Source organism: Hyla sarda, chromosome 6 (assembly GCF_029499605.1).
Source record: "Hyla sarda isolate aHylSar1 chromosome 6, aHylSar1.hap1, whole genome shotgun sequence".
Classification (NCBI taxonomy): Eukaryota; Metazoa; Chordata; class Amphibia; order Anura; family Hylidae; genus Hyla; species Hyla sarda.
In genome coordinates, this window is record NC_079194.1 from 124,176,530 (window position 1) to 124,293,336 (window position 116,807).

The following is a 116,807-nucleotide window of genomic DNA, read 5'->3' on the forward strand; positions in this document are numbered from 1 at the left end:
TTTTTTTACCTAACTCAGTGTTTCACGACCGGTGTGCCTCCAGCTGTTGCAAACTACAACTCTCAGCAGTCACCGTACACCATGCACCGTACATGCTGGGAGTTGTAGTTTTGCAACAGCTGGAGGCACACTGGTTGTCTCCAGTGACCCAGTGACCCGGAATTACTGGCTGTTCGGGGCCGTCTCTGACGGCCCCGAACAGCCAGAGCCTGCAGGGGTGAGGTGGCACTGGTGCCACCTCACGATCGCCCTGATTCGTCGGCCGCCCTGATTCCCGGCCGACCAATCAGGGCGCCTGCTGCGGGTGTCACTCCCGCACCCGCTCCACCCCTCTTCCGGAGGACGTGAGCGGGTGCGGGACGTGCACCCCTGGTGCTGGGGACCCCGATCCCCGGCGTCAATGTTGGGATCGGGGCCCCAGGAGCGACGACGGCGGCGGCGGCGGGACTGACCTGTGCGGCAATCAAGCAGCAGCAGGAGGTGAGTGACAGCCTCCTGCTGTTGCTTAGCAACAGCTCCCAGCATGCAAAAAGGGTATGCTGGGAGCTGTAGTTATGCAACAGCAGGAGGCAGACCCCCACAACTCCCAGCATTCCCTTATGGGCATGCTGGGACTTATGGTTTTGCAACAGCTGGAGGCACATTTTTTCTATGGAAAAGTGTACCTTCAGCTGTTGTATAACTACAACTCCCAGCTTGCACAAACAGCTAAAGTTCATGCTGGGAGTTGTAGTGGTGCATCTGCTGGTTGCATAACTACAACTCCCAGCATGCCCATTGGCTGTCGGTGACTGCTGAGAGTTGTAGTTTTGCAACAGCTGAAGGCACACTGGTTGTGAAACTCAGAGTTTTTTTTTTACCTAACTCAGTGTTTCACGACCGGTGTGCCTCCAGCTGTTGCAAACTACAACTCTCAGCAGTCACCGTACACCATGCACCGTACATGCTGGGAGTTGTAGTTTTGCAACAGCTGGAGGCACACTGGTTGTGTAACACTGAGTTAGGTCACAAACTCAGTGATACATAACCAGTGTGCCTACAGTTGTTGCAAAACTACAACTCTCAGCAGTCACCGACAGCCAACGGGCATGCTGGGAGTTGTAGTTATGCAACAGCTGGATGTCCCCCCCAATGTGAACGTACAGGGTACACTCACATGGGCGGAGGATTACAGTAAGTATCTGGCTGCAAGTTTGAGCTGCCGCAAACTTTCTGCTGCAGCTCAAACTGCCAGCGAGAAACTACTGTGAACCCCCGCCCGTGCGACTGTACCCTAAAAACACTACACTACACTACACTACCACAAAAAATAAAATAAAAAGTAAAAAACACTACATATACACATACCCCTACACAGCCCCCCTCCCCTCCCCAATAAAAATGAAAAACGTCTGGTACGCCACTGTTTCCAAAGCGGAGCCTCCAGCTGTTGCAAAACAACTCCCAGTATTGTCGGACAGCCGTTGACTGTGAGTTTTGCAACAGCTGGAGGCACCCTGTTTGGGAATCACTGGCGTAGAATACCCCTATGTCCACCCCTATGCAAGTCCCTAATTTAGGCCTCAAATGCGCATGGCGCTCTCACTTTGGAGCCCTGTCGTATTTCAAGGCAACAGTTTAGGGTCACATATGGGGTATCGCCGTACTCGGGAGAAATTGTGTTACAAATTTTGGGGGGTATTTTCTGCTTTTACCCTTTTTAAAAATGTAAAATTTTTGGGAAAACAAGCATTTTAGGTTAAAAAAAAATTTTTTTTTTACATATGCAAAAGTCGTGAAACACCTGTGGGGTATAAAGGTTCACTTAACCCCTTGTTACGTTCCCCGAGGGGTCTAGTTTCCAAAATGATATGCCATGTGTTTTTTTTTTGCTGTTCTGGCACCATAGGGGCTTCCTAAATGCGGCATGCCCCCAGAGCAAAATTTGCTTTCAAAAAGCCAAATGTGACTCCTTCTCTTCCGAGACCTGTAGTGCGCCAGCAGAGCACTTTTCACCCCCAAATGGGGTGTTTTCTGAATCGGGAGAAATTGGGCTTCAAATTTTTAGGGGTATTTTCTGCTATTACCCTTTTTAAAAATTAAAAATGTTTGGGAAAACAAGCATTTTTTTTTTTTTTTACATTTGCAAAAGTCGTGAAACACCTGTGGGGTATTAAGGTTCACTTTATCCCATGTTACATTCCTCGAGGGGTCTAGTTTCCAAAATGGTATGCCATGTGTTTTTTTTTTGCTGTTCTGGCACCATAAGGGCTTCCTAAAGGTGACATGCCCCCCAAAAACCATTTCAGAAAAACGTACTCTCCAAAATCCCCTTGTCGCTCCTTCCCTTCTGAGCCCTCTACTGCGCCCGCCTAACAATTTACATAGACATATGAGGTATGTCCTTACTCGAGAGAAATTGGGCTACAAATACAAGTAAAAATTTTGTCCTTTTACCCCTTGTAAAAATTCAAAAATTGGGTCTACAAGAACATGTAAGTGTAAAAAATGAAGATTGTGAATTTTCTCCTTCACTTTGCTGCTATTCGTGTGAAACACCTAAAGGGTTAAAATGCTGACTGAATGTCATTTTAAATACTTTGGGGGGTGTAGTTTTTATAATGGGGTCATTTATGGGGTATTTCTAATATGAAGACCCTTCAAATCCACTTCAAACCTGAACTGGTCCCTGAAAAATACAGAGTTTGAAAATTTTGTGAAAAATTGGAAAATTGCTGCTGACCGTTGAAGCCCTCTGGTGTCTTCCAAAAGTAAAAACTCATCAATTTTATGATGCAAACATAAAGCAGACATATTGTATATGTGAACCAAAAAAAATGTATTCGTAATATCCATTTTCCTTACAAGCAGAGAGCTTCAAAGTTAGAAAAATGCTAAATTTTTCATCAAATTTACGGATTTTTCACCAAGAAAGGATGCAAGTATCGACAAAAATTTACCACTATGTTAAAGTAGAATATGTCACGAAAAAACAGTCTCGGAATCAGAATGATAACTAAAAGCATTCCAGAGTAATTAATGTTTAAAGTGACCGTGGTCAGATGTGCAAAAAACGCTCCGGTCCTTAAGGCCAAAATGGGCTCCGTCCTGAAGGGGTTAATTAAAAAATTTTTTCTGAAAAATAAAAGAAGCAATCAGATTGGTTGCTATGGGCAACTGCACCACTTTTCCGCTGCATCGGTTTTGGTTAATCTTTCCCTTAGTGTGTTAGCCGCCTGGAAAATCAGCCTCCAAAACAGTGTGCAAATCAGTGTGGTTTTTACAGGCGGTTTTTTTAAAGTACATGTATTTTTTGAAGCTTCTTCTTTAGGTGTTTTTTTTCCACGCTTCAATGTGAGCTTCCAAGCAGAACAGCTCCAAAAAGTAACGTTACTTCTTTTCTTCTTTTCTCTTTTTTTCATCACTGATTTTCAGTGCTGTTTTCATACTATTTTAAGAATTCCCCATTGAGGTCCATAGGAGATGAAAGCCATGTGTTTTTGAGGCATTTTTGGACACAGACCCTAGGCAGTGTTTTCCAGCTATTGGCTGTCTGGGCGTGCTGGGAGTTGTAGTTTTGCAACAGATAAAGGCACTCTGGTTGTGAAAAGGCACCCTCCGGTGCAGTAAAACTTATCCCCTATCCAAACTACTGGGACCCCTCCCCCACCTCCGCGATCTCCTGTATGGCACCCCGGCATTCCCCAGGAAGTGATCGTGCTGACTAGCCCCCCCATGTATATATGTATGTATCTCTATAGGCGAGCCGGAAATTCATTGTGGACATTTCCAACTATGGATAGTCCAGCACAGGTATGAAGTTAAAGAAGTATTCTTCCAGCATGGGGAAAGGGGTTTAGCAACATTCCAATTCTGTCTTTTATAAAAAATAAACATCTACTTACCCCCTGCTGCTCCCCCAGTGACTCTGTCATCCCACTGCGGTCCCTGCTGCGATCTGCACCTCAGCCCCTGGACTATAACTCCCACCATGGATGGATTCTGTCCATGATGGGAGTAGTAGTCCTAAAAGTTTCGCAGCCAGGGGATGTGCATGGGCCATCCCTCAGCGCTGTGGTACTACAACTACTCCCATCATGGGACAAACTCTGTCCATGATGGGAGTAGTAGTACAGGGGCTGAGGGACAGATCGCAACCGGTCATTCTCCAGAAACCCGCTGCAATCTGCATTTATTAACTGTACAAGCTGGAAGCTCCATTGTGCTCCCCGCCTACTCCTGTATACATTGCTCATAATTCATAATCCCTGACGCCGGGAGACAGGAGCTCTGATTGGTGAATAGCTTTTCACCAATCAGAGCTCCCATCGGCAGGGATTATGAATGATGAAAGCGTATACAGTATTCCCCGCCGGGAGTGCAGTGTAGCCTCATGTGGCGCCAGCTTTTACAGTTAATAACTGCGGATCGCAGCGGGTCTCTGTAGAATGACTCGGTGCAATCTGCCCCTCAGCCCCTGGACTATAACTCCCATCATGGGCAGATTCTGTCCATGAAGGGAGTAGTAGTCCCAACTGTCCCAAAATAGTTAATATATTATGATTCCAAAATGCAAATGGGAACACAAGTTTCACATTCTCAGATGCTTTCTGACACTTTGGTACGTGTCCTCCGAGGTGGTGTATATTTACGCAAGAAAAGTGCTTTTGTGCATTTTTTTGCATTTAAAAAACCCACAGTTAATAAATGTGATTCTACAGTAGAAAGTGCTCTATGGTAAACTTAACCATAGACATGTCTATGAAGAATTCAGATTCAGATTTTGTGCAAAAAAAAAAAAAACGCAAAAAAACTCTTGCGCAAATTTGGGCGTTAACAAAAAAAAAAAAAAGCTCTAAATACAATGATAAATTCCCCTCTTAGTGTGTTATAGAGTATATGTATGTATCTCTATAGGAGAGCCAGGAATTTTATCCCACAAAATAAAATATATATATATGTTACTCAGTACCTAATGCTGATCATGTACATATATTTTTAGCACCTATATGTCTCTCACAAATACGTTCTATCTGTTGCTCACTTGGTTTGTCATTCTGTGCTTTGGCGTGGGCGCATCCTAAATCAGCATGACTCATCTTCCTTACTGAGTCTGTTGTGCTGTGCTAGGTCTCTTCATCCAATCACTGCAGGTGGCTCCGTTTTCAAGCAGTCTGATAGGACAGGAGTGAGCACAGAGGAGTGCTAGTCCTACCTTCACTTACTGGACTTTGTTTATGTTTGACAGGACAGAAATATGTTCTGGATGGTATGGGGATTCCATGTGGTTTTATTTATAAGCCACAATTTTTATAAGACTAAGTTTCCAATTGTTTTTTTCTGGCAGTTTTTGGAAAACTGCCACTACATTTTTTAGGCCAAAGTCAGAAGGGAGGAAAAGTCCTTCCTTTATATTTCCTATTCCTTTTGAATACACTTCTGGCTTTGGCTCAAAAACTGCAGTGGCAGTATCCCAAAAACTGCCAGAAAAAAAAATGGAAACTTAAAAAAGGAAATAATATTTTCTTATGAAGGATATTAGAAAGGTTAAAGGAGAACTCCGGAACATAAAAATTGTCCCCCATAGTGCCGGCAGTAAAAAAAAATAAAGATGTACATACCTTCCTCCGCTCCCCCAGGGCCTCCGGTAACCTGCTCCGGCCTCCGCCGTGATCCACTTCCTGGTTGCTGGTTGTCGGAGAGTCTTACTGCGCTCAGCCAATCACCAGCCGCAGCGAAGTCCCGACTCGGCCGGCCATAGGCTGAGCGGCAGTGTGACATTTTCGGCCCCGGTAGCAGGTGCCGGAGTAGTGAAGGATTTTATGTCCTGAAGCGTTTTCACACTGCCGCTCAGCCTATCGCCGGCCGAGTCTGACTTCACTGCGGCCGGTGATTGGCTGAGCGCAGTATGATTCATCCGATCACCGGCAACCAGGAAGTGGATTACGGCGGAGACCGGAGTCGGTTACCGGAGGCCCTGGGGGAGCGGAGGAAGGTATGTGCATCTTTATTTTTTTACTGCCGGCAGTATGGGCGACAATTTTTATATTCCGGAGTTCTCCTTTAATGTTCTGCCAAGATGTACAATGTCTAAAAAGTTTTTGAATCTGGCATTGCCCATTTAATAAAAGTGGATTCCCTTTTCCTTTGTATTGTTGAATTAACTTATTTCCAACTATGAGAAGAATAAACATGTTCAATCTTTCACCAGAATCCAGTAGTAAAAGCCCAAAAATCAATGGGGCTTTGATTTTTTTTGCTTATTTGGTGGCTCATAATTTTTTATGCGCAAAATAAGTTCAAATTTATTTTAATTTCTGTTCCATTTACCTTGGAGCAAAACGGTTACGGACCCAAAGAGGAATTTAGGGAACATTTTCCTTGCTGAAGTCCACATGAGTAAGGGTGCATTCACACCACGTTTTTGCAATACAGTTCCCGCATCAGGTTTTTGATGAAAAATGGATTCCTCCAAACCTGACTAAACTGTATCAAAACGTGTGTACAAATTTCAACCTGTATACGGTTAAAAACCATATACGGTTTGAAAAATGATGTCCAGTTGCATCCGTTTTTTAACCCCTTAAGGACTCTAAAAATCATAACCCTTTCAATTTTGCACATAAAATTTCATATTACGGCTTATTTTTTGCGCCACCAATTCTACTTTGCAGGGACATTAGTCATAGGGGGAAAAAAAATTCATTGTGCGACAAAATTGAAAAAATTTTTTAATTTTGTAACATTTGGGGGCTTCCGTTTCTACGCAGTGCATTTTTTGGTAAAAATGACACCTTATCTTTATTCTGTAGGTCCATACGGTTAAAATGATACCCTACTTATATAGGTTTGATTTTGTCGGACTTCTGAAAAAAATCATAACTACATGCAGGAAAATGTATACGTTTAAAATTGTCATCTTCTGACCCCATAACTTTTTTATTTTTCCACGTATAGGCCGGTATGAGGGCTCATTTTTTGGCGCCGTGTTCTGAAGTTTTTATCGGTACCATTTTTGCATTGATCTGACTTTTCGATCGCTTTTTAAAATTTTTTTTCTGATATAAAAAGTGACCAAAAATACGCTATTTTTGACTTTGGAATTTTTTTGCACGTACGCCATTCACCGTGCGGTTTAATTAATGATATATTTTTTATAGTTTGAACATTTACTCACGCGGTGATGCCACATATGTTTATTTTTATTTACACAGTTTTTTTTTATGCGTTTTAAACACCGGGACTGGGCGCAGAGCGTACAGGTACGCCCTGCAGCCTTAAGAGGTTAAGAAAAAAAAGTATATGTTTTTAACTTTTCACTCCATTTTTGAATAAAGTTTCACTTGTTTGATTGAAATTCCAAGAAAAAAAACTGTGCAAAATCAAAAAACGTCTGGTGAAAAACGGATGGAACCATATAAGGCTGCATTCACACTTCGTTTTTACATTACGGGTGCCGGATTCCTGCTGGGGTATGGGAGAGCCCGGTTTGCCCCTCCCCCAGCCGATCCGGCACCCGTAATGTAAAAACGAAGTGTGAATGCAGCCTTATACGGTTTTGTCCGTTTTTTTACTCGGACCAGCGCTGAACTCCATTTACTTTAATGAGCTGACCGGAGTCAAACGGTGACTGCGGTCAGTTCTTTTTTTGACCCGTATGCGGTTTCCTGACCGGACCTAAAACCGTAGTATACTCAGTCACAAAAATGGATACAGGTCAAAAATGAGCCGACCAAAGTCACTGTTTGGCTGGGTTCACACCACGTTTTGTTAAATACGGTTCCCGTATACGGCTGGGAGGAGGGGGGCGGGGCTTAATCGCGGCGCCTGCACTCAGCCGTATTCGGGAACCGTATTTAATGCATGTCTATGAGCCGACCGGAGTGAACCGCAGCCTCTGGTAGGCTTCGTTTTCGGCCGTATGCGGTTTCCCGACCGTAGGCAAAAAAGCGGTCGACCACGTTTTTGCCTGCGGTCGGGAAACCGCATACGGCCGTCGGCTCATAGACATGCATTAAATACGGTTCCCGAATACGGCTGAGTGCGGGCGCCGCGATTAAGCCCCGCCCCCCCTCCTCCCAGCCGTATATGGGAACCGTATTTAAGAAAATGTGGTGTGAACCCAGCTTTTGCCTCGGGTCAGCACATTAAAGAGTTTAGTGCTGGTCCGGCTGGGGTACAGCCGGATCCTGCACCCGTAATGTAAAAACGAAGTGTGAATGCAGCCATACGCAAAGCATACAGTTTTCTATACGGTTCCATACAGTTTTTAACTTGAAACCGTATACGGGAACTGTATCGCAAAAACGTAGTGTGCATGCACCCTAAATATAAGTCACAACTTCTGCTCCATGAAGGTCTATGGCAGGTGCCTGCAGAGCAGATTTCTGTCCAGCAGAGAGCGCCCTTCCTTCGCATTCCAAACAGTGGGTGGGCGGAGTCTTTACCCACGTGTTGGGCATTTAATTTAAAGAGACAACAGCCTCGGAGACACTGATGAAACTGACAGCCCGGCTGCTTCCAAGAGGATTCAGCATCTCAAGGAGGAATGCGCCGAGGACCAGAGCATCAGCAGGGAGGCTCAAGTGTTCTTCAAGTTTAGTAGAGGAATTCATGCAGGATCACAGTCCTCTCCACTTCTTATAACAAAGCTTATCATCTACAGCCCCTTATCACCAGCTAATGTATAGAAGAAATATACAGAATATTTATCTACTCACATAGATCTGCCCTTCTTGCTGGGCTGATACAGTTATTGGACTGATCTGAGGAAGAGTGTGAGGGTGGAGTGCAGGCTGACATCAAAGCTGTACATAGGCATGTGAAGATAGGAAATCTAATTATACTGTGTATAAGGAGGGCAGGGAAGAACACACAAGCCATCAGTCCTTCACACTAACCCCAAAGATGGTAATACCTATCCCTAGAGATGAAGATGTTCTATTAACAGCTTGAGGAGCAGAGGGCAAATTCTGGGGTGACCCTGGGGCAGACTATGCAGGGTTAAGGGGAGCTGAGCAGCCTTTAACTTCATCACTTATCACCTCTATGGTCTGGGATCCATTTCCTGACATGCAGAGCAAGGGAATAACCTTCATTGTGTTCCTGGAATGGATTGTCTCAGGGCACTCAGACTCAGGTAAGTCCTACTCAAAGAGTGGATAGAGGTCACATGACTACTAGGAAGACACAGGTATGGGGAGAATGGTGGTCAAACACTCATTTGGAACTAACTCTACTTTCTGGTGCGATAAGATGTTAGCAATTATATTTTATACATTATTATTATTGTTTTATGTGTGTGTGTGTGTGTGAGATTATTTGTAAATATGTAGAAGAATGTTGAAGAATGAAGGTTATTGACATTCTATATATATATTTAGAATTATTTGAGATTATTTGTAAATATGTAGAAGAATGAAGGTTATTGACATTCTAAATTTGTGTATATATATATATATATATATATATATATATAAAATTATTTGAGATTATTTTTTAATAATGTTGAAGAATGAAGGTTATTGACATTCTATATATATATATTTAGAATTGTTTGAGGTTATTTGTAAATATGTAGAAGAATGAAGATTATTGACATTCTATATATATATATATATATATATATATATATATATAGCTATAATGTATCTATAAGTAGTTCCAGTGTTTCTGCTTAGTTATGTACAGATATGCCCAGCTGCTGTAGAGCAGTGGTTCTCAACCAGTGTGCCTCCAGCTGTTGCAAAACTACGACTCCCAGCATGCTGGGAGTTGTAGTCTTGCAACAGCTGGAGGCACACTGGTTGGGAGACACTGCTGTAGAACCTTTCTGGTTCAATATCCGTCAGTAATGTGTATGTTCCAGCTGTTTGTTTCCAGTTCAGACTGCTTTCTACTTGACGGACAGCCATCTAGTCAGGGTGGAAATAGTCGGTACGCTATTATTCTAACATGATGGGTAAAATTCTGTTGTTCCGTAAATGCATTAGGATCTTCAATCTTTCTTCAGTGTCACTTGACTACGAGTTGGTTGTAAGAGCCAGGAAAATGTGACAGATGATCAATACTGCAGATTATTATAGAACATTACGTAGCTCGGACGCTCACAACCCAGAGATATCATGTGAAGCCATGTGTATTGACAATGTCCTTGATTGTGATGGGCTGTGTGGTCTTAAAAGCTAGTAGCGACCACCAGGGGTCATCCAGATATGACCTTCTAGTCTTGTATAAATTCTAATTACACTTACCATTCAGGAGTCCTAAAAAGCTGAGTTTCAACCATATTATGAGCTCTAATAATGGTGGTTTTGTTGTATAGAATTCATTACTCCAGATTCACATATTCTTTGCATGTCTATTATAAAATATCCCATAAATGTAAATCAAGAAAGAAAAAACGCAAAAACAGCTCACCACCAGTCTGAATAGGCATGAATGTCCGAGGTACAGAGCTGATATGGAAGCACGAGATTTCAATGGGCCGTATCCCACATAGACATAGCAGCAAATATAAGGTGTAGATCCAGCTCCGACAGAAAGTGAGTAAAATCTTCAAACTGTAATAATCCAGGTTAAAAACAGAGCAAGAGCAACATGTCACTGTAGAGTGATATATCCCGACGCGTTTCGGGCTGAGAAAAAGCCCACACCATGATTAAGGGCTATTTCACAGCCCGAAACGCATCAGCGTTTATCACACTACAGTGACATGTTGCTCTTGCTCTATTTTTAACCTGGATTATTAAAGTTTGAAGATTTTACTCACTTTCTGTTGGGAGCTGGATCTACACCTTATATTTGGTGCTATCCCATAAATGACCTGTTTTATGTGTGGGTTGTTATGCCCTCCATCTTTTCCTCAGTTTCTGTGTAAGGCCATTTTCACACAGTGGTATGTCTGCAAAAAATTCCACAGGGACATTCCACTGCAGCAGAGTCCCATTGATTTCAATGGGATTCTGCTGCACTGTTGTTACGCTGAGCGCTCCGGGTCCCCGCTCCTCCCCGGAGCGCTCGCAGCGTTCTCCTGTTCGCAGCGCCCCGGTCAGACCTGCTGACCGGATGCGCTGGATGCGCTGCGATAATGTCCCCCGCCGGGATGCGATTCACGATGCGGGACGCGCCCGCTCGCGATGCGCATCCCGACCCGCTTACCAGACTCGTTCCCCGTCTGTGCTGTCCCGGCGCGCGCGGCCCCGCTCTCTAGGGCGCGCGCGCGCCGGGTCTTTGCGATTTAAAGGGCCGGTGCGCCACTGATTGGCGCATGGGTTTAATCAGTATCTTCACCTGTGCACTTCCCTATTTATACCTCACTTCCCCTGCACTTCCTTGCCGGATCTTGTTGCCATTGTGCCAGTGAAAGCGTTTCCTTGTGTGTTCCTAGCCTGTGTTCCAGACCTCCTGCCGTTGCCCCTGACTACGATCCTTGCTGCCTGCCCTGACCTTCTGCTACGTCCGACCTTGCTCTTGTCTACTCCCTTGTACCGCGCTTATCTCAGCAGTCAGAGAGGTTGAGCCGTTGCCGGTGGATACGACCTGGTTGCTACCGCCGCTGCAAGACCATCCCGCTTTGCGGCGGGCTCTGGTGAAAACAAGTAGCAACTTAGAACCGGTCCACCGACACGGTCCACGCCAATCCCTCTCTGGCACAGAGGATCCACCTCCAGCTAGCCGAATCGTGACAACTGTGCACACCGCTGAATTTCCACAGCAGATGTTTCTGCAACAGAAATCCCGATTACGGCGTCCATCAGAAGAAAAGACATGTGACTGTCTATTCTTTTGACGGATTCCACTCAGAAATGCACTGCCGTCTATGGAGTTGGCTCATTTCCGAACAGTCCTAATGCCGGCATATTCTGCCAGCGCCCGCTTGCTGCCGAATGTCAACCCAGAAATTTACCAGGCAGACATTCTGCCGTGTAAACAAGGGTTATTATTTTATATCAGGTTCTGCATAGTAGTATGCTACATACAGAAAACTAAAGGACATTACATTCTAGGTATTATCCTCCTTGGGGAACATCAGACTTATTAGCTATTATCTATTGAACCAACAATATTGGTTATATTCTGTAAGTTGTTATTGGAAACAGAAAGCAAGGTTGTGGGAAACATTAAAGGGAACCTGTCACAATGAACATGGAGCCTAATCTGCAGGCAGCCTATTATAGAGCAGGAGATGCTGAGGAGATCGATATGTTTTGTGTTTTGGGATAGTTCCAGTGTTACTGTTAATTCAGGTAATTCTCTGTGAATTTTGGGCTAAGCGGTCCAGTGGGTGGTCCTATCCAGTGATTGACAGCTCTCTCTAAATGCAATCCTTATACACAGATAGTTGTCAATCACTAAATGGGACCCAGTTGACCACTTAGCCAAGAATGAGATTTAGATGACTGTACAAAGTGTGGTGCAAAGACAGTACTTCAAAGAACACAGAGAGATCACCCGAGCAAGCTGTGTGCAGACACTGAACAAGCAGGACATACTGATTTCATTTCTGCAACCTGCAGAATGATGAGTCCTGCTCTGAGTACAAAGATGACCAGATATATTGGCCCTCACTTACTATTGCAAACCTGACATGTTTTGTCGTGTTGTGCACCAGAAATTCTGTCTGTGCCAGAATTTGTGCCAGAATTGAAAAACCCAGGCTAACTCTCCATTTTGCTTTAAAATCCGAAAAGGGACGCGTCCGTCTGGAAAGGGGGGCGTGGTCACTGAAAAGGGGCGTGTTCCCGACATTTTCACAAAAACCCAACATATTTACTAAGGTTTCCACATAAAATGTGGTGGATTTCAGCTGAGGAATACCAGACAGATCAGAGCATGTGTAAAAAAAAGCAAAGTGTAGAGAAAAGTGGAAAATGTAGGGAAACCTTAGTAAATACCGTGGAAAATAAATTGTAGGGAATTAAAACCCACAAAGAAACCTCCACTCCACTCTCAGTAAATAAGGGCCATTAGATCAGTGTCAGCCCAAACCCACAGTTTTTATGTTAAGGGGGGGAATTGGGCATGTAAATGTTCGGTGCCCAAACCTTTTGTTTTCAAATGAGATAAGCAGCCGCCAGAGGTGTCTGGTAACAGGTTTTTACCCTTTTCTCATTGAGAAGAGAGATAGGAATAAACAGAACTAAGCGTGCATATGTATAAAATTTAGCTGAATGCTATGTAAGGTTAATGGCCCCTTTAGGCACCTTTTGCACGGTGAAATGTCTTTGGGGAAAATTTCCTGGCAGACCTTTCGCAGCAGCTAGGACCACTCTAAAATGCTCCATCTCCATTGACGCCAATGCATTTCCAAACCGATTCAACAGAAAGAATTGACACGTTCATTGTTTCTGCTGAGAATTCTGTCCTATGCATAGTGCAGCAGAATCCCATTGAAAACAGTTTTCTGCAAAGGAATTTCCGAACATAGATTCCACTGTAGGAAATGTTCTGACATGAGTAAATATCTATAAGTATATTAAGACTAAAAGTACCTGTTGTTTACATGTTTAGTTCCACTGTGAAGTGTCAAGGAGGCATGTCCTGAGGTGAACTGTGCTGTAAAGTCTCTGCCCACTTTCCAATCCTGCCCTCCCCTTCTTTAATTGACAGACATTGTTCTCCAAGCCCCCCTGAATTCATGCGTGCGCCAGTCATGTCAGTTTGCTAAAGCTTGGTCATACCCGGCTGTTTGAGTGCCTCGCGAACTGACAGTGAAGGTGCTCATGCAGTGAGGCCGTGACGCCACCGCTGAAACCCAAAAGGTCACCGTGTGTGTATAGGATTTCAGCAGGGCCCATTGAAAGAAGAGGAGGGTTAGAAAAGTAGAGATAGGTGTTAGAGTGTGTGGTACCTCAGGACATTGGCTACACCTCCTTGACATGTCACAGTGGGATTAAAGAGCAGTTTTAGGGAAATGCAGCCACGGAAATGTAAACAACAATTACTGATAGTCTCTTTGTACTCATTGCTTTTTATTCAATGTTTTCCAGGTGACAGATTCACTTTAATACAGGGTGTAACTTAGGGTCAGTACAGGATAAGTACAGGGCCCCACCAGCAGAATAGTGAGTGCAGCTCTGGAATATAATACGGACTGTAACTGGGAATCAATACAGGATAAGTAATGTATGTAAACAGTGACCCCACCAGCAACATAGTGAGCGCAGCTCTGAAGTATAATACAGGCTGTAATCTGGATTAGTAAAGGATACGTAATGTAAGGTATTTACTCTGTGACATTACCAGCAGAATAGTTAGTGCAGCTCTGAAGTAAAATACAGGATGTAAGTCAGACTAAGACAGTCTGACTTACAGTCCCTGCCTGAATAAGTACAGGGAGTCCAACGTCAACAAAATAAACTATAATACAGAAGGAAGACGGGACATTGTATGGAATCAAATTCCCTAACAGAAATAATAACTAAACATACACACACAATTAGGGAGTCCAACGTCAACAAAATAAACTATAAAGTTAGCATCTAAAATTTGCTGAAATTTTATTGAATCCATTTTTCCTTCTACTCATGAGATGTTCCCTGTGCCACTGGCTGAAATACAACCCCAAAGCATGATTGTTCCACCCCCATGCTTAACAGGTTGACAGAGGTGCTTTTCATTAAATTCTGTTCCCCTTCTTCTCCAAACGTACCTTTGCTCATTCCGGCCAAGTTCAATTTTAACCCCTTAACCCTTTAAGGACCAGGCCATTTTACACCTTAGGACCAGAGTGTTTTTTGCACATCTGACCACTGTCACTTTAAACATTAATAACTCTGGAATGCTTTTAGTTATCATTCTGATTCCGAGAATGTTTTTTCGTGACATATTCTACTTTAACATAGTGGTAAAATTTTGTGGTAACTTGCAACCTTTTCTTGGTGAAAAATCCCAAAATTTGATGGAAAAATTGGAAATTTTGCATTTTTCTAACTTTGAAGCTCTCTGCTTGTAAGGAAAATGGATATTCCAAATCATTTCTTTTTATTCACATATACAATATGTCCACTTAATGTTTGCATCATAAAATTGACGTGTTTTTACTTTTGGAAGACACCAGAGGGCTTCAAAGTTCAGCAGCAATTTTCCAATTTTTCACAAAATTTTCAAACTCACTATTTTTCAGGGACCAGTTCAGGTTTGAAGTGGATTTGAAGGGTCTTCATCTTAGAAATTCCCCACAAATGACCCCATTATAAAAACTGCACCCCTCAAAGTATTCAAAATAACATTCAGTCAGCGTTTTAACCCTTTAGGTGTTTCACAGGAATAGCAGCAAAGTGAAGGAGAAAATTCACAATCTTAATTTTTTACACTTGCATGTTCTTGTAGACCCAATTTTTGAATTTTTACAAGGGGTAAAAGGAGAAAATGTATACTTATGTTTGTAGCCCAATTTCTCTCGAGTAAGGACACACCTCATATGTCTATGTAAATTGTTCAGCGGGTGCACTAGAGGGCTCAGAAGCGAAGGAGCGACAAGGGATTTTGGAGAGTACGTTTTTCTGAAATGGTTTTTGGGGGGCATGTTGCATTTAGGAAGCCCCTATGGTGCCAGAACAGAAAAAAAAAAACACATGCCATACCATTTTGGAAACTAGACCCCTTGAGGAACGTAACAAGGAATTAAGTGAGCCTTAATACCCCACAGGTGTTTCATGACTTTTGCATATGTAAAAAAAAAAAAATTTCCCCCCCAAATTTCACATTTTTGCAAGGGTTAATAGCAGAAAATACCCCCCAAAATTTGTAACCCCATCTCTTCTGAGTATGGAGGTACCCCATAAGTTGACCTAAAGTGCACTACGTGCGAACTACAATGCTCAGAAGAGAAGGAGTCATATTTGGCTTTTTGAGAGCAAATTTAGCTCGAGGGGCATGTCGCATAACCCCATCTCTTCTGAGTATGGAAATACCCCATGTGTGGACGTCAAATGCTCTGCTGGCGCACTACAATGCTCGGAAGAGAAGGAGCGCAATTGAGCTTTTGGGAAAAAAATTGTTTGGAATGGAAGTCAGGGGCAATGTGCGTTTGCAAAGCCCCCCGTGGTGCCAGAACAGTGGACCCCACACCCCACATGTGACCCTATTTTGGACACTACACCCCTCACAGAATTTAATAAGGGGTGCAGTGAGTATTTACACCCCACTGGCGTTTGACAGATCTTTGGAACAGTGGGCTGTGCAAATGAAAAATTACATTTTTCATTTTCACGGACCACTGTTCCAAAAATCTGTCAGACACCTGTGGGGTGTTAAGGCTCACTATACCCCTTATTACATTACGTGAGGGGTGTAGTTTCCAAAATGGGATCACATGTGGGTATTTATTTTTTTGCGTTTATGTCAGAACCCCTATAAAATCGGCCACCCCTGTGCAAATCACCAATTTAGGCCTCAAATGTACATGGTGCACTCTCACTCCTGAGCCTTGTTGTGCGCCCACAGAGCATTTTACATCCACATATGGGGTATTTCTGTACTCAGGAGAAATTGCGTTACAAATTTTGGGGGTCTTTTTTTCCTTTTAACGCTTGTGAAAATAAAAAGTAAAGGACAACACCAGCATGTTAGTGTAAAATGTTTTATTTTTTTACACTAACAAGCTGGTGTAGCCCCAACTTTTCCTTTTCATAAGGGGTAAAAGGATAAAAAGCCCCCCAAAATTTGTAGTGCAATTTCTCCCGAGTACGGAGATACCCCATATGTGGCCCTAAACTGTTTCCTTGAAATACGACAGGGCTCCGAAGTGAGAGAGCTCCATGCGCATTTGAGGACTAAATTAGGGATCGCATAGGGTGGACATAGGGGTATTCTACACCAGTGATTCCCAAACAGGGTACCTCCAGCTGTTGCTAAATTCCCAGCATGCCTGGACAGTCAGTGGCTGTCCGTAAATTCTGGGAGTTGTTGTTTTGCAACAGCTGAAGGCTCCATTTTGGAAACACTGGCATACAATACATTTTTCATTTTTATTGGGGGGGGGGGGGGCAGTGTAAGGGGTGTATATGTAGTGTTTTACTCTTTATTATGTGTTAGTGTAGTGTAGTGTTTTTAGGGTACATTCGCACTGGCGTGTTACGGTGAGTTTCCCGCTAGGAGTTTGAGCTGCTGCGAATAATTTGCCGCAGCCCAAACTTGAAGCAGGAAACTCACTGTAAGCCTGCCTGTGTGAATGTACCTGTACGTTCACATGGGGGGGCAAACCTCCAGCTGTTTCAAAACTACAACTCCCAGCATGTACTGACAGACCGTGCATGCTGGGAGTTGTACTTTTGCAACAGCTGGAGACACACTGGTTGGAAAACCTTCAGTTAGGTTCTGTTACCTAACTCAGTATTTTCCAACCAGTCTGCCTCCAGCTGTTGCAAAACTACAACTCCCAGTATGTACTGATCACCGAAGGGCATGCTGGGAGATGTAGTTATGCAATAGCTGGAGGTACGCAACTTCAACTCCCAGCATGCCGAGACAGCTGATTGCTGTTTGGACATGCTGGGATTTGCAGTTTTGCAACATCTGGAGGGCTACAGTTTTAGAGAACACTGTAAAGTGATCTCCAAACTGTGGTCCTCCAGCTGTTGCAAAACTACAATTCCCAGCATGCCCAGACAGCAATCAGTTGTTTGGGCATGCTAGGAGTTGTAGTTTTGCAAGATCTGGAGGAATACAGTTTAGAGATCACTATATAGTGGTCTCAAACTGTAGCCCTCCTGCTTTTGCAAAACTACATAATCCAGCATGCCCAAACAGCTGTCTGGGCATGCTGGGAGTTGTAGTTTTGCAACATCTGGAGGGCTACAGTTAGAGACCACAGTATAATGGTCTCAAACTGTACCCTGCTGAGGTTGCTAGGCAACTCACCAGATTCCGTCGGATCCAGCCGCACGTCATCGCCGCCCGTTGATCTCCGTCGCCCACCCGGATCGGTAAGTGGATCTTCGGCGCCGGTCCCCGTTGTTTCCCTGTCCTGCCCCGCCTATTGTGGGTGGGCAGGACGGGGAAAACGAAAGTTAACCCCCCCGCCCCCCATCTGCTTTTGGTGGTCGCGTCTAGACCACCAAAAGCAGGGATAGGAGGGGTGGCACCCCTGCCACCTCACTCCTATCGCTTAAGGGGGCTCCTGGGTGTCTTAGAAACCCGCGATCCCCCTTACATTCCGGGTCACCGGGTCACTATAGACCCGTAATGACCCGGAATCGCGCAAATCACAACTGTGAATTCACTTGCGATTTGCCGCGATCGCCGACATGGGGGGGTCTGATGACCCCCCTGGGCATTTGCACGGGATGCCTGCTGAATGATTTCAGCAGGCATCCCGGTCCAATCCCCACCCGGCGCACGGCAGGGACCAGAACTGCCCATGACGTAATTGTACGTCCTTGGTCCTTAAGACCCAGGGTGTCGGGACGCACGTTACGTCATGGGTCCTGTAGGGGTTAAGGACTCAGGGTTTTTCTGTTTTTGCACTTTCGTTTTTTCCTCCTTACCTTTTAAAAATCATAACTCTTTCAATTTCCCACCTAAAAATCCATATTATGGCTTATTTTTTGCGTCACCAATTCCACTTTGCAGGGATATTAGTCATTTTACCAAAAATTCACGGCGAAATGGAAAAAAAATCATTGTGCGACAAAATCGAAGAAAAAACGCCATTTTGTAACTTTTGGGGGCTTCCGTTTCTATGCAGTGCATATTTCGGTAAAAATTACACCTTATCATTATTCTGTAGGTCCATACGGTTAAAATGATACCCTACTTATATAGGTTGGATATTGTCGTACTTCTGGAAAAAATCATAACTACATGCAGGAAAATTTATACGTTTAAAAATGTCATCTTCTGACCCCTATAACTTTTTTATTTTTCCACGTTCAGGGTGGTATGAGGACTCATTTCTTGCGCCGTGATCTGAAGTTTTTATCGGTATAATTTTTGTTTTGATCGGACTTTTTGATCACTTTTTATTCATTTTTTAATGGTATAAAAAGTGACCAAAATACGCTTTTTTGGAATTTGGATTCTTTTTTACGTGTACGCCATTGACCGTGCGGTTTAATTAACAATATATTTTTATAGTTCGGACATTTACGCACGCGGCGATACCACATATGTTTATTTTTATTTACACTGTTTTATTTTTTTATGGGAAAAGGGGGGTGACTCAAACTTTTATTAGGGAAGGGGTTAAATTACCTTTATTAACACTTTTTTTTAACTTTTTTTTTTGCAGTGTTATAGGTCCCATAGGGACCTATAACACTGCACACACTGATCTCCTATTCTGATCACAGGCGTGTATTAACACGCCTGTGATCAGTGTTATCGACGCTTGACTGCTCCTGCCTGGATCTCAGGCACGGAGCAGTCATTCGTCGATCGTACACCGAGTAGGCAAGTAAGGGCCCTCCCGGTGTCCTGTAAGCTGTTCGGGACGCCGCGATTTCACCGCGGTGGTCCCGAACAGCCCGACTAGCCGGGATACTTTTACTTTCACTTTAGAAGCGGCGGTCAGCTTTGACCGCCGCTTCTAAAGGGTTAATACCGCACATTGCCGCGATCGTCGATGTGTGGTATTAGCCGCGGGTCCCAGCCATTGATGAGCGCCGGGACCAACGCGATGTGATGCGGGGACGCAGTGCGACCCCGCTTCATATCGCGGGAGCTGGCGCAGGACGTAAATATACGTCCTGCGCCGTTAAGGGGTTAACCTCATCGGTCCACAGAACTTGTTTCCAAAATGCATCGGGCTTGTCAATATGTTCATTTGCAAAGTTCAAACGCAGATTTTTGTGGTGAGGACGTAGAAGAGGCTTTCTTCTGATGACTCTTCCATAAAGACCATATTTGTACAAGTATCTCTTTATAGTGGAATAGTGTACCACAACTCCAGTATCTGCCAGATCTTTCTGGAGGGATTGTGCAGTCAAACGTGGGTTTTGAATTGTTTTTTTCACAATCCTGCGAGCTGTTCTGTCTGATATTTTTCTTGGTCTTCCAGATCTTGCTTTAACTTCCACTGTTCCTGATGACTGCAATTTCTTAATTACATTCCGAACAGAGGATATTGACATCTGAAAATGTTTTGCTATCTTCTTATAGCCTTCTCCAGCTTTGTGAGCGTCAACTATTTTCAGATTTGCTTAGAAGAACCCATGGTGCTGATTGTTGGGGCAAGGTCAGATGAGTCTGGGCATTTAAAACCTTTGAGATTGACATCACCTGGTCTTCCCAGAAAATGATTGAGAATAATCCATGACACTGGCAGGTCTCAGCTTTGCAAAGGGGACAGTGAATGCTATAAATTCTGCAGGTTGCCCAAAATTTTGCAGACGCCATTTTTTTGTTTTCTGTTATTTTGAAAGTGTAAATGATGGAAATAAAATCTAAATTTTGATGACATATTATAAGAATGTCTAATCTGTAATTTGATGCCTTTTGGAGATTTTTCCATCTTTCCTTGGCTTCTTTATGCGCATTAATACTTATTTTTACCTGGGGTGCCCAAACTTTTGATCCCCACTGTAATTATATATAAAACTCAATGGCCCTTATTTACTAAGAGTGGAGTGTAGGTTTCTTTGTGGGTTTTAATTCCCTACAACGTATTTTCCATGGTATTTACTAAGGTTTCCCTACATTTTCCACTTTCCCTACACTTTGCTTTTTTTACACATGCTCTGATCTGTCTGGTTTTCCTCAGCTCAAATCCACCACATTTTATGTGGAAACCTTAGAAAATATGCTGGGTTTTTGTGAAAATGTTGGGAACACGCCCCTTTTTGGACACCACGCCCCTTTTCGGAGACCACGACCCCTTTTACCGAAGTTCACGCCCCTTTTTCGGGTTTTCTTAGCAAAATGGAAAGTTGGACAGGGTTTTTTCTATTCTGGCGCAGAATTCGGTGCAGACAGAATCTGGCGCAATGCGAAAGAATCTTGCGCACAACCCGACAAAACATGTCAGGTTTGCAATCTACATATATATAAAACTCAATGTGTGTATATGTGTGCATGTTCCAGCATCACGTCCAAACGGCTAAAGTTATTAACATGAAACTTGGCACACATGTTACTTATATGTCAATTATATGTTAATTTAACCCTTAACTACCCCCATTTGCCAGGGTCTGGGTTTTTGTTTAAAGTCCCATGCAAATCAATGGGAAATGTATGGCAAATATTTTTTTTAGATATATAAATACAAAAAAAACAAGGACAGAGCATGTAGGACCCCTTAATAATGATAATGGGGAGGTTGTCACGGGCGATCAAGAGAAGGCGGAGCTACTGAATGGGTTCTTTAGTTCTGTATACACTATGGAAAAAGGAGCTGACATTGGCCAGATCAGTGCTGGTAACACATCATGTAATGTACTGAACTGGCTTAATGTAGAGATGGTACAAGGTAAGTTAAGTAAAGTAAATGTAAGCAAATCTCCAGGGCCAGATGGATTGCACCCAAGAGTTCTTAGAGAGGTAAGTTCAGTAATATCTGTACCCTTGTTCATGATATTTAGAGATTCTCTGGTGTCTGGTATTGTGCCAAGGGACTGGCGCAAGGCTAATGTGGTACCAATCTTCAAAAAGGGCTCTAGGTCTTCGCCAGGCAATTATAGACCGGTAAGTCTAACGTGCATTGTGGGTAAAATGTTTGAAGGACTTATAAGGGATTACATACAGGAATACATAGGGGATAATTGTATTAAAAGTGATAGCCAGCATGGGTTTACTAAGGATAGAAGTTGTCAAACCAATCTAATTTGCTTTTATGAAGAGGTGAAGAGAAGCCTTGACAGAGGAATGGCTGTGGATATAGTGTTTCTGGATTTTGCCAAAGCGTTTGATACTGTCCCTCACAGACGTCTGACAGGTAAGTTAAGGTCCTTGGGCTTGGAAACTTTAATTTGTAACTGGATTGAACACTGGCTCATGGATCGTACCCAGAGAGTGGTGGTCAATGATTCGTACTCTGATTGGTCCCCGGTAATTAGTGGTGTACCCCAAGGTTCAGTACTGGGCCCGCTGTTGTTTAATTTATTTATCAATGATATAGAGGATGGTATTAACAGTTCTGTTTCTATCTTTGCAGATGACACCAAGCTTTGTAGCACGGTACAGTCTATAGAGGAGGTGTATAGGTTACAAGATGACTTGTATAGACTAAGTGTCTGGGCATCCACTGGGAAAATGAGGTTCAATGTGGATAAATGTAAAGTTATGCATCTGGGTATTAATAACATGCATGCATCGTATGTCTTAGGGGGGATTAAACTGGCAGAGTCACTGGTAGAGAAGGATCTGGGTGTACTCGTAGATCACAGACTACAGAATAGCATGCAATGTCAGGCTGCTGCTTCCAAAGCCGGCAGGATATTGTCATGTATAAAAAGAGGCATGGACTCGAGGGACAGGGACATAATACTCCCCCTTAGACGCGCGACTAAACTAATATGGGGCATGGAACATCTTAGCTATGAGGAGCGATTAAAGGAGTTACAATTGTTTAGTCTTGAGAAGAGACGTTTAAGGGGGGATATGATAAACGTATATAAGTATATAAATGGCCCATACAAAAAATATGGAGGAAAACTGTTCCAGGTTAAACCCCCCCAAAGGACGAGGGGGCACTCCCTCCGTCTGGAGAAGAAAAGGTTTAGTCTAAAGGGGCGACACGCCTTCTTTACCATAAGAACTGTGAACTTATGGAACAGTCTACCTCAGGAACTGGTCACAGCAGGAACAATTAACAGCTTTAAAACAGGGTTAGATACATTCCTGGAACAAAATAACATTAATGCTTATGCAGAATTATAAAACTACATCCCTTTCCCTTATCCCCTTACACCCTTCCCTTCAATCCCCTGGTTGGACTTGATTGACGTATGTCTTTTTTCAACCATACTAACTATGTAACTATGTAACTATGTATGTTCTCACATACCGTATATACTCGAGTATAAACCGACCTGAATATAAGCCGAGGCCCCTAATTTCACCCCAAAAACCCAGGAAAAGTTATTGACTCGACTATAAGCCTAAGGGGGGAGGGGGGCTGGATGATGACAAAGGCCCTGGCAGTGGTCTTCAACCTGCGGACCTCCAGATGTTACAAAACTACAACTACCAGCATGCCCGGACAGCCAATGGCTGGCCGGGCTTGCTGGGAGTTGTAGTTTTGAAACATCTGGAGGTCCGCAGGTTGAAGACCACTGAGGGCGGAGAGTTCACTCGAGCATAAGCCGATGGGGGTGTTTTCAGCACGAAAAATCGTGCTGAAAAACTCGGCTTATACTCGAGTATATACGGTAACTTCCGTACGGCTGGAAATATTTCAATACCTGGTACACATATTACAGGTCAGGATATGAGGACGGAATGGGAGGTCAAGATAGGAGGTCGGGATAGGAGGTCGGGATAGGAGGTCGGGATAGGAGGTCGGGATAGGAGGACTGGATAGGAGGACTGGATAGGAGGACGGGATAGGAGGACGGGATAGGAGGACGGGATAGGAGGACGGGATAGGAGGACGGGATAGGAGGACGGGATAGGAGGACGGGATAGGAGGACGGGATAGGAGGACGGGATAGGAGGACGGGATAGGAGGACAGGATAGGAGATCGGGATAGGAGGACAGGATATGGGGTTGGGATATGACAACAATATATGAGGATGGGATATGAAGTCAAAAGCTTCCTCCTTTGTTTATTTTCCTCCCCAACAAGGATTAGGAAGGAAAAACCGGGCAACGGTATTAAGCTAGTAGTAAATGAGTGCCAATGTGTGTGTATGTTCCAGCATCACATCCAAACGGCTGAAGATGTTAACATGAAACTTGGCACACATGTTACTTATATGTCAACAACAAACATAGGATAGGTGATTTAACCCTTACTCACCCCTATTTGTCAGGGTCGGGGTTTTTGTTTAAAGTCCCATACAAGTCTATGGGAAATATATTTTACTGCATAACTTCCAAACGGCTGGAGATATTTCAATAGTACTTGGTCACATGTTACTTATATGTCCACTTAAAATATAGGATAGTTATTTTAACCCTTAACTACCCCCATCTGTGAGGGTCAGGGTTTTTGTTTAAAGTCCCATGCAAATTTATTGGAAATGTATGTTCCCACATAACTTTCGTACAGCTGGAGATATTTCAATAATACCTGTTCACATGTTACTTACAAGTCAAGTAAAAATATATGCAAGCCACACCCCATTTCACAAAGACTTGCCCACTGTTTAAGCCCCACCCTTTTATTTTCTACCCTTTTTGTGCATCAGTCTGGCTTGCAAATCAGGCCCAGTCCCACAAAGCAACGTTCCCTTCTATTTTCAGCTTACATAGTAACATAGTAACATAGTTCATAAGGTTGAAAAAAGACCAGAGTCCATCAAGTTCAACCTATAACCCTAATAAGTCCCTACTGATTTGAGTTGATCCAGAGGAAGGCAAAAAAAAAACTCATACTAGAGGTAAAAATTTCTTCCTGACTCCAAATATGGCAATCCGAATAAATCCCTGGATCAATGTTCTGGCCCTATAAATCTAGTATACATAACCAGCGATGTTATTACTCTCCAAAAATGCATCCAGCCCCTTTTGAACTCTTTTACAGAGTTCACCATGACCACCTCCTCAGGCAGAGAATTCCACTGTCTCACTGCTGTTACAGTAAAGAACCCCCGTCTGTGCTGGTGTAGAAACCTTCTTTCCTCTAGAGGATGCCCCCTTGTTATAGATACAGTCCTGGGTATCAATAGATCATGGGAGAGATCTCTGTACTGTCCTCTGATATATTTATACAAAGTTATTAGGTCGCCCCTAAGCCTTCTTTTTTCTAAACTAAATAACTCTAATTCTGATAATCTTTCTGGGTACTGTAGTCCTCCCATTCCCCGTATTACCCTGGTTGCCCGTCTTTGAAACCTCTCCAGCTCCACTATAGCTTTCTTGTACACTGGTGCCCAGTACTGTACACAGTGTTCCATGTGTGGTCTGACTAGTGATTTGTACAGCGGTAGAATTTGTTCCTTATCATGGGCATCTATGCCCCTATTGATGTACCCCATGATTTTATTTGCCTTCGCAGCAGCTGCCCGACACTGGTCACTACAGCTAGATTTACTGTTAACTAGACTCCGAAGTCCTTTTCCATGTTAGTCGTCCCAAGTCTGCTCCCATTTAATACATAATCCCAGCCCGGATTTTTCTTCCCCATGTGCATTACCTTACATTTTTCAGTGTTGAACCTCATATGCCACTTCCCAGCTCAAACTTCAAACCTATCCAGATCCATTTGTAACAGTGCTCTGTCCTCTATAGTGTTTACCGCTTTACAGAGTTTAGTATCATCTGCAAATATTGCTACTTTACTATTCAACCCTTCTTCCAGGTCATTAAGGAATATATTAAATAGGACAGGACCCAAGACGGACCCCTGTGGTACCCCACTAGTAACAGTCACCCTATCAGAATAAGTACTATTAATAACCACCCTCTGTTTCCTATCACTGAGCCAATTACTTACCACACACATTCTCCCCCAGCCTACTCCCTCTCATTTTATGCACCAACCTTTTATGTGGAACCGGATCAAATGCTTTGGAAAAACCCAGATATACGACATCCAGCAATTGCCCCTGGTCCAGTCTGGAGCTCACGTCCTCATAAAAGCTGATCAGGTTAGTTTGACAGGACCGATCCCTCATAAAGCCATGCTGATATGGAGTCATACATTTATTTTTATCAAGATATTCCAAAATAGTATCTCAAACCCTCAAACAATTTACATACAACGGAGGTTAAACTAACAGGTCTATAATTCCCGGGGTCACCTTTTGATCCCTTTTTAAATATTGGCACCACATTTGCCATTCGCCAGTCCTGGGGAACAGTCCTGTCAGGATCCGGACTGGTATGCAGCGAGGACACTGGTGGTGGATCCTCTGTGTCAGTGGGGTGATGACGTGGGCCGTACCAGGGGAACGGAGTCTAAGGGGTTACTGGTTTTCACCAGAGCCCGCCGCAAAGCGGGATGGACTTGCAGCGGCAGGTAACCCCCAGGTCGTTCCACCCAATAGCGACTCAACCCCAGCTGACAGCTGAGACAGGCGCGGTACACAGGGACAAGGCAAGAGCAAGGTCGGACATAGCAGAAGGTCAGGGCAGGCAGCAAGAGTCGTAGTCAGGGGCAACAGCAGAAGGTCTGGGTAAACAGGCTTGGGAACACACTAAACACTTTCACAGGGCACAAGGCAACAAGATCCGGCGAGGACAGGAAGGGGAAGTGGGTTTATATACACAAGACACAGGTGCAGGTACTGATTGGGCCAGGCACCAATCAATGGCGCACTGGCTGGAGAGCGGGACCGCGCACGCCGGGACTGAGCTGACAGAGAATGGGGCAGGTGAGGAGATTGGGATGCGCCCCGCGGGTGCGTCCCGCTACACGGATCGCATCCCCGCCGGCGATACTAGTGCAGCGCTCCCGGTCAGTGGGTCTGACCGGGGCGCTGCACAGAGACGAACGCCGCGAGCGCTCCGGGTAGGAGCAGGGACCCGGAGCGCTCGGCGTAACAAGTCCCTGTCACTATAGAGTCCTTAATATAAAAAATAGGGGTCTATCTATTACATTACTTAATTCCTTTAGAACACGGGGGTGAATGCAATCTGGACCTGGTGATTTGTCTATTTTGATTTTTTTGTAGGTGGCACTGTACTTCTTCCTGGGTTAGACAGGTGACCTGTACTGGGGAGTTTACCTTATCTCACTGTATTTCACCTGGCATTTCATTTTCCTCGGTGAATACAGTGGAGAAGAATTTGTTTAATATATTTGCTATTTCCTTATTCCTGTTTATAATTTCTTCCTCGTCATTTTTTAAAGGGCCAACACTTTCATTTTTTTAACTTTTTTTCTATTTATATAGTTAAAGAACATTTTGGAGTTAGTTTTGCTCTCTTTGGCAATGAGTCTTTCTGTCTCTATTTTTGCGGCTTTTCTCTGTTTTTTTTACATATTTTAAATTTTTCTCTATAGCTTTTTAATGCTTCTTCACTGTTGTCCTGTTTTAGTAGTTTAAATACTTTATTTTTGTCATTTATTGCCCCCTTAACGGTTTTATCCATCCATATTGGTTTTCTTTTATTTTTTACCCTTTTATTCCCATAAGGTATATACATCTTACAGTGAGAATTTAAGATATAAAAGTCTCCCATTTAGTGTCAGTATTGTTCGTTTTGAGGACATTATCCCATTTTATATTGTTAAGGGCTTCTTTGAGTTGATCGAACTTTGCCTTCCTAAAGTTCATTGTTTTTGTGGCCCCTCGAGAGATTCCCTTATTGAAGAACAATTTATAATGTATTATATTATGATCACTATTTCCTAGGTGTCCTTCTCCCTGCACATTAGTTACTCTGTCAGGTCTGTTGGTTAATATTAAGTCTAGTAGGGCGCCCCCTCTAGTCGGGCCCTGCACCATTTGGGATAGATAATTGTCTTTAGCTATAGTCAAAAACCTGTTTCCTTTATGAAATTCACAGGTCTCAGTCTCCCAGTTTATATCAGGATAGTTAAAGTCCCCCATTATTATCACATCATTTTGATTTGCTGCCTTGTTTATTTGCCTCAATAATTGATATTCTGGCTCTACCATTATATTTGGTGGCTTATAGCAAACCCCTATCAGAATTTTTTTTTTTTTATCTCCATATATTTCTACCCATAGTGACTCCACATTATCGTTTCCCTCCCAAATATCCTCAAGCAGTGCGGCCTTCAGACTGGAATTTACATAAAGACCAACTCCTCCCCCTTTCTGTTTTGTCCGATCCTTCCTGAATAGACTATAGCCCTGTATGTTGACCGCCCAGTCACAGCTATCGTCAAACCAAGTCTCTGTTATACCCACTATGTCATAATCCTCCTCAGACATTTTCAACTCCAGTTCATACAGTTTTATTGGTCAGACTTCTGGCATTAGTCAACATGCAATTCAATGGTGTATGTTTTTTTTTCCTATGATGCCTATCCCTATTAACTATTCTAACCCCTCCCTCCGCTCCACCCCAGGTACATTATTAAGTCCCCCCCCTCTATCTATACCATCTTCCCACTCTATGTTGTAGGTTCCCTCCCCCCCCCAGTCCCTAGTTTAAACACTCCTCCACCCTTCTAGCCATCTTCTCCCCAAGCACAGCTGAAGTCTCCCCATTGAGGTGCAGCCCATCCCTACGGTAGAGCCGGTATCCAACAGCAAAGTTGGCCCAGTTCTACATGAACCCCTCCTTCCTACACCAGCTTCTGAGCCACTTGTTTGCCTCCCTAATCTCCTGCTGCCTCTCTGGTGTGGCTCGCGGTACAGGTAATATTTCAGAAAATACTACCTTGGAGGTCCTTGCCTTAAGCTTGCGGCCTTAGTCCCTGAAATCATTTTTAAGGACACTCCACCTACCTCTTACTTTGTCATTGGTGCCATTATGTACCATGACTGCTGGGTCCTCTCCAGCCTCACCCAGCAACCTGTCAACCCGATCCGTGTTGACAGGTTGGGGTGTGCCAGTTCAGTACTAGCCTCCCTGACACTTTTCCCTCTACCCCGTTTTCTAAATGTAACCCAGCTAACTACCTGACTGTCCTGCACCTCTGTCCCACTATCCTCCGCCACCTCTACCCCAGAGAGTACTTGCTCAGTGAGCAGGAGACTCCTCTCCAGGTTGTCAATGCATCTCAGTGTTGCTAGTAGCTTACAATATCTTCATCACAAACAAGTCCCACCTGAGGACAGGATATGAGGATGGGAGATAAGGACGGGATATGAGGATGGGATATGAGGTCGGGATATAAGGACGGGATATGAGGACGGGATATGAGGACGGGATATGAGAACGGGATATGAGGACGGGATAGGAGGTCGAGATAGGAGGACGGGATAGGAGGACGGGATAGGAGGTGGGGATAGGAAGTCGGGATGGGATGTCGGGATGAGGTCGAGCAACAATGCCATGAATTCATCCTCAGACTTGTCTCCCATGTGGATAACTATGGTTTTGAACCCTCCTTGTTGCCTGAATTGTTTGCTTTAGTAAACATTCTGGCATTAGAAAACCATCTGAGAACTCCATTCCGCATGGGTATGGGTACAAGGATCACTATGTAGGTCCATGCAAATGCTCCAGACCAATTATAAGAGATTTAGTGCCACCCTCCTATCAGATTGGGAGGGGATATTGTTGCCCACATGAAACTTGAATCTCCATGTTCCTACCCAGAAACTGTCTTCCTGGTAAATTGGGCCCTTTCTTGTACTGCAATGTGTTAACCTAGTTGCCCTCTCGCCCTTCGTGAGGATTTCCAAGGTCTTCCATGTTTCAAATGAGCAGCATGAGGTCCACAGTATTCTCGACACCCGTATGTCAAGTGGTTGCCTCCAGTAAGTAATCCACTTGCTATGGGCTCAAGGAATGGTCCTGGGGCCCAACTAAGTTTGTACATGCTCCTGACCTTCTCCTTGCTTTTCATTTGGGGAGGTGTCATTAGAGGAAAGTATTGTCAGAGTTATGACAACCTCTCCACTCAACTACTTGCTTCTCAGTAGACAGCAACACCTCAGCTGATACTAATGAGCATCACCTAATTTCCCTGGCTACCTGATAATCAGCCATCCCCTTCCCTGCTGGGCCCTGGCTACTTAACTGCAACAGTTCAGACTGCCTCTGCCCGTGCATGATCTCTCATCTCCAAGTGTGTTCCTTATTGTAATTCAGTGTATAATCCTGGCCTAGCTGACATCCATGGTTCCTGACCCTAGTTGTAACTTCTTAGTATGCTGCTTCCAGTGTCCTGACTTCAGCTATTTCTCAAGTGCCTGGATTCCACAGTTTGTTTGTTTTAAATTATTTTTAAAAAGGTGTGCTGTGTACTGCACTATAGTCTCCATCTGGTTTTGTGGTTCCTGACACTATGTAGATTTGGGGTTCAGTTGCAATGCATGATACAGAGCTCCATGTAATGCAGCAGCTTTTAGACTTTAATAGTTGTTTCCAACAATATATTTCTGATTATAAGAAATTGACGTCCAATAAATTCTTTCCAGCTTACATATATTTGGATGGCATATTGAGAGCTTAGAAGATGATGATAGATCTCACTGGCCCTGTTCAGATATTGATTTGATTAGTAAAATGTAATTTACTAAGTTGTATTATACTTAGCATTTTATAGGAGCAGTTGAAAGGTTACAACGCTTAAATGAGTGCCTTAGAGCACAGTGTAATAAGAAGAGTAGTAGATATCAGTCACTGATATGATGTAAATGTCTCAGCACTGGCGTTTCTGAAATTATTGATGACAGATAACAGGGAACAGTAGACGGCATTCAAGCTCATCACACATGAAGATCGGGGGAAGAGTTATAATAACCTGTGTAGAAGAAAAGTTGTGCAGTTGCCCATGGCAACCAATCAGATTGCTTCATTCATTTTTTTAATAGGCCTCTGGAAACTGAAAAGAAATCTGGTTGCTGTGGGCAACTGCACCACTTTTCTTCTGCGCCGGTGTTGATAAATCTTCCCCCAGAAGTGCAATGTACATCTGATGTGTAGTCAAATTAGAGGAGTTATCCAACCCCATGAAATTCCATACAAAAAGTTTATATAAAATAACTAAAGAAATAAAGGGCCCTTTACAGGAGCCAATCATTAACTGAATTAATGCTTGTAGAAACACTCATTCCCAAAAATTAGTGCATGTGAATGGGAATGCAAATGGTCAATTCCCCCCAAAAAATGCTTGTTCCTTGGCTGATTGTATCATTTATGCAGGCCGAAAAAGGCAGATTCACACTTAGCAAAATTGACTGTTTTATTTATTTTTATGTAAAACATGTCTTAAAAATATTGTCTTTTATTGTTAATAATGGTAAATTGTCCATTAGCATACACATGAATGAAAAAAGTTTTTATTTCAGCTGCCGTTAAGTTGATGTTATTTTTGGCCAATTTTGGGCAAAAATTGCTGAAATAAAGAAAATCCATGAAAATCCATAACATTTTACAAATAATTTGCCAAAAATGTTAAAAAAATTTCCAAATCTTTTATTTAAATAAAATTATAATAAAAACTGTATGTGAACATAGCTTTAGTAGGCTGCACTTTGCCCCAACTGTGGCCCCAATTAAATGGGAAATATCCCTTTTGGCCAATATCAAAGGGTTGGGAAAAATTGCAGCTCTGATTCTGACTTTTTTATTAAAGGAAATATCCAGTGGTGAAAAACTTATCTCCTATCCTAAGGATAGGGGATACGTTTCAAATCGCGGGGGGTCCGACCGCTGGGGTCCCCCACGATCTCCTGTACGGGGCCCCGACAGCCCACGGGAAGGGGGCGTGTTGACCACCGCACGAAGCGGCGGCTGACACGCCCCCTCAATACAACTCTATGGCAGAGCCGGATCGCTGCCTTCGGCAATCTCCGGCTCTGCCATGGAGTTGTATTGAGGGGACGTGTCAGCCGCCGCTTCGTGCGGAGGTCGACACCCGCTATCTGGCCAGCGAGCCGGGGCCCCGTACAGAGAGATCGCGGGGGGCCCCAGCGGTCGGACCCCCTGTGATCTGAAACTTATCCCCTATCCTTAGGATAGGGGATACGTTTTTCACCACTGGACTACCCCTTTAAGTCTAAAATTTGACATGGTCAGTTTTTAGGAAAGGGATACCTAAAAAAGATTTTCAGGAAAGCTTAGCACTTTAAAACATAAGGAACTCGTGAGTAAAACAAAAAAGAATGATGAATAAAAAAAAATATCTGTGATTCATTCCAAAATATGTGCTGAAAAACTCTGTGTGAACGTAGTCTAAGCAGTTCCCTAATATACTAGTGTAAGTTCATTAAGGGTAACCCTGAATTAGAACATTTGTTCAGGGACAGAACATCTCCAACATGCAGTGTTCCAGAACTGACAGTGACTGACTCGATAACAAGGTCCTGGTTTTCATGATGTCCGTACTTTGTGTCCTATCACACAGGTGCTGAACCACATGTTACAAGCTGCACGATCTGCTCTGTAAAGCCAGAATAGATATCATCTTTTGGTCTTCGTGTTCTGTAGTCTATCAAAATGACTGATATCTGGATCTGTATAACTCTTCCACCAGACTGACCTGTATGTTTTCTCTCCCATATAGTCTGATCAGGGTTATTACTATTCAGAACAGAGTATGTTCATCCCACTTATTGCAAAATGTGATATTGTCAAATAAAGGTATAGACCAGGGGTGGACAACCTATGGCATTGTGTCCACATGGGCCAACAATCACTTTCTTTGCAGCCCTCAGCCATGAGTCTTCCTATAGATGTTTCTATTGATGGCGCTGTTATGGTGGCCACTGTATGGCTGGCACTGCAGGGCTGAATGAGTGCCATTTTGAGAGCCACAATAGATTTTCCATGTTATGCCTAGTATAGACCATCAGTTTAAACCACATTTCTACTTTAGAATGTATGTAAATGTCTAATAGCTTTGGGACTCCAGATGGGAGGTGATGAGCTGAAGAGTTTGACACACATACACGTGGTTTTCTCCATTGTAGGTTATGAAAGTTGTGAAATGGAGTTGTGTAAAGGAGTACTCCTGTGGAAAACATTTTTTTTAATCAACTAGTGCCGGAAAGTTAAACAGATTTGTAAATTACTTCTATTTAAAAATCTTAATCCTTCCAGTTCTTAACAGCTGCTGTATACTACAGAGGAAGTTATTTTCTTTTTGAATTTATTTTCAGTCTGACCACAGTGCTCTCTTCTGACACCTCTGTCCATACCAGGAACTGTCCAGAGCAGGAGAGGTTTGCTATGGGGATTTGTTTGTACTCTGGACAGTTCCTAACATGGACAGAGGTGTCAGCAGAAAAAAGAAAAGAACTTCCTGTGGAGCATACAGCAGCTGATAAGTACTGGAAGGGTTAAGATTTTTTTAAAAGAATAATTTACTAATCTGTTTGGCTGTGTTTTGTATCATTCATTATATGGTGGTAGCACCAGGTAACTGCAGCTCAGCTCCCATTCACTTTAAGGGGTTGTCCACTATTAGAAAAACATAGCTGCTTTCTTCCAGAAACACTGCAACTCTTGTTTGTAGTATGTGTGTTTGTTGAGTTGTAATAACACACACAACCTGAGGACAGTAGTGGCGCTGTTTGAAGAAAGCAGCTATGTTTTTCTAATCCTGCATAACTCCTTTAAAGGGAACCTTGATTCTTATCCTCTTTCCACGGTATGGTGGATATGTGTCTGATTGCAGGGGGTCTGTACACTTTTTCCATAGTTATTTGCTGTGATATCACCAGCTGGATAAGATGTGGTAAGTACAGCAGCGGGTGCCCAGGCTTATCTAGGGTTAGGAGACAGGACACTGGCCGATTATTGGAGAATGGATCTGGTTCAGCGGCTGCAGTCAGGAAATCAGTGTATGCAACAGCAGCTCCAAAAGAGATAAGGCCACTTCCCCAGCCATCAGCATTTTATGAATTATGGAAGATCTGTTCTGGTATCTGAGGTCGCTCAGCTGTCTCTGTGTGCCCGGCTGGCAGGATGATGACCTATGACTATGGACAAACTCCATAAGCATTTAACCCTTGCGTTAGTAATCTGATTGAAAGCTGCATGCAGGATATAGGAAATGTTAAAATATGTCACTACTGTACAGGACATAACTCTGTGTCCTTCCTATGTCCTCTTCATGATATTGCATTGCTTTATTCTTACAATAATTACATTAAACGTAATTATTGCCTAATGATACATTTTGACTGCTTGTCACCAGTGAATAGAAACATTTTTGTTTATGTCCAAAACGTTTAGACTTACTGACCAGATACTGTACTTTTTCCAGCTGAGGGTATGCTGCATTTGCATTCAGTCTTGACAGTTGTTTGTGAAAGATACAGCATGGACTCCAAGCTGATACATTATACCTGCACTAACACATTGTAACAAACTATCAGGATATGAGAGCGATTTGAATCCTTACTGTCTTTACTTTTATTTGTCAGATTCAGTAAAGTTCCACCGTCTCCGTTGTGATGGACATTCCTGCAACCCGCCGGTTGGGAACCTTGCTATTGGCCGGACACCCGTCACTCTTACCACTTGTGGCCAAAATGTCAGTGAACTCTATTGCTTCTATCCTGACGGTCAATTCCAACAGACACCAATCTCTTGCAGCCAAAGCCAGTGCAGAAAATGTAGTACAAACCAGCCTGAGAACTCCCACCTTCCTTCCCACATGACAGATGATGTCTTCTCCAGTCCGGCTACTTGGTGGCAGTCAGCACAAGGCGTCCTCAGAGAGGAGATCAGGTTGGACTTTGAGACAGAGTTTTACTTGACGCATGTTATCATGGTCTTTAAGTCCCCCCGTCCTGCAGCAATGATCCTGGAGAGGTCTCTTGACCATGGAAAGACTTGGAGAGCCTACAAGTACTTTGCTACTAACTGTACAGCTACTTTTGGCCTTCAGGATGACCTGAATGAAGAGGGATCACAGTGCACCTCCAGGTATTCTGATGCTTGGCCCTGTACGAGAGGAGAGGTGAGCGATGACCTAGAGAGTCTATGAACATGGACCAAACTAGCAAAGATGTGTTGCTTAGATTTCATGTCTGATATTCTAATGGACTTTTATTTTTATAATCTAAGCGAAGGGTATGAAACTAAGGGTATGAACACTTTTGCAACCATATTTTATTCCAACATTTTTTTTTTTTTTTATGTAGTAACTTTGTATGTATTCTTGATAAAAAATTGGTTACCTTGGGGGAGATTTATCAAAACCTGTGCAGAGGAAGAGTGGTGCAGTTGCCCATAGCAACCAATCAGATTGCTTCTTTCAATCTGATTGGTTGCTATGGGCAACTGCACCACTCTTCCTCTGTACAGGTTTTGATAAATCTCCCCCCTTGTGTCTTCTGCTCCTATGCCAGTCTATATGTCTCTGTTGTTACAAAGTACAAGATAATTCTGTGTAGTCTGATCTTGACGTCATTTATTACTCCCTTCCATCTATCTTCTGTCCAAAGATTAGTCATGTACGACTACAGGATCAGACTACATGCAGGGGTTGTTTGTAGCTTGTAACCATGAAAAGTCCTAGGGCTGCGCAGTAGCTATATACACAATATACACAAATTACAAAAATAGATGCATTGGAAAAATAAAACAATTATATTAAAAAAAATACATATCCCTTAAATAGGTTTTCCCACAAAAGACACTCATTCCCTAAGGACCCCCACTGATAACAGGGTCCCATGTTTCCTATTTTTAGATGGAGACCCTTTTTGCCAGTTGATTCAACTCTATGGGCTAGACAAAGTTAGCTGAACTTACTTGGCTATCTCTGCCAGGCCTGTATTGTTGAATGGAGAGGCAGTGTACATATCCCACCCCATATATATAGAGTAGGTAGTGGACCTGGGACCACCATTCTTGTGATCGATGGAGGTCCCAGGGGTAGAACTAGAGAATGAATGTCTTAAAGGACAACTGTCATATATTTTCTCTTGCACTATCCACAGGTACTGGTGGATAGTGCAGGAGATGCTGATTCCAATAAGCCCTACCTTGCCCGGATCCGCCCGGCCTTTGCCCGCAATTGTACTTTTATTCTAAGTGGAAATCTTGTTGTAACTGGCACGGGTGGGGCTTCTGCAGCTAACTGGCACTGACATCAGCGCCGCTTATGAATATTCATCCCCCCTCCCTCCAGCTCTCCCTCTCTTCGCCGCTCCTAACTGGAGGGAGGGGGATGAATATTCATAAGCGGCGCTGACGTCAGTGCCAGTTAACCTGCAGAAGCCCCGCCCATGCCAGTTACAACAAGATTTCCACATAGAATAAAAGTACAATTGCCAACAAAGGCTGGGCTTGTTGGAATCAGCATCTCCCGCACTATCCATCAGTACCTTTAGATAGTGCGGGAGAAAGTATCTGACAGTTTTCCTTTTAAATAGGAAAATCCCTTGAATGGAAACACCCCCAATAGACAGGGCCAATTTCACTGAAATCCACCAAACTTATGGAAGCAATTGAGAGAGTAAAAAAAATATATACATTGTTTATTGTCTATGAAACATTGTGCACAAGAAGACATGCTGACAACTGGGGTACAGAACAATGGCACACTGACAATTGGGGGACAGTACAAAGACACATTGACACATTGGGTACAGGACAATGACACAAGGACACTTGGGGGGCGCGGGCAATAATACAATGGCACTCTGGGGGAGAGGACAATGACATACTGAAACTTGAGGGGCAGAAAAATGATAAACTACACTTGGGGGACAGGAAAATGATATACTGATATGGAGGACAGGATATTTAAACAGTAACAATTGACACTTGGGAGGGGCATTTAAACACTGACATTTGGGAGGGACAGAACAATGACCCACTGACACTTGAGAGGACAGAGCAATGACCAACTAACACTTGGGGCCTTATTTTAGGCATTCTATTGATAATTTTTTGGGGGGATAGTTTGTTACCTCCGTACTCTACAGTAATGCATGATCCCATCTCGCAGACATATTAATCGCTCCTGTATGAGGCGCTCACTAGTCCAGCTTTATTCATGAGAATATTCTGTTTTGTTTCATCTTCTAATACTTACCAAGGCTAGACTAAGGCTTGCGTGTCTATGATGAGGTCAGTTTTTCCTCTACAGTTATCAGGGAGGTCCAAGAACAAAGACTCGACTTTTAATAAATACATTATAGGAACATTAAAGTGGGCATTAAACAGTTAACACTGTTTCAATATTACTGATTAACTGAATACTGATCAAAATACTGATTCATTTTTAATACCGTATATACTCGAGTATAAGCCGATCCGAATATAAGCCGAGGCCCCTAATCTCACCCCAAAAACCCAGGAAAAGTTATTGACTCGACTATAAGCCTAGGGTGGGAAATACATCATCCCCCCATGTAATCATCCAGACCCCTGTCATCATCCCCCCCCTTCATCATCACCGCCTGTCAATCCCTTCATCAGTGGTCTTCAACCTGCGGACCTCCAGATGTTGCAACACTACAACTCCCAGCATGCCCGGACAGCCGATGGCTGTCCGGGCATGCTGGGAATTGTAGTTTTGAAACCTCTGGAGGTCCGCAGGTTGAAGACCACTGCGGCCTTCGTCATCATCCAGACCCCCCCTTTATTTTGTATTCACCTTCCCTCGGCAGGAGGTTAGGGTGAGCTGGTACGGGCCATCTATGCTGCAGGGACTGTCCGGTGGGGAGGGTTAGTCGTTGCAGGCTGTCCATTTTCACTGGGGGGCCCTCTTCTCCGCGCTTCGGGCCTGCCCCGGACTAGTGACGTTGCCTTGACGACGACGCACATCGACGTTCATGCGCAAAAAACGTGCTGAAAAACTCGGCTTATACTCGAGTATATACGGTATATCGTTCTAGTGATCGAGCTTCCTTATTCTCCTACAGAGCTCGAAACTGTGTGCAGAAGCATCATTGATATTGATGACTGGAAATATGATGTAGTATAGACACTTTTTACCATGTGGCCAGACTTGGTGTCACTTGGTGCATAAACGTCATCCATTTTCGCATAAATAAGCAACTTTTTACAAAATCCGGAAATGAAAAAAGGACGACCATTGTAAAAAAAAACTTCTACAGTGCCCACAAATGCAGTGGTGTGTAAAAATTGCTCTATGTGAAAAGTCACAGTCCAGTTTGATGCGACCTTGTAAGGGACAAATTTACTTTAAAAAAGGGGTAAACTACATGATAAATGCTCCCCTATGTTTTTGCAGTGGATTTGGAGCCCTGTAACAGTAAAGTGGATTATTTTTATGATGCCATGCCGATTTTAGACATATGCCCCTTATATTTAGCACAATGGGGAAGAGATGTATCAAAACCTGTGCAGAGGAAAAGTTGCCCAGTTGCCTATAGCAACCAATCAGATTGCTTCTTTCATTTTCAACAAGGCCTCTGCAAAATGAAAGAAGCGATCTGATTGGTTGCTATGGGCAACTGGCCAACTTTTCCTTTGCACAGGTTTTGATAAATCTCCCCCAATGTTTAGGCAGCAATGCTGCTCCTTTGATGGAGATGATAATAACTAGCACTGATCTTATTTACCGGCAATTTATAGGTTAGAAAATGACGGATGTGAAAACCTTTCTTTTGCATACATGTCTATTATAGAATGGGTTGTTTAATCCAATTGCATTCTGAAATGTGCTAATGTAATGAGTTATTGCCTGAATTATTCAGATCTTGGACTGACATATTATGAAATTGCAATGTAAGCAATTATAAGCCAAAAGAAGGACCTATTATGCATAGGTTTAAATGCGTAAAAGAGCCCATCTGTTCCCCCCCTTTCACATAACAGAACCACGGGGGTCCCAGGAGCTGCCCGTCAGCAGCGGTAGACACACTTGTGTCAGCAGCGTTGGAATTCAGATTTTCCCCAACTGCTGCTGCAATAGAATGGAGCATTTCTGTGGCACAGCGGGGTGAGCATCTCCTAAACAGTGGGGGTCTGGGACATTGGACTCTCGCTGTTGGGGATGAGGGAATCTGTTAGAAATGTTCTTTAAATCATGACAGTTGACCGGGCATGAATACTGTGACGCAGATCACGCTACATGTGCAGTCACAACAGAGCGCCTGTGCTGCAATGATTTATCCACAATTATTATCCTTATTATTATCCATTATGCACAATTCATAGCGCTGCCTTAGTCTGTAGAATATTATGCTCCAATCCTTCCAGAGCTGTATTTAAAATTCTGCTGGGTGCCGCACAGCTTGATTCCAGGTCATACAGAGAAAAAAAAAAGAATTGGGAGCTTTGGATGTGACTAGAGCATATGTCATGTAGGTTTAGTGGTATATTCAGATGTAACTAGTGAATGTATGAGTGCTGCATTATACAATGATTTACAATAATGACCTCGTATTTACACCTCCCTTAACCTGCAGGTGATATTTCGAGCCTTAAATCCAGCTAATAGGATTGAAGATCCCTACAGCCCTGAGGCACAAGAACTGCTGAAGATTACCAACCTGAGACTTCTGTTATTAAAGAGGCAGGAATGTCCCTGTCAGGCTTTGCTGGGGTTACGGGAAAAGCCCCAAAGATTCGCTCATTACGCCATTTATGATCTGATCGTGCGTGGAAGCTGTTTCTGCAATGGACATGCGGAGGAGTGTGAGCAGGTGGACAGTGCGCCTGGATCTGAAGCTGCTGTAAGTAGAGTGAACGGAATAGATGTTTACCACTAACATAAGGTTTCTCAAGGAGACGATGAAAGAAAGGATGCACTAACCCGGGAATCTTGATTGCAGAATACCTTTATTCAGGAATCGGTACAACACATAGGCGAGTAGGCGCAGAGGAGCAACCTCTCAGTGACAGGCTGTTTCCTGCACACAAGGCGCACTTCTTTGGGCTGCCATCGGCAGCCCGAAAAAGTGCTCCTTGTGCGCAGGAAACAGCCTGTCACTGTGAGGTTGCTCCTCTGCGAGGTTGCTCCTCCGCCTACAGTACAGACCAAAAGTTTGGACACACCTTCTCATTCAAAGTTTTCTTTATTTTCATGACTATGAAAATTGCAGATTCACACTGAAGGCATTAAAACTATGAATAAACACATGTGGAATTATATACATAATTAAAAAAAAGTGTGAAACAACTGAAAATATGTCATATTCTAGGTTCTAGCCACCTTTTGCTTTGATTACTGCTTTGCACACTCTTGGCATTCTCTTGATGAGCTTCAGGAGGTAGTCACCTGAAATGGTCTTCCAACAGTCTTGAAGGAGTTCCCAGAGATGCTTAGCACTTGTTGGCCCTTTTTGCCTTCACTCTGTGGTCCAGCTCACCCCAAACCATCTCGATTGGGTTCAGGTCCGGTGACTGTGGAGACCAGGTCATCTGGCCCAGCACCCCATCACTCTCCTTCTTGGTCAAATAGCCCTTACACAGCCTGGAGGTGTGTTTGGGGTCATTGTCCTGTTGAAAAATAAATGATGGTCCAACTAAACGCAAACCGGATTGAATAGCATGGGGCTGCAAGCTGCTGTGGTAGCCATGCTGGTTCAGTATGCCTTAAATTTTGAATAAATCGACAACAGTGTCACCAGCAAAGCACCCACACACCATCACACCTCCTCCTCCACACCAGCACACCTGTGAAGTGAAAACCATTTCAGGTGACTACCCCTTGAAGCTCATCAAGAGAATGCCAAGAGTGTGCAAAGCAGTAATCAAAGCAAAAGGTGGCTACTTTGAAGAACCTAGAATATTACATATTTTTAGTTGTTTCACACTTTTTTGTTCTGTATATAATTCCACATGTGTTAATTCATAGTTTTGTGCCTTCAGTGTGAATCTACAATTTTCATAGTCATGAAAATAAAGAAAACTCTGAATGAGAAGGTGTGTCCAAACTTTTGGTCTGTACTGTATGTGTTGTACCGATTCCTGAATAAAGGTTTTCTGCTATCAAGATTCCCGGGTGAGTGCCTCCTTTCTTTCCTCGTCTCCTTGATGTACATTTGTATCTACTTGCTATCGGATCGCACCCCCGGGCACCACATGAACTGTAACGGACGATTCCGTTTTGTGTAGTCTAGTTGGACAGCAGTGCCGGACATAAGGTTTCTACTTTGTCTTACTCACCTGCGTGACAACCACTACTTGCAGACATTACATTGTCATACATCGGCTGTGCAATAGAGAGACAAACCTGCCAGATCCCTCTGTCTTAACTCGTTTAGTGTATGTAAGTGTCATTTCTTACTGTAATTCTAGTATTTTAGTCCAGAAACAGGAATATCAAGAAAAACAGAAGTATAGGCTTTGTCCATATACGACAGTATTTACACTATGCCGCAATGGGTTAATCTGTCGTTGTTTTAGAATGGGTTGTAAAAATGTCATTACAGCTCAGTCCTGTAATGTATGGATGCTGATACATTTCACTTATGAAAAGGGGAGAGAGATTAGTGATGCTGAGGTAGGTAGCTCACGAAGGGTTGTTAAAGGGGTACTCCACTGCATCAGTGTTCGGGACATTTTGTTCCAAATGCTCTGTGCGGGGGTCGTGATATCACGCCATGCCCCCTCAATGCAAGTCTATGGGAGGGGGCCGCCAGGCCCCCTCCCATAGACTTACATTGAGGGGGCGTGGTCGTGACGTCACGACCCCCGCAGCCCGCACCCAGCGTTCGGAAAACAAAATGTTCCTAACACTGGGGCAGTGGAATACCCCTTTAAAAGGGGATACAATTGTAACAAACCTTCAGCAGTGAGGAGTATTAGGTCAGAGCTCTGTGTGTAATCAAGAGTGTAGAATTGAAACATTGTGTATAATACAAAGTTGCAAAAAGGTTCACTATACTATGGCTAAGTTTTATTTACATGAAAGTTGTTGAGAAAAGGAATCCATAAAGTCACATGCTTCTAGTAAGAGGATTTTCAGCTTTTCCATTATTTAGAGCTTTTTCACTCACAGATCAGAGAGTGGTGGCGGTAGGATTTTTCTGTAAATATGTCCATTTGCAGTAACCGTTCTGTCTGAGGGATAACTCGTCCAATGTTGTCATTACCCGGATGGTGTCCCACTCAGTGAGCATGAGGCCCTGAGGGGATGCTGGCACGACCTGACCTTAACAGTGAAGAGGTAGCTGGCTCAACTAACCCCTCACCCCACCCCATTCATACCTCCCAACTGGCAGCGCTCCAGCAGGGATGTGACCCAGCCCTAACTGTAGCCCTCGCAACACTGGGTTCAGCAAAATGTTACTGCACAGACATAGAACAAGTGGCACCCAGCCGGATCAGTCAGTTATATCCTCACACGGTGCTCCTGCTGTATTATGTACACAGATTATATATGATCACTGCCTATATGGACATGTGTTGAGATAACTTGGTCTCCTGTATACACTTATGTATATACAACTTGGGTTCACTGGTGTAATGTCACAGTCCCTGGTGGCCTGACGTTTAGTGATCCAGTTTCAAGTATCCAATGGTTTAGTGAATCAGTCCCTGGTGTTCAGAAGCCCAGTGATTTAATACAGGACTCTGTTTTACCCAGGGGTTTTGTCTTACAGTCTGTTGTGTCTAGTGATGTATTGCATAGTCCCTGGTGTCCTGTGGTTTAGAATTCCAAACCCTGTTCTGTAGTTTAGTGATCCAGTCAATACAGTCAATTTGTTTACTGTTCCATTTCTTGGTGCATAGTAGTTTGAGCTCCATCCCCAGTGATCAGCAGTAGCTCAGTAAAACTGTCCCTGGCATCAAGTGGTTTAGTGATCCAGTCACTGGTCCTTGTTGGTTTAGAACTCTAGTCCATAATGTCTCATATTGACTTTTTCATGGGCTGGTGTCCAGTGGTTCTGTACACTAGTCTAAATGTAGGTGGTTTAGCACTCCAGTCCCTGGTATGTAGTGGTTTACTGTTCCTTTTGCTGGAGTCCAGTGCTCAGAGTTCTAGTCTTTGCTATTAAGTGGTCTTCTGTTTCATTCTTTGGTGTCCAATGGTTGAGCACTCCAATCACTGGTGTCCAGGGATTCAGAGCTCTATTCTCTGGTATATAGTGATCTACCATTCCACTCCCTGGTGATCACTGGTTTAGTGCTCCAGTCCCTGGTGTGTAGTGGTTTATTGTTCCAATCCCTAATGTCCAATGGTTAAGTGCTCCACTTAAGGGTGTAGTGGTTTATTGTTGCAGTCCCTGATATCCAGTGGCTTAGTGCCCCAGTCCCTGGTATGTAGTGGTTGATTGTTTCAGTCCCTGGTGTGCTGCAGTTTAGTGCTCCATTCCCTAGTGTGTAGTGGTTTAGTGTTCCAGTCCTTGATGTCCAGTGGTTTAGTGCTCCATTCCCTGGTGTGTAGTGGTTTAGTGTTCCAGTCCTTGATGTCCAGTGGTTTAGTGCTCCATTCCCTGGTGTGTAGTGGTTTAGTGTTCCAGTCCTTGATGTCCAGTGGTTTAGTGCTCCACCCTGGTGTGTAGTGGTTTAGCGTTCCAGTCCTTGATGTCCAGTGGTTTAGTGCTCCACCTTGGTGTTTAGTGGTTTTGTGTTCCAGTCCTTGATGTCCAGTGGTTTAGTACTTTAGTCCCTGATGTGTAGTAGTTTACTGTTCCAGTCCCTAATGTTCATGAGGGGGTGCTAAAAATAGGCACCTGGGGGTGGTTTGGCCATTGATTTTGCATCCTCCGTTGTGGTTGCTCCAGATCTGACATTACACCCTGCTGCAGATAACATATGCTGTACAAAGTTTAGTTGATTCCCCTGCAGGGGGTAATGTTCAGCTACTTGCTCCAGGCTGGTGGCTCTGTCTAGTTCCCAGGTCACCTGAGGTAAATCTTGTTTTTGCACACAGAGATTTCTTAGTGGATTTAATCACATTCCTTCTATAACCCTCCTCCATTTCCAAAAGTTATCTCTTGTCCAAACATCTTGTGCCTTTACCCTCATCATAATCCCCAGCAGAGTTTCCAAACTATCTGATCTATGCTGTGCCAGGCTTGGTGACCTCCAGGCATGCTGCATCTCTGCTGTTGGGTCGGCAATTCAAAGACCAGCTGGATAGAGGATAAAAAGAAGATGCCCGGGTGCCGTGCCAGATAGAAAACATCCCAGACAGTGACATGAGCTGCAGAGCGGGCACAGCCCGGGGGGAGCTGCACATAGAGCCGCTGTGCCCCCCATTCCCCATAGTTTACAAGCAGCTGACTAATGTGATACAAAAGAACACTGAGGGGCAGGGACTGATTATATCCATGCCTGACCCAGATATTCTCTTATTGAAGATGCCAATATTTGCCCTTGCATTTTTTCGATTTTTTAAATGATCTGAACTTCAAAAAGGTCTGAACACAATAGTAAGTGTGGTGGCTATGGAAAGCATATACTGTTATGCTGGGTGTAGTAGTCCCCAATGTATATGTCACATGGTGGACATACTCAGTGTTCCTCTATGAACATCACTACTATATTTTGGCACTGAAGCTGTTTCCATATGAAAAGTGCAGGAATGAGACCTCTGAACACTAGTATTCAGTCAAACAACTTATAAAACTTTACTAAACTCCTTGTGCAAATCCAGTGAAATACAGACGCTGTAATACAGCTTGGTAGGTTACATATATAGAAGAATAAGTATTTGCTTAGGGTCCTATTAATTAGTGCTTTTTTATCTAAATGATGTGTATGCAGGTATATATGCTCTCTGATTCTCAAGTTCTCAGTCCAGAAATAGTGAAGCTGCTGGATGAGGATCTTCAAGGGTTGGTTCATTGGGGGTGCAGAGATATAGAGGGTGTGCACCTCTTAATAAAGCCAGTAAACTCTTTTATTTATTTATTTTTATTATTTTCAAAAAGACAACATACACACTATTTACAGTACAATATCCTCAGAAGATCAACATAAATCAAAAGGGAAGGCATGAAAAAAGAGTAAAACCCATAGGAAATAGCAATAGCTTCACTAATTCTTGAATAAAAAGAAACTGAAATCTGACGTAGTTTTATATAAAAAAAAAAAAATAATAATAATTTTGGGAGACCACCACAATTCTATCACTCATCAAATTGAGGCTCATCTGTCAAGGGCCTATATGCTAACCATTTGGACCATAAATAAAAAAAAATCGTGCAGTGTTATTTGAGGATCTTGCTATGTTATACCCCATTCTGCAAGTCTGGTGCATTATGCTAATTAGAGTGCACATATTTGGGAGCTCCTGTTGTCTCCATTTAGCCGCTATTTTATTTTTAGCTATTGTTATAAAGTTTACTATTACCACCATGTAAAAGCCAGTAAACTCTTGCACTGGCAGGGATTTACTTAAGACCATTGTGTGAAGTGCCGGTCTTGTTAACCCCCCCCCCCCTTCCTTTCTTAGACTTCACTTTGCTCACTCTTTGGCAGCAATCTGTTACACATCACTTAGAAGGAGCATCCAGGAAAGTCACGACAGCACTGACTCGACGGAAGGTCCACAAAATACCAGTGTAATGCAGAGAGATCCTTGTTCAGCTTCTTCTTGCTTGCCTAACAAAATTCTCCCTCTCGGAGACTGGAAACTTCAGGACAATATCCTCACAGTGCAGACAGGAACAAGCAGCAGAAACAGTGAAATAATTGTAGACTTCGGCAGAAGAAATGTGGCCTATGTGTAGGTATGCCTCGCAATGGCAGGGGCTAGGAAATTTAGGGTCTATTCAGCCTCAAATGAAAGCCCATTAGACTTCTATGGGATTCCACACTTCTGAATTTCCGCATGTGGAATTTCCGCAGTAATTCCACACAAAATCCGCACAGGCCAGAAACCACCCAAGGAAGCGGAATTGGTGCGGAAGTTCCGCCTGTGCGAATAGACCTAACACTTTGCTGTATAGCTGGAACTCTCAGCAAGTGCAGAGATAGGAGATGTTACTCTGGCAAACTTCGGGCCCAGGATGACAGGTTTAGGTCCTATTTGCATAAGAGAGAAAGGTTACACTAGAGACTTTCTCCTGCAGTCATTAGCTATGAGTGACATTCAACTGTGTACATTAAAGGCAAGAAATGTTAACCCTTGACACTTTTAGCACCTCTGTGTATGCATTAGAGAAGTGCAATGCAGAGAAAAACATGTGAAAAACTCTTCAGTATCTGATATACACAGTATTCATTAAGCAAACCCTTTTACTCACAGCCACCCAACAACTCTCTAGTGGATGATCGCTGGCACAACTGTACTGGTACACAAAGAGTCAATGTTGTATGCTTATAATGTTTATGTAACATAATGGACATTGAAGTGCTGTGGGGTTCTATGAGACTGTATCACGCATGATAGGGTTAGATACACTAGTTTAGCAGACAGTATCAGATATGATAGGCTTTTCACACCATGTCCATTAAAGATCTTTGTGATATAGACAACTGACAGATTCCACTGTATAGGCATACAGTGCCATCCATTGCCTATAGGCTCCAATTGTAAAACAAATGTATGCCTACACAAGATAGCTTTAAATACCCTGGCTCACAAAGAGGTATCACACATAGTGGGCTACAGCAGCTCAGCAGACAGTATCACACATGATAGGTTTTGGCTCAGCAGACCAGGGGCATTCATAGGATCTAAAAATATTCTCCGTTAGTGTCCCTAACAGTAATAGTGGCGCCTTACTGCCCCTAATAGTGTCCTACACCATAATAGTGGCCCCTTAATTTCCCCAAAAAATTTGTGTCCCCCACACATTGTCCTACCTGTATTGATGCCAACGTAGTACCCTTCACATAATAACTGTTACAACTGTTCAGCAATTGTTGCCTCTTAGTACCTCTTTTCTGAAATTGTATCCACTTCTACTTTGCTTTCCAATTTGTTTTGCCTCTTAGTAGTATGCCTCTTAGTGCCCTCACTAATTATTGATGCCACCTATAGTGTCCCAGTTAGTAATGCCCACTTATTTTTCCATACGTAGTAATAATGGTCCTTAGTACTCCCAATGAATGTTGTTGTCCCCCTTAATGTCTCCCACTTAGGATTTTTATATTCATTAGCAATGATACCCCTTTATTACCCCCAATTACTAATAATGCCCTATCTTAGTAATGGTACCCATAATTTTGCCCTTTACTATTGTGGTCACATTCTGTATTGAATAAAGATTATTGGGGGAGATTTATCCAAACCTGTGTAGGGGAAAAGTTGACCAGTTGCCCATAGCAACCTATCAGATCGCTTTTTTTTTATTTTTTTAAAAGGCCTCTGAAAAATTATATAAGCGATCTGATTGGTTGCTATGGGCAACTGGTCAACTTTTCCTCTACACAGATTTTGATAAATCTACCCCATTTTTATCTGTAATAAGGATAAAGACACCCAGATCTGTCTATGTATAAGTCTATGGAACTTGTTCTTGTCAGGTCCATGGCAAATGTGTGTGCCAACACAACACTGCGGGGGATCATTGTGAAAAGTGTGCCCCGATGTACAATGATCTACCATGGAGGCCAGGAGATGGGAAAAGTGGAGACCCCAATGAGTGCAAACGTAAGTATCAAGAACAATTAAGGTTCAAACAGATAGCAGCAAAATATGTTAATACATGCGATAGATAGATAACACGGAAGGATAGATTAAATCCATTGCAAGTGTGTAGGTCTCCCAAATATAATCTCAAACAATTGTACGTTAGCAAAACTAATAAAACTTCACTTTGAATTCTTCTTATAAAATGCTTGTACATATATAATGCAAATTATTCAAACTTGACCGCCACCAATACCGCAAATTGTAGTGCCCGCGACTGTTCACATTAAAGGGGTACTCCTGTAAAAAAAACTATCTTTTTTAAATCAACTGGTGCCAGAACGTTAAACAGATTTGTAAATGACTTCTATTTAAAAATCTTAATGCTTCCAGTACTTATCAGCTGCTGTATGCGCCACAGGAAGTTCTTTTCTTTTTAATGTCTCTTCTGTCTGACCATAGTGCTCTCTGCTGACACCTCTGTCTGTCTCAGGAACCCGTCAAGAGCCGGAGCAAATCCCCATAGCAAACCTATCCTGCTCTGGACAGTTCCTGACATGGACAGAGGTGTCACCAGAGAGCACTGTGGTCAGACAGAAAAAAAATGTGAAAAAGGAAAGAACTTCCTGTGGCGCATACAGCAGCTGGTAAGTTCTGAAAGGGTTAAGATTTTTAAATAGAAGTAATTTACAAATCTGTGTAACATTCTGGCACCAGTTGATTTAAAAAAAAATATATATTTTTTTTTTTACTGGAGTATCCTTTTAAAGCTTCAAACACCAGCATATTTTCCAGTTGCAGTTATTTGCTGGTACACCATTCCTATGCAGTAGTATCAAGAGCCAGTCCACAAACTCAAAAATGCAGCGTATTATTTATTGTGCATATACAGGTTAGTGGCATAGGATGTATATCACTTAGTCTTAGGTGCATCCATTTAATATATGTATGTCTCCTGTGCACACATACTCAGTACATCAGTATTGCACAAATGTCCACTTTGTAAACATGAATTTGCTGGTCCAGGAGCAGATGAAATCATATTATTGCACATGCATCCAGGTAAGTACAGTATATTGCACACATGTTCATGTTACAACCACTTATTTTAATGTGCATCATAAAGAAAGTGGAAAAAATGGAGCACTCACGGGAGTCCTGTGCAGTAACTTCTTTATTCACATGAAGACATAGGGTAAAACAGCAGGGAGGAAAGGTGGACAGATGCGGGGGGAGAGATCGTCTCGGTGACGGACCGTTTGCGCGCCGGAGCGCTTCATCAGACTGGGGACGAAGCGCTCCGGCGCGCAAACGGTCCGTCACCGAGACGATCTCTCCCCCCGCGTCCGTCCACCTGTCCTCCCTGCTGTTTTACCCTATGTCTTCATGTGAATAAAGAAGTTACTACACAGGACTCCGGTGAGTGCTCCATTTTTTCCACTTTCTTTGTGATGCAAGTTACATGAGCTTTACCATATGTGCAGCATCGCCACTAGGAGCCTCCAGCAGTTTCAAGGGACCGCACTCATATCCACTTAGTCCGGTGTCATACACTAGAGTGGTGCCGAGCAGCTTTGTATATTACACTTATTTTAATGGTCATAGAGCTTCCTGTATTGCACTGCTACCGACTCGCACACAGACCCTTTCCTTTAAAAGCCATTCAGATCCATAATTATATAGAAAAACTTGTAATGCAGTTTGAGTGTGTTCACATAGGTCCTACGCATTTCCTTTGCTATCATTCATCAGGGACCGTTTCTGTAGCATTATATTCACATAACTGTGCCACTGCATGTGTACGTGCGGCTCTGGTGGTAGCCGGGACTGATATACAAACAAATAACTGTAACTGAAAAATATGTTAGTGTTGGAAGCTCTAATGTAAACAGCAGCCTGCTCTATAACTTGTGGTATTGGTGGCAGTCAAGTTTGAATAATGTGTGTTATAGGTATGACATAGATACAAACTAGATATTAGACAGATATAAGATAGATATTTAATAAATATTAGGTTCATGATATAAATATTAGATGAATAGTCATTTGATAAATATTACAAGTATAATAATTGATAGATGTGAAAATATAAATACATCTATATATAAAACTCAATGCAAATCTACGGGAAATATATATTCTGGCATAACTTCTATATGGCTGGAGATATTTTGATAACACCTGGTCACATGTAACTTATATGTCAAATAAAAATATATGATAGTTAAATTAACCCTTACCTACACCCTTATATAAAAGATGGGTTTTTGTTTCAAGTCCCATGCAGGTATATAGGACTTCCAGTACCTTACTCCATAAGCTCCACTCTGCATCTCCTGGTGAATGTGTCAGTCTGGCTTGCAAGCCACACCCCATCTCACAAAGACATGCCCACTGTTTAAGCCCCACCCCTTTTATTTACCCTTTTTGTGCAACGGTCTAGCTTGAAAATCACGCCCTTTTCCACAAAGCCTTGTCCCCTTCTGTTTTTGGCTTATAATATCTTCATCACAACTCAGTCCCACCTGAGGACAGGATATGAGTTTGGGATATGACAACAATATATGAGGACGGGATATGAGGATGAGACAAGAGGACGGGATATGAGGACAGGATATAGGGATGGGACATGAGGACAGGACATGAGGAGGGGACATGGGGACGGGATATAGGGACGGGATATGGGGACGGGACATGAGGACGGGATATGAGGTCGGGATATGACAACAATATATGAAGATGGGATATGAGGTCAGGATATGAGGATGTGATATGAGGATGGGATATGAGGTTGTCATATGAAAACAATATATGAGGAAGTGATAGGAGGATGGGATATGAGGTTGGCATATGACAACAATATATGAGGACGGGATATGGGGTTGGGATATGACAACAATATATGAGGACGGGATATGAAGTCAAAAGCTTCCACCTTTGTTGATTTTCCTCCCCAACAAGGATTAGGAAGGAAAAACCGGGGTACTCGGCTAGTTAATGATAAATTAAATATATACTGGAATAAATCATTAGTTACACATAAAAAGACGCCTATGTAAAAAACACAGTGTACTGGACCATATAGATCAGATTCACCAAACACGAAAAGGTACCAGCACCAATCATGTGATCAAACACAAATTAAATTTGAGAAATTATAATAAACATACATTTTAAATCAATATAAAACACAAGCAAGGATATCGACACACTGATACTGACATTTTATGTTTACCTTATCGCTACCGTTACCTTATCTTGTGTATTTATTATCACAATGCCTATATCCTTCCTTGTATTTTATATAGATTTTTAAGTGTACCTGTCATCAACAAAAACTTTTTATATAATGCAGATATTAACATTATATGTATATTTGTAATATACATTGGTTAAAAAATGTGTATATTTTTGAGTGAAAAAAATGCTGTTTCTGCAGCTATTGCCTGTGTGTCTCTGTGCGGACTCCAAATACAGGAAGTGAGGACAGGACAAGCAGGGCTCTGTGCAGACTGCTGGCTTGTCAATCATTCCGCTGTGTGAGCCCGTAACATGTCACGGAACCTCACTTCACAGAGTCCTGCTTGTCCTCACTGCACAGAGCCCTGCTTGTCCTCAGTGTACAGATCCCTGCTTGTCCTCAGTGTACAGATCCCTGCTTGTCCTCAGTGTACAGAGCCCTGCTTGTCCTCAGTACAGATCCCTGCTTGTCCTCAGTGCACAGAGCCCTGCTTGTCCTCAGTGTACAGAACCCTGCTTGTCCTCAGTGTACAGATCCCTGCTTGTCCTCAGTACAGATCCCTGCTTGTCCTCAGTGCACAGAGCCCTGCTTGTCCTCAGTGTACAGAACCCTGCTTGTCCTCAGTGTACAGAACCCTGCTTGTCCTCAGTGTACAGATCCCTGCTTGTCCTCAGTGTACAGATCCCTGCTTGTCCTCAGTGTACAGAGCCCTGCTTGTCCTCAGTGTACAGATCCCTGCTTGTCCTCAGTGTACAGAGCCCTGCTTGTCCTCAGTGTACAGATCCCTGCTTGTCCTCAGTACAGATCCCTGCTTGTCCTCAGTGCACAGAGCCCTGCTTGTCCTCAGTGTACAGAACCCTGCTTGTCCTCAGTGTACAGATCCCTGCTTGTCCTCAGTGTACAGATCCCTGCTTGTCCTCAGTGTACAGATCCCTGCTTGTCCTCAGTGTACAGAGCCCTGCTTGTCCTCAGTGTACAGAGCCCTGCTTGTCCTCAGTGTACAGAGCCCTGCTTGTCCTCAGTGTACAGATTCCTGCTTGTCCTCAGTGTACAGATCCCTGCTTGTCCTCAGTACAGATCCCTGCTTGTCCTCAGTGCACAGAGCCCTGCTTGTCCTCAGTGTACAGAGCCCTGCTTGTCCTCAGTGTACAGATCCCTGCTTGTCCTCAGTACAGATCCCTGCTTGTCCTCAGTGCACAGAGCCCTGCTTGTCCTCAGTGTACAGAACCCTGCTTGTCCTCAGTGTACAGATCCCTGCTTGTCCTCAGTGTACAGATCCCTGCTTGTCCTCAGTGTACAGAGCCCTGCTTGTCCTCAGTGTACAGAGCCCTGCTTGTCCTCAGTGTACAGAGCCCTACTTGTCCTCAGTACAGATCCCTGCTTGTCCTCAGTGTACAGAGCCCTGCTTGTCCTCAGTGTACAGATCCCTGCTTGTCCTCAGTACAGATCCCTGCTTGTCCTCAGTGCACAGATCCCTGCTTGTCCTCAGTGTACAGAACCCTGCTTGTCCTCAGTGTACAGAGCCCTGCTTGTCCTCAGTGTACAGAGCACTACTTGTCCTCAGTACAGATCCCTGCTTGTCCTCAGTGTACAGAGCCCTGCTTGTCCTCAGTGTACAGATCCCTGCTTGTCCTCAGTACAGATCCCTGCTTGTCCTCAGTGCACAGAGCCCTGCTTGTCCTCAGTGTACAGAACCCTGCTTGTCCTCAGTGTACAGATCCCTGCTTGTCCTCAGTGTACAGATCCCTACTTGTCCTCAGTGTACAGATCCCTGCTTGTCCTCAGTGTACAGAGCCCTGCTTGTCCTCAGTGTACAGAGCCCTGCTTGTCCTCAGTGTACAGAGCCCTGCTTGTCCTCAGTGTACAGATTCCTGCTTGTCCTCAGTGTACAGATCCATGCTTGTCCTCAGTGTACAGATCCATGCTTGTCCTCAGTGTACAGATCCATGCTTGTCCTCAGTGTACAGAGTCCTGCTTGTCCACTATCACTTCTTGTATTTGGACTCCTCATAGATACACACAGGCAATAGCTGCAAGGACAAACATATACATATTTTTTTAACCAATGTATATTACAAATATACATACATATAATGGTATTATCTACATTATATAAAAAGTTTTTTTTGACGACACGCACACTTTAAATGTATGTTTATTATAATTTCTCAATAAAGTTGATTTGTGTTGGATCACATGATTGATGCTGGTACCTTTTCGTGTTTGATGTATCTGGAATAAATAATTGCTTCTTTAATAAGCTGGGATCACACATAGTTTTTTAGTTAGTATTTTTAGCCAAAACCAGGAGTGGAATTGACACAGAGAAAACCAATAATATAAAGATTTTCAGCTTCTTTTTTTTTATTTTTTTTATTTTTTATAATCACAGGCTTCCTTGAAAATGAAAGAAGCAATCTGATTGGTTGTTATGGGCAACTGCGCCACTTTTCCTCTACACAGGTTTTGAGAAATCTCCCCTTATGTGGGCGAACCTAGTCTTATTCTAACATTTCACATTTGTGATAGTTAGTAATGTTCCGAAATTAGAGGGAATAAGGACTAGGATTACATATCAGAAAAACTGAGTTTTATGGTTCAGGTGTATCTAAACCTTTGACTGCAGCTGTATCTGTCTATTTATCATATTCCCAGTGACACTGTGGGAGATTTACCCAAAAGTTGCCCAATTTCCCATAGCAACCAGATTGCTTCTTTCATTTTTAAAATGAAAAATTAAAGTATTTGGAAGCATTTCCTTAAAGGGGTACTCCGGTGGAAAGCATGTTTTATTTTTTTTCAATCAACTGGTGCCAGAAAGTTAAACAGATTTGTAAATTAATTCTATTTAAAAATCGTAATCCTTCCAGTAGTTATCAGCTGCTGTATACTACAGAGGAAGTTCTTTTCTTTTTGAATTTATTTTCTGTCTGACCACAGTTCTCCCTGCTGACACCTCTGTCCATGTCAGGAACTGTCCAGAGCAGAAGAGGTTTGCTATGGGGATTTTCATTCCTGCTCTGGACAGTTCCTGCTACAGACAGAGGTTTCAGCAGAGAGCACTGTGGTAAAACAGAAAATAAATTTAAAAAGAAAAGAACTTCCTCTGGAGCATACAGCAACTATATTTAATGCTATGTACTGGAAGGATTATGATTTTTTCCTAGAATTTATTTACAAATCTGTTTCACTTTCTTCCACAAGTTGATTTAAAAAAAAGACATGTTTTCTACCAGAGTACCCCTTTAAATTGTCTAATTTGGGTCAAATGTTTAGGGCCTTCGACATGCTTTTTACCATACGTTACTGGAATTTTGGCACATTCCTCTTGAAAGAACTGATGTAAGCCTGAGTCAGGTTTGTAGGCCTCCTTGCTTGCTTATACTTTTTCAGTTGAGCCCATACATTTTTAATGATATTGAGGTCAGGGCTTTTTGAAGCCACCCTTTTTGCCTTTGGAAGTATGCATTGTCCATGTGAAAAACCCATTTGGGCCCAAGTTTTAACTTTCAGATATTACTTCAATATCCCCACATAATTTTCTTTCCTCCAAATAGGATGGGGTTTTTCATCTTGCAAATTTCCCCCTTTTTCTTTATACTTGGCAATGGTCATTATCCCCACACAATTGTGTTTCCGCAATCCAGAGGATCTTCCTCCTCATGTGCAGCTAGCAAACTGTATCCTGGCTTTTTTATGGTGGATTGAGTGTAGTGGCTTACTCCTTGCTGAGTAGCCTTTCATGTCATGTGCATATAGGTAATGTTTACTGTTGATATGGATAATTTCAAACCTGTTTCCTCCAGCATCTTCCCAAGATGGTTTGCATGATGGTTTAAATTGTATTTTTTGCACCTACATACATTCCTCTCTAAGACACAGAGTCCATCTCCTTCCTGAAGAATATGATGGCTGCTTGGTCCAGCATTAATATTGGATAAAATTGCTAGAGTCGATTAATGTGGGACCTTTTGATATTTAGGAATTGCTCCCAATAATGTTAATGACCTCTAGAGCTTCACAGCAGGATACAGAAAAATCTAAATTCAGGCAAAGGTCAAGTTAGGTCAAAATAAGGGGAACAGGCACAGGAAATAGCAGACGCCTGTTTAAATCTCAATCTGATCAGAGGTGTGAGCGCCGACACCACAGAAGATCAGGTGCTTCCACCTCCTGATAGGCTAGGCCGGCAGTGTCACACAGCAATGAGCAGTCCTGTGCTGAACAGGAGCTGTCGCCAGGGATGACAAAGGATGCTGCGAGGGATCGCTTGGTGGTAGAGAGATCTGCAACTAATGCATCCGCTGTAGGAACCTTGATTGAAAACTACAGGTCTTTTGAATGGATGCAGCTCATTTATGTTTCAATGGGTACCCCACCCATTGAAACATAAATGAGCTGCATCCATTCAAAAGACCTGTAGTTTTCAATCAAGGTTCCTACAGCGGTTGCATTAGTTGCAGATTGATCTCTCTCCCACCAAGCGATCCCTTGCAGCATCCTTTGATGGCTGATGTGTTGGAGGGAGGAAATGGAATTATGGGATTTGTAGGTAAAAAGAAGAAAAGTCAAACAGGAAATACCAGTTCCCAAAAAGCTAGCCACAGTGTTATGGTAATCTCACAACATAGCCATTTAGCCCCAAGACAAGCGCAGATCCATCCTAAGCATGTCCATTACTGCCTGCCAGGTACGTACTAAAATCAACTTATGGTAGATAACCCCTTTAGATAACAAATACTTGTTCTTTTATTAAAGATATATCTTTATTTAAACACCTCAAAACCTAAAAACTGGCAGACATTCTCCTTCAGAATTTTCTTATAGAGAGCAACATTTATGGGACTCGTGTTCCAGCATTAGTTCATCAGTCCATAGAATTTTTACTTAAAAATCTTTGCAGTTCATCTAGATGTTTTTGGCTAATGCAAGATTGTCCCTTGTGTTCTTTTTGGTCAATAGTGGTTTGTGCCTTGCTACCCTGTGGTTATTGTCCAGTGTCTTTTCTATTGTGTACATTGACCCTAATGGAAATTTGTCACCTAGATTTAAAGTTTTTAACTGATCTGAGCCAGTTCAAGTTTTCTGATCTTTTTCTATTTCCTGATTGCAATTTTGTTTTATTTTGTCCCAAAAAATAGCATGGTGCTAACCCATTTATTTACATGGGAGCATTTTCTAGGCATGCTCTATGGCCTGTGCAGAGGTCATTCTGCAGGTAGCGGAAAAGGCTGAGCCGAGCTATTGAAAATAGCCAGATCCTTTCAATTTATCTACTTGTGTAACCTTTCACTGTAATTCTGTATGTGATAATGGGGAGGACACTGCTGGAAGGTTGTTGTTGTTTTTTTTTTTTTTTACAGAACTGGAAGTGTCAGATTATTATTAGGCTTAGTGGCCAAAATTAAAACTGAAAGATTTCAGCTTTATTTTGAAATATAGATAGTAAAACAGAAAAATTTGTGGAAAAAAAAAACAATTTTTTTACTTACAGAAAAATTTTATTTAAACGATAGGTCATTTTCTAATGTTACGCGTTTAAAACCCATTTTGACAAGTTGCCCAGAGATGCCAAAAGTTGAGATCACATCGGGTCCCACTCCTGAGACCCACCTCAAGATACAAACGGGAGAAGTGTGCAGCAGCAGGTGGCTCATTCCCCGGCTTTCAATTAAATCCAACCTTTTCTCTCTATAAGCTCATGCAGTAAAAAGGTCGGATCTGCCGCACACTTCATCAGCTTAGAACTCCTGATCGCAGCGGGTCTCACAAATGAGACTCTGTGCATTCTTAAAGGGGTACTCCGGTGGAAAACTTTTTTTTTTTTTTTTTAAATCAACTGGTGCCAGAAAGTTAAACAGATTTGTAAATGACTTCTATTAAAAAATCTTTACCCTTCCAGTACATTTTAGCAGCTGTATGCTACAGAGGAAATTCTTTTTTTTTTTTTTTTTCTTTTTTGTCTTACAGCGCTCTCTGCTGACACCTCTGTCCATGTCAGGAACTGTCCAGAGCAGCATAGGTTTGCAATGGGGATTTTCTCCTGCTCTGGACAGTTCCTGATATGGGCATCAGGTGTCAGCAGAGAGCACTGTGGACAAGACAAAAAAGAAATTCAAAAAGAAAAGAATTTCCTCTGTAGCATACAGCTGCTAAAAAGTACTGGAAGGGTAAAGATTTTTTAATTCAAGTAATTTACAAATGTGTTTAACTTTCTGGCACCAGTTGATTTAAAAAAAATGTTTTCCACTGGAGTACCTCTTTAACTGTTGACATGTCTAGGTAGCATGTGAAAAGTTGATTTAAATGACAGTAATACTTTTATTGAAGCAAATGAGATGTTCTGTTGTTATTCAGTTCTTTAGATGTTCATCTGCGTTTTCTTGTGACCTCCTGGAGGAGTCATTGTTGTGTTATTTTGGTAGGCCGGCCACTCCTGGGAAGGTTCACCACTGCCCCAGGCTCCATTTGTGGATAAAGGTTCTCACTGCGGTTCTCTGGAGTCCCAGAACCTTAGCAATACCTTTTCCAGAATTTTTTTTTAGCATCTGTACTTTTCTGTTTAGAACATGGCATCATGGGCTGATTTTGGAGACCTTCTAGCTGCTTTCCATTACCAGACCGTTCTGTTTAAGCAATGTTAGTTTCAGCAGGTCTGACAGATGTCATGCCTTGGTTTGGATAGTGAAATTGAATCCATTGGTTCTTTGAATTAGCTTGTTCCTCGTCTTATGGGGGCCTGAGTCTGTATCCTCATAAAAAAATACCCCCAGAAATACCCCTTTAATAAAATAACAGCATTTTGTCTTTATTTAGGTCTTCTTAGTCTAATACTTAGTAGTGTGAAGTCTGACAAATATGCAGACATAGAAGAATTTGGGAAATACTTTTTGACAGTACTGTATAATAAATTCATATATACATAGATACATATATTAGATAGACTTGTAGATATATAGCTTGATACATGAATATACAGTTATGCTAGATATATAGATAGACGGATGAATGCTCTTCTTTCTCCTCTTCATGTGTAGGCTGCCGTTGTCACAATCATGCTGTCAGCTGTCGCTTTGATCACAACGTCTGGCAGTCCTCTGGAAAGAAGAGCGGAGGAGTGTGTGAAAACTGCCAGCACAACACAGAAGGGCACCGCTGCCAAAGATGCAGGGCAGGCTACTTCAGGGATCACACGGAGCCCATCAGCTCCCCTCTGGCATGTAAAGGTAAGTCCAGCAGTGCCCCAGACCCCAGAAGGTACAGGCTTCTACTTACTCAAAGGGCACCAGACTTTATGTATTCATACCTCCTCATGTATTGAAAGAGGAATGTGTCAGGGACATCATTTTACTGCTTTACAAAGCATTGGTGCTTTATTATTTGGAGTACACAGTTAATTTCTAGGCACGAGTTCATAGAAAGGATGCCCTGGAGCTGGATAAGTGAGTACATCAATTAATATTGAGCATGGAGGATTTTAGTTTTGTATATTACATTTGCTTAGTCTTAAAGGGGTACTCCGGTGGTAAACACATTTTTTTTTTAAAAATCAGCTGGTGCCAGAAAGTTAAACAGATTTGTAAATTACTTCTATATAAAAATCTTAATCCTTCCAGTACTTATCAGCTGCTGTATGCTCCAGAGGAGGTTGTATAGTCCTTTTGTGTCCGACCACAGTGCTCTCTGCTGACACCTCTGTCCATGTCAGGAACTGTCCAGAGCAATAGAGGTTTGCTGTGGGGATTTGTCCCTGCTCTGGACAGTTCCTGACATGGACAGAGTTGTCAGCAGAGAGCACTGTGGTCACACAGAAAAGAACTATGCAATTTCCTCTGTAGCATACAGCAGCTGATAAGTACTGGAAGGATTACGATTTTTTTTTAATAGAAGTATTTTAGAAATCTGTAACTTTTTGGCACCAGTTGATTTAAAAAAAAAAAAAGTGTTTTCCACAGGAGTACCCCTTTAAGTAGAAATGTTAAAGAGGGGAACATGATCAACATATAAGCATAAAAATGGACCAAAAAAATACGGTGGAAAGCTAAGTTTAGAGGACAAAAGGGCCCGTCCTCTGTGTGAAGAAAAACAAAATTAGTTTTAAAAGGAGACAAGTCTTCTTTACCATGAGAACTGTAAACCTAAAGAACAGTATACCTCAGGATCAATTCACAGCACAAACATTTGAGAGTTTAGACAGATTCTTAGAACAAAATAATGTTAAAGCGTAGCCGTCAGATCCAACAAAAATGTTTTTTTAACCCCTTAAGGACCCAGCCCAAATATACCTTAAGGACCCGGCCATTTTTTGAACATCTGACCACTGTCACTTTAAGCATTAATAACTCTGGAATGCTTTTACCTTTCATTCTGATTCCGAGATTGTTTTTTCGTGAGATATTCTACTTTATGTTAGTGATAAAATTTTGTCGATACTTGCATCATTTCTTGGTGAAAAATTCCAAAATTTGATGAAAAAAATTGAAAATTTTGCATTTTTTTTACTTTGAAGCTCACTGCTTGTAAGGAAAATGGATATTCCAAATAAATTATACATTGATTCACATATACAATATGTCTACTTTATGTTTGCATCATAAAGTTGCCATGTTTTTACTTTTGGAAGACATCAGAGGGCTTCAAAGTTCAGCAGCAATTTTCCAATTTTTCAAAAAATTTTCAAAATCAGAATTTTTCAGGGACCAGTTCAGTTTTGAAGTGGATTTGAAGGGCCTTCATATTAGAAATGCCCCACAAATGACCCCATTATAAAAACTGCACCCCTCAAAGTATTCAAAATGACATTCAGTAAGTGTGTTAACCCTTTAGGTGTTTCACAGGAATAGCAGCAAAGTGAAGGAGAAAATTCAAAATCTTCATTTTTTACACTCGCATGTTCTTGTAGACCCAGTTTTTGAATTTTTACAAGGGGTAATAGATGAAAAATCCCCCCAAAATTTGTAACCCAATTTCTCTCGAGTAAGGAAATACCTCATATGTGTATGTCAAGTGTTCGGCGGGTGCACTAGAGGGCTCAGAAGGGAAGGAGCGACAATAGGATTTTGGAGAGGGAATTTTGCTGAAATGGTTTTTGGGGGGCATGTCACATTTAGGAAGCCCCTATGGTGCCAGAACAGCAGAAAACCCCAACATGGCATACCATTTTGGAAACTAGACCCCTCAAGGCACGTAACAAGGGGTCCAGTGAGCCTTAACACCGCACAGGTGTTTGACGACTTTTCGTTAAAGTCGGATGTGTAAATGAAAAAAAAAAATTTTTCACTAAAGTGCAGTTTTTCCCCCAAATTTACCATTTTTACAAAGGGTAATGGGAGAAAATGCCCCCCCAAATTTGTAACCCCATCTCTTCTGAGTATGGAAATACCCCATGTTAGGATGTAAAATGCTTTGCGGGCAAACTACAATGCTCAGAAGAGAAGGAGTCACATTTGGCTTTTTGAAAGCAACTTTTGCTGAAATGTTTTTTTGGGGGCATGTCGCATTTAGGAAGACCCTGTGGTGCCAGAACAGCAAAAAATACCCACATGGCATACTATTTTGGAAACTACACCCCTCAAGGAACGTAACAAGGGGTCCGCTGAGCCTTAACACCCCACAGGTGTTTGACGACTTTTCGTTAAATTTGGATGTGTAAATGAAAAATTATTTTTTTTTACTAAAATGCAGTTTTCTCCCAAAATTTTACATTTTTACAAGGGGTAATAGGAGAAAATGACCCCCAAAATGTGTAACCCCATTTCTTCTGAGTATGGAAATACCCCATGTTAGGACGTAAAATGCTCTGCTGGCGAACTACAATGCTCAGAAGAGGAGGAGCGTCATTGAGCTTTTGGAAAGAGAATTAGTTTGGAATGGTAGTCAGGGGCCATGTGCGTTTACAAAGCCCCCCCGTGGTGCCAGAACAGTGGAACCCCCCACATGTGACCCCATTTTGGAAACTACACCCCTCACAGAATTTAATAAGGGGTGCAGTGAGTATTTACACCCCACAGGACTTTGGAACAGTGGGCTGTGCAAATGAAAAAGTTTATTTTTCATTTTTACGGACCACTGTTCCAAAAATCTGTCAGACATCTGTGGGGCGTAAATTCTCAATGTACCCCTTATTACATTACGTGAGGGGTGTAGTTTCCAAAATGGGGTCACATGTGTCGGGGGTCCATTGTTCTGGCACTATGGGGGCTTTGTAAACACATGTGGCCTTCAATGCCGGACAAATTTTCTCTACAAAATCCCAATGGCGCTCCTTCTCTTCTGAGCATTGTAGTTCGCCCGCAGAGCACTTTAAATTCACATATGGGGTATGTTCTTACTCAGAAGAGATGGGTTTACAAATTTGGGGGGGCTTTTTTCCTATTTCCCGATGTGAAAATGAAAAATTTAGGGTAACACCAGCATTTTAGTGAAAAAATATAATTTTTTTCATTTTCCCATCCAACTTTAATGAAAATTCGTCAAACACCTGTGGGGTGTTCAGGCTCACTATACCCCTTGTCACGTTCGGTGAGGGGTGTAGTTTCCAAAATGGGGTCACATGTGGGTATTATTTTTTTTTGCGTTTGTCAGAACCGCTGTAAAATCAGCCACCCCTGTGCAAATCACCAATTTAGGCCTCAAATGTACATGGTGCACTCTCACTCCTGAGCCTTGTTGTGTGCCCGCAGAGCATTTTATGCCCACATCTGGGGTATTTCTGTACTCAGGAGAAATTGCGTTACAAATTTTGGGGGTCTTTTTTTCCTTTTACCACTTGTGGAAATAAAAAGTATGGGGCAACACCAGCATGTTAGTGTTAAAAAATAAAAAAAATTTACACTAACAGGCTGGTGTAGCCCCCAACTTTTCCTTTTCACAAGCGGTAAAAGGAAAAAAAGCCCCCCAAAATTTGTAGTTTAATTTCTCCCGAGTACGGAGATACCCCATATGTGGCCCTAAACTGTTTCCTTGAAATACGACAGGGCTCCGAAGTAAGAGAGCACCATGCGCATTTGAGGACTAAATTAGGAATCGCATAGGGGTATTCTACGCCAGTGATTCCCAAACAGGGTGCCTCCAGCTGTTGCTAAACTCCCAGCATGCCTGGACAGTCAGTGGCTGTCCAGAAATGCTGGGAGTTGTTGTTTTGCAACAGCTGGAGGCTCCGTTTTGGAAACCCTGCCGTACAAGACGTTTTAAATTGTTTATTGGGGGGGGGACAGTGTAAGGGGGTGTATATGTAGTGTTTTACTCTTTATTAGGTGGTAGTGTAGTGTTTTTAGGGTATATTCACACTGGCGGGTTACGGTGAATTTCCCGCTAGGAGTTTGCACTGCGGCAAAAAATTTGACGCAGCCCAAACTTGAAGCAGGAAATTTACTGTAAACCCGCCTATGTGAATGTACCCTGTACGTTCACATGGGGGGGGGGGCAAACCTCCAGCTGTTTCAAAACTACAACTCCCAGCATGTACTGACAGACCGTGCATGCTGGGAGTTGTAGTTTTGCAACAGCTGGAGGCACACTGGTTGGAAAACCTTCAGTTAGGTTCTGTTACCTAACTCAATATTTTCCAACCAGTGTGCCTCCAGCTGTTGCAAAACTACAACTCCCAGCATGTACTAATCACCAAAGGGCATGCTGGGAGATGTAGTTATGCAATAGCTGGAGGTACCCAACTACAACTCCTAGCATGCCCACATAGCTGTTTGCTTTCTGGGCATGCTGGGAATTGCAGTTTTGCAACATCTGGAGAGCTACAGTTTTTAGACCACTGCACAGTGATCTCCAAACTGTGGACCTCCAGATGTTGCAAAACTACAACTCCCAGCATGTCCAGACAACAAACAGCTATGTGGGCATGCTAGGAGTTGTAGTTTTGCAACATCTGGAGGGATATAGTTTAGAGACCACTGTATAGTGGTCTCAAACTGCAGCCCTCCAGCTGTTGCAAAACTACATATTCAAGCATGCCCAAACAGCTGTCTGGGCATGCTGGGAGTTGTAGTTTTGCAACATCTGGAGGGCTACAGTTAGAGACCACGGTCTCAGACTGTAGCCCTCCAGATCTACTTATCGGCTTCCGTAGGATCCCGGCAGCCGTCCTCTTCAGAAGCACGTGACGCCGCCCGCCGATCAACGTCGCCGCAGCCTCCGGACGGGTAAGTGGACGTCGGCGCCCGGTCCCCTTCGGTTCCCCGTTCTGCCCCGCCTATTGTGGGAGGGCAGGACGGGGAAAACGAAAGTTAACCCCCCCGCCCCCGGTCTGCTATTGGTCGTCGCCTCTGACGATCAATAGCAGACCAATAGCAGGGATAGGAGGGGTGGCAACCCTGCCACCTCACTCCTATGCCTACAGGGGGATCGTGGGTGTCTTGGACAACCGCGATCCCCCTTCTATTCCGGGTCACCGGGTCACAATAGACCCGTATGACCCGGAATCGGCGCAAATCGCAAGTGTGAATTCACTTGCGATTTGCGCCGATCGCCGACGTGGGGGGGTCTGATGACCCCCCTGGGCATTTGCACGGGGTGCCTGCTGATAGATATCAGCAGTCACCCCGGCCCGGTCCCCGTCCGGCGCGCGGCGGGGACCGAAATTCCCACGGGCGTATGGATACGCCCTGGGTCCTTAAGTACCAGGACGTCAAGGCGTATCCATACGCCCTAGGTCCTTAAGTGGTTAAATATATCACTCAGTACCTAATCCTGACCATGTACATATAATTTTTATGTGTCTAGCACCTTTATTTATTTTTTTATTGCACTTTTAATTTAGCTCAGTAGTCTGAATTCCTCTCAAAGAGAGGGGGCGTGGCCTCACTGTGTAGGTCTCCGCCCCCTCCCTCAGTATGCTGTCTGCTCACATCTCCCCTAGCATTAGCAAAACTACAACTCCCAGCTTGTCCTCACTGACAGTAGCAGAACACAAGCTGACAGTGGGAGGGTTTTTCCTCCAGCTATGAGCCCTGCGCTCACAGCTGTCAATCAAGGAAGTGTGTCCATGACATATGTGATGACGCATGGACACAGCAGGACTAGTATGAGTCCAAGCAGGCAGGGGGGGCAGTTGTTTTCTAATGAAAGCAGTTGCAAAACCTATTGGTTTTGCATGCTTTACAACATATCAAAAGTGTTTGTGTCTGACAGTGCCCATTTAATGCTTATGTAAATGTATAAAATTCTTGTTTTGAATAGATCCAGTCTGATCACTACATGGGACTGACGGAAAATTCGTTTTTTTCTTACAACCGTACTTGGATCAATAGCAGAAAGCAAAGTTCTAAAATTGCCCATACCTCTCCATACCTCTGCCCCTGTGCTGCCTATGGTCCTTTCTCCACTAAGTGCTGCAATCTTCCATGTTTGTTCCATCTTCCCAGCTTTTGCTAATAGCAGATCGGTTTTACTCATTTGTGCAGATTTTACCACCAGGATCTCCTTAGCTTTGGTAAAACCACATGGTTACTGCATGTTGGGGTGCTCATATCATTCAATGGCCACCTTTGGTGGTGCCCTTAGTTCTCAAGAAACCCTCTGTTGTGGTCCCTTTCTATTAGGTAAGATATGACACAGGGGTATCTGCTGGAGATAACCTCTATAAAATATGGGCTTGGTGATCATGCGCTGTAATGCATTGGTGAGCAATTTGTCTCAGCTTCTTGTGCCAGGAAACAAGGCCATAAAAATGCAAAAAAACTGCTAGTTTGGATGCCATGTACCAGCTCTTCAGACACAAAGGAGAAAGATAAAAGGCGAACGGCCGCCCGACACACACCTGCCCTTCAGCTACAGCATAACACCGGATTCCTGGGTTTTGATATAGTGTGATATGATTCATTTGGAGCTGGGATTTTCACTGAGAGCAGGGCATTACTCTTCACGGGGGCCATAATGCCAGCCCTTTGTTCCGTTAAGCCTCTGTCTCCTTCTGTGATACATCTGGGGCATTAGCAGTGCTCATTCAATTATATCTTGGCTTTTTTTTTCTAGTCCCGTAATCCGACGTGCCTGTGTATGCAAAGCACAGCTGTGAGCGGATGAGGAGGGACCCGTTCTATTTAAATAGCTGACTTGTGTTTAACTATCTGATGCCAGGGTAAAGTTAAAGGAACACTTTTACTACCTTTACACTAGATATGGTAGATGGTAACAGATGCTTCTTAGGACTAATATCTGTTGACTAGTGTCACCTTTATGTGACATGTACATGTGTGACATATACAGACTGGTGGCAGAAATCTGCCAATAAGTTGATTGGCTGAATGACAGACCTACATCCCAACAATGGAACCCAACTATACAACACAATTTTGGCTATTTTTTGTTGTAATGTATTGCTCTGGTGTCCAAAATGATTATCTTTACAGACCAACCATGAACAGCAAGTTCCCCAGAAAATGTCTGTCTGGAATGTATGGCTAACTAAAAAATCTCTCTCCTCTCTACTGTACAGCAGAATTCAATCTAATGGCAAGAAAGTAACTACTACAAAGCAGCACCCCTCATATACAATCACTGCTTTAAAACAGTCCCCTATTATTATATAACTACAATGATATTGTTCCCTATGTACAATGTTATAACTCCTATAATACTGCTCCCTATGGTCAAGAATTTAACTACTATATTACTGTCCCTTATGTGCAAGGGTATAACTACTATAATACTGCCTCCTATGTACAAGAATATAACTATTATAATACTGTCCTGTTTGGTCAAACTTATAAATACTATAATACTGCTTCCTATGTACAAAAATATAACTACCATAATACTGCCTCCTATGTACAAGGGTATAACTAATATAATACTGTCCCCTATGTGCAAGGGTATAACTAATATAATACTGTCCCCTATGTGCAAGGGTATAACTAATATAATACTGCCTCCAATGTACAAAAATAGAACTACTGTATTATAATACTGTCCCCTATGGTCAAAATTATAACTACTATAATACTGCCTCCTATGTACAAAAATATAAGTACTATAATACAGTACTTACCCCTATGGTCAAGAATATAACTACTATAACACTGCCTCCTATGTACAAAAATATAACTACCATAATACTGCCTCCTATGTACAAGGGTATAACTAATATAATACTGTCCCCTATGTGCAAGGGTATAACTAATATAATACTGTCCCCTATGTGCAAGGGTATAACTAATATAATACTGCCTCCAATGTACAAAAATAGAACTACTGTATTATAATACTGTCCCCTATGGTCAAAATTATAACTACTATAATACTGCCTCCTATGTACAAAAATATAAGTACTATAATACAGTACTTACCCCTATGGTCAAGAATATAACTACTATAACACTGCCCCCTATGTACAAGAATATAACTACTATAATGAAAAGCAAAAGATCCCAGCACAGGCTTTTATAATGCTCTTCAAACGTTTATTCACATCCAGAAATATTACAAACAAACGCAAGGCGTGTTTCAGCTTCCGCCTTTCTCAATTGCAAGTCGTAACGCATCTTGCGTTTGTTTGTAATATTTATTTGTAATAATAAACATAGAAACATAGAATGTGTCGACAGATAAGAACGATTTGGCACAAAGCCTCTGGGTTTGAAGAGCATTATAGCAGCCTGTGTCGAGACATTTTGCTTTCTATTTGGATTCCTCATTCCACGAGCATGGCATTTGGACTCGAGTGCCAGCCTTCATTTGAACCTTTTTTTTTAAATAACTACTATAATACTGTCTCCTATGTACAAGGATATAACTGCTATAATACTGCCTTCTATGTACAGTAACTATTATAATACTGCCTTTTCTGGAAAAAAATAACTACTATAATGCTGCCCACTATGTATAAGAATATAACTACTATAATACTGCCATCTATGTACAAGAATATAACTGCTATAATACTGCCCTCTATGTATAAGAATATAACTACTATAATACTGCCCACTATGTATAAGAATATAACTATTATAATACTGCCATCTATGTACAAGAATATAACTGCTATATTACTGCCCTCTATGTATAAGAATATAGCTACTATAATACTGTCCCCTATGTTCAACAATATAACTACTGTAATACTGCCCCCTATGTACATGAATATAACTACTATAATACTGCCTCCTATGTACAGGAATATAACTACTATAATACTGCCCCCTATGTACAGGAATATAACTACTATAATACTGCCCCCTATGTACAAGAATATAACTACTATAATACTGCCCCTATGTACAAGAATATAACTACTATAATACTGCCCCCTATGTACATGAATATAACTACTATAATACTGCCCTCTGTGTACAAGAATATAACTACTATAATACTGGCCCCTATGTACAAGAATATAACTACTATAATACTGGGTGACACCACTACATAAAATGTACCAAAATGAGCCCAATAAACACACCCAGAGTCAGGAGAAACAAATGAAACAATGTATAGGGGTGCACAATGGCAAAAATATAGAAATGTAGTCATTGGCACTTATTTCTTAACAAAGTTTTGAATTTTAATGAGTTTAATGGTGAGTGCCAATGACTACATATCTATATTTTTGCCATAACTACTACAATACTGCCCCCATAATGTAATTAGTATAATACTGACTGTGTGGGCTGGCATTTCTTAAATTTACCTTAAAGAGGTACTCCGCCCCTGGGGACACCCGGGATCTTGGCTGCAGCACCCCTCTGTCATTACTGCACAGAGCAGACTCGCTCCGTGCGTAAAGACGGGCAGTACAGGGGCTGGAGCATCGTGACATCACGGCTCTGCCCCCTTGTGACTTCACGGCCCACCCCCTTAATGCAAGTCTATGGGAGAGGGCGTGACGGCCACCACACCCCCTCCCATAGACTTGTATTGAGAGGGTGGGCCATGACATCACGAGGGGGCAGAGCCGTGATGTCACGATGCTCCAGCCCCTGTATTGCCCGTCATTACGCACGGAGCGCGTCTGCTCTGTGCAGTAATGACAGAGGGGTGCTGCAGCCGAGATCCCGGGGGTCCCCAGCGGCGGGACCCCCACGATCAGACATCTTATCCCCTATCCTTTGGATAGGGGATAAGATGTCTAGGGGTACTCCCCTTTAAAGGGGTTATCCGTTGGGAGGGGGAGGTCAGAGGGCTTTGTGCTTCCCGTGCCCAATAATCACGCTACAGCTCAGGAAAACTATTACATTGGGGAATGCAACATGATATCGGAAGCACAGCGGGAGCGTTGGAGGGTAGTAGATGTTTCTTTTTATTATTTATTACACAATGGATATAGTTCACAACAATCCCCACGTCCTGCCAGATAACCCTTTTAAGGCAAAGTGCACTGAAGAAATATCAACCAAATTTATTAGGAGCTTGCCAGTGACCACACATTAAAGTCTACAGCAGGTATAATCATAGGAAGATCTCCTCCTATAATTTATAATTAGTTTATCATTTCTGTTACAAATTATAGTATATATGTCATGCCGGGAGATGTCACATCCAGTGTTAAAAAAGTGTCCAGCGTGGCATAAAATTGCCAAAGCATTGCACATTATTCTGCAAACAAAGCCTGCATAAAAAGGTTCAACTTTGGTATGCTAGAAAATTGCTGTTTTTATACTTTATCATAAAAAAGAAGAAAAAAATCACATTTGTTCCTGTGTACACTGATCATCAATAACATTACGATGCTCTAATGGATTGAAATCTGAGGAAATTTAGGTCCAACTCCTTTATGTCCTTTCGACCATTCCTGAGCAACTTTTGCAGGGCACATTATTAAGGAGAAAGAGGTCACTGACATTAGGAAGTACCAGTGCCATGAAGGGATGTACTTGGTGGGCACAACGTTTAGGTAGGTGGTACATATCAATATATCCACATAAAAAGCCAGCGCTCAATGTTTCCCAGTGCTATCTAGTCCATAGGTAACACACATACGCACGCACTTCTTCATAGTCTAGTTCTAATACTCATGGGCCTATCATAGGTGCTTTTGGCAGTGGACAGGGGTCAGCATGGGAAATCTGACTCTCAAGCTGTGATGCCGTGTGCTTCAGTGTTACAGTAATGGGATTGAGCCATAAGGGACAGCCTTTAAAGGGGTATTCCAGGAAAAAACTTTTTTTATATATATCAACTGGCTCCAGAAAGTTAACAGATTTGTAAATTACTTCTATTAAAAAATCTTAATCCTTTCAATAATTATCAGCTGCTGAAGTTGAGTTGTTGTTTTCTGTCTGGCAACAGTGCTCTCTGTTGACATCTCTGCTTGTCTCGGGAACTGCACAGAGTAGAAAAGGTTTGCTATGAGGATTTGCTTCTAAACTGGGTGGTTCCCGAGACACATGTCATCAGAGAGCACTTAGATAGAAAAGAACAACTCAACTTCAGCAGCTCATACGTACTGAAAGGATTAAGATTTTTTAATAGAAGTCATTTACAGATCTGCTTAACTTTCGTGAGCCAGTTGAGATATATATAGAAAAAAGTTTTTTCCTGGATAACCCCTTTAATACCTACATGTATCAGTGATCCTTGGGTGCCCATGACCTTGTCCAGTTCACCAGTTGCCCTTCTTTGGACCACCTTTGAAAGGTATTAAGTTACAAGATTACTGGTGGCAGCCATTCTGTTTGTCCTCTGACCTCACTGGAGCACATAAATGAACGTACGCCATTCCATAATTTTTGGTTCCAACTTGTGTAGCAGTGCACACCATAACTCTCATTATTATTCACATAACAGAATGTTCCTGCAATACAATTGGCTCAGTGAATGAAACACTGAACCGAAGTTGGAAGTGTGACCCCAAAACTGGTTTCTGTTACTGCAAATCTGGTGTGGCCGGCCCATACTGTGATCGCTGTTTGATGGGATACTGGGGGTTTGGAGAGAATGGCTGTCGACCATGTGACTGTGCAAGAGACTGCAACCCTGACACAGGGGATTGTCAGAACAGGTATTTCGCATTATTGGACATTCTAGGGGTTTAATAATGTTGTAAATCATGGTGATTATGTCACTGCTCCAGATTTCTGCTAACATTTGTATTCACTATACTCTATTTTTATATTCCCGCTTTGCAGCAATGACAATGGGCATTATCTAAACATTCCTATTGGTGGCCGGATTCCTGATATCATAGACGCACCAACCAATGACAGTGAAGACAACTGGAAGTGGACAAGTGAACAGGGCTTTTCAGCTTTGCGACATCCAGGTAGTTTACCTGATAAATCTCCTATTTACCAATAGATCTTTCCCTAAAAAAAGGTTATCTAGCACTTCGCAAAAATTTATATCCTCCTAGGGATGGGAAGAAAAAAAAACATACTTACCTAGCCTGGTTCCCCCCCCCCCCCCACACACCTCCCATTCAGCTCCTTCTGGTCCCTCGATCCCCTCGTCTTAAAAGCAATAAGACAGAAGATCAGAAGACCAGATGAGTTAGACAGGAGTTACAGGGGATTGGGGCTAGGTTAAAGGGGTACTCCACTGCCCCAGCGTCTGGAACGTTTAGTTCAGAATGCTGGGTGCGGGGGTCGTGATGTCACAGCAGCCCCTCGTGACATCCCACCCCCTCAATGCAAGTCTACGGACGTCACGCCCCCTCCCATAGACTTGCATTGAGGGGGCGTGGTGTGACGTCACGACCCCCGCAGCCCGTACTCAGCATTCAGAACAAAATGTTTCAGACTCTGTGGCAGTGGAGTACCCCTGTAATGTATTTTTTTTTTCCAAATTTTCCCACCCATTGCAGGATATGAATTTTAGCAAAGTGCTGAATAACCCCTTTAGGGTAGGGTCACTCGTTCCATATTTTGCTGCTGCGTATTTTCCTACCCATTAAAGTCAACGGGTAGCAAAATAGACAGCTGATTTTGCTACCCATTGACTTCAATGGGTAGGAAAATATGCAGCAGCAAATACGCAGCAAAATGCGGCACGTGTGACCTGACCCTTAATTTACAATCTAGAAGCTTCTGTTGTTAATATCTATATAAAATGTTGAGGACCTTTTGTAAATCCTTTGCTTTACACATTATGAACTCTTGTTAAGACTCAGGATGTATTATCTCTTTTTACATTCATAGCTTAATTCTGAATTCTACAAGTATCCTATTAAAAGCAGCAGTGCATGGTGGGGGTTCACATGACACTTGTGTGTTGAAATTTTGAAAGCCGCTTTAGATTTAAATGGGGGGGGGGGGAAGCTTGAAATATTTGATAAGGCAGTCAACCTTTTAACTTGAGTACAAATCGAATTTTAAAAGTGGCAATAACATTCAGCTAACGGCGCAATCCATTTTCCAAAATGGCTGTAAAAATTCTTACCACAATTTTGTCAGATAGCGGTATAATTGCAGTAGTACCCTTGATTTAATGTCACATGTGAACACAGCCTAAGGAAGTTGGGACACAACCCTTATAGACACCATTCTTTTCACTTAGTCTTACCCAACTCAGCCAAGTTACGCAGTGTTTGTTCCTCTGCTGCTATATAACTGCATAACTTGGTAGATTCCATAGTGTCACTTGAAGATATGTCTATGATGAAAGAGAATACGGCACTCTCTGCAAGGGCGTGGGTGCACAGTTAGGGCCCCAATCCGTTATAATGTAATATTCAAAGAAATAATAACATAGCACTCCACTTGCAGTGAGAAAATAGAAGTCAATTTTATTCTGGCAATCCAAAAATATGTGACGTTTCGGTGAATAATTACCTTCCTCAGACCAGATTGCTGCGGAGGAGAAGAGAAATTAAAGGGGTACTCCGGTGCTTACACATCTTAACCCCTATCCAAAGGATAGGGGATAAGATGCCTGATCGTGGGAGTCCCGCCGCTGGGGACCCCCGGGATCATGCACACGGCACCCCGTTTGTAATCAGTCCCCGGATCGTGTTCGCTCCGGGTCTGATTACAGACGACCACAAGGCCGGCGGCGTGTGACATCACGCTCCGCCCCTCAATGCAAGCCTACGGGAAGGGGCGTGACAGGTAACCGTGACCGTTTATTCCTTAATTTCTCTTCTCCTCCGCAGCAATCTGGTCTGACGAAGGTAATTATTCACCGAAACGTCACATATTTTTGGATTGCCAGAATAAAATTTACTTGAAGATATGTCCGTATGATATGGAACTGTTTTATTATAACACTATAGCATCAAAACAAAATCTGCAACCCACCTAGATGTTGTACTCCAGACAACTAAGTATTACTGCGAGTCATCCTGTCACTTGTTGTTCGACTCACCTCCCAGGTTGCCTATGGCTGTGTATAATATTTGGCCAACATCTTGCATTTTTTTACATGTACCTGGCACGTCACATGCAGAGAAGTGTGTGTGCAAGGAGCGGATGCTGGGGAGCATAACGGATTTCTGCCAGATGAAGTATGCGTATGGTAAGTGGGAGACTGGATGTTACTGCGCTCTCAGATCTTAATGATAATAAAATAATGTCTTGCACTTGATAAATTCTCATATTTTCTGACCTGAAAACATTAAGATGACATTTTTGATTTACCTGGAATCCGAAAACTTTATAAACATCTGAAAATTGTCTCCTCTTATTCTCCAATTACACTAAAAGTTATGCTTATTGACATTTTTTTCACTGCACTTTCACCCTATTAGCCAAGCTCTGTGTATCTGCCATCTGACCACCCTCAATACCCTGTTTTCTGGTAACCAGCAGAATTCTGAATACGGCTGTTTATAAAACTGTGGGAGAAAACGCAATATAACTTACAATGCATATAGATCTGTATCTCTTCTCCCTGGCAGTCATAAAAGCAAGGATCCTGTCCGCACATGATAAAGGAACACATGCAGAAGTAGTTGTAAAAGTAAGAAAAATCCTAAAGTCAGGAAAAGTGAAAATTGGTCGGAACAACCGGAGCATCTATCCTGAATCGTGGACCAATCGTGGCTGCACATGCCCCATCCTTAACCCAGGTATCACCTGCACTATATTAAAAATCTCAAATTAAAAGGTTAATGTTGTCTGAAGCAAACACTAGGGGGAGCACACCGCAAACAGATTTTTATAGCTTCCTTTAAAATAAATGTATCACCTAGATTCCTTTATCTGACTACAGCCTGATACTGAAATATGTTCTTTTCCCTAAGTTTTTCTGATTGTAATTTTTATGATTACATTTTTCTGTACGTTATTATGGGGCTGCCATCTTGCCTGTGATATTTTTTAACAGCATTAAGAGATATGCTTTACAATGGACCCATAGAAATAGGCAGCAATAGACAGGTGCTGTCCCATTCAAATGAATTGGCAACATTACTGGGCAATCTCTGTGACCTTTTCAGAGGTCATTCCACATGGAACGGGGAGGCTGAGCTTATGTGTTACATATATACTGGTGTCACTTTTCGCTGTAATCTTGTGTGTGATAAGGAGGAGACTGCTGAGAAATTAGAAAAAACATTACCAAAAATTATTTTTAAACAATGTCATTTTCTGATGACACATTCCCTTTAAAGTCAATTAAACGTAAGCTCCTATGCTTCCCCTTGTGGTGGCTGCAGGCAGACATATATATCATGTTACATTATTTCTATGCAAGGGATTTAGATTTTGTTACCATTAAACCAGAGCTACGACCTCTCTAAAGATAAAAGAAATAATTTAATACAAATTTGTATGTAAAATGTCAGTTTTTTCAATCTCAAGAATGAGACAGGAGACAGAAAGAGCAAACAGAAAATAAAGGGATTCTACTGACTTCATCCAAATGCTACAAAGGATGTAGAATATGCCTGGTGGGCGCAGGGTCATGCCATGCAGCATGCCACAGTCTCATCCAGTACTTAAAGGGTCAAGACTGGCAGCCTTGTAGTGAATGCCAGCATTTCATTCTCTCTCTGAAATTGCTGACAGACACAGTGCCCTTTCTGTTCAGGGCAGGTCTGGCCTGTTTGGGACACAAGATCAGTTGCTTCTGTCTCTTATCCAAAAGTCTCATTCCACAAGTTGAATTGAATGAATCAAGCTGTTCATGTACAGTTATCTGGCCGGGCAGCTCTCACCCCTCGGAGCGCTGGGGTCACAGACGTTGGGCATTGTACGCCTAATTCTGATGATGATTTTGCCTTGTGTCATATTATATGGGATTTTTCAGCACCACCGATAATCAATTGTTAGTTGGGAAAGGGTTGTCCTCCATTCATTTATTAACCACAAAGAACATCTTTCCTTGGAGGACCCAGAATGTCTGTACATTATATACCCTTTATTTCACTAGGCACATGTAGTATACTTCGTATACCTGTGGTGGCGCTGCAGGAAATGTAACATATATTGCTCGGTTCCACCACAGATTACAGTAAATCACTGGGGTTTTCAGTAGCAGGACACCCTGGAGTCAATGAGTTCTACTATGATGTACAGTATTAAGCAAAAACAAAAATGTTAAAAATTTGCCTAAAACAAAAATGACTACTTATTTAAAAATAGTTGCAAAATGAAAACTCCAATCTGATTGGTTGATTGGAAACTGCTTAGAAATAAAGTTCCACTCAATGGGGGAAATTTACACCACTTCAATGTTCTAAAAGTTCCTGCAAATGTTGCGCAATTGCGTTTTTGGCGCATTTTTTTAGTAGAATATCTTTCAAAGTTGTCTACTGTTTGGTGCACCTTACACCACTTTTTGCATTGGAACTTATTTATTATTTGCGCAAAAAAAAATTTTTTAAGTGTTTTTTTTTATTTTGCCAAATCCTAAAATTGTTTGTGCAAAAATGCACCACCTGAAAGGACACGTAGGAAAGTGTTCTACCAAGACATCCGGGGGATGCAGGAGCCATCCCTCAACACTGCTAAACTACAACTACTCCCATCATGGGATAGAGTCTGTCCCATGATGGGAGTAGTTGTAGTACCTCAGCGCTCAGGGACGGCACTTGCATATCCACCCCCCCCCCCGGCTGCGGGACTCTTTTGGGACTTTTAGGACTACTACTCCCATCACAGACAGACTCTCTCCATGATGGGAGTTATAGTCCAGGGGCTGAGGGGAGGATTGCAGCAGGTAATTCTCCAGAGACCCGCTGCGATCCACATTTATTAACTGTACAAGCCGGCGGTGCATGTGGCTCCACTGCGCTGCCCGCCAGCTCCAGGTTACTGTATACAGCTGTCATCATTCATAATCCCCGCCGATGGCAGATGGGAGCTCTGATTGGTGAATAGCTATTCACCAATCAGAGCTCCCGTCTCCCGGCAGCGGGGATTATGAATTGCCGATAAATGTTCTGGTCCCTGATTTAAAGTAGCCGCAGTGTCGGCTGCTTGTTGAAGATCAGCAGCCCTGCCGTGGCCACTTTAAATCAGTGACCAGCGGCAACTCCTGCAGGCCCGGACACCTCTCCACGTGATTTTTAATATTTTTCATATTTCCTTATCTGACCGCGCTCCGGCGGGCTCGGGTCTTGTGGGCTGTGTGGATAGTATGAGATGAGATAGTACGAGAATATCACATCTCCTGCTGGCTCCTCTGCACAGCGTCAGGGACATTGTAGTGAAGAAAACGGTTCCCTGAAGAGAAATGTTCCCAAACAGCTGATGATAAATGCTGAGTCAGCAAAGCCACTGTGATTTGCTGAGACGCGCACACCCGCCCCATACTATTGGTTGTTGGGGGGGGGGGGGGGCAAGGCTGCAAAATAGTGAGCAGAGGGAGACCCCCCCCCCCAACAACCAATAGTATGGGGCGGGTGTGCGTGTCTCAGCCAATCACAGTGGCTTTGCTGACTCAGCATTTATCATCAGCTGCTTGGGAACATTTCTTTTCAGGGAACCGTTTTCTTCACTACAGCTACGACCACTATGACCAGCGGCGGCTGCAGGAAATGATGAGTGACGTCCCTGAAACACTGCAGAGGAGCCGGCATGAGACATCACTCGTCATATTATCCACACAGCCCACAAAACCCACCGCATTACCTGAGCCTGCCGGAGCGCGGCAATGTGAGGAAATATGAAAAATAGAAAAAGTAGGGGGGGAAACAATGAGCAGGGGAGGAGTATGAGCAAGGGGGGAAATAATGAGCAGGAGGGGGGAGGATTATAAGCAAGGGGGGAAATAATGAGTAGGGGGGGAGATGAACAGGTGGGAGGATTATAAGTAAGGGGGGAAATAATGAGTGGGGGGAGATGAACAGGGGGGGATGATGAGGCAGAGGGGGTAATGATGAGCAGGGGGGATTATGAGATAATGAGCCAGAGGGGGAATGATGAGTCAGAGGGGGGGGGGGGGATAATGAGTAGGAGGGGTGGGGGGGATGGATATTGAGTCAGAGGGGGGGGAATGATGAGTCAGAGGGGGGGGGAATGGTGAGTCAGATGGGGGGGGAATGATGAGTTAGAGGTGGGGGGGGAATGATGAGCAGGGGGGGAATGATAAGTCAGAGGGGGGGAATGATGAGCAGGGGGGAATGATGAGCAGGGGGGGGGATTATGACTCAGAGAGGGGGGGGATTATGAGCAAGCGGGGGGAAAATGAGCCAGAGGGGGAGTGATGAGTCGGGGGGGGGGGGGGGAATGATGAGCAGGGGGGAAATGATGAGTCGGGGGGGGTGATGATGAGCAGGGGGGGATGATGAGTCAGAGGGGGGGGATGATGAGTCAGGGGTTGGGGATGAGCAGGGGGGAATGATGAGTCAGAGGGGGGTAATGATAAGTCAGAGGGGGGATGGAAAAAATGAGCCAGAGGGGGAATGCTGAGTCAGAGGGGGGGGGGGGGGGGGAGGGTAATGATGAGCAGGGGTGAATGATGAGTAGGGGGGAATGATGAGTCAGAGGGAGGGGGGAATGATTAGGGGGGGGAGTAATGATGAGCAGGGGGGAATGATGAGTCAGAGGGGGGGAATGATGAGTCAGAGGGAGGGGGGGAATGATGAGTCAGAGGGGGAAAGATGAGTCAGAGGGGGAAAGATGAGTCAGAGGGGGAAAGATGAGTCAGAGGGGGGGGGGGGATAAAATGGTTAACAAGGGCTGTGGGGGAGTATTTTTTTTTATTAACATTTTTTCTGTATGTCATGTTTTTTTATAATTGAATTATTAGGCTAAGTAGTAGAAGCCGTCTTGTAGACGGAATCCATTACTAAGCCGGGGCTTAGTGTTAGCCCCAGAAACAGCTAGCGCTAATCTCCAATTGTTACCTTGGTACCCACCGCCACAGGGGTGCCGGGAAGAGCCACTACCAACTGGCCTGGAGCATCAAATATGGCGCTGCTGGGCCTAGGCGGTAACAGGCTGGCGTTATTTAAGCTGGGGAGGGCCAGTAACAATGGTCCTCGCACACCCTGGTAACATCAGGCTGTTGCTGCTTGGTTGGGATCTGGCTAATACTGAAAATAGGGGGAACCCTATGCGTTTTTTTTATATAAATAAATAAAATGTGTGTGGTTCTCCCTATTTTCATTCTCATCCATATAACAGCCTGACGTTACCAGGGTGGACGAGGACCATTGTTACTGGCCCTCCCCAGCCTAAATAACGCCAGCCTGTTACCGCCTAGGCCCAGGAGAGCCATATTTGACACTCTGGGCCTGTTGGTACCGACTTTTCCCGACACCCATGTGGGGGTGGGTACCGGGTAATAATTGGGGGTTAGCGCTAGCTGTTTTTGGGGCTAACACTAAGCCCCGGCTTAGTAATGCATTCTGGCTACAAGATGGCTTGTAAAGCCTAAAAATTCAATTATAAAAAACATGACACATTGAAAAATATTTTTTATTGAATAAAAATGCTCCCCCACAGCTCTCGTTAACCCTTTTATTTAAATAAAAAATCTGCTGGTCATTGTCGCAATCCACCGAATCTGATGTAGTCCTCAGCAATCACATATCTGAAATGAGAAGAAAAGAAAAAAAAATGTTATTACATTTTTGGCGCTCTCCTGGGGAGTGCGCCCATACTGCAGTGTGTAACAGGGAGCCTCCAATTGTTGATGTGTGCCTACTGTATCCTGTATATACAGTCATCTATAGATGGGTGTATATACAGGATAGCACACAAAGACTTAACCCAGAACTGCTCAGCAGCAGCGTGGGTGAACTCTTTCCTTTCTGGGCTCCTGTATAGTATACATGGTATACACTATGCACCCTTGTATAGTATACAGCCGGCAGAGGTAAGTAGTGATGCTCTGCATCCTGTATATGCTGTACATCACTGTTTACACTCTGTGGACTGGGCGATCTGCATCTGACCCATGGAGTGGTATCCTATAGGCAGTGAAAAAATTGCCACAGGGTACAAAAATGACTGTTTCCACACACCAGCCAAAATGCAGGAAAAAGCTGTGACAGTTTTTCTGGCGTTTTTGCTGGTGGACAAAAAACCTCAATGGAATCCTGGTCGCAAAGCAATAGAAGAAAATCTATGTGTCCACTTTTCCTGTGAGGTGCAGCTCAGGTGTATAACTAGAACTGTGTGGAGATTTAGAACTTTGCACAAAATGTATCATGTGCCTTGAACAAGTATTGTAAATTTGGTTCAATTGCACCAAATTTAGATCAACCAAAACGATCTATAAAAACCCTCTACCTACACCAACATTGAATGTCCCCCTTTGTTTCATTTCTTCACCTTTTTATAATCTCTGCTTGATGGTCCTGTTTACAGCCAGAGGCAGTAGACTCGATCATGTCCAACTAACACAGCTGTATTTCTTGTTACAGGCGGTAACCTCCTGACACTGTGGATCAGTGTTATCTGGTAGGGATCGACCAATATCGATTTTTTTTAGGGCCGATATCGATAATCTGTGGACTTTAAGGCCGATAGCCGATAACTTATACAGATATTCCGATATAAGTTATTGGCTTTTTCAGCATCCCCACCACCCCCGCCCCCGATCAATGATTTAAAGCAGGCACTTTAAATCAATGAACTGCATCGGCTTTTGCTGGGCTAGAGACCGCTGCCGCCACCCGCTTCTCTCTTCCTGCCTGTCCTGGGGTCCAACCACCGCCGCTGCCCCCCCCTGCCTATCCTCTGGCCAGAGACCGCCGCCACCCGCTTCTCTCCCCCTGCCGGTCCTTATTCCAACCACCGCCGCTGTCCCATTGCCTCCCCCATCCCCGGTTTTATAATTACCTGTTCCCGGGGCCCGCGCTACTTCTGGCTCCAGCGGCATCCTGTGTGCACTGATGGTGACGTCGCGTTGAGGATGTCACTCGTCATTGCGCAGTGCAGAGCATAAGGCAGAATGCCGCAGGAGCCAGAAGTAGCGCAGACCCCGGTAATTATAAAACCGGGGATGGGGGAGGCAATGGGGCATCGGCGGTGGCTGTCTCTGGCCGGGGCGGTGAGGTGGGCGGAGCATTATCGGATTAACGGCAAGGTAATTGCCGATACCGATAACATCCAAAATCGTGAATATCATCCGATAATATCGGCCAAACCGATAATCTGTCGATCCCTATTATCTGGTCTTTTAAAATGTATGAACTATCCTCAGGATGGGCCATAAATAAAAGATTAGCAGAGTCTGACTCTAAGCATCCCCTCTAATCATTGAGCACTGTAGCCTCTGCAATGTGAATATGTGCTCAGTATTTGCAATCTCCATACTTGAGAGATACAAGATAGGAACTGGACAATGATGTAGTGCCTCCCATCACTTGTTATAAGCACATGTAAACATAGAAAATACAGCGCTGGCAGGTTCCAAGGCCCCTTCAAAAAGCTGATTGGTGGGGGCGCCAAAGGATAGGCCACCAATATTGACAACCCCATAAAAACGTCAGGAAGGAGAATGCAGAATACCTGAAGCTTGGGGGAAAAAAACTATTTAGTTAGAATTAAGTTAGATGTCCGCTAGAGCTGTCAATCAAGGCTAAGAGGCGGGGCTGGAAAAACCTATAATGCAGTAAGCTAGGTGCATGGGACAAGGAGACCTAGGCTTCTGGTTACTTGCAGTGGCCTGGACACTAAACACCTTGGATGACCAAGACTTCTGTATGCTTCCACTCCCTTAATCGTCATCTTGATGGGGCAAATTCCTCAAAACTGCAGATTACCTTTAAGGGTATGTTCACACGCTGTTACTAGCAGCGGGTTTCACGCTGCGGGAAACCTGCTGTGAGTGACACTACCATTGATTTGAATGGGTCCACAGACAGTCCGCAATAGTGTCAGATTTGCGGACTGTCCGCGGTCCCATTTAAATCAATGGTAGTGTAAGTAGCAGCGGGTTAACGCACCCTAAGGGTGTATTCACACGTGCAGTATCCTGTGCATAGAATATGCACAGGATACTGCACGTGTGAATACACCCTTAGGGTACGTTCCCACACGGCATATTTTGCTGCGTATTTGTTGCGTATTTGGTGCTGCGTATTTTCCTACCCATTGACTTCAACAGCGAAAATAAAATACGCAGCAGCAAATACGCAGCAAATACGCCGTGTGGGAATATACCCTAAGGGTGCGTTAACCCGCTGCTAGTTACACTACCATTGATTTAAATGGGACCGCGGACAGTCCGCAAATTTATAGCTGCACAGTTCAATCTAAAACCAAATGATTGAACACAGCTTCAAATACACACAGGAGACACTACATGTGAATAAACCATATAGGTGCATTTGCAATGATTTTAAATGGGCACTGTCAGTTTTTCTAATATACTTCTTTAAAAAAAATTCAAAGAACATTTTCAAATACTTTGAAAATACTTTCACTAGGGGTCCCCATACCTCCAGGGACACTAGAGTCCCACAGCAGCATGAGTGTGTCCAAGGGTCATGGACACGAGGTGGCTGATTGACAAGGCTGCAGGAGGAACCCAGCCTGCAGCAACACTGCTGTAACACAGAGTTTAACCATACATGTGCCTCCAGCTGTTGCAAAACTACAACTCCAAGCACGCCTGGAAAGTTAAAGGATGTCTGGGCATGCTGGGAGTTGTAGTTTTGCAAAAGCTGTAGGCACACAGCTGAAGGCAACACTGCTGTAAAAAGAGTTATCCACACACTGTACCTTCAACTATTCCAAAACTACAAGTCCCAGCACTACAGGACTGCCTAAGGATGACACAAATAAATGGAAGGAAGATCTAAATTATATATTTACCATAGAGTCTTTGGTAGAGTACAGGCAATCCCCAATAATCATTGTATGTGTGTGTATGTATGTACAGCATAAATCCAGAGAGGAAAGGGTTACAGAGCAGGGCTGCCAGGCTCCTCCAAGAGCAGTGAGTCAGCAGAGTGAGGGAGGGGGAGGAGTCATCACAGTGCAGGCAAGAGAGGGACCTGCCCCTGCCCTTTAAAGGGGTACTCCGCCCCTAGACATCTTATCCCCTATCCAAAGGATAGGGGATAAGATGTCAGATCGCCAGGGTCCCACTGCTGCTGCAGCACCCCGCTATCATTACTGCGCAGAGCGAGATTGCTCTGCACGTAATGACGGGCAATACAGGGGCCGGAGCATCGTTACGTCTCAGCTCTGCACCTCGTGACGTCACGGCCCGCCCCCGTCAATACAAGTCTATGGGAGTGGTCGTCACGCCCCCTGCCATATACTTGCATTAAGGGGACGGGCCATGATGTCATGAGGGGCGGAGCCATGATGTCACGCGGCTCCGGCCCCTGTATCGCCCGTCATTACGCACAGAGCAAACTCGCTCTGTGCAGTAATGATGGCGGGGTGTCATAGCGGCGATCCCCGGGGTCCCCAGCAGCGGGACCGCGGCGATCTAACATCTTATCCCCTATCCTTTGGATAGGGGATAAGATGTCTAGGGGCGGAGTACCCCTTTAATGAGATAGAAAAGACATTGAGCAGCTGCAATATGCTATTTTTTTGGGGTGAAATATTGGTGATTAAGTTTAGTTTTTTGGTGGGATCTGACAGGTACGCTTTAAAGGTCTGTTGAATAGAAATGAATGGTTAATGATAATTTCTGCAATGAATATGAAAAAGTGCACAATTTTACAATTTTGAGATTCAGATGGAAACAACTGTGAACTCTCCTATGGATTGAGTAGAGCAGTGATCTGCAACTTGCGGACCTCCAGATGTTGCAAAACTACAACTCCCAGCATGCCCGGACAGCCGTTGGCTGTCCGGGCATGCTGGGAGTTGTAGTTTTGCAACATCTGAAGGTCCACAGGTTGGAGACCACTGGAGTAGAGGTTACATGCTCAATCCATAGTCTTATGATTCAGAATGCTTTGGTATAATTGTAGCAAACTTTAAACTGTAAATTTTCAGCTTCTGGGTGTACGCCAGAATTTTTCCATTCACTTCCAGCAACCAAAGATCTTGAAAATGGTGAATTAAAACACAAAGTACATCCTGCTGAAAGTTACTATTTCTTTGGGAAAATTTGCCATAAAAACAGGATACAACAGGACAAATGATACAGGTTCCTTTTTTATCCTGTTTTAGAACAGGTCAAAAGAGATCTTGTTTCGTAATACAGCATGCAAGAGAAAAGGCATTTTTTTCCTAATCTTGCCAGTACAGTAAGCCTTATGTATACAGAGGTGCCATTATCATGTGTTATCTTTCAGGTGTAGACTACCTAATAGCAGGACCTGAAGACACCTGGAACAACAAACTACTGGTCAACATGAACAGTCTGGTCAAGCCCTGGAAGGCAGTTTGGGCCAAACAGGCCATTGACTTCATCCGCTTTGGCTGCAAATAGGTCTTGAGCATCTTCGAGCAGTTGACTTGATCCTTCAGATTTTCTCATAAGGGCTTTTTCTTCTATTCATCTACCAGTAGCATAGATCTCACTCCATAAACAAGGAACACTTAGGCCAAGCTTCATCCTCTGGGGCCTCTCAGATCGATGAGCAATGACAGATAGAAACCTCCCGGAAATAAGCTCACGGCACCAAAAATCATGTGATCAGGAAAGCTCCAATGCTGTGACTGGTCGTTTTCTTGATGAATAATGCTGCTTGCAACCCATTAGAAATCTATGATGACTTTGGATAGATGTTCCATTGCTGGAGAATACACTAGATGTGAAAAATCATTGACCTGTGACTGTACAATGGGACACAATTACTAGCATCCAACCAAAGACTAAATTGATCCATCTTGGACATTTTGAAGATGCAGAACGTCGTCTTACACTGTGGCTGACTGCAGTTATACATAGGGAAGGAATTGTCTCTGGAGATTCGCAGCACTGACGTTATGTGACAGAAAGAAGTGGACGCCGTTTCCTGTCCGGTCCAGTTGAAGAACCTTAAATGGTTAACAACAGGGATCACTATATGCAACCAAATGGAGAGAAGATCTACTGCAGGTGTAATGTACTGTGCCAAGATATATACCTGTGTAGTAGAGATGAGCGAACTTACAGTAAATTCGATTTGTCACGAACTTCTCGGCTCGGCAGTTGATGACTTTTCCTGCATAAATTAGTTCAGCTTTCAGGTGCTCCCGTGGGCTGGAAAAGGTGGATACAGTCCTAGGAGACTCTTTCCTAGGACTGTATCCACCTTTTCCAGCCCACCGGAGCACCTGAAAGCTGAACTAATTTATGCAGGAAAAGTCATCAACTGCCGAGCCGAGAAGTTCGTGACGAATCAAATTTACTGTAAGTTCGCTCATCTCTACTGTGTAGGTTTGTCTGTACACTACAATGATTAATTTGGGTAGTGGATACTATCTGCTTTGTTTGTAGAATGAAGTTTCATCACATGGCAGTGAATCCAAATGCTCAATCCCCTGTGGTCTTCTCCCTGTTTGCTTCTAGGAAAAAAAAAAAAAAGCTTAACCATATGTTTGCCATAAAGGCATGAGACTATCTGTTTAAGATTGGGGGTGTGTGGGTTATTCAGCCTGCCCACCTCCCATTATTATTATAATGAGCTCAGATTCCTTCTCCTGTAAATACATACATGCTTCAGTTTTGTTTTCTTTGCTCACCCAATGAAGACATCTGCACAGCTAGAACCCTTCAACTTTTTTTTTGTACTTAAATGTAAATTAAAAGTTATTTAAACATTTCGGTCTGAAGGTGTGTGATTAAAGGAGCTTATCCGGAGCCAAAAACCTCACCCGTGTGCAGAACCACATGAAAAGAAGGAGAAAGTGGTTTTTGATGTAGAAATCGACAGTTTCAGCCTCAAAAAACAGTTAGTGTGAACCTGTCCTTATACTACTACTTAGCTTACATGTTATCATAGCTGCAAAAACTAAGATTTTTTTTTGTTATTTTTTGCACCCTATTAAAAAAGGCAAGTTCACATGGGTTCAAATTGCTGCAGAAAGTTACCACAACAGTTCTGAGCAAAATCCAAGGAAATCCTCAAGACAAATCCCTGTGGGTTTTAGAAAAAGTAAATAGAGATGAGCGAACTTACAGTAAATTCGATTAGTCACGAACTTCTCGGCTCGGCAGTTGATGACTTATCCTGCATAAATTAGTTCAGCTTTCAGGTGCTCCGGTGGGCTGGAAAAGGTGGATACAGTCCTAGAAGACTCTTTCCTAGAACTGTACCCACCTTTTCCAGCCCACCGGAGCACCTGAAAGCTGAACTCATTTATGCAGGATAAGTCATCAACTGCCGAGCCGAGAAGTTCGTGCCGAATAGAATTTACTGTAAGTTCGCTCATCTCTAAAAGTAAACAGAAAACAGCACTGTTTAATTCATATGTTCACTGTGAGAGGTTCCTTACAGTTTCTTGATATGCCGTTCTGTTCCTGAGATATACAAGATCACAGTTTGTCTGACAATTCAGGGAATCAGTCATTTGTGAACATTAGGGGTAATCCAGGATTTTTTTTCTTCAGCCTTTGAGGTCATGATGCAAAGTTATAACACTGTATGGGGTACTCCGGTGAAATATTTTTTTTTAAATGAACTGGTGCCAGAAAGGTAAACAGATTTGTAAATTACTTTTATCTAAAAATCTTAATCCTTCCAGTAATTATTAGCAGCTGTATGCTACAGAGGAAATTCTTTTCTTTTTTTCATTTCTTTTTTGTCTTGTCCACAGTGCTTTCTGCTGACACCTCTGTCCATGTCAGGAACTGTCCAGAGCAGCCTAGGTTTGCTATGGGGATTTTCTCCTGCTCTGGACAGTTCCTGATACGGGCATCAGGTGTCAGCAGAGAGCATTGTGGACAAGACAAAAATTTTAAAGGAAATAATTTCGTCTGTAGCATACAGCTGCTAATAAGTATTGGAAGGATTAAGATTTTTAGATAAAAGTCATTTACAAATCTGTTTAACTTTCTTGCATCAGTTTAACTGGTTAACGACCAAGGACGTGTATACACGTCCTTGTGCAGTTAACGGGGTATGGCGTGGGCTCCCAACTTGAGCCCGTGTCATACTGGCCGGCCCTCAGCAGATTCTTGTAGCTGAGGGCCGGCGTTAATAGCAGACATGTGGCTATAGCCACGGCCGGCGATTAACCATTTAGATCGCTGCTGTCAAAGCTGACAGCGGCTTCTAAATGGTACCTTTAACTGCTCCCTGGTGGTCCAGTGGGGTGGATCGCCCCCCCCACACGTCTGAGGTAGCCGGAGGGTTTACCTCTGTTCCTGTGTCGGCTGCTGTGCTGTGCTGTGAATGATAAAGACTGGCAGGGCTAAATCGAGCACACAGATCAATGTAGTTCTATGGAACCACATTGATCTGTATGATTCCTCCTAAAAGTCCCCTAAGGGGACTAAAAAAAAAAAAAAAGTTAAACACACACACACTAACCCCTTCCTTATTAAAAGTTTAAATCACCCCCCTTTTCCCAAATTCCATATAAAAAATATATAAGCATAATAAAAATAAACATGTGGTATTGCCGCATGCGTAAATGTCCTAACTATAAACCGCAGGGTTGATGGCGTACACGAGATGAGTGAAGTTACAGTGATTCGATTCGTCACATACTTCTCAGCTCGGCAGTTGCTGACTTCAGCCTACATAAATGAGTTCAGCTTGCTGGTGCTCCAGTGGGCTGGAAAAGGTGGATACAGTTCTAGGAGAGAGTCTCCAGCCAACGGAACACCTGAAAGCTGAACTCATTTATGCAGGTTGAAGTCATCAACTGCCGAGCCAAGAAGTTTGTGACGAATCGAATAACTAAGTTCACTCATCTCTAGCGTACATGTAAAAAAAATTCCAAAGTCCAAAATTGCGTATTTTTGCTCACTTTATATACCCTAAATTAAATGTATAAAAAGTGATCAAAAAGTCAGTTCAAAACAATCATGGTACCGATAAAAACTTCAGATCATGGCGCAAAAAATGAGGCCTCATACCGCCCCGTAAACTGAAAAATAAAAAGTTATAGGGGTCAGAAGATGACAATTTTAAACATACTAATTTTGGTGCATTTAGATAATTTTTTTTTTTAGTAAAATAAAGAAAAACTATATAAATTGGGTATCATTGTAACCATATGGACCTACAGAATAAATATATGGTATCATTTTTACCAAAAAGTGCACTGCGTAGAATTGGAAGCCCCAAAATTTACAAAAATGTTTTTTTTTTTTCAATTTTGCCCCCCCAAATTTTTTTCTGGGTTTGCTGTAAATTTGGTGGTGAAATGATTGATGTCATTACAAAGTACAATTGGTGGCGCAAAAAATAAGTCCTCATGAGTCTGTAGGTGCAAAATTGAAAGCGTTAGGATTTTTAGAAGGTGATGAGGAAAAAATGAAAGTGCCAAAACAGAAAAACCTGTGGTCCTTAAGGGGTTATAAAAAATGTTTTCCACTGGAGTTATCCTTTAAGTCAGTGCATTGCTATGTCCCATTTTCATGCTGGGGACTCACACCTGGAAGTGCTGTAGTGAAAGTCTTTTTTTCCTCCTACTCTCATCTGTTCCCAGCAATTCCACATCTCAGAAAGGTGTGAGATAGGGATATTTCAAAGACAAAAAATGTTAAGGCATCCCTCCAGCCAGAACCAAATATTAGCCGGCACCACCTGATGTAAGTGGTCACAATGGTTGGCACTTCCCTTTAGCACACATCAGCAAGTCCAAAGCACGTTGTAGCAGTGGACATCCATCCTGTGGTTCTCCAGCAGTTGAAAATCCACAACCACCAGCATGTGCTGAGAGCTGCAGGCATGCTAGGTGTAGTAGTTTTGCAACAGCTCTGGGAGAAAATGAATTGTAAAATATAAATGTAAAAAAATATCCAGGAATCTTGCAAGAAGGTAAAAAGATTTAATATAATCAAATCACACATTCTGCATGTGATCCACACGTAAGGAGAGTCTGGTAAATTCAGTGCATTTGGGAGGAGAGGCAGCAGCAGTAGGTGTCAGGTTTGAGGCACAGGCGGGTGGTGTCTGCTCCTCTACAGATTTTCATTTTGTCCATACCCCATAGGTGACCATTGAAAAGACAGAGGAGCGAACAGGAATCATGGAAAGTAACAGGACATCTCTACAATAAAGTCTACTGTTCCCTGAATATATCAATAACAAATCATCAATAGCATGATGATTCCTGGAAAAGCTGGTGGGTTACCAATGTGTCCACTATTAGCTCTCAAACAGGCTATACTACCTGTTGTATTTAGACTCCTGAATGGCAAATCTGCCTAGTTACACATCAATATAGGAACAGAGAATGTATCACTATACAGATTTGTCATTAGAGATGAGCGAACTTACAGTAAATTTGATTTGTCACGAACTTCTCGGCTCGGCAGTTGATGACTTTTCCTGCATAAATTAGTTCAGCCTTCAGGTGCTCCGGTGGGCTGGAAAAGCTGGATACAGTCCTAGGAGACTCTTTCCTAGGACTGTATCCACCTTTTCCAGCCCACCGGAGCACCTGAAAGCTGAACTCATTTATGCAAGATAAGACATCAACTGTCGAGCCGAGAAGTTCGTGACGAATCAAATTTACTGTAAGTTCGGTCATCTCTATTTGTCATGCAGGGCCCTAGAAAAGCGAAGCAATAACCTAGGAGAAACTGACCAAATGGGTAGTCCCCCAGCTTCCCCATAAGCAAATACAGCAAAGAAATATATTGGCGGAAATGTTTAACTCTTATAGTAATGCTAATAATTTAGTTTTCTTAAAGGGGAAATGCTTTTTAAAGATAAGCAGCATTCTCCAGATATCAGGTGACAATCCATACGATGCTCCAGTAGGGCTCTACATAAGATACATGGCAGAGGGACAGCTCTGGATGACATGGTCCATAGAACAGTGGTAAAATCTTCTTGGAGGCTGAGCCCCCCTCCCTTATATTAGCTGGATGACTCCTCTGTCACCACAGGAGAAGCCTCTATAGATGTCGGGTCTGAACTCGTCTTGTCTTTGTTGTCATCTTCGTCGTCTTCCTGGGGGTAAAGGTCAGGATACTTCTGCATACACTCTTGCATCCCTCGGAACTGGTCTAGGCAGTCTGAACCCTTCACCTCCTCCTGGCTATAGTGGAAGCAGGAGAAAGCCGCTTTGAATTGCTCTCCACATGGTCCGCTAGCCATTCCCCCCAGACATGGACAATTCCAGTTAATGTCTCCATTAGGGAGAATCAACCCTGGAAAGAAAGACAAATAAATAAATAAATATAAAAGAAAATAAGAGATTGTTCGGTTTAAGAGAACCAAAACCCCAAAAAGAAGGCATTTTGGCATTTGATTAAAAAAACAAAAACAACAACCTAATTGGGAAAACCTCCCCCGAAAAGCATTGTAGTTCTAGTTAAATATTGCCTTCCTGGTAATATCTGGCTGCTGTGTTTTTAACAAAAAAATAAGCAATGAGTTCTTTATTGTATTTTATTCCAGCATTATTCTGAAAGCCCCTTAATATGTATTTATCATTAATTACAAAAACACTTTTTTTGGTCTTTTCCCCTTCCGTTAGCTACATTCTTTTTTTTTCCCTATGCCCAATAGGTGAGTCAGCAATTCCTGGAGTAACGTCTGAGCTGAGTGCTTGCAGCCAATCAGATGTCTCCTCCTCTCTCCCAGCATGCATCACACAAACCCGCAGAGGATCTGCAGCTGCACCCCCCTCCTCCCACCCTGGAGTAACCCACAAAACACTAGATAGTAAATATTTAAAGAATCATTAGGAAGTCTGAGAAACTGAGGCCACTATTGGCTATTATCCAGCTTTCTTAGAGGCAGATACAACAAAGAAACCGCTCAAGAACTTATAATTAAAAGGGGTTGCATTTATATTTGATTGTTGGGGGCCCAATATCTTGGGCCCACGCTAATCATGGGATTTAAGGGGGTACATCACTAGTTTAGCATTGCACCCCCTTCCAGTGGTTGGGAAAAGTTTGGCGTTTAGCCTGTCCTACTCTAGGGGAGCAGAACACAATTGAGTACAGTGCCCTGTAGTAATTCCCACTGACCTGTGGTTAAAGGGGTACCAGTGAAAACCTTTTTTCTTTTAAATCAACTGGTGGCAGAAAGTTAAACATATTTGTAAATTACTTCTATTAAAAAATCTTAATCCTTCCTGTACTTATTAGCTGCTGAATACTACAGAGGAAATTAAGAAGAAATGCCAGCGAGGTATAGCGGATCCCAGATTATTTAATGGATAAAACAGGAACGGTAAATACAGGGTTACGCGTTTCAGGCGTGTAACAGAACGCCCTTAGTCATGTTCTGTTACACGCCTGAAACGCGTAACCCTGTATTTACTGTTCCTGTTGTATCCATTAAATAATCTGGGATCCGCTATACCTCGCTGGCATTTCTTCTTTGTTTCTGCATTCGGTGCTGCCATACACCTGCCGTGCGTTGGTTTTGGGAGGATGGTCCGGTGGTAGCTGATCAGCTCGCTCTTTACCTACAGAGGAAATTATTTTCTATTTGGAATGCTCTCTGATGACATCACGAGCACAGTTCTCCCTGCTGACGTTATTATAAGAATAACAACAACACTTTATTTATTGTTGTCCTTAGTGGGATTTGAACCCAAGTCCCCAGCACTGCAAGGCAGCAGTGCTAACCACTGAGCCACCATGCTGCCCTTAGCATACATCGGCTATGCACGGTTGCAAAAATGGACAGAGATGTCAGCAGAGAGCACTGTGCTCATTATGTCATCAGTGTTCCAAAAAGAAAGGAATTTCCTCTGTAGCATTCAGCAGCAGCTAAGTACTGGAAAGATTAAGATTTTTTTTAATAGAAGTAATTTACAAATATGTCTAACTTTCTGCCACCAGTTGATTTAAAAGAAAAAAGGTTTTCACCGGAATACCCCTTTAAGGTTGCGGGTGACCATATTCTCATGGCTATACACAAACACACAGCTCTCTGTAATGCCCAACCATGTTTTCAATGTTTTTGAGGTCAATGGCAGCTTCAGACAATATCACCCACCCAGCAGACCCCCCCCCTTAATACGAGTGACAAGCAGGATGAATCTGACTATTCATGTCTCAATGCCAGCTGCAGGCTGCCTGCTACACCAGTCCTTTCAAGAGCAGTCAGCCAATGATGGATGGCATTAACCCTTCAAAACCCAACCAACACCCTTGGGAGCCCATAGACAATGAACTGTGAATGGTGATGTAGTAAGTGCTTAAATGTCTAAACTGGGATCAAGTCAATGCCTGGACACAAATCTACACACGTCATATTTATAGTAACTTCTACACTTTTACGCTCCTGTGCACCGTTTGAATTTACAAAAAAAAAAAAAAGGTAATATTTCAATAAATGCTTTACTATTATTAATACGTCAAGTTATATTCTTCATTTAGACCAAATTCTGTGGAGAACAGAGAATTGAGCAGTTAAGCAGATGTCAACTATCAGGTCCCATTAACATTTTAGGTTAGTGGCATCTAACAAGACAAAACAAAAAGCACTTCTGCACACATATTCCTACAACTCTCACGATCCACCACCTACACCAGTTTTTCCCAACCAGGTTGCCTCCAGGTGTTGAAAAACTACAACTCCAAGCATACCTGGACAGCCAAAGGCTGTCCAGGCAGGCTGGGAGTTGTAGTTTTGCAACATCTGGAGGAACCCTGGTTGGGAAACACTGACCTACACAGTGATGATGGACTTAACTCTTTGTGAATGGCACTCTCAAAGCTCGGCAGGTGTAGAAGTGTTTTGAGCGTGTACATTAAAGGGGTACTCCACTGGAAAAAAATTTTTTTAAAGTCAACTGATGACAAAGTTAAAACAGATTTGTAAATGACTTCTATTAAAATCTTAATCCTTCCAGTACTTATCAGCTGCTGTATGCTCCACAGGAAGTTCTTTTCTTTTTGAATTTCCTTTCTGTCTGACCACAATGCTCTCTGCTGACACCTCTGTCCATGTCAGGAACTATCCAGAGCAAGCTAGGTTTGCTATGGGGATTTTCTCCTACTCTGGACAGTTTCTAAAATGGACAGAGGTGTCAGCAGAGAGCACTGTGGTCAGACAGAAAGGCCCTTTCTGTGGAGGAACTAGTGACTTTCATGCGCATGAACGTCCCTGTGCGTCGTCAAGGCAACGTCACTAGTCCGGGGCCGGCCCGGAGCGAGCAGAGAAGAGGGCCTCCCGGTGAAAATGTACAGCCCGGAACGACTAACCCTCCCCACCGGACGGTCCCTGCAGCTTAGATGGCCCGGACCAGCTCACCCTTGCTTCTCACCGAGGGGAGGCGAGTAGAAAACTAAAGGGGGGGGGGGGGGGGGGGTCTGGATGATGACGAAGGCCCACGCAGTGGTCTTCAACCTGCGGACCACCAGATGTTTCAAAACTACAACTCCCAGCATGCCCAGACAACCGATAGCTGTCCGGGCATGCTGGGAGTTGTAGTTTTGCAACATCTGGAGGTCGGCAGGTTGAAGACCACTGAGGGGATTGACAGGCGGTGATGATGAAAGGGGGGGGGAGGGGAGGGATGATGACAGGGGGGGGGGAGAGGGATGATGACAGGGGGGGGGAGAGGGATGATGACAGGGGGGGGGGAGAGGGATGATGACGGGGGGGAGGGATGATGACGGGGGGGGGATGATGACGGGGGGGGGGATGATGACGGGGGGAGAGGGATGATGACGGGGGGAGAGGGATGATGACGGGGGGAGAGGGATGATGACTGGGGGAGAGGGATGATGACGGGGGGAGAGGGATGATGACGGGGGGAGAGGGATGATGACGGGGGGGGGGAGGGATGATGACGGGGGGGGGGAGGGATGATGACGGGGGGGGGAGGGATGATGACGGGGGGGGGGAGGGATGATGACGGGGGGGGGGGGGGGAGGGATGATGACAGGGGGGGGAGGGATGATGACAGGGGGGGGGAGGGATGATGACAGGGGGGGGGAGGGATGATGACAGGGGGGGGGAGGGATGATGACAGGGGGGGGGAGGGATGATGACAGGGGGGGGGAGGGATGATGACAGGGGGGGGGAGGGATGATGACAGGGGGGGGAGGGATGATGACAGGGGGGGGGAGGGATGATGACAGGGGGGGGAGGGATGATGACAGGCTGCAACAAAAAAAATTTGGGCATATAAAAAAAAAAAAGTGGCGCGAAAATGAATTTTTACATATTTTCATAGCAGCACAAAAGACCTTTTAAAATGTGACTAGAAAAAAAAAAGGTGTAAATAATATCGCTGGAATAGAAATTACAGTAGTTTTTGAGAATCTCCCCCCGTGTTTGTAGCCCCACCCCCTTTAATGAACACGTACAGATAATCCGAGGGTACGTGCTTCCCATACCAGGACATGCTTAGAGACATCCGCTGACTCTGCACCATGGGATAATCTGGTTTTTGGATCAGGGTCCATTTCAAATTTAACTCTTTGTTGCAAATCAATGTTTTTATTCCTGCAATCTGCTGGGTCTGGAGACAAAAACGTCCAATGAGTCATTTTGAGCTGGTCACTGGTGCCAAGTCTGTTGAGGGTGAACTATGCGGTTCTGCGATACACAATTCCTCCAAAAGAAAATGTAAAACTGTCTTAATGCTGCTCTCTGGAGGCAAAAGACAGAATTACACCTGTGCATGATACACTGCAATTTACTTCATGCCACAAGAGCATCCACAGAAATGCCCCAGTCACGACTGTGTTTCATCAGCGACCAACATGTAGCTGATAAAACTCAACTCTGTAATGCGACAGTTTCAATCCTATTTATTTCAGATGGGAGATTAGACAAGGCAACAAAGTCCATGACTATCCAATCTGTCCCTACTCCCACAACCAAATCTCTTGCACTCAAAGAGGGATCGACTTGGGAATATCATCTGTGAGCTAAACACCACATCAGCAATTACTCTGATAGTTTGTTACAATGTATCAGCCTCAAGTTTAGATTCTTCAGCTCACAGGTGATTGTACAGACAAGTGGTCTCCAAACTGTGGACCTTTAACTGTTGCAAAACTACAACTATCAGCATGCCATGACAGCCAAACGCTGTATGGACATACTGGGAGTTGTAGTTTTGCAGCATCTGGAGGTCCACAGTTTGGAGACCACTGAGCTAAATGAAAGACTGTGTGAACAGCCTATGTATTGGCAGGAGCATGCTCAGTGTACTGTTCAGACCGGACTACTTTTAATTAAGATAGAGCTGGGCAGTATGACCAAATATGTGTATCACAGTATTTTTGTAACTTATGGCGGTTCCATGGTATATAACATTATTTCTTTCACCGCCCCCCCCCCCCCCCCAAATCATGTTACCCACCAGCGCTGTTCTGCTCCTTTCCCCAAATCATGTGACCTGCGAGCGCTGTTCTGCTCCCCCCCACCAAATCATGTTACCCACCAGCGCTGTTCCGCTCCCCAACAATTAATGATCAGCCCAGCGGGGTACTACTCACATATGTCACCCGCAAGCACTGCCCTCCTCCTCTTTGTTGCGGCTGCCGGCGATGGAACTCAATACTGTACGCCAGTGGTCTCCAACCTGCGGACCTCCAGCTGTTGCAAAACTACAACTCCCAGCATGCCCGGACAGCCAACGGCTGTCCGGGCATGCTGGGAGTTGTAGTTTTGCAACAGCTGGAGGTCTGCAGGTTGGAGACCACTGCTGGACACTGTATCCCTATGCCCGGGATGCAAAAGATAAAGAAAATAAACTTTAACTTACCTACGTCGGCTTCACGCTGTTCCTTGGGACTGGAACGTCGGACAGCCGCCAGCCTATCACCGGCCGGAGCGATGTCCCGCCCCGGCCAGTGATAGGTTAAGCGCACTGTCATGTAAGAAGCCGGCAAGAGCTCCTTACAGGACAGTGGGCTCAGCCTATCACTGGCCGGGGCGGGACATCGCCGTTGGCTGTCCGGGCATGCTGGGAGTTGTAGTTTTGCAACATCTGGTGGTCTACAGGTTGGAGACCACTGGCGTACAGTATAGAGTTCCAGTGCCGGCGGCCCCCAACAAAGAGGAGGAGGGCAGTGCTTGTGGGCCGCTGGGCTGATAATTAATTGGGGGGGGGAGCAGAACAGCGCTGCCGGGTCACATATGATTATGACAGCATATGACACATATGACAGCGCTGCGCTGGGCTGATAATTCATTCCCAAGGGGGAGGGTCCCAACCGGTATTGCAGTATGGGAAAAATTCATATGGTGCAGCCCAAAAATTTCAGCATTTGGTATGAACCGGTATACCGCCTGGAACTTTTTCTATGTTATAGGCCCTTTCATAGAGCGGTATTTTGAATCAGTATTTTTAAACCAAAACTAGGACTGAATTCAAAACACAATAGATTTTCTCTCCGTTTCCCTCCAGGTTTTAGGCTTTGCAAATACGGATGTAACATATTGGCCAAAATGTGTGAGAAATTTGCCCTAGGAATAATCTCCCATTCCACAAAATTTTGCACAGGTCTCAGAGATCTTAGGTCTGTTTTTAGCAACCTGAAGGGGATGAATGTCTCTCTCAGCTCATTAAAATTAGGTTACATTTCAAATAAATGGGTGACTGTAATACAGGGGCGGGCTGATTGGAACCCACTGTTTTAGGTCTTCTAGGATTTGATTCATTTTGCCAACATTTCAATCGATAGGCCTAATATACTCAGAGCTTTAATTCTTCACTATTTTCCATCAAGAGCTCTGCTTGCAGTGGGTGAATGGGAATATTATTGCTTACATCAAGAGCTTGATAACCCTATAGAGACCTAATTCTTCTCTCAGCAGACAGTCTATTACAATCCTATGCAGTTTACACAACCCTCCAGAATGTTACAGGAGAGACATTTGTGCTTATATGTTTATGCAAAGGGTAAAGTGCAGCAGTTTCCCATTATAACCAATTAGATGGCTTCTTTCGTTTTTTCAGCCTTTTTTTTTTTTTTTTTTTTAACTAAAAGGAGCAATTTGATTGGTTTCTATAGTCAACTGCTCCACTTTTCCTCTGCACAGGTTTTGATAACTCTCCCCCATGCTTTTACTACGTTTTGCCCCTTTGCTTTCAGTATAAGTCTATGCTCACACACTGTTAAATCAAAAGAAAAGGGTGAATTATACTCACTGAATTTGTTTTCTGGGAAGTCCCCATGAAAGCACCCTGAGATTGCCTCCGCTTGATTGAAGGGGAGAGGAAGGGGAGGGTCTTTTAACCTGTTTTTTTCCCTGTCCAATCAAGCGGAGGCAATCTCAGGGTGCTGTCGTGGAGACGAGCACAGAAAAACCAGAAGTAAAATAAGTATAGAAAGCAGCTTTAATTTTTTATCTAATAATTTGTTCTTTTAAAAGCTATAAAAATGGAGCGCATACATAAAAAAATATATATATATATTTTACTGTAATTTTTTTGTTTTGATTTTACAGTGTGTGAACACAACCTAGGTTGGCAAATAATCAAATTGCCTAAACTGGTTATAATTGAGGAGTATTAGGTCAGGATGGATTCATTGACAGCAGAGTGGTTTAGCAAACGGTGTCATTTAATGTTACAGAAGTGTTACAATGATTAAAAGGTCCAAGAATAGTAGTTATCCCCTGTCCGGAGGACAACTATCTGATCATGGGGGTCCGACTGTTGGACCACCCACCATCTCCAGAACAGGGAAAGGAGTCTCCCTTGACAATGTAGCGGCTGTCAGGTAAGCACTGCTGCTCTATCCATTCTTTATGGGAGCTACTGAAGAGAGACAAACACTGTATTCAGCTATGTTCAGCTGTTCCCATAACAAAATGAATGGGAATCCAATCTCAGGGGATAACTGTTCCTGTTCTGGGGATAACAAGGTGTCCCAGCAGTTGCACTCCCCATGATCAGATAGAGATCCACTATCTGAAGGACAGGGGATTACTACTATTTGTGGGCAAACCCCATTTAAGCTTTATAGGCAGAAAACTTTATACAGCTTTATTATGCTTTCACATTTTTGGAAACCTCAATATAAACCTTTGTCACTAAATTCTAATTAAATGCATGGTGAGACAATAAAGTAACATTATTAAACAAAATAAAAAATACATTTTCAAAGTATTTTGGTAAGAAGTGGGATGGCATCAAATCCCCAGGTCACTGTGTATCACCAACCTTGGTCTTCATAAGGGTCATTGGGGTCATCAGGGATGAGCTCCGCACTGCTTGGTGTTTCGTGATCTTCTTTGGTTACAAAGATAATTTTGTCCTTTCCTGGAACATACACAAAATGTATGAAAGACGTGGTTATATATCTTTCAGTCATCTTCTCCCAACAATTTCTTGTTCTAATGTTTATTTGCTTCTCGTAAAAGTTAGGTTACAACCAATAAAGCTGGCACCACAATCTTTTTAAGACTACCTGCCTTATTGTTGTAGAACTAGGCAGATCTGCCATTCCGAAGTTCGAAAAGTTGAGCAACTATCCAATGACTTTACAGAGATGAGCGAATTTATAGTAAATTCGATTAGTCACAAACTTCTCGGCTCGGCAGTTGATGACTTTTCCTGCATAAATTAGTTCAGCTTTCAGGTGCTCCGGTGGGCTGGAAAAGGTGGATACAGTCCTAGGAAAGAGTCTCCTAGGACTGTAGCCACCTTTTCCAGCCCACCGGAGCACCTGAAAGCTGAACTAATTTATGCAGGATAAAGTCATCAACTGCCGAGCCAAGAAATTTGTGAAAAATCAAATTTACTGTAAGTTCGCTCATCTCTATTATTAGCTTTCACTGCTTTACTTAGACCTGTCAAACAGCTGATCTGTGAAGCTATTCATATAGATTCTTATTGTTGCATAACTAGACAAATCTTCCACTTGATAATCTAAAAGGTAAATTCACATTAGATCGAATACTTGCAGAAATAAATCTGCTCACAAAACCTACACAGATTTTGTTAACAGTTGCAGTTTTGTTGTGGATTATACCTTATCCACTGATTTCAATGGGAAAATCTGACCAATCTACAACATGAATGGACATGCTGCATATTTTAATATCCCCAGGTCAATTTTAATCAGAAAAATATGCCCTGTGTTAATGAAATTGTAAAAATCCTATCTTGGTTTGCCGCTACCGTAACCTACTGCAGATTTGCTGCACAAATCTTCATGTGGAAAATACGCAGCAAATCAAGTGTGCATTTACCCTTACAACACTACGTGACAAGCCAGATGAGTGTCCTGATGTCAGGCTGTAACCCAGCTTTTTCAGACTCGGAAACAATTGCAACACAATGAGACAGAGCTGTCATTCAGGAGTGCGGCATAAATGACTGCCATACTGTCGTCATCCACTGGTCCGGGACAGGTATACCTAGGAGAGGACCAGTATAAGTATTTGTCACTTTAGCTGTTGCAAATCTACAACTCCCAGCATGCCTGGACAGCCAAAGGCTGTCCAGGCATGCTGGGAGTTGTAGTTTTGCAACAGCTGGAGGCACCCTGGTTGGGAAACACTTATCTTGTCATCTTTTTGATCTCTCTCCTCGTCTACACAACTAGACAAAGCTATAATTCAGGAGTGTGGCATAAATGATGGCCACATAGTTGTCAACCGCTTGGCAGGGACAAGTATACCTAGGAAAGGACCAATATTAATTATCTGTAGTTGTCACTCCAAAGGCTGTCTGAGCATGCTGGGATTTGTAGTCTAGCAACAGCTGGAGGCACCCTGGTTGGGAAACACTGATCTAGTCATCTCAATCATCTCTCTCTCCCCCCGGCAACACAACTAGTCAGAGCTGTCATTCAGCAGTGTAGCATAAATGACCGCCATATTGTCATCACCCGCTTGTCAGTGACAAGTATACCTAGGAAAGGACTAGTATTGACTATTGATAAGATAAAGACAACGTGAAACAGCTGGACCAAATGAAAAAGAAATGATTATTAATTAATTAGGCAAGATTACACTGAAACACGCATATACATAGCATCTCCCACACATCCTACCGACATATGCAATTTGATCAGATAACAGCACTGTCTTTTATAGTGTAAATTGTCCATTATAACATAGTTCAGCCAATTCGGAGACAAAATAACATCTACGCTGTATAATCTTCTTCTCTTCATTCCATATGGTTCTTGGCAGGGCGTGATGACTTGGGCGGATTACACTCATAAGCAAATCTTAGTAGGAGTAGATTTTGTAAGAAAAACCAAAAATCCTCATGACAAAGCAAAGTGTAATTGTTTCATTGTCTTTTAAGAACCAACTTGATATTAAACTCAGGAAAGATGGTAGAAATTCATTGATTTCTTTAATACTACATGTAGTTGTCACTTCACTCATCATACAGTGAACATTACAAAGAGATATGAGATTTGTGCTCCTCCTGACAGACCATGGAAATCTCAAAATTAAAAAAAACGTCAAATTTATCGAAATTTTATTAAAAATGCACTTTCCCATGTTTATTGGTAATGGATACAGCACCAGGGGGTCCTAACCCCACCACTGACTGGTATTGCCCTTGACAAGTATCAACCATTGGTGTCTTTGCCCACATGCCCGCCAGCTCCCTGCCCTATGTCGCCCACCATTGCCGTGCCTACTGCCTCCTACTCATTTCCCCCACCCCTTCCCCATCGCCTCCTGCCCCTCATGCCCTTCCTTACCCTCCTGCCTGCAGTAGGACATGGCTGCAGCTCTCTTGCACACACACAGCGCCCGGCACCGCGCACACTGCTGACGTCACAGAGCGACAGCGAAATCCCCAAGGCCCCGCGGCAGGGCTGCCCTTATTAATGCCTTATCCAAATTTACCTTTTTACATAACATGAATGATTAATTCTAAAGTCGATAACACCATGTCGTGTCACCAACACCATAATCACGGATAAATACCCCAGAAATGACAAGTATCAGGGTCTCCAAAACAAAAACTACATTTCCCATGCTGCAATGCTCGGCTGAGCATGCGCAGATGTGTTTTGGGACAGGGAGGCAACTTTGTAACAAAAATTGTTGGCAAGAAGTTTTAGGCTACGAAACTGAGGGACAAGGCTGCGCCCGAGTCTCCTGACTTGTATTCTTCCTCCTAATAGCCAAGTGTCTGCTTCTCTGCGGTCAACATGGCCAAACAGGTGAGTTACGTCGGTAACAGATGGTGCACATAGAATATAGTACCTCTGCTTACCGGCTGTTGTAGAACTGCAAGTAACAGCGTATCTAAATAAGGCGGCGGTAAGTAGATAAAGTCTAACCAAACGTTCTTCATCACTTCAAGATTTTGTGTTTGCTGTCAGCAACACTAGAGGGTAAATTCCATACAAAATCGATTCACAGCTGAGGGTTTGTTACTATTCCATACCGTGTGGGAAGTCCTTTGAGCTAAACACATCAGCAGCACCAATCTACCCCAATGTTCTGATTATTTGTTACAGTGTATCACTCTGGAGTCCAGGCTGTTTACCTCACTGGGGATTGGATGCAACTGTAACAACCCCTCAGCAGTGAGGAGTCAGGTTCTCCTTGTATCAAAGATCTCAGCTTTAAGACCATTCTTGTTTACATGTGGAAATGTAAAACCTTTATAGATCTAATACAGTGATCCCTCAAGTTACAATATTAATTGGTTCCAGGAAGACCATTGTATGTTGAGACCAGAACTCTATGGAAACTTCGTAATTGGTTCTAAAGCCCCAAAATGTCATCCAAAAATAGGAAAAAGTGACAATTAAAGAAAAATAAGTAAATAACTAATATATATAGCAAGTCCTTATATATAAAAGTAAGAAAGATCTGCTGGGGGCTGTAAATCACTGTCTATGTCAGTGTTTTCCAAGCAGGGAGCCTCCAGCTGTTGCAAAACTACAACTCCCAGCATGCCCGGACAGCCAAAGGCTGTCCGGGCATGCTGGGAGTTGTAGTTCTGCAACAGCTGGAGGTACCCTGCTTGGGAAACACTGGTCTATGTAGAGGACAGGAGCTTCTTCTGGGTCCTGTACAGTACACAATGTCCTAAAAAAGTTACATGGAGTCTCCCTCCCCTGGTGTCCAAAGGAGCAGGTAACCCTGGTACAAGTAAAGAGTACAGAACATGTAATACCTCTCTGTACTGTAGGGGGTGAAACCAGACATCAGTCAGTGCATACACTTCAGTAATACAGGGGTTTTACCAGTAAATTGCCCATTCTGATTGGTCAGTTCTCTTGGCCATTGACAAGTTTCACAGATCTGGACTGTCTTTGTCCAGATTGTCATTGTATGTTGAGTCTGGTTTCAACTTACAATGGTCCAGAAAAGACCATTGTATGTTGAAACTATTGTATGTTGAGGCCATTGTAAGTTGAGGGATCACTGTACATTGTAGCTGAGAGTTTGTTAAAATTTGCTGCATCAAGTCTATACCAGTGATCTCCAAACTGTGGACCTACAACTCCCAGCATGCCCAGACAGCTTTTAGCTGTCTGGACATGTTGGTAGTTGAGTTTGGCAACATCTGGAGGTCCACAGTATGGAGAAGTGTTCAGCCTGTGAGCTGAAGAACCTAGAGTTAAAGCTGATACAATGCAATAAACTAACAGGACAGGAGAGAAATGTGCTGGCAAGGTGATAAGCTCACAGAGGATTGTCTAGACCGGATACTACTGTAACAACCCCTCAGCTGTGACCTGATCAAGATGGGTTTTCCTGACTGTACACAAGGATGTTTCCATGCTATAACAGCAAGCAGTGATTTTGAAAAGAATAGAAGGTAGCAGCTCATTGAAGAGTAAGCTTGAGAGTGGGTGCAATCAGTAAGGAATCCCAGCTTGATACAACCAAAATAATACTGCAGCACTCCAAAGGAATAGGGGAAAACGTGGGTAGCCTTTATTCCATTAAGCATCAAGCTTAAAAAAGGCTGATTGCATGCAGCTGAAATGTTGCCATGATGCTTAATGGAATAAACGCTGCCCACGTTTTCCACTATTCCTTTGGAGTGCTGCAGTGTTATTTTGGTTATATATATATATTACACACACATGTATTTATTTATTTAGTCATTTTTTTTGTATGATGCTTTGCAGTATGCAGATTCCACCAGAGAACACACGAAGATTAAGAGTGAACCGACCCCAGGATTCCTGCAACGTCTCAGTGACACCGCCGGGGGGATGCTGGTTGGCCTTGTTGCTTTCACACTTTCATTCTATCTCCTGTTCACCAATGAGGTGAGAATATGAGAGTCATATGATGTGTCTTTAAGTCTGTTGGGACTATGGTTTTAGGAGAGTAGTCATAGGCTGGTCACATGATGCCGCTAGAGTGGATGTTCTGAACAATCTTACACCTTTACCTACTTTCACTTTCTAGGGTTGACTCTATTTTAATTCTACAAAGTCCCCATCTTATAATCCATTGTCCATTAAAGGGGTAGTCCAGTGGTGAAAAACGTATCCCCTATCCTAAGGATAGGGGATAAGTTTGAGGTCGCGGGGGGTCTGACCGCTGGGGCCCCCCGCTATCTCTCTGTATGGGGGCCAGGCTCTCCGGCCAGATAGCGGGTGTCGACCCCCGCACGAAGCGGCGGCCGATACGCCCCCTCAATACATCTCTATGGCAGAGCCGGAGATTGCCGAAGGCAGCGCTTCGGCTCTGCCATAGAGTTGTATTGAGGGGGCGTGTCTGCCGCCGCATCGTGCGGAGGTTGACACGCCCCCTTCCCGCGGGCTGTCGGGGCTCCGTACAGGAGATCGCAGGGGGCCCCAGCGGTAGGACCCCCCGCGATCTGCAACTTATCCCCTATCCTTAGGATAGGGGATAAGTTGTTCACCACTGAGTCACCACTGGACTACTCCTTTAATCCTAGGTATCCAACATGTGGCCCTCCAGTTGTTGCTAAACTGCTACTCCCAGGATGCCTGGACAGCCAGCAGCTGTCTGGGCATGCTGTGAGTTGTAGTTTTGTAGTTGTAGTTTTGCAGGTTGTACATCTAGGCCATAGTGGTTGGCAGCATTTCCTCTCTCTACTATTGTTCCTTCTGCTCTGTTAGGCTTCACTATAGTTCTGGCATTAAAGGAGGTACCCCTGTGGAAAAAAAATGTTTTCAAATCAACTGGTGCCAGAAAGTTAAACAGAATTCAAAATGTCTTCTATTTAAAAATCTTAATCTTTCCATTACTTATCAGCTGCTGTAGTTCTTTCCAGTCTGACAACAGTGCTCTCTGCTGACACATCTGTCCTTGTCAGGAACTGTCCAGAGCAGAGTTTGCTATAGGTCTTTGCTTCTGCTCTGGACAGTTCCTGACATGGACAGAGGTGGCAGCAGAGAGCACTGTGGTTAGACTGGAAAGACCTACACAGCAGCTGATAAGTACTGGAAGGCTTAAGGTTTTTAAATAGAAGTAATTTACAAATCTGTTTAACTTTCTAGCACCATTTGATTTGAAAACATTTGTTTTCCACCAGTGTACCCTTTTGAATGAATGAAAAGTGAAGTTTAGATTGACCAGAGCTATGACCAAGATTTATCAATCTGGCAGGAAAGGATTTCAGATTTCGGCTGATTTATTTGCGGGTTTCCAGGTGCATGTTTGGCTCTCCATGGATTTCCACAGCAGATTTTCAGCTGCGGAATTTACTCTGCGAAAAATTTGCCGCAGACCCTATTGACTTTAATGGGGCTTGTGGCAGATTTTCAGCATCAAAAATTCCACAGCCTAAAATCTGCTACGGACAACCGCAGAGAGCCCGCCCCTTTCAAACATGCAGTGGGAAACCCGCAAATAAATCCGCAGGTATGAACAAGCCCTAATGGTATATTCACACATACAGGATCCGCTGCAGATTTGAAGTAGTAAAAGTTTTATTTGTGGATTTGAAGCTGTAAATTTCAGATTTTACAAGGCAATTATTATGCATTTTTGATTTCCTTGTATAATCCACAACTGCAGATTTTTATAAATGCAGATTCCCAACTTCAAATTGGCAGCAGATCTGGTGTGTGCAAATACATCCTTAAGCCAGCAGAATTGTAGAGCATATAGGCCCAGGTATATAAATCTGTTTGAAGACAAAAACTGTCTGGATTTGTCCATAACAACCAATCACAGCTCAGCTTTCATAACAGGCTCTGGTAAAATGATAGCTGAGCTATGATTAGTTGTTATGTGCAGATCAGCAAGTTTTTCTCTGGGCATATGTGCTCTACAATTCTGCAGGCTTTAGAGCTGAAATTAGAGATGAGCGAACTTACAGTAAATTCGATTCGTCACGAACTTCTCGGCTCGGCAGTTGATGCATATCCTGCATAAATTAGTTCAGCTTTCAGGTGCTCCCGTGGGCTGGAAAAGGTGGATACAGTCCTAGGAGACTCTTTCCTAGGACTGTATCCACCTTTTCCAGCCCACCGGAGCACCTGAAAGCTGAACTAATTTATGCAGGATAAAGTCATCAACTGCCGAGCCGAGAAGTTTGTGACGAATCGAATTTACTGTAAGTTCGCTCATCTCTAGCTGAAATCTAATACAGGATGTAACTTGGAATCAGTACAGGATAAGTAATGTAATGTATGTGCACAGTAACCCCACCAGCAGAATAGTGAGCGCAGCTCTGGAGTATAATACAGGAGGTACATAGGGGAGTAAGGGGGAGGAGGTTTTCTATGGCACTCTATATATACAAAAAATCCTGGACTGGTTCATGGACGTCTGTTATCATGTACTGGGGGCATGGGATGCGGGACCAGCTCGGGGCCAAAAAATAAATAAAAATTGTATTTTCCGTGTGTGGTGTTTTGGTGGTTTGTGACACAAATTGATTATTTATTTATTTATTTATTTATTTATTTTGGGTGAAAAAAATGCATCCGGGCCAGGGGTTTTTAGTTTATTTATTAGTATTAAGGTTATAATTATTATGATTATTATTATTAAGTAGTGTTTAGTAGTTTACATTTGTGGGGTTGGTATTAGAGAAGAGCGAATTTACAGTAAATTCGATTCGTCACGAACTTCTCAGCTCGGCAGTTGATGACTTTTCCTGCATAAATTAGTTCAGCTTTCCGGTGCTCCAGTGGGCTGGAAAAGGTGGATACAGTCCTAGGAAAGAGTCTCCTAGGACTGTATCCACCTTTTCCAGCCCACAGGAGCATCGGAAAGCTGAACTAATTTATGCAGGATAAGTCATCAACTGCCGAGCCGAGAAGTTCGTGACGAATCGAATTTACTGTAAGTTCGCTCATCTCTAGTTGGTATCATAGTGGTGTGTTTGGTGAGAATGTGGCTGGACCAGGAAATACATTGATGGACATTTAAGGACTTATATGGACTCATTACTTGTGTATATTGTTTGTTGTTTGTATTATTATTATGGTGTCATGTATAATTGTTGGAATGTTTTATATTTTTAAATAAAAGATCTACAGGATGTACATAATGATCAGTGCAGGATATGTAATGTATATGTCTGCTGTTATTATAGGGTCGGGCAGTGCAGACGGCTGCTTCTCTAGATGAGGGACTTTCAGTTGTGGTTCATATAGGAAATATCCAACGTGTCGACCCACTAAATGAAGCAAAATTGTTGCACTTGACTGGTCCCCTGGAGACATCAAAGGTCAGTGTTTAAAAATAAATAAATGATGACATTTGTGGGCATGTACTTATGCTATAGTAAAACTCTGTTTAAGGGCTATTTACATCTCATCTACAGGATATGCTATAAATGTCTGATAGATTTGGGTCCCACTTCTCTAGACCCGAGAACTACTGATCCCATCTGGTGAGGAGGCCGCTGGCTGCAGCAAGATCTAAAAAGAGAGATGGTCAAGATGATGAAAATGTCTTTCTGTGAGGAGGCACCTATCAGACATTTATGGCCTATCCGGATGATAAGCCATGAACCTCTAAGAGAATAAGACCGGGTTTACTTTACAATTCCTGCCTGAATCGGCCTGGATCCCAGGTCAGCTAGTGACAACATTCAGGTAATTTTAAGAGCACATACAAGTTTTGGCTCAGACTTAACTGAGCTTTTTAGATCTGAGCCAAGATTTGTATGTGCTAGGGCAGTGTTTCCCAACCAGTGTGCCTCCAGCTGTTGCAAAACTACAACTCCCAGCATGCTTCGGCTGTCCGGGCATGCTGGGAGTTGTAGTTTTGCAACAGCTGGAGGCACACTGGTTGGGAAACACTGCGCTAGGGAAATTACCTGGGTGTAGTCACTAGGGGGGAGATTTATCAAAACCTGTGCAGAGGAAAACTTGCCCAGTTGCCCATAGCAACCAATCCGATTGCTTCTTTCATTTTTCACAGGCCTTCATAAAAATGAAAGAAGCAATCTGATTGGTTGCTATGGGCAACTGGGCACGTTTTCCTCTGCACAGGTTTTGATAAATCTCCCCCTAGCTGACTATGTTCGGGTTATTGAAGTTTATGGGGCCTGTGCCTGTCTGAGCACAGATACATTGGAGACAGATTTGGAGGCAGTCTAACTCTTTAAAGGGTACCTCTTATCAAAAAAACTTTTGATATATTATAGATTAATGTATGCAGAATAACTTTACAATTGCATGTTATTAAACAATATGCTTCTTTCTATTTAATTTTCCACTTTGAAGAAATGACCACTAGGGGTCTCCCTACCAGTCCTGGCAGCAAGCATTTCAGACTCATGCTGGAGTCCTAAACACTACGAGCTGCCAGTCTGCTTTGTTCACAAAGGAGAACACTCAGAGCTGCCAGCCTGCTTTGTTCACAGCCTGTTTGGCTGTGAACAAAGCAGGCTGGCAGCTCTGAGTGTTTAGGACTCCAGCATGAGTCAGAAATGCTTGCTGACAGGACTGATCGGGAAAAATACAATAGAAAGAAGCATATTTTTCATTAACATGCTATTGGAAAAAGTTATTCAACATTCATTAATCTAAAATATATCAAAAGTTTATTTGATGAGAGGGACCCTTTAAAAGGAAACTTTGGCCCAAAATATTCTATCAGGGGCATTAACATGGTGTGGCTAAACAGATGCCCCCCCATCTCACAGTGCTGTTCTGTTTCTCTGCTATTCACCTGGCTCCATTGTGACCAGCCGTCCCAAACAAGGGTTTGTGTGTGATGCGGAAATCACTTTTCTATGGAACTCTATGAACATCTCATAAACCTGCATAGAAAAAGTGACTTCCACTTTATGGAACGGCTTGTCACAAGGCAGGGTGCAAGGACCGGGGCTGAGTGAGTAGCAGAGCCACACTGGGGAGCAGGGCAGCTGTTTAGCCTCACCCTGTTAATACCCCTGATAGAATAATATTTTTGGCTGGAGTCTCCCTTTTAAAGGGATCCCAAAAGCAAGGACAAATTTTCCCAGAATGTATGATATACACCGTGCATTCAAGGCCAGCACTCCATTCTCTCTCAATGTGGCCACCGAACATTGGCAAGCTCAAAACTGGACACCTGCAACTCCCAGCATTTTTAGATTTGTTACAGTTCTATCCAATCTGGACAATGTACTCCAGACTGATCCATTTTGCCTGTCAGGCCTGTAGAAAGTTTATTGCATGTGTTTCTTTGTTGAAATATTGCCAAAATCGTTGTAATTTTCTTTTACTCCTCTTTTTGTAGCCTCTTTTTGACCCAAACTATGGGGTTTCCATGCATTGCGTACAGCTGAAGCGCCAAGTGGAGATGTACCAGTGGGTGGAGTATGAAGAATCTAAGTAAGATTTATCTATTTCATCAACCTTTTTCTCTCTGGGAAAGCTGGGTGACCAACAATATAGAAACTGTTACAGCTCCCGCAGGTATGGTCACCCAGCTGTTATTGCACTCTAAACCGCAAACCCAAAAAGCTGGGTGTTTTGCTGTAATAGTGGCCATATTCTTTCTATAAACAGAAAACCAATACAAGTAATAGTTCTCGGCTTCTCCGTGCTGTGTGCCTGAGGTGGCTGGTATAGTCAATGCAAACAGTAATGTAACTTTTAACGTAACTTTGGTGCAATACTTTGGTGCAGTGTCTTTTTGCGCCAAAGTTTGGCGCATCTTCTCCACTGGCATTTTTACAACTTTCTCTGTGTGTGATTTTAACTTTAGTCAGTAATTCATCATTTGCGCCAATCGATCTTTGGTGCAAATCCCGTTTTTTTTGGCGCAAATCCCCGCCAAGAAATTTTGCACATGGAAAACACACTTAGCAAAGTCAGAAAATGTAAAGGCGTCAAAATACATGAAAAATTTTTTTTGTGAAAGCAGCGACTCCTCCAGGGCTGCTCAATACTATCCTGCGACATAGTTGTCTCTGAGGAACCTTCACCCTCCGTTGAGCCAGCATTGGACATGGCCGCACAGGTTCAGGAAAGATAAGCACTAAAGCAGTGGTCTCCAACCTGCGGACATCCAGATGTTGCAAAACTACAACTCCCAGCATGCCCGGACAGCCAACGGCTGTCCGGGCATGCTGGGAATTGTAGTTTTGTAACATCTGGAGGTCCGCAGGTTGAAGACCACTGCACTAAAGTAACAAAAAAAAAAAAACTACTCAAGTTGAAAATAAAATCCATTTCACATGGTGGCTATAAACCTCACAAAAGAAAATAACTCGCGTTGCTTGCTGATATACTGCAGGAGGGTCTCGGAAATGTCTGCTCTACAGGGTAAAATACGCGTCCTCTGTGGCGGTAAGTTCTGTGTAGAAGGCGCTGGGAACAGCTGATTTCAACATTTGAGCCAAAATTACTAACAACTTGCACTAAATGATAAATTTGGTGCATGTCCACGAAAACCAAAGTGAAAAAAAAAAAGATAAAAAGAAACTTTCAACAGGCAAAATTGATAAATACCCCCCCCCCCCCCCCCCCATTGAACTTAAAATCTGTCTGTTCTTCATTTGTGGTGCAGGAATATGTAATTTAATGCCCAATTAGGCGGTGTAGAGCTAAAGAGCCTTTTTCTGTCTGTTCGTTTTACAGGGAGTATGAAGAAGGTGGTGAGAAGAAGACAGAGACTAGATATACGTACAGTGAGTACTCTCTTCCCATGCCAAACTATCCGGAGTGCTGACTATTATCTGTCAGGGTGGCTAGTCCAGCCAAGTTAAATTTTGCATTGAAATCCTGTATGTTGTATGATATACTGATAACGCTGACCCCTTGTATTTATATACTGGTATAATGAATGCCACATCCGGATAAGTCATACCTCGTTGTAATCTGGTTCACCAGTGAACGGCTAAACCTCTGGAACTGCAAGGTACTGCAAAGTGCTGAACTCATTTATTGGGAGCATCTGGAATATCTGACACACACATAAGGCAGTGGCAACAATTATCAATGAAGTATTTTTCAGCATAGGATTGATATAACTGTGACAGCTAAATTCAGCAATTCTGTTATTGTGTGAAAGGGAACTATCCACTTGTGCAACATTCAGAAGTGCTTAGTATAACAGAGAATTTTCCAGCATGTTGGGAAACGTCCATGTGTGCAGGGAGCACAATCGAATTCTGTAAGGAGAGACATGTCACTATGTTCTGGCAGGATGGAGAGCAGTAATTCATAGTGTGTTGTGGCTGTGCTTTCTGCATCTGTTTTATGCTGCTCATGGTTTGGGCAATATAAAATTGGTGATAAGTTCCCCTTAGTAACTTTCCCCTAAGTAACTTTCTTTTCACAATGTCTTGTCCCTCAGTCACATTCAGATCTGTGTTAAAGATTCTGGCGTTTGCCCTTGGAGATGGAGCTCAGCATTTAGGTTCTGTATCTAGCTGCACTGTCTAACTACCGTACATACTCGAGTATAAGCCGACCCAAATATAAGTCGAGGCCCCTAATTTCACCCCAAAAACCCAGGAAAAGTTATTGACTCGACTATAAGCCTAGGGTGGGAAATACATCATCCCCCCCCCCATGTCATCATCCCCCATTGTCATCATCCAGACCCCCGTCATCATCACCCTGTCATCATCCCCCCCGCCATCATCACCCCGTCATCATCCCCCCCTGTCATAATCTAGACCCCCCCCCCCTTCATCGTCACCGCCTGTCAAAGTGGTCTTCAACCTGCGGACCTCCAGATGTTGCCATCGGCTGTCTGGCATGCTGGGAGTTGTAGTCTTGAAACATCCGGAGATCCACAGGTTGAGGACCACTGCGGCCTTCGTCATCATCCAGACCTCCCTTTTGTTTTCTACTCACCTCTCCTGGGTGGGAAGGAAGGGTGAGCTGGTCCGGGCCATCTATGCTGCAGGAACCGTCCTGTGGGGAGGGTTAGTCGTTCCGGGCTGTCCATTTTCACCGGGAGGCCCTCTTCTCCTCTCCGGGCCTGTCCCGGACTAGTGACGCTGCCTTGACGACGACGCACAGGGACGTACATGCGCAGGTACGTCTTCTCTGGCCGGGCTCGGAGCAGAGAAGAGGGCCTCCCGGTGAAGATGGACAGCTCGGAACGACTAACCCTCCCCATCAGACGGTCCCTGCAGCATAGATGTCCCGGACCAGTTCAGGAGTTGTAGTTTTGCAACATCTGGTGGTCCGCAGGTTGAAGACCACTGAAAGGGATTGACAGGCGGAGAGTTCACTCGAGTATAAGCCGAGGGGGGCGTTTTCAGCACGAAAAATCACACTGAAAAACTCGACTTATACTCGAGTATGTACCGTATGTAAAGGTCTTCTGGGCCTCAATAATGTACTCCTTTCTGCTATGAAGAAACAAGCCGAGTTATTATGGCCGCACATTTTGTGGGTATTTTTTTTTTCTTCAGACACTGAATGGAAGTCAGAAGTTGTCAGCAGCCGACATTTTGACAGAGAGATTGCCCATCGGAACCCTAGGTGAGCGCATATATACCTAAACTTCTATATCCAGTTGACAAGACAGTGTGTATACATACACACAGAAGCTTCCACTAGTGGCCAATAGCACAGTCACAAAACCAGCAGCAACATTCATTTTTGCTGTTGATTTGTGGCATTATTTGTTTATCTATGTATTCTTTTACAGTGCCATGGCAGTAGAGTCCTACACAGCAGTGGCTGTAGATGTTCAGGTTGGAAACTACTACTTATCTAAAGGTAAGAAATTGCATGTATTTCCCCTACCAAAGGGGATCACTGCTGTAATACTACATCGTTATACTTTTTGTCTGACATAGAGCAAGAAATATTCTTTACTTCCTTTATAGTGATGTAAAGTTGATAAAAAGTTATGCATTCTTCTGATTTCCTCACTTTTCTTCCAGGGCTGATTAATAAGGTTGACAACTTTAAGCAGCTGAGTCTGTCTCAGATCAAGAATCCGCACGCTGATGTCATCACTGAAGGAAATTACTTTTATCAGAGCACAGATCCCAAAAATCCAGAGGTGAGTGGGACATTTGTACAGAGAAAACTCTTTGAGAAGACCACCCAAAATGGCATTGAAAAGTGGTCTTCTAGAGCTGTGGTCATCTCAAAGAAAATGGTTGCTATGCATATTAAAGGGGTATTCCAGGAAAAAACTTTTTTTTATATATCAACTGGCTCCAGAAAGTTAAACAGATTTGTAAATTACTTCTATTAAAAAATCTTAATCCTTTCAGTACTTATGAGCTTCTGAAGTTAAGGTTGTTCTTTTCTGTCTAAGTCCTCTCTGATGACACCTGTCTCGGGAAACGCCCAGTTTAGAAGCAAATCCCCATAGCAAACCTCTTTGCACTCAAGCAGGGCACTATGCCGGCTCCCAGCTTGTCAGTCATCCTGCTGTGTGAGTCGGGAGCATGTCACAGAGCCTCAGTGCACGGGGTCCTGCTTGTCCTCAGTGCACGGGGTCCTGCTTGTCCTCAGTGCACGGGGTCCTGCTTGTCCTCAGTGCACGGGGTCCTGCTTGTCCTCAGTGCACGGAGCCCTGCTTGTCCTCAGTGCACGGAGCCCTGCTTGTCCTCAGTGCACGGAGCCCTACTTGTCTGCCCACACTTCCTTTATTTTGTCTTGACACAGGGACACACAGGCAATAGCTGCAGGGACAAGCCAGGATTTTTTTTTTCGCCCAGAAATATACAAATGTTTTAACCAATGTATATTACAAATATGCCTATAATGTTATCATCTACATTATATAAAAAGTTTTTGCAAATGACAGGTACACTTTAATAACACTGATTTAACACAGAGTCAAATCTGCAGCATCAAGTCTGCACCGAACACATGTGAATGTACCTACCCCAAGGTTGTTTTCACTGTGTTGTGCAGTGGCCTAGGAAGTACCGTATTTATCGGCGTATAACACGCACTTTTTAGGCTAATTATGCCACCGGGGATGGGGGGAGGCAACGGGGCAGCGGCGCCGGCAATGGGTGCCCCTGCCCCTTTTCTCCCCCTGGCTGTCGGCGCCGCTTCTCTCTCCCTGGCTATCGGCGCCGGCACCGATAGTCAGGGGGACAGAACGGGCAGCGGCGCCGATAACCAGGGGGTGAAAAGGGCCGACAGCAGCGCTCTAGACCCCAGGAAAGGCAGGGGGAGAGAAGCGGGCAGCGACGGCCTCTCTCCCCCTGCCTTTCCTGGGGGTGTATCGGGGTATACACGCGCACACACGCACCCTCATTTTATCATGGATATTTGGGTAAAAAACTTTTTTTATCCAAATATCCTTGGTAAAATGAGGGTGCGTGTTATAGGCCGGTGCGTGGTATACCCCGATAAATACGGTATACATTGGTGTAATTCCTTGATCTATTTATTAGATATGTAGCTTCAACCTGGTCCCGTGCTGTTCCATGCAGCAAATAAGCATAAACCCTGAAAGAATTTTCCCATACAGAGGCCAAAATGACTCTGTTTCTGTTTAATAACCAGTAACCTTGTTCATTGATTTCTCTTAAGATCAGTACAGTCATATTGAATCTTTCTTTCAGGTGGGGGATTTGCGAATTTCATTCTGGTACGCTGGCGTTTCTATGGGAGGCCCAACATTTGGATCAGTTGACATGGTAATATAATATGAATAATAATAATTTGGGTGCATCTTATTTGTAGGCACTTTTCACTGACTGGAATATGGAGTTGTATTGTACATGATCAGTGAATGGCTGAGGTGGCCACTTAAAGGGGAGATCCACCCGTTCATTTGAAGCCATTATTAGATAAAGTTTTTTTTCCTACCAGGTGAGCATCATAGCCCGGCAGCGAGGAGGAGAACTGGTGTCTTACAAGACCAAATCTGGAGACCAACTGGAGCTTCTGTACATGGGGAGTCACACAGCAGAGGTCAGTCTGCTACATATATATTGATAAATGGGAGGTGGCAGGTAATGCCCCCCACCATTGTACTTATACTTATCTTACGGAGGTGCTGTATATCTTTTAGGAAATGTTCCTTGCAGAGCATCAGAGCAATATAATGATGACCTGGGCTCTGCGTGCTGCCGGCTGGCTGATGATGTTCTTAGGTGTAAGCCTGATGACAAAGATTGTCCACACTCTAGGTAATACATTCTCTAGGAGAGATCTTGGATAAAGGGGAAAAAACTGGGTGATTATTCAGGAAATGGTACCATCTATGAGACACACTTTCCAGTAGTGAATTGTCATTGAGGTAGTCTGAGATTCACTCCCTGCTTCATGAGAGGCTCTGGCTTTTATTCTGTCATTACTCAATACTTTTCACTGCAGCTTTATTACTCCAGACTCCACAGACTGTGTAGCTTAATTGCTGGCTGAGGTAGTATGTAATCCATAATTGCTCATGCTTTACAATGCCAGTCTTCATATTGGCTGCCATGTATTAACAAAAACTCAGCAGAAGGACATTACATGGAGATTATGGAAACCTATGGTGAGAAGGAGATGAAAGCCAAATTCATACTGAGGAATTTCCAAGGGTAATTTCACTTAGAAATTAGGCTTGGGACTTCCAGTGCAGCAGAATCCCATTGCTGTCAAGGGATTCTACTGCACAATCCACACCACAAAAGTTCAACAGTGGAGCAGAATTCTTTTGGAATACGTTACTGTCTATGCAGTCCTAGCGATGACTGATTTAGTTGTCACCAGGCACCCTCAGAATTTCTGGCTGAAGATTCCTCAGTGTGTACCGAAAAGGGCCTTAAAGGGGTTCTCCCTTGTTTATACTGTTTTTTTTGTTATTAGGTTTGTGGGTTATGTGTGTATAAGTATGTGTTTTTTTTATGTGTGTTGTGATTATGTATATATGTATTTTCTTACCTTTTGTGAAGATCCGGAACTGGCCCCTTTTTCTTCCAGTGGCTTGCAGTGCACCTCGGCCTCCGCCATGTTGTGTTTGGTAAGTGGGATGTCGGGGGGTGTGTTCTTGCTTCTGTCCTTCCTATCTTCTGACGTCCGAGGCGAATCTTTTCTTCCTGTTTCTTCCGTGGCTCAGCGACGAATCTGTGGCCTCTTCCGGCGCATGCGCAGGTAGTTTTTTTTTTTTTTTTTACCAATAACGTTTTTTTTGGCTAATTGACAAACTGTCTGCGCATACGCGAGTATGCAAGTGCTACGCTAACAGCGTAGCGTACGTTAGGTCTACGCTAATAGCGTAGCTTTGCGCAAGCGCAGACAGTTTGTCAATTAGACAAAAAAAACTTTATTGGTAGAAAAAAAAAAAAACTACCTGCGCATGCACCGGAAGAGGACGCAGATTCGTCGCTGAGCCACGGAAGAAACAGGAAGAAAAGATTCGCCTCGGACGTCAGAAGATAGGAAGGACAGAAGCAAGAACACACCCCCCGACATCCCACTTACCGAACACAACATGGCGGAGGCCGAGGTTACACAGCAAGCCACTGGAAGAAAAAGGGGCCAGCTTCCGGATCCTCACAAAAGGTAAGAAAATACATATATACATAATCACAACACACATAAAAAAACACATACTTATACACACATAACACACAAACATAATAACAAAAAACTGTATAAACAAGGGAGAACCCCTTTAATGGGGTTATCCAGGGTTAAAAAAAAAAAAAAAAAAAACACAGCAGCACACTTGTCACCTCATGTGGTGTGTGGTATTGCAGCTCAGTTCTATTGTAGTGTATTGAGCCAAGCTGTAATATCGCACAATCTGAGGACACGTGTGATTCTGTTTTTCTATTCCTAGGTAACCCCTTAATAGATTGATAGGAGTCTGTAATGAAGCACTCTTTGTGTCAACCATAGAGCTCATGTATTCTGGCCAGTAGTATAGTAATAGTTGAGAGGAATCTGTAATAAGGCACTCTATATGTCCACCACATGTATTCTGGAGGGTAGCATAAGCTTTCCAAATTTGAGTGCATTTTATTAAACTTGGTTAATTGTCTGTTGTTTTCTATTACAGTGGACTGGTTTCCTATTGTCCGTGATCTTGTCAACCTGGGCCTCAAGCTGTTTGCCTTATGCATCTCTGCGTCTCTCACTCTGCTGACCATCGCATCAGGTTGGTTGTTCTATCGACCACTGATGGCCTTGCTGCTAAGTGGTGCTGCCCTTGGCATAATTCTTCTTGCTCGAACCCGTGTCCCTGCAAAGAAATACCAATAGGGCCACTTTCCTGCTGGAGTCTTGAAGCTGAATGTACTGGTACTGAGGTTACAATGCTACAATCTCAGACTTTGGCCGCTTATAACAATAATGTGTTCACTGTTAAACTTTTTGTGTTTAGTTTTTTTTTTTTTTTTTTTTTAAATACTGTTTACTTTCTTTCCATGTGGGTATTGAATAACTTTGCTTTAGCTATCTTGTAATGAATTACATAAAGAACTCCATTCACATCTAGAGCAGCCTTTTAGAATTCTCCTGGTTTACAGCTGGGTCTTCATGACCTCAACATCTTTCTAATGACCCTAGCTTTTTCAGCTTTAGGGTGCGTTCCCACCTGGCGTATACGCAGCGTATGTCACGCTGCGCAAACTTTGCGGCAGCAGCGGGAAATACGATGTGTATTCCTCGCTCACTATACACACAGGGCTTTCCAGCGGCAGCCCTGTGTGTGTAGTGAGTTTTAGAGGCAGGGGCTGTGTGACGGCGTGACTGTGACGCTCGTCTCCGCCTCCAAAACTCACTGCACACACAGGGCTGCCACCAGAAAGCTCTGTGTGTTTAGTGAGGGAGGAATACAGAGCGTATTTCCCGCTGCTGCAGCAAATTTTGCGCAGCATGAAATACGCTGCATATATATGCCAGGTGGGAACGCACCCATTGTCTGTTTCATGCATTGTGGGAGCTGAGCAGTTTGGGACTGCTGACCGATTGCTAGTGCAAGCCAGGAGAATTTGTAACCCATCTGTGGATGTGTTTGGAGCATCACTCCAGATCAGTACAAATGATGTAAGGCAACTATCTTCAGTTATTTAGCTTTGTTAAGATAAAATATTGCTCCAATTTTAAAAGGTCATATCTAAACTATATCTGTTTACTGTAAATGTAGAGTGGCATTCAGTTCAACTTACCATCTACCACTGATATAAAATGGCATCTAGATGTTGCCAGCCAGAGATTCTTATATTTGGGCACCATCCCAATGCCTGACAGATGAGGATGAAAGTGTTTCCTTGTCTCTTTGTGCTTCGTTCCTTACTGCTGCCTAGGTAAGCTGAGTGTTAATAGCAGTCAGTGGTGCATGCAGGTGACATATGAAGCCTCTGAGTGCTTTAGCACTACAAGGTCTCAGCAGGAAGATTCACACCATCATTGTATTGCCTGTGTATGACAGCCAGAGCTTGTTATGCTGTGCAACACTAAGGCTGGGTTCACATCACGTTTTCTCCCATACGGCAAGGGAGAGCTGAAACCTCATGCTCCCATATGCCTTTCTATGCGCTCCCGTATGTAATTCATTTCAATGAGCCGGCTGCAGTGAAACAGTCAGTCCGGTCGGCTCATTTTTGCGCTGTATGCACTTTTTCCCCGGACCTAAAACTGTGGTCAACCACGATTTTAGGTCCGGTTGTAAAAGCACATACGGCGCAAAAATGAGCCGACCGAACGTTTCACTCCGGCCGGCTCATTGAAATGAATTACATGCGGGAGCGCATAGAAAGGCATATGGGAGCATGAGGTTTCAGCTCCCCCCTGCCGTATGCGCTCCCGTATGGGAGAAAACGTGATGTGAACCCAGCCTAACTCAATTTTACATCTTGCTGCTATTACAGACTCTATAGTCTGTAACATATTTACTGGGGTTTTCCGATCTGTGCAATGCAAATCTCTGCAACTTTCTTATATTAATTCCTCACCGCTTTTAGGATATGTGATAGCTGTCTGTGGATGACAAAACTAGTCCTGATAATGTGCTACCTACACAGTAATGATATCAGAGCTTTCTTGTCATCAATCAGGGCAGGTCTGAGGTTTCATCCTTCAAATGCAAACTGGCAGTAAGCACAGATCTTAAAAATGGGGAAAATAAAAGGTACAAAATAAATCAGGCTGTGTTCATACCTTTGGGTTTTTAATTGTAATTAATGAATAAAGGAATAGATTTGAAAAGAGAAGTCTCTATCCTTCATTTATACATGTCCATTTCTGATCTATTCCTGGCTGCATTCAATAATTGCAATTAAAAACCTGAATGTGTAAATACAGCCTTAAATCAACTGGTGCCAGAAAGTTAAACAGATTTGTAAATTACTTCTATTAAAAAAATCTTAATCCTTCCAGTACTTATCAGCTTCTGTATACTACAGAGGAAATTAATTTTCTTTTTGGAAAACAGAGCTCACTGCTGAATCACGAGCACAGTGCTCTCTGCTGACATCTCCAGAGCAGCATATGTTTGCTATGGGAATTTTCTCCTAATATGGACAGAGATGTCAGCAGAGAGCACTGTGGTCATGATGTCAGCAGAGAGCTCTGTGTTTCAAAAATAAAATGTCCTCTGTAGTATTCAGCAGCTAATAAGTACTGAAAGGATTAAGATTTAATAGAAGTGATTTACAAATCTGTTTAACTTTCTGGCACCAGTTGATAAAAAAAAATATATAATAATTTCCACCCCTTTAAAGGGTGCAGAACTTTCCATTTATGCAAAAGGAATTTGTGGGTTTAGCAAACAAAGCTTTATTCATTGTATGAAGCAAAAAAGAGGTGGGGGATAGCACTACCGGCCTCTGCACATTTTGACTCTCCTGGAGGTATAACAGGTGCGGTTCCCAGTGCAATCTGCCGTGAGCGGTGCTCAAATCCTAGTAGCGATAGGCAACGTAATAGTCCATGTAGAAAGGAATAGGATGGCACTCGCAAATGGGATGCAA

At 43.3% G+C, this 116,807-nt stretch overlaps 3 protein-coding genes across 4 annotated transcripts; 2 read left to right on the forward strand and 1 right to left on the reverse strand.

The window, feature by feature from the left end:
* Nucleotides 1-8,468: 8,468 nt before the first annotated feature.
* Nucleotides 8,469-82,709, forward strand: LOC130276063 (netrin-4-like). Its single transcript, XM_056524908.1, has 10 exons — nt 8,469-9,118; nt 34,042-34,580; nt 39,010-39,276; nt 46,970-47,096; nt 57,354-57,542; nt 69,052-69,265; nt 69,393-69,526; nt 71,647-71,715; nt 72,098-72,268; nt 81,860-82,709. Exons 1-10 carry the CDS (start codon nt 9,028-9,030, stop codon nt 81,994-81,996), a joined length of 1,938 nt encoding a protein of 645 aa, XP_056380883.1. The 5' UTR covers nt 8,469-9,027; the 3' UTR covers nt 81,997-82,709.
* Nucleotides 82,710-87,122: 4,413 nt separating this feature from the next.
* On the reverse strand, nt 87,123-98,362 carry CHCHD4 (coiled-coil-helix-coiled-coil-helix domain containing 4). Its single transcript, XM_056524912.1, has 3 exons — nt 98,272-98,362; nt 95,766-95,864; nt 87,123-87,822 (listed from the first exon to the last, which is right to left on the reverse strand). The coding sequence occupies exons 1-3, from the start codon at nt 98,291-98,293 to the stop codon at nt 87,530-87,532; spliced, it is 414 nt and encodes a 137-aa protein (XP_056380887.1). The 5' UTR covers nt 98,294-98,362; the 3' UTR covers nt 87,123-87,529.
* A 219-nt stretch (nt 98,363-98,581) lies between these two features.
* Nucleotides 98,582-114,477, forward strand: TMEM43 (transmembrane protein 43). 2 transcript variants are annotated; one of them, XM_056524910.1, is made up of 12 exons: nt 98,582-98,739; nt 100,669-100,812; nt 104,064-104,198; nt 106,202-106,296; nt 107,548-107,597; nt 109,338-109,407; nt 109,577-109,647; nt 109,815-109,936; nt 111,465-111,539; nt 111,715-111,816; nt 111,917-112,034; nt 113,894-114,477. In XM_056524910.1, the coding sequence occupies exons 1-12, from the start codon at nt 98,728-98,730 to the stop codon at nt 114,094-114,096; spliced, it is 1,197 nt and encodes a 398-aa protein (XP_056380885.1). In that variant the 5' UTR covers nt 98,582-98,727; the 3' UTR covers nt 114,097-114,477. The 2 variants fall into 2 exon arrangements, with proteins under 2 accessions (XP_056380885.1, XP_056380886.1); XM_056524911.1 differs by lacking the exons at nt 98,582-98,739; nt 100,669-100,812 and adding an exon at nt 103,831-103,929.
* The last annotated feature ends 2,330 nt before the right edge of the window (nt 114,478-116,807 follow it).

What these genes read in the sequence shown, in the direction of transcription:
- LOC130276063 (XM_056524908.1), top strand. Translation starts at nt 9,028, where the DNA reads ATGGTCTGGGATCCATTTCCTGACATGCAGAGCAAGGGAATAACCTTC. An exon ending in CTCAGGGCACTCAGACTCAG is followed by an intron (nt 9,119 to 34,041) that starts GTAAGTCCTACT and finishes TTTATTTGTCAG; the next exon opens with ATTCAGTAAAGTTCCACCGT. An exon ending in AGACCCCAATGAGTGCAAAC is followed by an intron (nt 47,097 to 57,353) that starts GTAAGTATCAAG and finishes CTTCATGTGTAG; the next exon opens with GCTGCCGTTGTCACAATCAT.
- CHCHD4 (XM_056524912.1), bottom strand. Translation starts at nt 98,293, where the DNA reads ATGTCCTACTGCAGGCAGGAGG. An exon ending in GTCCTACTGCAGGCAGGAGG is followed by an intron (nt 95,865 to 98,271) that starts GTAAGGAAGGGC and finishes TGTATGTTCCAG; the next exon opens with GAAAGGACAAAATTATCTTT. An exon ending in TGACCCTTATGAAGACCAAG is followed by an intron (nt 87,823 to 95,765) that starts GTTGGTGATACA and finishes CTTTCTTTCCAG; the next exon opens with GGTTGATTCTCCCTAATGGA.
- TMEM43 (XM_056524910.1), top strand. An exon ending in ATTGCCCATCGGAACCCTAG is followed by an intron (nt 109,408 to 109,576) that starts GTGAGCGCATAT and finishes ATTCTTTTACAG; the next exon opens with TGCCATGGCAGTAGAGTCCT. An exon ending in CAGATCCCAAAAATCCAGAG is followed by an intron (nt 109,937 to 111,464) that starts GTGAGTGGGACA and finishes TCTTTCTTTCAG; the next exon opens with GTGGGGGATTTGCGAATTTC.